Source organism: Lepidochelys kempii, chromosome 9 (assembly GCF_965140265.1).
Source record: "Lepidochelys kempii isolate rLepKem1 chromosome 9, rLepKem1.hap2, whole genome shotgun sequence".
Lineage (NCBI taxonomy): Eukaryota > Metazoa > Chordata > Testudines > Cheloniidae > Lepidochelys > Lepidochelys kempii.
In genome coordinates this window covers 75,635,977-75,780,155 of record NC_133264.1, presented here as the reverse complement: position 1 = coordinate 75,780,155, position 144,179 = coordinate 75,635,977, and the positions used below count along the sequence as shown (strand labels likewise).

At 40.9% G+C, this 144,179-nt stretch overlaps 1 protein-coding gene and 1 long non-coding RNA gene across 5 annotated transcripts; one reads left to right on the top strand and one right to left on the bottom strand.

The window, feature by feature from the left end:
* Positions 1–23,515: 23,515 nt before the first annotated feature.
* Positions 23,516–112,071, bottom strand: BRWD3 (bromodomain and WD repeat domain containing 3). Of its 4 annotated transcripts, XM_073360928.1 has the most exons (40): positions 111,947–112,071; positions 111,806–111,864; positions 111,630–111,659; positions 111,273–111,332; positions 102,555–102,705; positions 99,320–99,418; positions 88,051–88,211; positions 85,115–85,336; positions 83,355–83,455; positions 81,976–82,046; positions 79,384–79,484; positions 77,526–77,566; positions 71,234–71,338; positions 69,117–69,270; positions 68,472–68,606; positions 67,898–68,026; positions 61,913–62,138; positions 60,723–60,893; positions 57,556–57,733; positions 56,645–56,738; positions 54,671–54,820; positions 52,763–52,839; positions 51,401–51,578; positions 50,054–50,170; positions 49,672–49,779; positions 48,243–48,367; positions 47,924–48,006; positions 47,236–47,347; positions 45,085–45,146; positions 44,826–44,981; positions 44,087–44,207; positions 42,897–43,022; positions 42,727–42,808; positions 39,409–39,465; positions 38,514–38,654; positions 37,737–37,889; positions 35,582–35,745; positions 34,994–35,091; positions 34,417–34,575; positions 23,516–31,414 (listed from the first exon to the last, which is right to left on the bottom strand). In XM_073360928.1, exons 1-40 carry the CDS (start codon positions 111,981–111,983, stop codon positions 30,639–30,641), a joined length of 5,370 nt encoding a protein of 1,789 aa, XP_073217029.1. In that variant the 5' UTR covers positions 111,984–112,071; the 3' UTR covers positions 23,516–30,638. The 4 variants fall into 4 exon arrangements, with proteins under 4 accessions (XP_073217029.1, XP_073217031.1, XP_073217030.1 ...); XM_073360930.1 differs by lacking the exon at positions 50,054–50,170; XM_073360929.1 differs by lacking the exon at positions 111,273–111,332.
* On the top strand, positions 111,168–142,876 carry LOC140917655 (uncharacterized). The gene is made up of 3 exons (XR_012160942.1): positions 111,168–111,680; positions 112,145–112,284; positions 142,535–142,876. It is a non-coding gene; the product is annotated as an uncharacterized lncRNA (long non-coding RNA).
* Positions 142,877–144,179: the final 1,303 nt, after the last annotated feature.

The window sequence follows — 144,179 nt, the reverse complement described above, 5'->3', positions numbered from 1 at the left end:
ATGCCCGTTTATACCATCCGTGACTTTAACCGCTAGGACGCACTGTCCCTTCGCGGCGGGCAGCCCGGGCTAGGCTGACGGATGCCCCAAGGTCCTAACCACCCGTGACTTTAACTGCTAGAGCTCAGAGCTCCTTCGCAGTGGGCAGTCAATACTGACTGACAGGTGCCCCAATGGCAGCACTAAGAGCCTCTCCACACCCGTGACTTTAACTGCTAGAGCTCAGAGCTCCTTCGCAGCGGGCAGCCAGGATTGACTGACAGGTGCCCCAAGAGTTTGCCCCGTGGAGGCGGCACAACTCAACGCTAGGCTCTTAGTACTCTCACCTAATGGCCAGGCTTTAGAGCCAAAACGGCTGAGGTTCTTTAATTGTGTTGGCTGCTTTACAGTAAACCAGAGAAAACAAGTCAGGCTTATGCATAAATGGTTACCAAAATTTATTAAGCTAGATTCTAATCATGTGGTTACAAAATTGCTAGTGCCTACTTATTTAAATGTAGAGATGTTACACACAAACAAGTTACAAAACTGAAGCCACAATCCCAAAGAAAGAAAACAAAGTATAGAGCTCTATTTCAAAATATGTGTACACTAAAGATAGGAGATCAGGTGTGGGTGCTTCTTACCCTCCTTGCATCTCTCGATTCCAGCGGTGCCAAGCCAGGATCGGTCACTCAATTCCGCGGAAAGACGAATAAGGGACAAGGCGTAGGGACCCTCTTAGCTGCAGAAGCCTTGGGAGGCTGTCACTTATCTGACCAGCAGATAGATAGTGAAAAGCACTCAAAAATCATGGTGCTGTAGGTCCCCTACTTATACCTCTGTACTCCTTTATTCTCTTTCTCCTTTCTTATGCCAAATTGAGGCTGGTCTGTCGGGGTGACGCCAGCTTTCGCAAGAGTAGTTTACACTTGCAAAGGAGAGAAACAATAAGTTTCGACTACTGGACATTTCTTTTACCAGGGTAAATATTTTCCCACCTAGGATGTTGGTGTGTGTGCATCACACTATTTAGTAGGGGCTAACAGCCATGTCTGTCACAGGGCCTCTGCCTGCTGTGAGCTTAATCGTTGTATCTGTTCCCAGAGGCACATTGTAGCAGCACACCTGTGCTTTCACAGCTTCAAAGGCTGTGCTGGAATATATGTTAAGTGCCCTGTTCCTACTTCCTCCTGTGTTTCCAGCAATGCTGGTCTGAGGGGGGGGGCGGCTGTCTGGCTACACTAGGTAACCCATTCCAGTGCTTCACCACCCTTCTAGTGAATTTTTTTTTCCTAATATCCAACCAAAACCTCCCCCACTGCAACCTGAGACCATTACTCCTTGTTCTGTCATCTGGTACCACTGAGAACAGTCTAGATCCATCCTCTTTGGAACCCACTTTCAGGTAGTTGAAAGCAGCTATCAAATCCCCCCTCATTCTTCTCTACTGAAGACTAAATAATCCCAGTTCCCTCAGCCTCTCCTCATAAATCATGTACTCCTGCCCCCTAATCATTTTTGTTGCCCTCCGCTGGACTCTTTCCAATTTTTCCACATCCTTCTTGTAGTGTGGGGCCCAAAACTGGACACAGTATTCCAGATGAGGCCTCACCAATGCCGAATAGAGGGGAACGATCACGTCCCTCGATCTGCTGGCAATGCTCCTACTTATAGAGCCCAAAATGCCATTAGCCTTCTTGGCAACAAGGGCACACTGTTGACTCATATCCAGCTTCTTGTCCACCATAACCCCTAGGTCCTTTTCTGCAGAACTACTGCCTAGCCACTCAGTCCCTAGTCTGTAGCAGTGCATGGGATTCTTCCGTCCTAAGTGCAGGACTCTGCACTTGTCCTTGTTGAACCTCATCAGATTTCTTTTGGCCCAATCCTCTACTTTGTGTAGGTCCCTCTGTATCCTATCCCTACCCTCCGGTGTATCTACCTCTCCTCCCAGTTTAGTGTAATTTGAAAACTGGCTGAGGGTGCAACCCACGCCATCCTCCAGATCATTAATAAAGATACTGAACAAAACCAGCCCCAGGACCAACTCTTGGGGCACTCTGCTTGATATCAGCTGCCAATTATACATGGAGCCATTGATCACTACCCGTTGAGCCCAACAATCTAGGCAGCTTTCTATCCACCTTATAGTCCATTCATCCAGCCCATACTTCTTTAACTTGCTGGCAAGAATACTGTGGAGACCGTATCAAACGCTTTGCTAAAGTCAAGGAATAACATGTCCACTGCTTTCCCCTCATCCACAGAGCCAGTTATCTCATCCTGGAAGGCAATTAGATTAGACAGGCATGACTTGCCCTTGGTGAATCCATGCTGACTGTTCCTGATCACTTTTCTCTCCTCAAAGTGCTTCAAAATTGATTCCTTGAGGACATGCTCCATGATTTTTCCAGGGACTGAGGTGAGGTGGACTGGCCTGTGTGGGATTCTCATCCCCTGTGTGAGATTAGCGATCAGTTTCCTAGAGTAAAGCATTACCCAACAAGATGGGAAAGCTCTCAGCAATGGAGCTCCCAATACATATAGATACACGCATCAAGCTGCACCAATTGTACCAAGGCCTAGCTCTCCTTCTGATCTTTAAGCTTTCCCAGTGTTCTCCCTGCACCATTGAAACTCCTTTTGGGGAGCAGACCTGCAGTTGCCCCCAAGGTGACCATGCCACTATCCTTATTCCTTGCTCTCTCCAGGTTACACGATGGACTTTAGGTTTCTTTAGGGCAGAGGTCATGAATTCATTCATTCTGAGAAGTATCTAATTGGGCACAGTTAAAAATAAATAGTAATAATTAAGAGCCTTTCTTGAAAATCCATCCATTTATTTCAGAGCCTAAATGGGAGAGGAGTACTTGTGGCACCTTAGAGACTAACAAATTTATTTGAGCATAAGCTTTTGTGAGCTACAGCTCACTTCATCGGATGCATGCAGTGGAAAATACAGTGGGGAGATTTATATACACAGAGAACATGAAACAATGGGTGTTACCATACACACTGCAACAAGAGTGATCAGGTATTACCAACTATTACCAGCTATTGCCAACAGGAGAGCGGGGGGGGGGGGGGGGACCTTTTATAGTGATAATCAAGGTGGCCATTTCCAGCAGTTGACAAGAATGTGTGAGGAACGGGGGGGGGGGGGGAGAGGAATAAACATGGGGAAATAGTTTTACTTTGTGTAATGACACATCCACTCCCAGTCTTCTTTTAAGCCTAAATTAATTGTATCCAGTTTGCAAATTAATTCCAATTCAGCAGTCTCTCATTGGAGTCCATTTTTGAAGTTTTTTGTTGAAGAATTGCCACTTTTAGGTGTGTAATCGAGTGTCCAAAGAGACTGAAGTGTTCTCCGACTGGTTTTTGAATGTTAGAATTCTTGACGTCTGATTTATGTCCATTTATTCTTTTACGTAGAGACCGTCCGGTTTGGTCAATGTACATGGCAGAGGGGCATTGCTGGCACATGATGGCATATATCACATTGATAGATGTGCAGGTGAACGAGCCTCTGATAGTGTGGCTGATGTGATTAGGCCCTATGATGGTGTCCCCTGAATAGGTATGTGGACACAGTTGGCAATGGGCTTTGTTGCAAGGATAGGTTCCTTGGTTAGTGGTTTTGTTGTGTGATGTGTGGTTGCTGGTGAGCATTTGCTTCAGGTTGGGGGGCTGTCTGTAAGCAAGGACTGGCCTGTCTCCCAAGATCTGTGAGAGTGATGGGTCGTCCTTTAGGATAGGTTGTAAATCCTTGATGATGCATCGGAGAGGTTTTAGTTGGGGGCTGAAGGTGATGGCTAGTGGCGTTCTTTTATTTTCTTTGTTGGGCCTGTCCTGTAGTAGGTAACTTCTGGGTACTCTTCTGGCTCTGTCAATCTGTTTCTTCACTTCAGCAGGTGGGTATTGTAGTTGTAAGAACGCTTGATAGAGATCTTGTCTCTGTCTGAGGGGTTGGAGCAAATGCGGTTGTATCTTAGAACTTGGCTGTAGACAATGGATCATGTGGTGTGGTCTAGATGAAAGCTGGAGGCATGTAGGTAAGCATAGCGGTCAGTAGGTTTCTGGTATAGGGTGGTGTTTATGTGACCATCGCTTATTAGAACCGTAGTGTCCAGGAAGTGGATTTCTTGTGTGGACTGGTCCAGGCTGAGGTTGATGTTGGGATGGAAATTGTTGAAATCATGGTGGAATTCCTCAAGGGCTTCTTTTCTATGGGTCCAGATGATGAAGATGTCATCAATGTAGCACAAATAGAGTAGGGGCATTAGGGGACGAGAGCTGAGGAAGCATTGTTCTAAGTCAGCCATGAAAATGTTGGCATACTGTGGGGCTATGCAGGTACCCATAGCAGCGCCGCTGATTTGAAGGTATACATTGTCCCCAAATGTGAAATAGTTATGGATGAGGACAAAGTCACAAAGTTCAGCCACCAGGTTTGCCATGACATTATTGGGGATACTGTTCCTGACAGCTTGTAGTCCATCTTTGTGTGGAATAGGAGAGGAGCTCTTTTGAAAACCTGGTGCTTTATCTCTGGCAGGTGCCCAATAGCAACTGCCCCATAACATATCAATCACCAATTCCAATTGCTTTACAGTATGAATGTGTTTTGCAGCAAATGAAAGTTGAGGAGAGTGTAATCATAACAAGGCCCAGACTACACTGGAAGCATAGCTAGACTGGATCTCATAATTACAAGGTATTGGCTAAAGCAAGATGGCACCTTGGCAGGAAGGTTTGTATCTCTACAGCTACTGGCCATTTCCCTCAGACCTGGTCTACAGTAGGGTTTCTTGACAAAAATATTCCTGCCATTGCAAACACAGATTCAGCTTAACTAGTGATAACAGCGATGAAAGCCCTAATGTAGATGAGGCTAGTAGAGAGGAAGGATAGTGCAGTGGTTAGAGCACTAGCCTGAGACTCTGGAGACCTGGGCTCATTTCTCAGCTGAACCACGGACTTTCCTGTGTCACCTTGGGCAAGTCATTAGTCTCTCTCTCTCTCTGTCTGTCTCCATTCACCATCTGTAAAATGGGGACAATAGCACAGGGGTGTGGTGAGGATAAATACTAAAGACTGGGAGGAACTTAGGTGCTACAGAGATTAGATCAATATAAATATCTGAGATAGACAGACAGACAGACATCTCCCCTCATCCACCAGTGTACATTACTGTTATTGTTTATTTGCATTGCAGTAGTGCCTAAGAGCCCTAGTTATGGACCAGAACTCTACTGTACTAAGCACTGTACAAAGAGAACAAAAAGATGGTCCATGACCCAGACAGTCTAAGAAAAAACTTTAACATTAGACCTGCTGTTAGCAGGGCTAGACACTGTGGGGTTAAATGCTACCACGGCCTATTTTGACACTAATTCTTTGGCAAAATTCTAATGCTATGGACACAGCCACAGTCCCAGAATCTCTCCAGTCTCCATGTCAGCCCTTTTGATATTTTCAATGGATCCCCCTGTAGCTGTAAAACATTTCATTTATATTCCCTCTGGGGCATTTTGTTTGAGTGTGAGGTTACAGGTCATTGTTGCCCCTTTTAGTCTGAGCGGTTAGACAGTCTGGGTTGCTTGCATTAGGAGGAGAAATTGGTGATGGAGTCAGGTATTTCTCTGGTGCAATCCCGTTTATTTACAGAGAATCTACACAAAGTCCTGTTTCCCTGAACACAGTTGGAACAAACAACCAGCAGGCAGTTTCCTTGCTCAGAAATCAAAGTCTGCCTTTCCAGCAAATCCTGTGCCCAAAAGAAACTCAGCCTCTTGACTTCCTCCCAAGACCATGCTCACAGCTGCTTTCTCCTAGCTTTCTGCTTCTCCCAGGCACAGACACACATGAGTGTAATCAATCAGTCCCGCAGCACCTGCAATTAGTCCCCAAGAAAGCCCCTTAACCCACACAGCATGGCTTCTGCTCAGGCCTTGCCTTGCTGCTCATTGTCTTGGGTGGTGGCTTTCTATGGTTTCAGCTACCACTGCACAAAGAGTCATTCAGTTTTCTTCCATTTAGCCTGAATTAAAGGTGGTTGACTTCAACTAAGTTTGCAATTGCTCTATAAATCAAAGGCATGCTTGATGACAGCCATTAACACCTTCCAGCGTAACATGTAGTTCATTAAGTTCATGCACCACAAAAAGGTGTAGCCTACTCCTATTTTGCACCAAAATACATCAAAATAATTTTGGGCCTTTTCAATGGACTCTTGACAGAGTCAAAATTTTTCAGTTGAAAATTTCAACAAAAAATTATTTTTTCATTTTCATAATTTTTGGAGCAGGGGAGGGAGGAGGAATTCTGCCCAGCTCTAATAAAAAGATTTCCAACTATCTTGTTACTTAGGGATTTTCTTTTCCCTAAATAACACAAACTCTTTCTGCACAAAGAATATGGCCCGAAGTGTTTACATATAAAACAAAATATCTGCCATCTTTAGTAAGTCCCTGTGATGGATTAGTGTATCATTGCATCTCTGTCATCAAACTACCAACTCCATTTTGTTCTGTGAATGCCATTTTGACTGTAGACGGCTCTGTACCTTCACTGTTGTCTTTTAACCTCTGCCTTGAGCTGAAAACACCAGGAGGTGTCAGGAGAAATCCCTGCACCTAGCAAAGGGCTCACAATGGAAAACAATCCAGAGTTTTACAGGATTTTTTACAGGATTGTTTACAGGATGATCTTCCATCAAATAGAAGATCAATAAGACATGAGGTGATCACCATCCAGAGGATCCCATTCTACCAGGTATAACCAAGCAATGAGTCACATGAAAGGTACTTGAAGCAGCTCAGGGTGATGAACACCTGACAGAGGGAACTGTAATTTATAAAAAGGACTCACTCTAGGAAGGCATGGGGAGTAGACCAGGCCCTGAACAGACAAGGTAGGGCAGGAGGAGACAAGGAATCTTGGACCTCCTGAAAAGACAGTAACCAAATCCCAAAAGGCTCTTGGAAAGGTCAGGAAACTGAGGCAGGGGCTTGCATGCAGGTTTTGTTTTTCTGCAGATCTCTATATCTCTTTTACTATTCATAAATCATGTGTGTTTAGAAATTCCTTTACAGATTACCAGAGGTAACCATTGTTACTGAGGAGGTTTGGGAGAGCAGGCCACAGTGTTTTCAAGTAGGCAAGTCATTCATCCAGTTTTAACCCAAATAGTCCTCTTTTTGGGTGGTTTGTCCCCTGTCCGATACTGAGGCAAAACCAGAGGTGACTTTGTCCTATATCAGGCATGGGACGCCATTTTGAAGAGCACCCCATGCTGTGCTGCTCTGCTTCCACTGGCGTGACCTCACATTCACCATGCATAAGAAATCACGCTCTTCAAAATAGCATCCTTCATGTGGCGTGACCTCGTACGCACAAGATCATGCAGGCGGGGGCAAGGACATGCCAGCAGGGATGAGCCCTCGCCATTCCCAAAAGTACCGGCACATCCAATATTCTGGGAACGCGTGGGTGGCCACCCTACCCAACTGCCACTTAATGAAAGTCGCTGGATGAGCCTTAAAAAGTCATTAGAATAGCACAAAAAAAACCACCACAACTCCAGAGAGCCTGTACAAATAATCATGCACTGAGTCTCTGTCTGTTCAGTGGCAGAAGCAGCCACCAGGTGCTTCTCTGCCTTCCAGTTTAATGCATGCCACAGCGAGAGGGAACGGAGCAGCAATGGTCAGTTACCTGCAGCTCACCACCCCCACAACACAGCTTGGGGTCTATTCTCCTTGCACCATTCCCAAAGAGAAAGAGGAAATCCACAACTGGAGCGATCACATAACAGTTCCTGCCAAATGCCCCCCTCTTCCTCTCCCGACCCCACCCCCTCCTGCCAAAGTCTAAGCTGCTTTCATCATGCTATAAAGCTTGCTCAGGCTCTGACATGTGCAGAGCACTGTGTGCATTAAAAATAAAAAGCCTTGTTGGACATAATTATAAAACAAGAGGTGAGCGGGGCAGAGCTGGAGTCATTAAAATAAAGGATCTTCAATTGCAAACAGAGGTTTTTCCCTCCCCATCACCTCCTTTTACACAGCCTGTCAGCCACCCACCTCCACAAAGAATAAATTAAATGGAAATTAACTTCCTGTGGCCACTAAAGCAGGCTGACTTTTTTTGCCTTACATCTGCCATATGTTCAGCATCTCCAGCGCAGGAGATCACGCTGCAGCTCAGCACCAATCACTGAAGGCAACAAGTTGAAGTGGAAATCCTGTGCCCATTGGCATTATTTTTTTAATTTTTAGCCATGTATGCAAAGCACAGCCCAGGCAAGATTTCTGTCTCTGAGCAACTTGCAAAATGTATTGCAAGCTGCAATCTTCCCATCTTGAGAGGAGTTGGAAGGGGGAAGGAGGCGGCGAGAGGTCAAGAGATAGGGAGGAGAGGGAGGAGCTGCTAATCCGCTGTTCATTTGATCTTGCACAAGGGGGAGTTTTTAAGATTTCCCTCTCCCCTTCCCCGTGTACAGTCTGACAGGCATGAAGAGGTTCTGGCAAACCACTCTTAACTCTCAGCAAGAAAAAAATCTCTGCATACATGGGCTATTAAACAAACAAACACACACACACACACATACATGCGTGCACTTTCATGCTGCAAAGAATTCACCTGTACCTGGGTCTCGGGATCATCCTGGGACTAGCCACTGGGGGAGGAAGGGGAGTCCTGTGCTGGTTGAAGTGCTATGCTTTCTTGCTGCTTAAAAGTACTCAACTGCCACACAATGAAGTTTTCAGGAGCAGCAAACAGGTTGAGATTAAAGAGTAAATTCAGTAAACAGAGTAGCCATCAAAGGGCTTTTTGAACACTCCACCTTGCACCCAATCTGGTGCCCTGCAGTGTACAAGTGCCTTCAACAACAAGACTGTTCTAGAAAAGTCCAAACTCAACCCCTCCCCGAGCCCGGGCAGGCATGTCTCTGACTCTTTTCATTCCATATTTAAGATTATAGAAAGTTACCAGAATGTCACCAGACTAGATTACAAGTCACAGTTTAGTGACTTGGGTCAGAGTTCAAGGCCAGAAGTCACCACAAGATCATCTAGTCTGGCCTCCTGTATATCCCAGGCCACCACCCAGCACCCACATACTAAACCCCACAACCAAAATGAGACCAAAGCGTTACAGCCCACAGGAGACTACACTATTGTGTGCCACAGGGGGAGAATAGGAGGGACCGAGGTGCTTGAGGCCCCTGCAATGGCAGGGAAATGATTAAGGTACAGCCAGATAATCTTGGCAAGTGATCCACACCCACATGCTGGGGAGGAAGGCGAAAAATCCCCACAATCACTGCCAATCTGACCCGGAGAAAAATTCTTTCGCAACACCGCACATGACGGTCAGTTAGACCCTGAGCATGTGAGTGAGAACCAGCCAGCCAAGCACTTCAGAGACAGAATGCTCGGTGCCACCTCAAAGCCCTGGCCCACTCTACCCCAGTGTCCCATCTCCAGCTGTGGCCTTCTCTAATACTTCAGAGGAAGGAGATCTTAAAAAACCTCCCAGAATACACTACATGGGGAATCCTTTCCTGAATCCCAGTCAATGACCTCCTGAAACCCTGAAGCATGTGCTTTAGGAATATGAGTCATAAAATGGAAGTGAACCCTGAGGCTGTTGAGCCCTGCTCCCTACCACCACAAGCAAAGCTTGAAATATCTCCAGCAGACCTAAAAAGTTTCTAGATCTTCTTTGCCTTGTTCTGTCAGAGTTGGCAGCTTTTGTTCTTTGTCTCCAAGTGTTCTTGTCAAGTGTGTCTTCCAAGCTGACATACCAACCTCCTTCATGTGCTCCTTCAGCATTTCAAACCACTTTTTTCAGGTCTTCCTCATGTTCTTTGTCCCATGACTAATAGCTCTTGTACTATCTAGCCAATATATCCCACTTCTCATTGTCGCATCACCCTGCCAGCTCAGTCAATACTCCCTCAAGCTTTTTGATGATGGGGCTACCTATAACCTGGTTTGTACTGTTTCATTGCGTAGCCCATCAGTTCTCATCTCACCCAGCATCCACCTGAGTATTCTCATTTCAGCAGTGTGAAGTAGTAGCACTCCTCTCTTATGGTCTTATACACTTTGCTCTTGCTTGACATATTCTTATCGCAGAGAATATGCAACTCCCTCCATTTACACTAAGCACTCTTCAAGTGGCTCGTAACATCCATTCTACATTCCCTTCATGGCTCAGCACTGAACTAAGGTATTCAAACAGTTACATGGACTTTAACTTTCTTCCAGCTAATTTTACTGTCTTCTCATTGTCCCTCTCAGTGAAGCATTGCGTGTACTTTGTCTTTTGTCGACTGATTTATAAACCATTTTGGGGGGAAATCTGGGACTGGAAGTCTGTTGGGGTCACCTGGCAGAAGTAACCAAGGCTGATAAAAGACTGAGTGTAACTCAACTGTGGCTGGCAGGCTGCAGTTACACACAGACACTCAGGGTGTGGCTTGCATGCTGGAAGGCTGTCTGTGAGTGGCCCAGGTGGGAGCTACTGCAGCACGGCATTGTAAGGCACCCAAGGTTGCAGGATAGGGATGATCCAGACCCTCACTGGTCTGGATTGCACCCTGGTATGTCTCGGTCAGTAAACTACTACATTCGTGCACATCTCCTTTACACCTGAAGATGGGGCCAATGTTCTCTTCCTCCACTCATTGGCCATTTTTCCAGTAAGGAGAATTAAGTTGAAAAATTTGTCATCACCCTTCCCTTATGGCCTAATGCTTTACATGCCTCAATTGGTTACCCACTCCAGTCTCACCACCTTCCCCCATTCCATCAGATTTAGTGCTCCTTACATTTCCACCATGGTGATAAGTCTTGTGAAGTTGTTGCTTGCACATACTCCCCTCAATGGCTTCTTCACATTCTCTTCATTGAACAGTGTCTCATAGAACAGCTGCCACCCAATGATTTCATTGTCTTCCACCAGTACTCTTCTGTTTTCATCTTTGACACACTTCAGCACTCCCAAGTCCTTTGAGCTTCATTGCCTACTCCTGGCTAACCTATATAATTCTTTTTTTCCTATCCTTCATCAGTAGTCCTGTGTACAAGGCTTAAAATGCCTGACCTTCAGCTTCCGCAACCACTCTTTTCTGTACCCACTTCCCCATCTTGTAATCCTTATAACTTTCCACCATTCTTACTTCTGCCATTGCTTAAACCTTTCCTCGTCCACCGCTTCCTGCAAATCACTGGACCTGTTGGCACCCCCTCGTGTATGTAATCAAGTGCTCCTCCCTCTTTACAAAGTATGTATTGTCAACAATCAGGCCATTGTCACTGGCTAATTCCAAGGCATCTCTCCCCATTCATTTCTTGTTTCCAAGCCTCATCCTCTGTGACAGTCATCGTAGCCTTCATTGTGTTCTCCCACACATTCATTGAGATCAGCTCCAACAATCAAGTACTCATCTTGTAGTAATTCACTTTATCATTTGGTCCAGTGCTATCTGGAATTCCTCCTTCTCCTCACTCATACAACCACCCTACAGCATGCATCTGCATCCAACATTAAATATTTGTTCTCTGCTCTATGCTATTCTGACTTTCATCAGCTCATCACTCTTTCTTTGGATTTCCACTACCTTATCTTGTATTATTTCTTCTACCACTAATCCTATTCCATTGCTCCTTGCTAATGAACCATGATACATTATCTTCTAACCCTCCCTGTTCATGGATTTTGACCACTTCCATTTTGTCTCTTGTATACAATGTACCCTCTCTTTTTTAACGTCTTGGCTACATCTCTTGGTTTCCCAGTCACTGTTCACACAGATCAGGGAAGACAAACTTATTTCCTGGACTCAGCCATGTGTCCAAAATTCAATAGCCTTTTCCCATGTTCCACAGCCATCCAGCGAAGTGGTCGTGCGTCACTTCCAGGGAATGTCCTAGCATTGTACTAATATATTCCCTGAAGACGAAGACCCTTAGAGTACATGTAACTTTTACAAAAGAGTTGGCCAGGCTTGACATTCTTAATTTGAAGTTGGAGTCCCTTCTTCAAGGCAAACTGCCTACAATAGCTAACAAGCCCTGGAGCAATCTAGAGTACCAGACACCCACATTTCACCCCATCACACACACTTTCAATTAAGAACACGTCTACCACAAAAAGGGAAGTGGCAGATATTTAGCTGTCAGAGGCTACATATTGCATGAGGCATTTTCTAGGGAGTGAGAGCTCGTCCTCAAACCTACCTCAACCATGACAGCTCTTTAGGAGGCACCTAAAAGTTACTAGATCTAGCAGCAAAAATAGCTAAATTGGCAACACTGCAAAAGCTGCATATTATATGGATTGTATTTTTCAGGTAGTGGTTGTATTACCCAGAATCAATATTTCTTCCCTCATATATATATATCTATTTCTGGTACCATTGACCCAAAGGCTACTATTATACTATGTTAGGGTGTAGCTGCTATATGTAAGTTAGGACTTCCAGGGGTGGCAACTTTACTTAGATCTTAAAACAGGTTACAAGCACTTGCAAGCATTTTGGAGGACAGGATTAGAATTCAAAATGACCTTGACAAATTGGAGAACTGGTCTGAAATGAAGAAGAAGATATCCAGTAAAGACAAGTGCAAAGTACTACAGTGAGGAAGGAAAAGTCAAACACACAACTTCAAAATGGGGAATAACTGGCTAGGTGGTAGTACTGCTGAAAAGGATCTGAGGGATCCAGTAGATCACAAATTGAATATGAGCCAACAATGTGATGGAGTTGCTAAAAAGACTATCATCATTCCAGAGTGTATTAACAGGAATGTTGTATATAAGACACAGGAGGTAACTGTCCTGCTCTACCTGGCACTGGTGAGGCCTCAGCTGATGTACTGTGTCCAATTCTGGATGCCACCCTTGAGGAAAGATGAGGATATATTGGAGAGAGTCCAGAGGAGAGAACAAAAATGATCCAAGGTTTAGAAAACCTGACCTATGGGAAAAGGTTTTAAAAACTGAGCATGCTTAATCTTGAGAAAAGAAGACTGAGAGGAGACCTGATAACAGTCTTCAAATATGTTAAAGGCTGTTATAAAGAGGATGGTGATCCATGGTTCTCCGTGTCCACACAAAGTAATGGGCTTAATCTGCAGCAAGGGAGATTTAGGTCAGATATTTGGAACAAATTTCCAACTGTAAGAGTAGTTAAGCTCTGGAATGGGCTGCCAAGAGAGGTTGTGGAATCCCTGCATTTGGATGTTTTTAAGAACAGGTTCAACAAACATTCACCAGGAATGGTCTAGATCTATCAGGTGCAGGGGGGTTGGACCTGATGATGTGTCAAGGTCCCTTCCATCCCTACATTTCTATGAAAGGAGGGATCATTCTTCTCATTTTACAGATGGGGAAACTGAGGCACAGAGCAATGACTTGACCTGCCCAAGGTCAACCAGCATGCTAGTAGCAGAACTGGTAGTAGAACTCCATTCTCCTGAGCCTTTGTCCAGTGCTCTACCCACTAAACCACACTGCCTCCCTAGATTAAAAAAAAATCAAATATTGTGTGAAATAATTAATCAGAATGAAAAACAAACAACCTGATCACTTTCCTTTGTTACTCTAGCTGGGGAAAAAAAAAAACCTTCTGGAAAAAAACCAATATTCTAACGATTGAAGAGGTTTTTGATTGTGCCTAAGAGGAAATTGTATTTTATGGTCACAACTAAGACCGGTTGTTTGTAATTGCAAACTATAGGAAAAGCCAGGGCAAAAAAGGCCACCACCAGAAAGGGTACAGGAAAAAAAAAAAATCATGAGGGCACATTCTTTTTGAGAAAAATATACAGCACTTTGTGGGGGAGAAATGGATTTACAATTGAAACCTATAACTTTCCCCTGGACTCCTCTTTGCTGGTCAGGTATAGAGAAGAGTTTGCAGCTCATGTAAACATCTTGCTCAGCCACAGGCAGACATGGTCATGGCAAACATGAAGCTTCAAATACTAGAAGCCTAATTAATTTGACTTATTAAAAATAGAATGAAAATGAGTGACAAAACTGGTAGCAAACATGAGGGCTGAGCTCTGTTAAAAGTGTTTTTTATGAAATGCATCTAAAAAAAGACCCTGTTTGTTTTACCTCAGGTACACAATGAGTTTCCCTGAATCATTATGATCAACCAGTTACATAAATGAAAGCAAGGAGCCTGGCAAAGCTCTGTTGTTGCTGACAACATACTGAATGTAACGGAAGTAGGACAAGCTGGTTGTAATATTCTTGATTAATAGAAACAGCAACACTCCCTGATCTGTAAAGGCAGCACTGAAGCTCTGGAGTGGGATGACCATCAGGAAACCTGGAGTTCAGAAAACAAGAGCAAAAGCACTTCACAGGACTCAGTCAGCTCAGGAAGCCCTCCATAGTTCATTTGGGGATTGATCCTGCTGTCCTCATGCACATAAAGCTGACTTCAGGAGGTATTTATGGTGCATGAGAAACACAGGGTTGGGGCCACAGGAAGCTCCTCAAAGTGGCAACCTGGTAATGGCATATTATCAAGTAATACGCTTCCCCAGCGATGCTCTAGACTTGGGCAGAGAATTACTAGTTCAGATTTTGGGGAGGATGTTAGATAGTGACCACACAGGCAAATTGATTCCTGGTTCAACTCCATTGGCTTCCCCATGAGGCTGCTCAAATGGGTAAAAGTTATTCACTTGCTCAAGTATTTTCAGGATCAGGGCCTATATCAAGACTAGAACAGCAGGAGGAAAGTGCAATAGGAAGAGGGTAAGTGAGAAAAATATAATTGCCTGGTCACTTGAAAGGTTAAGGCAAAAATATCTTGAGACTAACAAAGAAGGGCTATTTACCTCCCTCCCCTCTCAGCCCTTATTGGATCCAACTGAATGAAGGTGCTGTTCTAAATGTACAATATCCTGGGAAGAGAGAAAGTTAACAAAGAAAACAGCATCTTGTTATGGGATTTCTTTTTAAACCTGTCCCAAGGTGACCCACGGTTGGTTACTGTAGCATACCCTGGAGGACCAGGGTTTGGGCTACGAGTTAACCGCTCCAAGGGTTCCAGAATATAACCCTGCCTAATATCTAAACTGTTTATAATAGCATGCTTTGTCCCACCAGTTACTTCCATAACCGAAGGGCAAGAGATCTGTGCAGTGGCTCTGCAGGTTCAAATTCTGCTGATGACCCTCATGGGAATGAAAAAATATACACACACCTATATATAAAGTTAGTATAAGGGTCATGGAGTAATTGTTGGGGTGATTTTGTGTTGCAGAACATTGTATTTAGTAATGAATTTGGATACCATTATTGTTTGGTGACAGGTTCGGTCACAGAGACCCCCTTGGGACTGTCACCTGATGTGCTGAAATTACCTCTGAGCCAGTTTTCCCTGATGGCTTGGGAATCCAGAACCCTGCCTTGTTGAGCCAGACATGTTAGTCTGCTGCAACACAGACCCAGGTCTGAACCACGCCCTCAAAGCTGCAGGCTTTAACTGAAAACCACTCAGCAGGTTACCTATCTTCAGCATCCAGTCACGGAGCTCCCAATGGGATCCAAACCCCCCAAAAATCCATTTTACTCTGTATAAAGCTTATACAGGGTAAACTCATAAATTGTCTGCCCTCTATAAACTGATAGAGAGATATCCACAGCTGTTTGCTCCCCCAGGTATTAATCACTTACTCTGGGTTTAATAATAAACAAAAGTGATTTTATTAAGTAGAAAAAATAGGATTTAAATGGTTTCAAGTAATAACAGACAGAACAAAGTTAGTTACCAAGCAAAATAAAACAAAACACGCAAGTCTAAGCCTAATACATTAAGAGACTGAATACAGGTAAATCTCACCCTCAGAGATGTTCCAATAAGCTTCTTTCACAGACTAGACTCCTTCTTAGTCTGAGCCCAATCCTTTCTCCTGGTACAGTTCTTGTTAGTTCCTGCTCAGGTGGTAACTAGGGGACTTCTCATGACTGGCAGCCTCCTTTGTTCTGTTTCACCCTCTTTTATAGCTTTGGCACAAGGCAGGAATCTTTTGTCTCTCTGGATCCCCACCCCTCCTTCTAAATGGAAAAGCACCAGGTTTTAGATGGATTCCAGTACCAGGTGACATGGTCACATGTCCTCGGAAACCCCAAGCCTCCATTCTTTCTGGCCTGACTCACATGAACACTGGAAGGCTTACAAGTAAACAGAGCTATTTACAACCGATTGTCCTGGTTAATGGGAGCCATCAAGATTCTAAACAACCATTAATGGCCCACGCTTTGCATAGTTACAATAGGACTTCAGAGTAATACTTCATATTTCTAGCTTCAGCTACAAGAATGAGACATTCAAACAAATAGGATGAACACACTCAGTAGATTGTAAGCTTTGTAACGATACCGTACAAGAGACCTTTTGCATGAAGCATATTCCAGTTACATTATATTTACACTCAAGTATATTTCCATAAACATATGGAGTGCCACGTCCCAGTTTGTTTTATTGTTTCATTTGTACTGTTCACACTTTGAGCTATGGAGCCTTTCATCCTTACAGTTGTCCGTTTGAATCCAGTCCAACTCAGCAGAGACTCAAAGTTGCTCCAACCTAGAGGATGCCCAGTGGTCCCTATCCAAGAGGAGGTTAATGGGTCCCAATTCCAGCTGGCATGTTGCAAACCCTCACTATACGTAGCCCTAGGTTGTAAGTTCCCACTGTGCAGGTTTGTATAGTGCCTGGCACAATACAGACCCCATCTCCATTGGGTGCTCTGTCTATAAGAGCTCCTGCAGTGAGGACCAAAATTGCCTTACTCACTATACGTTTGTGAGGGTTGGCAACTCTGCAATTGTCACACAAATATTGGGAGTAAGCGAGGGAGCTAAAAAAACCAGAAGACATCCAACCGCCCCGCCCCCTCCCCCAGATTTAAATTGTTCTTGATTTCTTTTTCTGGGGGTGGGGGGGGGGGTTGGACTTCTGATTTTTCAACTTTTGTGGTTCTTTATTCGGTGTTACTGGATGGGCTAAAGCTGATGGTTCTTTAAAGCGTCCTAGGATGGTGCTAGGCCACATTGCAATAATTATTTTATCCTGATAGTGCCCAGTAGCTTTGTCTGAAAATCCCATGTATACCACTCTTCCACTTGTAAAAATAAGTGTTACATGAGGATTGGCATATGCACAAGCATTGAAAATGTGGCCCTTAATATTAATCTGTCTTGTGTGCTCATGTACTACTAGAATCAGGGCTTAAATTCAGCTGGAGCTATCCAGAGCGGAGAGCTCCAGTAAATATTTTCAACCCCTCTAGAGTTTTCATAGCATGTTGGGGCAGGGAGGGGTGTGGGGGCCTCTGGGAAATACTCTGAGAATTTTAAGCCCTGACTAGAATAATCTCATTAGAATTTGCTACATCACTGAAATCATGCAGCAAATAAGTGTAGATTTCTCTAGTCCTTTTCTATTATCTAAATGATGCCGTTCCACAGCATATGTCCATTGCCAAATTTAATTTCTTTGCACATCAAACAGTGATCTCAACCGTTTTTAGCTTGGCTCATGGTCAATATACATGGAAAGGATATTTTACAGTAGGAATTTTAATTTTGCCTCTTTAGCAGACTTAAGAATCTTAATATTGCATTTCTGAAAATATTGGCCCAAGTTAATCCCTTGAGTTGAGCTGTACCAGTAATGAAACTTATCCATATATATCTTCCTGCCATTTCAATTTTAAATTATTCAAGCAGACTCTGAATCTAGCTAATACTGGTGGGTTGTTAAAGGGGACACTCAGGCTGTGCACAACTTTAAAGTATATTGCACTTAAAATACAAAATCATTCCTCTGTCATTAGTTTTCCTTGCCCTCTTACTAAATATTAGAAATATATTACTGTTTAAATAAGAGCTTTCTCCTATGCAGCTAGGATTCTCCTCCTTGCAAGTCTTGATTGTGGTATCACAAATTCAGTACTGTGACTTCTCTGCAGGATAATTTCCTTGGTGACACACTAAAAACATAGGATTTTACAGCTTCAGTGTGGAAGCTGGGTCATTAGGGAGAATGATCTTAAGTCAGAAAAGTGCCATTGTCAAAGTCTTATGGGAAATGCACGCTGGAGTGTGGGGCTACATACCCAGACAGAAATAATCAATCGCTCTGTATGTCAGGGACAGGGCCCATCTTTTTGCTCTGTGTGTGTGTGTGTGTGTGTGTACGTACAACATGGAGCACAGTAGAGCCTTGGTCCATGATTGCCGTTCTTAGACACTACAGTAATATAAATAAATGTAAGCAGTGTCAGGATGAGCTCCACCCTGACATCTGGTGGTGAGGTGTGGCAAGTTGTGGAAAAGAACTTCAGGAGCTGATCTCATTTACATAGGCACACCCACCCTGCCTAGAATGAGGCCATAGCTGCCCAAATGGTCACTTTGGCTGCTGTGGGATCCCCAGTGTCTCTGTTATTGGGGCAGGAAGAATAAATTGTTATTACCCTGATTATGGGAACTGTGCTTGGAACCGTACTTGGCCTTTTGTTATGATGGAGGGACTCACCATCAACTAAGTAGCACTCGCTAGGCAAGGGTAATGGGTTCCAAAACTCTGTGAATTGAGAGAAGTGGGGGACAAGTATTAATACTTGGTGGTATGGGCCCCTTGGTGAGGGCCTTACATGCTACTTGCACTTCCTTCTCTCTCCACTGTGGAATATCAGAGCTAATTTTGATTCCATTAGGAGTCTAGTTACAGGCTGCTGAGCTCACTTTGGGCTAATGGTGCACTAGCACTGAGGCTCCCCTACTACGAGCTGAACTGACTAAGAGCTGAAATCACTGGGCGTTGTGTTAAGTAGTGGGGGAGCCTGAAGATATATTGTGGATCAATTTGCGGGATGGCTGGAGTACCTTGTGGACAGGCTGGTGGAGCAGTTCATAGGACGGCAGGAGCTGCTGGTGGGATGCGGAGGAGTTCATGGGATGGCGGGAGCTGCTTGTGGGCCGGAGCTGAGCGAAGCAGTTCTTGGGGCGGCAAGTGGAGTGGAGCGGAGCGGCGGTCAGCTTCAGACCATGTAAGGTGCCTCTTACCTTCGCCCCCATCTCCACCCAGGTTGGGAGGTAAAGCTCTGTAGATAAACTTTTGAACTCTGGGGCTGCCCTGACCAGGGACAGAGACTTTTGGGTCATTGGACTTTTGGGACTTTGAGTGATTTGGGGTTGCTGGACTCAAGAACCAAAGGGAAAGGGCATGCCCCAATTTGCTTGGGGTGGATTTTTTGCTCATGGGTTGTGTTATGAATCCTGTTGGTGGTGTTTCCCCAACATAATGCCACATTGTTTCACTCTGTTATTAAAAGGCTTTTGCTACACTCAGACTGTGTGCTTGCGAGAGGGGAAGTATTGCCTCTTGGAGGCACCCAGCGGGGGTGGTATATATTTGTCCCAGGTCACTGGGTGGGGGCTCGAGCCGGTTTGCATTGTGTTATTGGAATGGAACCCCTAGATATTGAACCCAGCTCTTGTTGCTGCCAACTCTGACGGGCAGAAGGGTTACATTAAGAAGGTGTAAGTAAGGCAGGGCTGGGCAAGGGAACTCTTCTCTATGTTCTAGAACTCATGCCCCCTTCAGCTCCTTCCAATGCCAGTACCACAGGCTCATGGCTCTGCGGGCAGGGCCCCAGGAAGGAGAGAGATAGAGCTTGCTTTCCGCTCTACCTTGGAATCTACAGCTTTTCAAGTTTACCTAAGGATCACCCTCTCAGGGCATCGTTACCTCTCAATGGCAGACCAGAACATGGGGCCACATGCTGCAGACTACAAAATGGCCTGGTATTTGGTATCTAGTATTTGAAAGTTGCACTCTGCTAAGAGCAGCTATGAGCATTTCCCTTGAAGATTTGTTTAAATATCAAGGGTATTTATGTACATACAGGAACCACATTAGAGTCTAGAGAGTAGAGTAACTAGCCTTGCCTGGGAATAAACTTCAGCATTCACATATCTACTGCTAGGTCAAGATCCTTAAGGGGCAGGAGTTGCATCCAGCTTTGGTCCTTAGAACAGCCTCAGGCAGTTACTGATGTCTTTAGGATTCAGTCTCTTCACCACAGTCAAGCTACACATAAGTAGTGAAGAATGCTGCTGTGACAATTTCATGTCTGCTACTAATTGTCATCTTTGCCTTTGATGCAACCTTTTCACATGAAACCTTTACATTCCCCACTCATTCTCTCCAGGAAAAGTGTGTTGTCAGGCATCTTTAACTTTTATAGGCATATAATCAAAAGCTTATAATCATCTCGGAATGTGACTCAGAGTTGTGCATATCATTTGTTGCCAATTCTTTACAGTAGCAACAAAGGGAGGCTATTATATGATAACTTAATAACAGGCATCTTTATGCTCTCTCTGAAATACAAACAGCAATTACGTGCATTTGCACTGCACAATAGGATTTGTTGTACTAGCATCTTGGGAGAAAATACGGAAATACCCTATTGCCCTAACCTTCAGGGCTCATCATAATCCAGTATATTCACAGCAAGAAATACTGATATTTTCTGTGTAAGAGTGGAGTCCAAATAGGACCTCTCTCTGGGCCAAATCTGGCAACATGTGACTGTATGAAAAAAGTCTCTAGAAAACATGTGCCACCACCTTATTCCGAGTACATAAATGGGCACTTTCTTAGCAAACTATAATAATCAAAATAACACATTCAAGAGTCATCTCTTTTCTTAATGTTTTCCTCGGTAGATTTTCCTTCATCTTTTTATAAGAAGAAGGGAAGTGGGAAAAACAAACTTGCGATAGGTTATTGGGATTCTCTGACTTTTCCCCATTTTAGTTTCATTCCATCAGACCTTTTCAATTTTCATTCTTTTTCCTTTATGCTTACAATATTTTCATCCCTTCTGTCCTTCCCTCTTATTCTCTGAGTTGCCAAACTCCAAACAAAACAAATTAAGGGTTGAAGTTCTTTCTCTTTTACCACTTTCCTTTCTGCTCACTCCACGGTTTCTTCATCACATCACTTCTTCCCTATTATAAAGTTCCCCTCTGTCTCTCTCGCTCTCTCTCTTTTCTTCCCTTCATCCCTCTGTCATGGGGTGCAGCACTCACTGCTGGCCTGGAGTCTCCTCCTGGTCACTCTGGTGATTAATTCTTGAGGTTGACGGCTCTGTCTGCAGTTTGCACACTAACACACTCTCTCCCCCTCGAGTCTGCAGCCCTTCTCTCAGCCCCAGGAACTGCAGTGTCTTCTTTGTGAGTCAGCCCTCTAGCCAGATCACTCAGCGTTCGCCCTTCCGGGGTAGCAAAATCCCTTCTCCCTAGCAGTTCTAGGAAGTCTTCCCTTCCCTGCCTCGGTGCCACTCCCTCAGTGGCTGGTAGGAGAACCCAACCCCACCCTCTACTCTGGGTTCCAGTCCAGGGACCCACAGCTCAGCAATTCTGGGCTTTGCCCTCTCAACCCTCACTGCTCCTTCCCTGGACTGCTTCCTAGCACACCTCCTTCCCTTTCTCTCTCTGGGTGTACCAGCCCCAAACCCTCCTCCTTTTCCCTAGGGAGTGACTGCTGCCTGCTTTCCTGAAGCCTTCCCCAGCAGCCCCCGTCTGTTGCCAGCTACCTGTCTTTATACATGCCCCACCTGTTCCTGCACAGCTGAACCTGTTTTTAATTAGTTCCCTGCTCTCTAGCTCTTCCTACAGGTGCAGCCTGTGGAGTTGATAGGACTGAAAGGGGTTAAGGTGGCCGGGCAGGCCAGTGTGGTCACCCCATCCCACAACTCTTCCCATCACTCCAGTAATCTTGCCCTCAACTTTCCATTCCCCTTACAGCACAGAAAGCCAGCTGCTCATTCCTTATTTTGGGTCTTGGGAACTTCCGTGGTCCTCCAGCACCATAAAAATGTGCTAACGCAAGCTATACAGATGTTGGTGCTCTGAAGTTAGCTTGTCTAAGCTGGCCCTTTGATTCCAGACACCCACACAATCCCTGCAGAGCCAAAGAGAATAGCCTTTAAAATCGTTTTGCAATTCCATTACTCCCATGTAAGGAAGAGAATCCCACACAGGTATCCATGTTCATGAATAGTGTACAACAGTCAGGAGGTCAGAGCAGGTGGTTTGTGGGAGATGCTTAGAAGGTGGATAAGAACTTTATATAAAACCTGTAACAAAATTACAGGTGAGAGACTAAGAATGAGGACACCATCTGCTCCTCCCATTGGTATAGTTCTTGGAGAAGGGCTTCAACGTGCCAGATAATCTTGGATTTATTAGTCTATTGGCCATCCTGCAGAAATCCAAGACCAGCTGGAGGAGTCAAATGGAGTCTACCAGCATTTCCATTAGAATCGGTTTTTACCCTCATAATTCCATGCCCCTTGGAAAGACCATGTGCTCTGCCAACTAAGTAATTCACAGTATTTTGCTTTAAATTGTGACTGGTACAATGCTAAAAATCTTCTTCCAAAAGCACTTGGGCAAACTAAAACCACTGTCGGAAACTCTGCCCCTGTTCCTCAAAATAACATCACCCTAAAATGTGAAATTCACATTTCAGCCAACACAAAGCTATCTTCATCATATAACACCATGTTGTGGCTGCATGAGAGGGTAGGGGAAGTTGGAAGCCCTGCCTTCCTGCTCTCTGAGATTGAAATAACTGTCCCAGGGTGTGGTCTATAATGTAGTCTCCCGACCTATTCGTGCTTTGTAGTTGTGGGTGAATTTAATCTCCCCAAGTCCTTTCATGCTTCCCCTCCGGAAGCCAAGTAACTCAAGCTTTACACCACAAATGTCATTCTAAATAAGCAATTTGCAAATTAATGGTATTAGAAAGTGCTAGATTGTCCCCTCCATTCCCATAAACAAGAGGTGACCCAGACCTAACGTTTCTGAGCGGGGTCAGCTCCACAGCATTGTTTCCTTTCTCTGACCTGACAGATGCCACTAGCGAAATGCTCCACAGGGAACAAGCTGTTCAGCATTATTCTCCACTCCTAAAAGAGGGAGAAATGCTGGTTAAGGTTGTAAGCTGCTAAGGGAGGAGGGGGGTCCAGTACCATGAGACCTGCCACTGTGGAAAACTTCCACAGCGGTGACTTGGAGGAAGCAGTTGCCATTAATACCTGGGCAGAAAATGCTGCTAGGAAGCATGGATGTCCATGGTATTCTGTGCCAGGGTCTGCTCCTCTCCTGCTGACAAAAATTCAAAGGGCACTCCAGGCATGGGAACTGATTGTATTTCCTTCCCCCCCCCTCCTGGCTTATCTGGTATGGCCCAAAGATCTTAAATAAGGAATGTGGGAGCTTTCCATCAACCAGTCAACTGATGTTCCAATGATTACTATAGTATAAAAAGCATAATTTTCCTGTAACTTCAGTGTAGAATTATCCAGAACTAAATCAAAAGGTGAATTTTCGGTATGCTTAGTTAAAGCTCTAACTAGTTCACTTGTCTTTATAATGTCTAAACTGTTTAATAAGTAATGCAAAATCAAAGTAAGATTTATGGTTTTTTATTAAGACAATCCCACAGCTGGAAAAATGAAACATCCTAAATTACATAAGTGACTTCAAAAAAACGCTAGAAAAAAATCTTTACAAATTTACATTTTTACAATACAAAAACTAACAGCTCGTTGCATATAAATATTACATTTGGTCTGCCATCAAGTGGCATTAAAAATCCCTGAAGTATTCATTTAAAGGGACCTGAGATAGCGGATGTGAAGATATGGGCATAAATATCCCCTTGAAAAATCAATACAGGAACTAGACATATCAGTTCAAATCAGTTTTGTGCATTTTTGGTGGAGTATTTTAAACTGTCAAGAACACCGAAATGTGCGAGGCTAGACAGCACCATTTCATTGTTCCAAGCCCCTCAACTGTAAAAACTGATATTTCTAAATGAAGTCTGCTGTAATGATTCTTATGTAAAGAATGAATAACTTATATTAATATTCCTAGGGAAAATTTAAAAAATCAGCCTTAGATATAGGAGTATGTTGGGTGAATGCCACTTACTGAGAAAGCATTTTGAAAACCTAAGTGGGGTATCTGTCGGTCAAAAAAAAACCTGTAAAACCACTATGAATGGTAACACCATATAGCACAGAAACACCAAATTTATCTTCCATTCAAACAGACCCTTTCGCTCTCTAACACTTCAAGCGCTCTCCCTCTTGCACTACCCTTACCTTCACAAATGTTTAATGCACCCAGAAACTGGGAAGGTATGCACTATCTTCTTATTTATAAGAGACTCGGAAATTGTTCTAATATGCCTGGAAGTTTAAATATTTTATGATGAAATCACAAAGCATAACTGTCCTTATCTATCTAGGAGCATTAGTTTGTTTGCATTTTCAGCATCAAATGCTGAACTTAAAAGTTCCCATTTAAACACTCATCAGATTTGAGGTACCCACATCCATGCATATATATGTAATAGCACCATTTTCGTACTAGAGTTAAGGCTGTGACAGCAATTCCACTGGAAATCTAATTTTTCAGGGATTCATAGCAGTTGCAGAAATTTGCTGTGGCCTGAAACATAACATAGTAAAAACGTACAAGCTTCCAACAGGTCTTTGTGTTTCTATCACTAAAAACCAAAATTTTGCAGGCTATTACTTACTTACATAAAAGAGGTTTTTTAAAAAAAATGTGTAAACATTCAATATACTAAAATTTGAAAATTAACTACCGCACATGTGCAGTAATTTTCTAGAATACATACTTGTAAGAACACGACAGCTTCCTACATTACTAAATATAAATTTATCCATAGATTGTTAACTGCTCCTTCAGTCTATCAAGTAAATAATTAGCATTTTATAAAACTTGCCATGACAGTTTAAAAAAAACAAAACAAAACCAAACACACCAAGAAATGTAAACACAAAAATACATTTCAAAAACATTAAAGTAGTGATACAGACCAACAATAGGAGGATACACTAAGTTAAGGCTGATAACATCCTTAACCTAAAACTGGTTTGTTTACTCTGTCATCCTCTGCACAGGTTAAGGGTGAATTATTAGTCTTGAGTGAGTCATTAAATGCATTTTCTCATTTTAATACTGCATGATTTGGAATGTTCATCGAACACATTATATAGACATCTAGGAGCCATATTTTCAAATATTTACCAATATTCATCTCACTTTTAGTAGTCAGCTCCTCAAAACCATTGTCAGAAGCAATACATTTTAATTTTTCTTTCCTTAATTTTTAATTACTGTACATGGATATTTTACCCATCACACACCTGACTTCAATTATATTCAGTATTTATATACTATACAGTTTTCATATTTATGTGCAGAAGAAATAGCTAGGTCTACATTTATTTTTTAATCATAAGGGAAGTTGATTAAAACAAACAGTATAAAGAACTCAAACTCAAATCACTCACAAGTTGGTTTCCTAACTGTAAAAATTTTTGCCTCCTCTTACTTTTACATATCACAATTCTTGTATTATAAATATGACAGATAATTTTCCGACATGGCTTGTTTTTCAGGTGAATTACTCCTCTCATACTTTAAGAAAACATACCATCGTCTCTCTCCTTTTTAATCTTTGCTTTGCAGTTTGTGAAGTTGTTAGGTTTGAAAGTGAGGAATTATTGCAGACTTGAAGCAGATATAAATACAGATAGGTCTGAGTTAACTTCCCCACCCAGTTCAGTTAATAAACTTTACTTTTGTCCTAGCAAGACCTTGCTATTGTAGGGCTCAAGCCTGCACAGACTATAGCTATGAGCAATTTTACTTGCATAAGAAGGCCCATTGCTTTCTTCTTGAATAAGTCTTTGCAGATTTGAGCCTTTGGCCCTGAACATCTACTAGTGGAAATGGTCAGTCATTCAGCATATTGCTGCATTTTATAGGGTTTGTTTGTTTTTAAAAAGAGTACAAGTGGGCATAAGTATGACACCAGAAAGGATGTGATATTGAGACAGAAGAGGGATACTTCATTGGGAAGCTTGAGTACACCTCATGCTCTGTAAGTATGACAACAGCTAAAAAGGCATGAATCCTCTTGACACTGACACAAAACGAAAAACGGGAGTGAAACGTAAATCAGATACTACAATGATGCATGCTGTGTAAGAACCTGAATCAAGTAGTATAGGTTTCTTTCAGCTGAAAGCACTCATGACAACCCAAGATTTACTCCCTTTTCAAAAACACACACACACTAAAGGCAATAGAGAAAACACTTTTCAGATTAATTGCCTCATGCTATTCAGCTATTTTCAGCATTTCAGAATACTTCATGTACCATAAGAGATCTCCCCTACCCCGCGCCCCCAAATTAAACAGATAGATAAGCTAAACCTTCAAAATATACCATGCTGATTGGTGTTTGTGATGCTGAGTTGTAACTGAATATTCCAAAATGCAGGTGAAATTGTATGCTAATCCCACTATCTCAGACACTGGAAAAGAAATACATGAGCTTTACAGGTGTTACATTAACTCACGTTCAGATAAAGAAAACGTGATAATTCAGATAATAGCATGAAACAATTTATATGGGAGGTCAGGTGAGACCTACATTTTTAATTCAAATGGTCAGAACTGGCCTGTACCTTTACCTCAGAGTGTGCAAACAGTACTTGCTCTGATTTGAGTGTTTACACTGGTGTAAATGAAGACCTAAAGTGCAGGACAATGGAGAATCAGGCCCAAGAACTTTCTACATTTCTATTCATTTACTACTAACACTTCTGGAAGGTTTCTTAATAAGCAAAATTTGGCAAGAAAAAAAGCTTGACTTGAATTTACAGGCAAGTGACTTTAGGTGGACAGGTGAGAAAGAACCTACTGTATTCCTAATAGCCCAGCAAGAGTGTCAGAGTTTAAGGATCAGCTGTTCCTGCCGACAAAATTCAGGGGAATACTATGGAGTGCAGGAGCAGCAGCATAGGCTGGCTCTTAGGAGAGGACAGAGAAACAAAGAACGGAAGGAAAAAGGGAGGAAACAAAGCCACAAAACCAGAAGGGGATGGAGCAGAGACACGCAAAATAAGGGGAGGCAAAATGGAAGTCTGGGACTGGGTTGAAGGCCTCGTGACAACATATCAGTGTTCAGGGCGAAGCTTGGGCCTGTGTGCCCTGTGCCTGCAGGAGCTGGGCATGCTGCAGAGGTAGTAAGTTGGTATTCAAAACACACAATAATCAAGCACACTCTCAAACATTGAGGCCCCTCCTGTTGAAAGTGTGTGTGGGGGTGAGGGGAGAATCAAAGGAACCCTCCAACACGCACAAATCAAATGTAGCTGCTGGCTGGTGGCTCTATTTGCAGTCCTGTTTCCTAAGGCTGGTAATGGGATGCCCTCAAACTGCAGACACTAGGGAGTGAGACCATTCAAAACTTCTATAAACATTCATACCCATTTCTGGAGAAAGCCTGGTACTTGAATATTACCTAAATATCAGCAATCTACAGCCTGACTAGGGACTTGGTTAACCATTAGTATCTTAAATATATGATCAAAACACCTTCATACACAAGTATTAAAGAGTGGACCCAAAGAGAAGTTACTTTTGGTTAAAACTGTATGAATAAAGACATTGCTGACTATTCGGAGTGGACAGAGCTCTGTGCCTGCATGGAACCCCATTGACTTCAATGAGGCATTAAATGGGCACAGAAGATTTGGATTGAGGTCTGAAGGACTGGGTTGCAACCCTTTTGGTGCAAGGGCTATTCTTGTTTCATTGCTCCTGCTGCAGCTATCAGGGTAAAATCAAGTGTCATGCAGCTTTAATTAAGTGGCTTCTAATTGAATTTAACACCCAAGTAAAAGAAAAACTGTCCAACTTACTACAGTTATAATTAATCCACAGAATGAGGCTGAGAAAGAAATCAAATGTCTAAATTGGAAAAAAAAATCCAGATACAAAATCAAGTAAAAATAGCATTCAAAATATAAGTTATTTCTTTCATGCTTATACAAAGGTTTTCATGCACAAAATAAAATAAAATTAAAAAAATTCTCAGATTCTTTACAAAAAGCAATAGCTCTGTTGTTCTAGCACACCCTGCTGTCTGGCTCTTAATCAAACAACACATTTTAGATTAATACTTACACCACAGCAAAGTGCTGTTTTACTGTTATCTTCACAGTACTTCATTACATATAAAAGATACATTTAAGAACATATTTAATCTTATTCTAATTGTTGCTAAAAATACATTTAAACTTAGGAAATCATGATTTTTTTCAGGAATCCATGTTTTTCCTCCTCCTCCCCTCCCCCCCCAAATAAATTAATAATTACAGTTTTAGCCAGCCAGAAATATATGAATAGCATTTCTTCAGAATCTCAGGACTTTAGCATAGGAATCTTAGCATTCATATTGGTTAAAAAGAACTTTGATCTAAAATGTGTATGATTATGTCTAAGAACTTACATATCCATGCTTTTCCTGGTTACATGGACATGAGGACCAATAACTCTAGGGAAGAATACAGAATGTATTCAGAAGAAAATGTAAGATGATAGGACAGGCATTTGTATTTTAAAGCCCAACACAGAGCTAGGAGATCCTCTGTATCCATTTCTTTGTTAAATGGAGCATCTGAGTCATGCCCAGAAATTAGTTTTGGCATAATCAGGACGACGACTGTAACAAAAAGTTTGAGAGATTTTTACTGTACCATAAATTCAGATCATTACTATATACTACTTAGACTGCTTTCTTCTCCCCACTCCCAAGCCTGATGACCCGCAAAGCATTTGTTCCAGTTACCTTGCACGTGACTAGAACTGTTGCAAAGAGAGATCAGCCTGATAATATTTGTCATAAAAAAAGGCCAGAAACAAATCTATATATGCATGAGAATATACACTTCACTGTCCCCCCGTGTACCCCCCCCCGCAGGTTTTCCAGAATTATTGACCAACTTTTAAAAGATGCACACTGAGGAAGAAATTTCAGAATTTCATCCCTCACTTATTTCGATTTCCAAACCTCCTCTCTCATCCCTTTTTCTCGTGTAATCAATGATTCACTATCTCAACCCAGCTAGGTGTCTCTTCCTTGCTCTAACATGACAGAGTCCCACAAATCTTTTAACTGGACCCTACAAAGTAGAAGGCTGCAACTCTCATTCTCACTCCACAAGAACAAGCATGTTCCAATTAATTAAACACAGTCAGTCATTCAGCCTGAGGAGCAAGATACAGAGTAATCTCCTAACCCTACATTTCCCTCATAGCATTGCATACTGTATTATTACTGCCAGAATGAGTGCAAGTTATTATTTTTCAATGCAACATTTACAAGGCAAGAGTACAGTACAATGTGAATTCTCTTCTGGAAGCTTGAGCTACAAGGACTCTTGTCAATGATATGAATGGAAACTTATCAGTAACGATACAAAAATATGAGTAGCCAGTAGAGACACGATAGCTCAATTTAGGTTTCTTTGAAAGTTTCAATAATCAAATTAAAAACAGAAACAGACTTTCATTGAATAAGCGACACCAGAAATATGTGAGAGCCCACTGGCTGTTTGCCCAACAAATTACCATCTGCTAAAAGCATATTAGGCTTGTGAAAGCTTTGATAGCTACACTAAGGTTTGTTTCAGAGCGTCAATATGATCAAGAAATGGTTTCTTCACAATTTGAGCAATTCCATCCCTGCTGTACTCATTCTTGCCTCTTCTTCTATAAGCACTGCAGAATAACGTCTATTTTCTTTTACGTTTCCAGTAGTTGTAAACAGAGGTAGCTGAGCTACTATTAAGACATGTAATGCTGTGAAGAGGAGAAACCTTTCAAATGTTGAAATTAACCCTTTGCTGCACAATCTCTATTAATGCTATAAAAATATGAGAGGACAAAAAGAAAATAGATGCAAGTAACTTTTGCATTTGGCACCTTCTGTCTAGATATTCATACTTCTCAAGTATTCTCTTTTTAATAAAGTTAATGCACACATTAGGACACACCACATCAAAGGTTTGCTACATATTTACAAGGCACCAACCCTTTTCTCACTTTTTACATGAATTACGAACCAACAGAACGCATTTCAAGCCCCCCCTAAACTGTAGTATAAACATACTTCAGTTCAGCACAATTCATGAAAGTTTGGCCTGGGAAGATTAAAATAATCCAGATCCTTCTTACAATATAGAAATGGTAAACATTTTATAGCTGCCTTTAGGATTGGTGTATTGTGCAAAAGTTATAATTATTACTGTGTATAAGGATTTATGACAAACCATATAAAAACTCTGTAAGAAGGTGCTATTTCTATAATACAAAAAAACAAAACAAGGGAGAGATTTCATAATCATGATTCAAAATGTCATGCTATTATTGAGAAGCTGGAAGCTCCTTGAAACAAAATGAACTTGTAGTGCGTGGGGAAGAATTTCTGTAATTTAAGGACTAATAAGTAAGGCTTTTTTTGACCAATGAAGTGTGGCAATCTGAAGTCTTAAAACAAATGTATACTGGCATAATGGAAAAGCACCACTGTAGAAAGTGAGTGGAGTCCCCCCACAACTTGCTTGGTAGATTTTCTGGTAAAATCCCTGCAGTAGAAGGCCATTGAAGTTCATTTGAAATTTTTCCAAGATTTTTATCTGTCAATAATTCCATCCCATGAGATGGCTGACCCTGGCTTTTTCTGTCATTTTCCGCACCCTGCCCGATCTGGAAGTACCAAGATTCAGAGGATCCTCGGTGTGCACACAGTTGTCATTATCTGAATCATCATTATATAAAACAGTTCTCCTGCCCTCGTTCCTTGTTTTAATTCGTGGTGGCCTACTGAATCGTCCTCCAAACATATTCTCACCAAATCGGCCTCCAAACAGATTCTCAAATTCATCCTCTGCCATTCGTGCACGTTTGGCTCTGGTTGCTCCTCGTGAAGCTCCTCTACCTCCTCTGCCTCTTCTTCCTCCCCTGCCTCCTCTTCTTCCTCTGCTGCAGCCTCCTCTTCCCCCTCTGCTCCCTCTTCCCCCTCTGCTCCATCTACCCCATCTGCCCCATCTACCTCTCCTCCCTGTCCCTCTGCCCTGCCAATTTCTTTTCCCACTAGAAATTTTCCTTTTAATTTTTCTTTTGGGTTTAGTTTGCACAACTTTACTGTAGTCATGATCTCCATCAATGTAATCCTGATCTGTTCTAGAGGTTGATTCAGAATCTGAATCAGAGCCACATCTGCTTTCAGAGCTTGAACTGGATCCTGACTCCCCACTTTCTGATGAAGATAAACCAGGTTTTTCTTTTAATTCTCTCTTTTTCTCCTCTTCCTCTAGGTGTTCCTCCTCTTCTGAGGCACTTACTAACTTTCGCTTGACTGCTATCCGAGGCTCTCTGCTATCCCCATTTGTAAGTGGTCCATCAAGAGACTGATCTAAACAAACACAAAAAAACAATCACTTGTTAACAGTGTGATAACAAAGTTAAATCTGAACTGCAGCAGTTCAAGGGAAAAATTCTTTTCAAATATAAAAAGGATTTTCTATCAAAATTTACATTTCTCTCAAATAGTTTGTGCTATCAGCCCTCATCAAACATCTGTTCTCTAAGGCCCCAATCAGCATTTCAATACATACTTACTATTACGCATGTGCGGAGTCCAAATGAAATCAATGGGATTACTAAGTACTGAAAGCTCAGCACATGCTTTAGTGCCTTTGCTGTGTTCGGGCTTAAAATATTTCTCCTTTCACAGTTAACATATACTGCTTGTGAAAGTTGAAAAATCACATTCATCCTGGAAAAGTGAAGCCCTACCCCATAACAAACACCACATTTTTGTAAGTGCACCTTAACATGATAGCAATTTGATTTACAAAAATATTCATATGTTGAGAAAGGTGTGTGTACCCTTTGATAGTTTCACAAGAGTGAAACACTTATACCTGTTCTATCACAGCTTTGTGAACCACTGTGTAACTCCAGATAAAAAACAAAAGCCATGAGCTAGTCAGGACATTTCTGTTCAACTTTTAAAATATTTTCCCCCTTCTCTTCAGCTTTAATATGCCAAATAAAATGTTAGCGGTTTCCTAAAAGCCTTTGGGAAACTCCTAACTTTCTTTGAGAATTATCAACTTTTCCCATCTTGGTAACATTTTAGGGGCATTGGTTGAATCTTTGGAGAATATTTATCCCATAGTTTAGATAACAGATTTCAGAATTGTAAAAAATGTGTCCAGAAACACGACAAAGCAGGGAAATAAGCTCAATTTAATATAGCACTCAGGTGGAGAGATCACAAGTACATTTAGCTGTTTGAAACAGCAGGGCTTAAGCCCACTAAGTAACTGTTTCAGCAGCAGGGTTCACTCTAGGGTTGCCAGATGTCCAGTTTTTTACCGGAAAGTCCAGTCGAAAAGGGGACCTGGCAGTGTCTAGTCAGCATAGCTGACTGGACACTAAAAGTCCGGTTACCAGAGTAATCGTGATCAGCCTCCACACCAAGATGGTGGGAAGAGCAGCAGCTGCTCAGCTGCTAATGGGGAGAACTGGCTGACTCCTGGACCCAGGTACTGGCCCTATCGCTGCTCGAGGGGAGATCCAGTCTGCCCCCTCACCCGTACTGCTGTGCCCTCATTTTCTTGCCCTGGACCCTCGCTCTGGGGACAGACCCCACCCCACTGTGCCCCGAGTTCCCCACCCCCATCACACACACACACACCGCCCCGCCGCTGCCAGTTAATGGTTCCCCCAATTCCACCGCCCCCTCTCTGCCAGTTAGTGCCCCCACCCACAGCATGCTCCATCAATTCCAGTTAGTCATCCCCCCATGCCCCCTCAATGCCACTTACTGCTCCATCCACACCCCCAGAACCCCCTCAATAACACTTACTTCTCTCCCTAAAATTCAGCATTCCCCCTCAATGCCAGTTAGTGCTCCTACAGGACCAGCACCCCGCAATGCCAATTACTGCACCCCCACATACTTGGGAAGTAGGGCAAGGCTACTTTTCTGTGAGTTATCAAGAGTGTCGATTAATACATTTCTATTCAAACAATATTCGGAGATGGCTATTCTAGCGACAGTTTTTAAAATAAGTTTGATTTAAAATACAATACTTTCTTAAACAGCCGAAAATCACTTCCCAGCTTTTCAAAGAACTATTTAGACACCTAAAAAGACTTAATTTCTACAAAAACAAATCTTAGTGTGCATAATACACCAGAAGCCATAAAATTTGTAACAAATTTAGAGATTCTAAAACAGAAACAAGATGATTATGAGTATGGAAAATGGGCCGAGTAGTTAGCAGCATCTGGCAAATGGTTTGCTGCATTTTATAGCAGAATTACATATGCTGCCAGGTTTGTTTGGCATGATCTTGAGATATTATGTTTTAGCAAGGCATTCTTGTCTGGATAGCTGAAACTTGCCTTTTCTAAGTTTGTGGAACTTCTCATTCACCCTCGCCCTTAGAAAAAACTCAAATTCCTGTAACGTTTGGTATCTAATGACACATAGAAAAGAGGTGGGATAGGCTTTTAACCAAGTTATAGGAAAATTTTTAAACATTTTTTTGGATGTTAATGGCGGTGGTACATCTCTCTTAATGTAGATGCACTTAAATGTGTTTAACCCTCATTTACATGAGTTTAATTTAATTTAGTAATTTACTAGTACATGCTAAACAAGGATTAAATGGGTTGAAGTGCATCTACATTAGGGGGTATCATCTATTTAACTACACAGACTTCCACATTAATTTAGTTAAGATTATATTAGAAAAGTTGTATAGACAAGCCCTAAGTATTAGGCCACAATTCCAAATACATGCACACTGGGTAAATGTCAATATGTATTTGTATAATACCACACTGAATCAGTTCATTAAGTTTGCTTCATTTGAGTTTGCAATCAGGTTTCTCTTTTAAAAATAAAAAAAGTCCCTGAAAAAGTGTGTGGGGAAAGCCTACCTACAGAATAGGTGACATATTTAATGAATGCTCCTAAGGATAGAGGTTTTTTCTACATGATTTTTCTGTGGAGAACTTTGTTGTAGAAAGGCATCAAGTATAAGAAAAAAGTTTTCCAAAAGGCAAAGAACAAACACTTCTTCTAAACCTGTCAAGCTGTTCTAAGTCTCAAAAATCAGCACCATCTTGCTCAATCACACCAGCTTTCTGGAAGAGGAGAGCGAGCAGGGGAGGAGGGGTGCCCTGGGGGAAGAGGCAGGGCAGGGGTGTCTGGTTTTCAGCAATTAGAAAGTTGGTGAACATAGTCCTCATGGAGATTGAGGAGCACACTGGAGAACTGTAGATTTATACCACATATTGCAACGCAATAAGTGTTTGTCTACAGTAGTCCATAGATACCAGAAGCAGATTTCTTTTATAGTAAAACTAGTCATCCAAAGAAAGTATATAATTTCCAACCTTGTTTAACTGGTGTGGATTTACTCCTGACTAGTCTATTTTTCCCTGGATCAATGTTATTTCCACTTCGGTTCTGTGTATTTAACCCGGATGAGGATGGTTGGCCCTCTGTTTCTTCACCAATGGCTGAACCCAGAGCCTCCTCGGTAGTATCTGAAACTTAAAAACAGGACATAATAAACTCAGATGATTTCCTTAATCTCTCCTTATACTGACGTGCTAGGGCACTCTGCAAACAATCAGATTTCACAGGTCCAAAATGGCTCAGTCTTTTCTTTAATTAATGCAGAGGAAACAAATTTTTGATACATCCCTCAAGTTTTTGTAAGTTACTAGTGTATCTAGTTTGCATGTAACCTATGCCAAACATACTTATATAACCAAAATCTTTAATTATACAGCAATTAGATACTAGCCTTTGATAGATAAATACAATGAGCTTGTTTAAGATCAGCAATAAATACCCCTCAGCTTTTCTTCATACTGTGGTTATTAGGAAGCAGCAGTGGAAATACTTCAGGCACTCCTGTTTTCAGACTTTGGCTTGGCCATGTACGCCATTTTTTATTCTACTTACCATGAGATGAAACTGAAGAGCTAGTCCTAGTCAAAGGCAGTGAGGTATTCTGGTTGATTTTAGGTTGCATCTTCACTTGTTTCTGTTTCCCTTTAGGGCTGAAGATATGAAACACCCCAAAAATAGACAAATGTTAACACAAAAGGATTTGAAAAGCAAAAAAAACACACGACACTGTTACCAGATCATCAGTGTAATTCTGATGTTTAAATGTAACAGGGAGCATCTGATCTTTTGTCTCAAAGGTTACATAGCTGTAATAATCAAATACATAACAAAGCAAAAATATTGGTGAATTTATTAAAGGAATACAACTGTTCAAGAACAAGATTTTTATCTTGCTTTCCTACTGTGTTATAGAAATTAATATGGCTTTTATACAGCTCCTTTCACACTTTTATACAGCATCCCTCCCCTTGTTAGGATTACGTATGAGCCTCAGCATTTAAACTCACAATCTGGTCACCCACAGGAGAGACTGTACTATAAAATAAGCCATATTGTTACTTCCTTCTTATCTGAACATTAATTTCCCCCAAAACAGAGAATTTCAAAATAAGCAGATAGTGAGTTTCATTATTAAGTTACCTGGATGCTCTGCTACTAGATGGTGAACTACTACTGCTCCTTAGTCGTTTTCGGTATCGTGGTTTATTTCTCTTTTGACACTGCATGGCCAACTTGTATTCAGAGATGATGTTTTTAATATGATTTTCAAATAAGGCAGATAGTCTAAGCGTCATGCTATAGATCTGGAGAAAGAAGTTATGGCCAGATTTACTGATTGCTCTAACTGTGGAGATCAATTCCATGCAAAACTTCACAGAAATATATCAACCTCCAATATTCCAAAAGCAAAATCCATATCGACAGACAACTGCGAAAATCATAACACGTGTCCTAGTATAAAGAAGTCATCTGTATTCTAGCTATAGAAATCAATAATGAAGTACTTCAGAGTTTATGGTCTTAAAATATAATTAATTTTATTTATTGTACAAACCAAATAGATGACAAACAAGTAATGAGGTACCCCTAATAAGAAAGGATTAAAACAATTCATTAAACCCCCTGAAGTCTCACGTGAAGTTAAACATCACCCCCTCCCCCTTTTTTTTTTTTTTTTTGCATGAAGTCAAGTTTAGCCTATTTAACTAAAGGCTAGATTTTTGATTAGCCCCAATATAGCTGAGAGAAAAGCCTGGTAAGTTCAGTGTAAGTACAGCCAAGGCATCTCACCCTCTGCACATCCAAATTAGCGCTGCCTGGCTCATGCCTCTGGCACGAAAAGGGAAGGGCAGGGACTGCACATCTGATACTCCCCTACTGTGAGTGAGCGGAGAGGAAGGGGATGAGAGTGGGAGGAGCCACAGCTTTACCTCCATATACAGTAGCTAGCAGATTGTATCCAGGTGTATGAAAGTGGTGGGAAGCTTTACCCCAAAAAAGGGTGAGGTAATTTCCTCCACACCAGAACAAGAGGAGAACACTTTAACACTCTGAGTGTTTGTCTACATGGGGAAGTTAGTGCACGTTAAGGTAGAGTGTGAATTCAAAGTGCACTAGATATTCCATACTATTCCCCGTGTAGACACTTACACTGCAATCCAAGTGTGCCCTTGGGAGGTTTAGCTTAATGCTTTTTCAAAGTGCATTAAGCTAATGCACACAAGGGCACTATACTTATAGCACTAGCTACTGTAGGCTTTTTCTCTGTGTAGACCACCCTGAGTCACAGCCCATTCCACATGCTCAGTGCGGGACAGTGCACCTATCTGCCACCCAATACTCAGAGCTCAGCCTAACAGCCCAGTCTAGCTCCAAACAGGTTTCATTCTTAATACCTGATGCACATTCCATTTCCTGCATGGCAGTGGTACCTGAAATGGTAACCAGCATTCTTTCAAAATATGTTAAATGGTGGCATTAAATGAGTGTGCTAGGACAAGGGCATTACTTTTTAATATGCATTATTTTCCTGCATTACTAAAGATCATGCCTACATTGGTTTTGCTTGGCTTCTGGAATCACAGGAGCATTACTGAGTTTCAGCTCTCACATATATTACCAGAATAAAAACAGCTCCAACTTTAGAAAATGTCAACAGATGAATTAAAAGTAGTTTTAGTAACTACACCCGCCAGTCTGGGTGACTTTACAACAACGACATTCCAAATAGAAATAGCATAAACACTATTATTTTTAGCCCTGCAGTGCGAGCCCAAGTCAGTTGATACAGGTTCTCCAACTCACTGACATGGGTTTTTCCTGCAGTGTAGATATACCTATAGTACTAGACCAGTAGTTCTCAACCCGTGGCCCACTTGCGGCCCAATCAGCATGCCGCTGCAGCCCATGTGACATCCTAAGAGCCATACAGGTAGTATATATAGGGTGTGGATGCGGCCCACATACCACAGAGAGCTGCATATGCGGCCCACAATGGTAAATAGGTTGAGAACCACTGATCTAGACTATAACTACAGTATTTCTGAATGTTGTGCCTGAAAGTTCTCAAGAAACTGAGACATAGTCACCTGCATGTTCTGGGAGGGCTTTGCAAAGGGAATTTATTATCCTAGGTCCTTAAAACGATAAAGACTGTTCATTTATATTTAAAAATATCATGTTACGACCTCCATCTGCACATTCCAAGTGCCATTCATTCCTTATATGAAAGTGTGATTGAAGATCTTAGAAGAAATGGCCTGAGATGTCACGTATACATGTTTTTATTGCTTACCCGTGACTTTTTATTAGGTGTGTAAGCTTTAGAGTTGCAGAATATTAAGCGAACATCCTTGTAAAATTCCAGAGGATTGGTGTAATTTCCTGCTTCCAAAGTTTCTTTCACAGTGCTGAAATCCATTGGAGTGTCTACAATATCTCGATAGTCCTACAGAAATAATGTATGTAATATTAACAACTAGGTAAAGTTATCACTAGCTGCCATGAACTGGTTAAGCAAACATTACATGTGCTTTGCTTCATGTCCCTGTACAGTCCAATCTCTCTCAAATTTATCCTAACCCACAAAATAATCAAACTGTTCCACAAACTCTGTTTTAGGCTAAATCTTCTAGCTACAAGACTCATATTTACAGATTCCAAGGGGCTTTGCTGGCACTCAAGGGTTCACATTTCATCAGAGGTGAAAATGAGTTTAAATGGGCTAATTTATGTTCCTTTATTCAATCACACTAACAGAATGTGTCTGGCAGTCTCTGCTCAAGAGATCGTGAGATGTAGGAACAACAGGAGGGTTTGAAGTGCACTGACTGAGCTCTCTGAAGACGGTGGCTATTTCCTGCCAGCCCTATTCCTGCTCAATCCAGGGCTACAGGTCCCTCATTTTCTCAGAGGGAATTAATTTAGCACTCATGAAAGAAGACAGACTGTGACTGACAAAGAGGAGCTCAGTAATGTATACAGCAGCATGAAGAATATATGAATTCTTAAAAGACTGAAATATTATAAGAATGGTTTTTTTTTACATTACAGAAAGTAGAAATATATTTACAGGATAGGAGAAGAGATCAACTGGCTGTCTAAAAGGCTCGGAGTCCTCACGTTCATATATTAGGCTTAACAACTGCTTGCACTGTTCTTTCCAAGCACCAGGGCTTGCTTTGAAGGGCTGCCTTTTTATTGGTCGTCTTACCTGAAGATTTTAAGGGAACAAAATAAAAGCTGTATTTTAAGAACTTTTAAAGTATACAGGTTTTTGTATCTACTGGTCTTGGCTTTAAAATTACTATCAATGTGCTCAGACAATGGTTCAAAATTGAAGTCCATAACTAAAAACATGCAACAAAAGTTGAGTGGTATAACAATACGGACTATGCAATTTACTGAAGAATGCATTTTCTCTTTTAATAACATAAAAATATCCAACTCAATATCCATACAACATTTTAGATGCAAGAGTTGTGGTTCAGAGCTTTATATATTTCGGAAAGGCCGCAATGCCTTATTGGATTAAGGAAAAGTTGCTCATTAATTACCATGGAAAAATAATTGCTTGTTGAACGCTAAACTTAGCTATTACATGTAATATATGCAGCCTTCCTTGGCATTAATTTAGTAATAGTATGTATTTATAAAGTAAACAAATTCAATATTTTTCTGTCTGAAGGAGCACAAGCAGCTTGTATATTGTTGGTTAATGCTCTCGTACAGATATCCAAAGCATCGGGACAGTAACAGCCACTAAGCAATCAACAAATTATTTCTATAGTAATATAAGGTCCTGATCCTGCCAACACTTACACATGTGCTTAAACTTAATATGTACAAGCAGTCTTACTGCTGTGTAAAGTTAAGTCTTTGCAGGATCAGGCCGTGAGGGACTTTAATTCTGTGGACCAACCCAAAGCCTAGAGCATAAACTGGACGCAGATAAGTTATTTACTCACTCTTCTTTTCCCACATGAAGTTCCAGGCCCATCTGAATCTACATCTACTTCTGCTACCTAAAGGAAATGGTAATGATTACACTCAAACAAGTGTTAGCATGAAAACACAGAACAAAACCAAACTATTACTGTGAGAATAAATGTGTTGGGTAAAATTACTGCAATAAAAAAAAAAGATTTAAGCAAAACTAGAGGTTTTTTTTTTTACTAGAACTTCCACCTTTTATATTTTAGTATCTTTAAACAGAAAAGCTGCTTCAACTCCCTGAGTTTGTTTCTGATGTGTGTGCACATATATAAATATACCTACACAGAGATATATAAAAAAAATAAAATGGATGGATGAGGTAGAGTCCTGTAAGACCCCAAAGAGAATATACAATGTATGTTCAGTGCTCTTTGATAAACACCCATTTTTTAATGGTCTGTGTGTATAAAAACATCTTCTGTATTTTCCACAGTATGCATCCGATGAAGTGAGCTGTGGCTCACGAAAGCTTATGCTCAAATAAATTGGTTAGTCTCTAAGGTGCCACAAGTACTCCTTTTCTATTCATTTAGTTACATACAGGTTAATTTTAAAACAGAACAAGAAATAGCACAGGACCACAAACAGAAAAACACCTTACTTGACAGGTAAAATGCAAGAGCTATTGTACTACAAAAATATGCAACAAAACATATTTTATTAAAATTATTTATCCCACATTTGTGAGGAAGGAGAAAATGCAGAGATGTTTTGTGCTTTTTACATTACTAATATCAACAAATATGTCTAGCACAATACACTTACGCCGGGCTTTTTCAATGAAGCTAAACATTTAAACACTAAGGTCCTGATTGCCAGTCCCCTTCTTTCCACCAAAAAACCTATGGGAGGAAGCTCACAGGGTGGAAAACTCCATGATGATCCCTTGTGGAGATTCTCACATTGTTCTGCTGGGGAGAGGTAGGGTTTGCTGCCCTGAGCAATAAGCCACAATGTTTGCCAAGTAAATGTGGATCCCAGGGTATCTGCAGGAGGCCAGCAGCATCCGTGTAGACAAGTGGCTCTGGCACCGGTCCCAGTGATTCCACTGAGCAGCATTACTGTCAGGGACTCACCCTAATTGCAGCTGCACCCAGGGACCCCCCTCAAAGGAAAATCCTCATTGCAGAGAGGGCTTCATGGAAAGCTAATACAGGCCTATGCTGCGTTATCTTTTCTGGATGAGCTGTGTGGTGCCAGAGGGTGGGGTAAACTGCATTTCCCCGAACATGCTCACGCTTAGAGGGGTCTGGGAAAAGGGAAGAGGATATGGCAACAATGCCAGACACTGCTGATCACAAAACCACATGGGAAGTATGATTCACACAGACCTAGGAGGTACAGTCCTCCCACATGAGTCAAGTAGGTTTGTGAAGGAAAGCTTCAGGATTTTAAGTTACAGGAGCCCTTCATTTTATTTAAAAAACAAACAAACATGCATTTATTCAGAGAGACAAGGTGGGAGTGGTAATATCTTTTGTTGGAACAACTTCCGTTGGTGAGAGAGAGAAATTTTCAAGCTTACACAGAGCTCTTCTTTAAGTCTGGGCTATAACACCACTGCATGTATTTATTTATACAGCCTACAAAGGGTTAAACTACCTTCAACACGTTTATAAAATAGCAGCATTTTACCATATTAAAATCTTAGTGATGTCACACAATAGTTCTCCTTGAACACCAGAATCAAGGGGGAGGGAATCTTTCTGGTTAGGAGTTTCTCTCAAACCCATTGAGGACAGGGTAGGAAACTGCAGGGTTTGTCTTACACATTTTCATGTGTGCAAGAATGGCCGAGAGAGCCAGTTACCCCTCTTCCAGCCTCTGCCCATGCCAGTTTCTCTAGTTTCTCTTTATAAGGACTTGGCTTGTTTAATGGCAGTCTCAGCCATCCCCCTCCTTCATCATTTTCCTTCAGGAAGCTGCAGTATTTCTACTTCTTGGTGGAGTAGTGGGACCATTTGCTGGCCGCGTGGCCTGAGGTCACTGACAGGTGAAAGAGACACCAAAGCTTAAAGGGCATTAAGTGCTACTGCAAGGTCACACTACTATAGGTGTTCATGAGATCATGAAAATTAGAAGGGAAACGAAGACCCCTAAAAGCCAGTCTTGGCATCTAATTAAAGGAGGAACTGATTTTCATATTTTGGTATCAACTCCGAATGGCACAGACCCTGAACCTGCAAGGTACGCTGCCGACTTAAGTCAATGTCGCATTGTGTGGACACTGTGGTGCTCCCACCCAGAGCCCTTTGCAGGATCAGATCTTTATTACAGTAATTACTTGGATCAAGGGGCCCACAGATGTCAACTAGGGAGACTTTCCATTGGCTTCAATGAGGTTTGGGGCAGACGCTTAAACAGCGTGATTTTATTATTTTTCTGGGGTGGGGGTGGGGGGGCAGAGATTTGTTAAAGGAAAAAAAGATTTGCCACAACAGTGATTAGGACAAAAGTAACAACCACTCCTTTCTTACCCTCCAACACAATCGATCCACTGTATTCATTCTGGTCTGTTATAAAAAGCTATGAATGATGTGTAATGTTTATTCATTTGGTACAGATGTTCATCCAGCAATCAGTTTTCATTCAAAGATTTGAATAATAGATATATTGGGGAGAGGGGGTTGCAGAGGGTAGATGCAAATGATCATCATAAATGTGTCCCACTGTCAATGGCTCATACACCAGAGCCTGAAAGAACTAAAGGCAAAACTAGGAAGTTGTAGCTATGGGCAGTCACCACATCACAATGGAAAATGATACTCTGTAATATTCTTGAAAACTGCATTTTTTAAATAGATAAAAAAGGACAACAGTGTTACAACTTTGCAGCAGTTTCTGTTTATCAGTCATCTTTAAAAGGCAAAACCAAGAAATGAAAAAAAAGTAAAGTCTCAATACACAAAATCCACTATGGTGCCACTTGGAAGGTGGACAGATTGCAGAGAGATGACTGTCCACATGGTTTCTTTGGAGTGAATAATATAATATTGTTACCTCATGCATTTTCCCCCCCACTCTCAGCATTTCCTCTCCATATGAGAGTGAAACTCAGTCACTCAGGGAAGACTCAGATGGCTAGCCAGCCTCAAAGAATCAATCTTACTAAATGCGGAGAGTTTATCGTCCAAGACCATGCCACACTAGTTACATAACAACTATTCTTCTATCAAACCCCAAAGCGATTACACGTAAAAAAAAACCCATAAAAATCTTTAAACTCTGTCCATCTACTGAATAAAAAAAGAGCTAAGTATGCTTCTGATGATCATGCTTACTGCTCTTACCTCCTCCTCTTCATCAGTACTGCTTAGATCTTCTGCTTTCACTTTATTATATACATCCAATATATCAGTACAACTCTGATCCCTGCAGAGCAACAGGACAAGTCAAAATACATTTCAGAACTGGTTTAGAAACCCAGAAATGCTGGCATAAGGAAATACAAAGTACTCACCCAATATAGCGAAGTAAGACATCCGTTACAATTTTGGCTGCTTTAACTATAGGACTTTCTGGCTCATTGAAAGTCCTAGCATTATGCTCGATGTATCGAACCTCCCACATCAATGCTGAGATTCTCCTGAGTGAAGGGTGGGGAAGAGGAAAGAAAAATGTTACTTTCCTTTGGTGCCATAAAACTTAGTTAGAAAAGAGGTAGTCCTTGCAAGCCCAGCACCAAGACACAAAGCTTCTGTTCAGATGGCCTGGATGTCTGGCATTTGCCAGGTTGGCGGTGGCAGGCTCCATAGCCTATTACCTGGTAAGGGAACTCACATGCCAATCAACAATGAAAGGAATTGCCCCAGCTAGAAACAAATGCAGTGAAGGAACTTGGCTGAGTGGTCCCAATGGTAAACGTTGGGCCTCCAAGGGAAAGGAGATGGGGCTAATAAAGGTATTATTTGCTGCTGCCCCAAAATCAGCTCAAAAAGTTGAGATGCTACTAGATGAAGGCAAGATTATTGAACTCCCCCTAAGTTTGCTGCACTGGAAAGAAAATCTCAGGCGCAAGAGCGAGAAGAGGCGTGATCAAGCAAATCTGAACGGCTGCCGATATTTGCAGGATGGAAGACACAAGGCAGATGTCTCAGATCAGGAAAAAGAGCAAGGTCCAGAAATCTGGTTTTGTTTTTGCAACATGACAAAAAAAAAAAAAAATCAAGACCTATTCTTTGAAGATGGGGTATGGAGTCTAAATCTTATGCTGTAGACCTGCTGAGGACACGGATTAGAGGAAGTGGCAATATTCACTGAAGTTATTTGTTGAGTTGCAATACATTCAGCTCACCAGATGATTCTAGTGCAGCGGTTCTCAAACTATGGGTCAGGACCCCAAAGTGGGTCATGACCACATTTTAATGGGGTCACCAGGGCTGGCTCAGATTTACTGTGACCCAGGACCAAAGCCTGAGGGCTTCAGCTCTGGGCATCAGGACTCAGTTTACAGGGGGGCTGAAGTCCTTGGGCTTCAACTTTGGCCCCCCCTACTAGGGGCTTGGTCTGACTCAGGCTTCAGTCCCCCCTTCCTGGGGTCGTGTAGTAATTTTTATTGTCCGAAGGGGGTCACAATGCAATTAAGCTGTTCTAGTTGGATACATGATAAAATACACAGGAATTTAAACATTAGATACAAATCAAACTGACCTATAAAATCTGTTTTCAAGTCTCCTCCTGATTGTGGTGAGGTCAGTTGGGTAAGCAACTACAGTGCAATACATGGGATAGGCACTAAGGTCCACTGGAACAGCAAAGGGGTTAGAAATATCTAGAAACAAAAAGATCAGAATCAGTTAGACTCCACAGATGACAACCCTGGCTGTATGGTAATAACAGAATTAGATCCCTTATAAAAAGAAAAATCCAGCAATCGTTGGCCCAACAATAAATATGTCTACAGTCATTTTGCTCAGTGAGCCATTCTGAATGCCCACGGGATGCAAATGAATTTCCCCTTGCATGAACTACTATATTTAAAAATGCATTTTTTGTTAAAAGCTGCATTTGAGATTTCCATGCCGGTAGCTGTTGCTGAAAACTGCCATCTCATATAAACCTTGAAGTATGGATGTCCAACGTCAGAAATTGTAAATAGGATTCCTTCCTTGTTTAACAGCATTTAAATAAAATAGTTTCATACCAACACTAGTTAAAACTAATTATATTTTGTTCATTAGGGACTGAGTTTAGCTCCCTTGCTATCATTAGACATGAATGGGAGCAGGATCAAGCCCTACAATGATGAAAGTGTACCTGCAAAGGGTACCTAGAGGAATAAGAGGCTATATCCAAAGTTTTTTGTTAAGTAAATTTCCCCCCGCAAAGAGTCATTTGACATCATGCTGATTTTCTTGATGCTCCTGTAATTTATTTCATGCCAACATACCAAGGGTCAGAAGATAATCAATTCCCTTAATAACTCGTTCACATTCTTCATCTCTGGAATGGGCCCCCCATTCTCCTTCTTGGGGTTTATACAGCAGAGATGTCAGTTCCTCTGGGGACACGGGAACTCCAGCACCAACCTCGTCTGGATAAGCAGCTAAAAGAAATGGGAAGGATTCAGAAACAGTAAGCCATTAATGTCATGCTGGTGTATAATTGTACTGACATGGAAATAATAATTAATTCAAAAGCATATTTACTTCCTTCTGGAACTGGTTCCATGTCCCATGGACTCATCTTTTCTCTTTCGTTGTTGTCCCAGCTATTTAAAACAAATGAAAACCATATTACATACATGCAAATATTTAATTTTTACCTATTTTCATTGATGCATGTAGGGTGTAAAATTTCTTCCAAAAGAGACTTGAAATAAAATGGCAGTGTGATCTTCCCAGAAGTATATTATAGATTGGCCAGAGTCACAAGTGGATCTCAGCTTCCCTTATGATTGGGATATTTCGATCCAGGGTTTTTCTTCAAGCCCATCTCTAATACATAGAGTACTGGTCAAATCTCAGCAATGTATCTGCCTTAGCAATGACAACAATTAATAAAACCTAATGTTTGGGAAGATTGTTTTTACAGCAGTCAATAACTATTACCACTAGGGAAAAAAGTCAAAACATTTTTGTAACCACTAACCACAGATTATTTTTGTAACCAGTGACTGATAAATTAGTATTTTTAACAAATGCTTTTGTCAGATGATATCTACCAGAAAAGGCTGTAATATAATAGCTACAGATCACTTTTGAGAATCCCAGTAGTGCTCCAGAACAACACAATATTTTGGTTACTACTACTAAATGAACAATGATACACAAGGAAGAAATCTGCACAGCCTCTGTAACAGAAAATGGTGCTTCTCCAATTTGGTAGCACACTTTGAGCAAGTCGACAAGAGAGTGGATAATGGAAAAATGGTTGATTTTATTTACTTGGACTTTTAAACAAATCCTTTGACTAAACAGGAGGCTATTAAGAAACTATTTTGTCATGGGATAAGGCACAGTCCTGCCATACACTAGCAACTGGCTACCATCACAAAAACAACACTCCCCCTCCCCCTCCCCCCGACATTCCAAAAAAGCCACCGTAGGGACAAATCCTTGTTTTTCAACGTGACAAAATGTTAACAGTAGGATGGCCCAAAGAACCACACTAGGATGGCTATTTTACACATATATTTAGCAATGATCTGAAAAAGCGGGGAAACAATGAGGTTACACAAATTGCAGATGACTCAAAATGATGTTAGTTAAAACTAAAGAAGACTGAGAAACACTAGAAGGATCCAACAGAACCAGGCCAATGGATAGCACAAGGTTAAATGAAATTCAGTGTTGACAAATGCAAGGTAATGCACATTGAACAACAAATCTGAACTATTCACACACATTGCTGGGTTTCAAATTAACTGTAACTATTCAGGTTAAAAGCCTGAGTTGTCACAGAATTCAACAATGTGCATGTGCAGCAAACAAAACGTTTCGCATAAATGAATGGAATAGACAATAATACTGTCAGTATTATCATGCCATAATACAAATCAATAGAATGCCCTCACCTGGAATATTGGCTCAGTTCTGGTCACCCCATCTCAAAAGAGATGACAGAAAAAGAAGGGGTCCAGAGACAGGTGATGAAAATTATTAGATGCAAGGAAAGACTTCCATATAAGAAGCAATTACAAAGACTGGGACTTGTTAGAAAGGAGACTAATAAAAAGGAGACATAGATGTACGCAAAATAACGAATAGTATACAGAGGGAATCTAATAAAAACTAATAAAAAGAAACTTTTTAAAAGACAACACATAATTCAACTGTGGAACTCACTGTCACATTATTCAGAAAGGGAATTCTACACTTTTGTAGACAATGAGAATGTCACGGTTACATTAGATAGGATTAATTTTTTTAAAACATTTAAAGCCTCATGCTCCAGCACATAAAAGACAACCATTGGCCAGAATAAAAATGAAACCTCCCCTATGAGCAGGTTATTTCATTACTCCCACTGCATGGTTACTTGCACCTTCTTCTAAAGTATTTGGTGCCACTGTCAGAAATAGGATACTGGACGAGAAAGATCTGGTAAGGCAATTCCAATGTAACAAGAACCAGGAACGCAGTGGTAGTTGTCTGGGGCTCTAATTCACATCAAATTTCACTAAAATCCCAAAATTATAGTTTTGGGAGTCGGTAGGTCACAAAGAAAGGGGGTCTGTTTGTTCATCTGAATTTTTTTCCCTTGATGCACACATGTAAGTTACATATAAATATGCAGAGGAGAAGAGACACATAAGTGCTTAGATATATCAAATATACTGCAACTACAGTAATCCTTACTGAACGCTGTAGCACTGGAAGGAACTATCAGGATATTCTGCCTGGAAAGGCTGCTGACTCTCCACCGTTCCAAACCACCAAGCATCATCTATTATACTGCGAAACCTATCCCCTGTAATTAAATTTTTTTTAAAAAAAAAGTTAAATTTAGCAATGGAGTAATGCACATAATAATTTATCTATTTCTTATGTAACAGCTAAAACACCTTACTTATATAATAAAGTAAATAATTTATAGGATTCTGTATGTCTACCGCATTCACCACAGCAGCATACAGAGGCCAAAAAAGACCAAAGAAGGGCATCTTTACATTTCTGGAGATTGACAGCAGATTTCCCCTAGCTTATCTGAGCATTCTAGCTTTATAATATAACAGTCGTGATCAGAAATCATTAATATGCAAATTGTAGAAGTGACAGACTATGATTTTTTTAAGTTTAAATGCTAGAAAATAAAACATAAGGTGTTTACATCAAGAGTGTGTTAGAATGCTCTCAAAGAGAGGACTGCACTTGAAAAATAATCAGTACATTTAAAAGTGAACAACCAATGACTTACAAGTGCCTCTTTCATTAAAACTGGGCAAATATTTACATTTTAGATTTAGAATAAAGACAATGAATTGCATCCTGTCCAATACTGGTATTCAGTATGCCAAACACACGGATGTGGTAAAATGGTACTTACCAATCTGCCAGTTCCTTTCTTTGGCTTCATTATAAAACTGATGCAGCACAAGGAAATCAATAACATCTGGCATATCATGGTACCTATAAAATAGCAGAAAACAATATTACTTCTAAACAAGACACTGCTCTCACAGCCATTGTTCTCATGTAATCCCATAGGCAATCTTTTTAGTCTTCAACTACCATTTCTTGTTCATTGCAGGAATGACAACTGCTTACACGAAGCCTTCAGCTGCAAGGAGATCAGAAAAAGGGGATTCTAGACGATTTGTAAGAATATTTGTTTTTTTGGAGAAATGATTCAGTCAGCTACTCACTTAATGGAAAAAGATTCTCCTGTCATTTTGCCTGAGATTGGATCTAGAAATGCAAGCTTCAAGCAGCAGAGTGTAGGAGGTCCGACTTCATATTTAATTCCTACAGTCTTCACAAGTTCTTGTTCCTAATTATCAGAACACAGTGTGGGTCAATATTTATATTATTATTTTATCTCGTTAAAAGCAGCATATTCACTCACATATATGCACAAAGAAAGGTATGTATTTATAAGATTACTTCCTCCTTCCAGCCTAGATACGTCTATCAATCATATGCTTCATTCCTAAAAATCCAAGAGCATAGTGGTCTCTCTAGCAAAGAAGGATGAGAGGGTACATGATACTCCTCCCCCCTAACATATTCCAGTAGGCTGGCCATAATTTGGTTAACTGCACTGGAAAGTGTATTGGGGGTGGTGCATTTGTTCTTCCAGAAGCAGTAGTGGCCCCAGGGGGGCATCTCTGGCCAACGCCACAACCTCAAAACCTTTGCACATCAGGAGGCAGCACTAGGGGAAGCAAAGTATGGTCTTTTTAAAAAGAAGATTTAGCATGAGCTAAATGAATGCCTCTGGAAGTGCTAGGACTTGAGGGGCAATACCTGTAGGCATTATGCCTCTATAAGGCTACGTCTGCACCTGGGATTAGGGGTGTGAGTCCCACCTCACGCAGACATGCTTATGCTAGCTCTCATCCAATGGGCATGTCAAAACCAGAAGTAGTGTTGTGGTGGCACAGGCTAACTGCTCCCGCGCGTAAACCCACCTGGATCCCATGGGTATGTTCTTGGGGCTGCCAGCTCATACCACCATGGGTACAATATTATTGTTAGTGCACTAGCTCAATGATAACCAGAACAAGTATGCCTACTTGAGCTAGGAATCACACCCTAGTCCCAAGTGTGGATGTAACTTAAGGGGAGTAGTTCTTTCCCATCCCTTTCAAATTGAAGAGGCCTTGGAAGACGCATAGTTGGCCCTAAACAGCCACCACTAATACAAATTTATATATATAGTTGGGATCCCTATTTGTTACTCTCAGGTTCTGAAACAATGAGCAGTATCTGTATGTTCATTCATTCTAAGAATGCTGAAGTGATTGTATTAACGACTTGAGAGTTGCTAGTTCTGTATGAGTTAGAATGCAAGAAAAGGTAATATTTCAAATTAGAGTTGTCTAACTTTTGTTAGTGAAGAATACCATTCTACGTAAACATCTTCCTTCAACTTGAATCTCCTACTGAGTTCCTACCATCAGTGATTGATTGATGTAGGTCATAAAAAAAATCTGTAAAGTTTGGTTTGCAAAGCAAAACTTTTTAAACAGCATTTTTCTTTTATTTGTTCACATTTGACTTTAATGCAGAAGTTAATGACATGATTCACAGATCGTGGAAGTTTTTTGTTTTGTTTTTTTTAAGTTGACTTACCCTGAGTTCTATTTTGTTCCATGGTTGTTTTTGCATGTTAACATTGTAAATTTTTGCCTTCCTTACTGCCCGTACATAAGCTTCATGACCTTGCCTAAAATATATAATCTTAAAGAAAAGAAAAGAGAATGTGTAGATTTCATTTTAGTCATACAGCTGATCCATGGGGTTATTTATTTATTTTTTTTTACAAAAAAAGATATCTACAAACAAGGATCATCCTAAATTCTATAGGATATTTCCATAAGGATTATTTTGTTGGAAAACACTCTTATTCTTCCTTCTGAGCAGCATGTTATTTATGTGTAGGCATCTGAAGCATCTTTATTGGCCTAGTTGAGGCCATTTCATCTGCTGTCAATGGGAACACGCACAACATTACCTCATCTCCCATTTGTGGGACAAAGGGTGAACGACGTGGTATGGTATCCAAGATCCACTGGGGTGCAAACCATTCTTCACTGGGTTCACCTTCCATCGAAAGTAATCCACTTGGTTTCTTAAACAAATTACATTACTTTTAGGGAACAAGCTGTAATTACTATTGGCAAGGCATGTGAGCAACTCATTATATAGAACAAAGCTCATTAAATATTATGAGCAAAGCAAATCGTGATATGCCAAGTCTCCAAGAAGATCAAGTGATCACCCATTATCATCAGTATAATGGCAGACTAAGGAAAGAATTAATTTCTTAAGATATATATAACAGGCCTAACAGCATGTTAAACAGCTGCTTCGACAAAAACCAAACATTCTTCAAGAGAAGCATATAATACAAAAATTAAAAATATGGAACTAACATAACTCCTTTAATGTCACAGTCCTTCCACTAACCCTTTGTAGTTCTATTTGGAACATAATTCAAAGTCAATAGGCTCACTTCAGGTGTGAATCTGACCCTTTACATTTGCCCTTTGAGATGAAGTTATACAAAAGGAAAGACGTAAGGGGTGCTAATCACTTGTTTTTTTCTTTTCCATCCTCTTCACCCCAAGATATACATAAAAGTAAAATAGACAGCTGAAAAATTTGACACCTTAAGGACTAAATCCCTCAGCTGTTCCAGAACATCCCTTGGCACAGCTGAGGTGAAACAAAAAGTGGCTCCAAGTCACCTTTGTGGCAAAGATCCTCAGGCTGGCTGGGAGTTGAACTGGCCCCTGGTGCAAGTTAAAGCATATTAATGGCTGCTCTGACTTACTTCTCATTTGTGGTGACTCCAAGTGACATCACACCAGTGGGGACTGCTGGAGCACAGTGAGTTCTGGTCCTACCTCTCCAATCCTCAAAACACTACATCCCTCCTCCTACGCATAGAGCATACTATGTTGGCTTTGCACTAGCCAGGGAAATCCTCAGACGAAAAAGGACCTTCATGTGGCCCTGGTTCTGGCCACACTTATTCAGAAAACACAAAATAACTTGGTCTGTAGTGAGTAAATATAAAGGTCTCTCTCACTAACCTACCTCTTTTATAAAAGTCTGTTCTTTTCATCATCCTAATTATAAATCACTAAAATATCAAAATTACCACTACACAACAATAGCATAACAAAGTTACATATCCAGAATCCTATTCTGTTTTATTTTAAAGTGAATTGTGACTACTGTGTTATCAGTCGTCTTTCATGCATTCTTGTTTATGAAAAAAATTAACTTGAAGACAACCATTGATGAAAGATTTATAGCCGTAAAGCCAAAAAGCCATTAAAAAAGAAAAGCTAACCTTTTTTCTAGTCTGTTTGGGTTTCCTTCGTTTCTCTTCCAATCCTTTAGCTTCCTTTAGATTTTCATCTTCAGAGCTGCTACAGATCTTCCGAGTCGCCTGTCTGGTTTGTCTCTTTGGAGGCTGGAGATTAATTCCAGCATCTGCTGTCCAGTCAGAATATTCACTTGAAGAATCACTGTAAATATTACAAAGTAAAAAGCTAAGAAACAAGATGTCAAGAAAACCATAACTCTGACTTTCACACAATACAGTCCTCGCCCTCATCCTGCAAGCTGCTCCATGTAGATGGGTTCCTGTGACTGTGAGGACAGCTAGCAGGATTAGAACTATATTCACATGAAGTCTATAGAAAGCCTAAATGGTGTATAATTTAGACATTCAGCATACTATTTCAGTTGAAAATTCATATACAAGCCAGAATTATATTTAACATTTGCATCATAGTAATGATTCCACTCATTCACAGAAGGCTGTAGGAACATATTTTATTGCCCTCGTGTTTTCACATCAATTCTTAATGGATTTATTCCTGGAATTTGTCAAAGTTTTAGTCTATATTAGTGGAGTCTTTAAATGTATACTGCTGACTTCCATAACATCACAGTAACGGACATACACTTTCTGATTTAATATGACCTTTCGTCCCTCCAAACACAGAAGGACAGTATTTTTTAAAAAATTCTAAAAATTATGCACAAAGGTATTTTGACAAATTCATTACAAAGAGCAGAACAGATCTGGCCACTTTAGCACAAAGCAGTCATTCTGTGTCAATGCTATTACTTCACTACTCAAATAATCAACTAACATTTGTGTTTTAGGTAACTGACTCACAAATATGAAAACGCTTCATTTTGCTGATCTACTTCATACTAGCTCCTAATCTTGCGCAGAGAACACAAAAAAACTGTATAGCGGATAAGAAAAAAAGAAGAAAGTCTTCAGACTAAAAAACATTTGGAAGTATAGGTCTTTCACACTGCTTTAACAAAAGGTAAGTGGTTTTATAAACACTTTTATAATTACTTGGTCAATTTCACTATTATACTTCCTAATTAAAGAGACAAATATTCTGTCCAGAGTGATGGAGCCTGTAAACTTCAATGGTGAGCAGTGCAGAGCACAAACATCTACTAAACAAGGTGAGAGTCTCCTCTTTACCTTAATCTCTCACAGAAGTAACAGATTTACTTATTTTATAGTGAAATATTTACTTATTTTATGGTGAAATAAGTCCTAGATACTTATTTCCATATTGTAGTCATGGCTCCAGAAATACCAACCGTCACGGTACGGCTTTCTAAGACTACATAAATCACAAGACAAAGAAGAAATATTTAGGAGGATAGGAAAAGCTACCTGGAACTGCTTTCACTTTGCCATACAGCCACAGCGTCGTCTACAGAGGCATCACTTGTGCCAACTGTTTCATCTTCCTGCATTAAAAACAAAAGAATCATGTTGTTATTCCTGCTGCCACATTTTCACCAAATATTTTCTCTTTCATATTATATATGCAGTAGTATCTCAGAGTTACAAACACCAGAGTTATGAACTGACCAGTCAACCACACACCTCATTTGGAACCAGAAATATGCAATCAGGCAGCAGCAGAGACAAAGAAAATAAACACACCACAAATACAGTACTATGTTAAACAGAAACTACTAAAAAAAGAGAAAGTATAAAAAAAGATTTGACAGTAAGGAAACGGTTTCTGTGTTTGTTTAATTTAAATTAAGACGGTTAAAAGCAGCACTCTTCTTCTGCATAGTAAAGTTTCAAAGCTGTATTAAATCAATGTTCAGTTGTAAACTTTTGAAAGAACAACCCATAATGTGTTGTTCAGAGTTAAGAATGTTTCAGAGTTATGAATAACCTCCACTCCCGAAGTTCTCCTATATTTGCCTGAAAATATCACGATGCAAACACCCGGATGACACGAGTTACACAACATGCCTCTCCTCACAAACCACTGCACCTTTGATAGCATGAGCTACTAAGGCGTGGGACAACACCCGCCCTCGAGGCATTCTAGAACCAAAATTTTATATATATAAATAAATTTTATATTTATTTTATATTTATTTATATATATATATTATATATATATATAAAAAATTCCACACCCCCTATAAAAATGTCCTTTAGGTCCTTTCAACCTCAGAAAACCTGACCCAAAATCCACAGGAAAGGGAAAGGCTGGACGTGGTCAGTGCACATCTGCTGACCCCAAATATATTCAGAGAATTCCAGTTACTGGTACATGACCATCATTTCTCCCTCACAAAGTTGCCTCTGCAGAACAGGTGGAAGAAGAAAAGCCTGATTTGGGAGGGGGGGGGGGATGCACATAGTCTTTAATGGTTCTTGCTTCTACTAAAGGTTTTTGGTCTGCAAGGCAAAGAGCTCCTCCAGTGGAGAGCTGCAAAGGCAGATGCATGAGGAAGAACTTCGTATCATCAAATGTTAAAACAATAAAAAAGTACTTAAAATGTTTCTTAAAAGCTTAAAAGGTATTAATTTCTAATATCTGAAACATATATCCATTAATACACAAGTATGGCCTTAATCAATCTACTAGTAAGCTTTTTCTTCTTGTCAGAATTCTGATAACTATGGTGAGCTTTTAACTGAGCATTTAATTCACATGTATTTTAGTGTTAAGTTACAGAGCAGGAGAAAGCAGTGAATATATACAATATGTATAATGTGTCTTATTTTACATGCTCCCCTTTCCTTGCTGAGAGGAAAAATTACATTTAATCTGTGAAACTTCCAATCCTTACTCTTGCCAGTATCAACCACTAACACCAATACAGGATCTTTAAAAGTTGCTGTACAGATGTACACAAAACCAACCTACTTAGTGACATCTACAGTACATGTACAATTTGAAGTCTACTATTTGCATGAAACACCAGAATAGCAAATGTTAGAAAGCAACGTCCAGGCCAGTTAAATTAACCTAACAACATTTCAAGACTTCCTAGCAGATGATGTCCATAAAACAATCCATTTTAACTAGATTTGAATACTTTTATATTTATATTTCTGCCAATTTAGGCACTGAAATAAAATGGTACATCTCCTTCCCAGACTGATTTAATAAAATAATGGCATGAATCCTAAAAACAACTGAATCAAATCCTTCTTCATAAAGGAAGAGGAAATCCTGAGTCTTAATGATAACACCTTTTTGAGAACATCTGTCATCAAACCACACAACCAAGGAACATATTGAAACAATTACTTGAGGTGTCATACCTCGGAGGAGCTTTCAGATTCTTCCTTTGTACGTGCATTTTGACTTGCTCCCTGCTGATTGTGTTCAATGGTGGAGCGTGTTTGGTAGGCATGCTGGCGTTTACGTTGGTTTCTTCTCAAAGATCGTCCACTGCCAGGTTGATAATCACTCTTTTGTTACGGAAGAAAAAAGACAAAGATTAGATTTTTTAACAGTTAAATATATCTATATACACTACAAAAACATGCCATATTAAAAGGACTGGATGCTGTCCAACTCTCAACAGAAAACCAGAAAATCTGGAGTTCGGGCTGAAATGCCATCCCTAACTTACTCTGGCTTGGCTATATTGCTCATATTGCCCATTGTTTTAAGAAGTGATTTGACCCTGAAAAATTGGTTATGCAAAAATACCACTTTCTTGCTGAACAGCTGTTCCCTGTGGTCTTGACTACAAAAAAGAAATGTACTATTCTAAGGACTGTGTGATTCCTCTAGCACACTTGTAAAATACATGTATAAAAATGCCACAAATCAAACTGTGAGATTAGACTTGCTTTCAACAAGTCTCTAAATACTGTTTCAGTCAACACCATTTCAGTACTTGTGTGGATGTAGCTTGCTAGCATAAAAGCACAAAAGGTTCACATAACCTTCCCACTACTGTTCAAGAAGAGAAAGCCTGCCCTCTATTACACCTGTCTAGTTCCAAAGAAAAACATAGGATTGGACATATGATTTTATTGATTACTCAGCAGCAGCAACAAAGCCAGCTTGATTTTCAGATCTCCGGTTGAGTTTTCAGAACTGGCACTTGGAAAAAGAACCTCATCTCTTTTACTTGTAACAAACATGAACAATGTGTGTTTTTTAACAAAGTAAAAGGTCTCCATCACTGAAAGCCCTTTTGGGCAGGAACAGTCTTTTTATTCTGTATTTGTACAGCGACTAGCACAGTGAACTTCTAGGCACTATGCTAATCCAAATAATAAATAATAATAATAATAATAATGGAGAGGAGGAAGACGAAGACTGAAGTTCCCTGAAAAGGGATCTTATCAGTTGCAATACTTACATACAATGGGTGAAATCCAGGCCCACTGAAACCAATGGGAGTTTTTTCAATGACTTCAGTGGGGACAGGATTTCATGCAATACAGACGTATTAAAAATGGTGTTTTGTATTTTAATTAATGGCACTTTTTAAAAAGCCCTTACAGCAGCGTGTGTGAATCAGTCTTTGAACGATATCAGTATCATCTGGTGGGTGTACAAAACAGATCTTTGATGTGGTATCTTAAACTGACTGTGTAATATGAACTGATAGAATAGTGCTGTTGCAATTTAGGGGCCTCTGTGCCCGAACACAGGGACTTCACATAGACCCCGGGGTTCATGACAGCAGTTGCAGAATAGAGAGACGTTATATGAACCCTTTTTAAAAAATGAGTAAAGTAGTTACACATATACAGCACTTAATTTGTCAAGCAGTCAGACATTTAAACTATTTTTCAATTTAAAATCTAACATTTGGTCCTCAAATAAAGTCTGTGCATAACAAAAAATGTATTGCATTCCTGAGAGTCCGAAAATATGTTAGGCCCTCATCCTGCAAAAAGAACCATGCGGGAACAGAGCTCCACTAAAGAATAGAAGGCTCCATGTGGATGCAGCATTTGCCCATATATTGCAAGTTGTAGGATCAAGATCTTGGTACCAACATTTTTTTAAATTTAAGATGAACCTTTACTCACTTAAAGGTACTTCACTGTTTCTCTCCCCCACCCCCGACAATGGTTTACACCTAACAGCAAATTGTTCTGCAGCACAGAATAACTTCAAAATGGAGCTACATATAGGAAAATTAGAAAGATTAAGTAGCAAGGATATTAAAACATCTAGAAAAATTTCTGTTGGACTTTTTTTTTTTTTGCACAATGCTTAAAATGGTCTCCATTCTTATTTTCCCTTTTCTTCTAATGAAAACTACTCACCCTTTGCAAGGTGTGGGATGGTTTTCTCCTCTTTTCAACTGTGTAAAGATTAACTTCCATATCACCTTTGGCAGCTCGGCATTCTTCCTGAACCCTAAAAACATATGGCAGACATTCATCTTATTCACTAAATCATTAAACAGACTGACAATCTAGTTACTAAATGTGTTTAAAACAGTATTTGCTTCCTTGCTACCAGCTAAGTTGGCATAAGTCCTGCTAGCAACCAGAGATTGTTTTATGTTTGTTTTTAAACAAAGCAAAAAACTCTTTTGATATCATTAGTCATTTCCCTATAAGAGGGGAGCTTGCTGGACGTTTGATAATAGCTCAAGAAATATTTCACTGAGCATGATGATCTATTAAAATTTTAAAAAGCTGCACTAGGAAAAAAAACCTTTCAAGAAAGAGAACAGTCAAAATAAAACTGGCCCCAAAAAGGTAAGAACAGAATATCTGAACCAGCAAAGGAGGAGTTAAATAACCATAAAGGTAAGAAATTACCATTCTCCAAATTCCCAAGCAGAATATAACCCTAATTATTAACTCTAAGTCTGAAGAAAATACAGTACTGAAAAATCAATTTCTTTTAAAAAAAAATTGTAAATAATCTCTCTTATTTTTGAAAGAGGTATCACTGAAACACTACATGACTTATTCTTCCTCCCCCAAGCATGCTTTGGAACATTATACATGCACACCCAGGAAACAATAGACTCCCAAAAGTTATAATATGATCTTTAGTAGTATACGCAGTTCATAATGTTTGTACAATTGATTTCATATGGACAGCACATATTGGATTCATAAAGAAATACAAACATATTAACTCAATATATTTTAGTATTCTTGTACTGCAAAGGAATGGAGATGATTCCAACAGAAATTCAGTATCAATGGCTTCATCTTACCTGCTAACCCCTGGATGCAGCTCATTCACCACTACTCTTCTGCTCCAGGCCATGAGATCTCTTTCTGTGGCCATCTGACTGCGAGGAGCATTGAGATGCATTTGCCGGACCCCCTCAATCTGACCGCTACGTCTGAGACCAACATTTGGTGGGGAGTCCAAACCTGGACTTCTAAGAGCTAAAATACAAAAATGAAGATCTCTTTCCCTTTCATTTCCACAACTATTTTAATAAAAATTTATGCATAAAAATTTAGACCTAGACAGAGAGTTTCTTCTCAGCCCTCTGCAAGTGGCGGAGCATAATTGCGCTGCTTCAGGGGAGGGCAGTTTTATCACAGTTACTGATCAACTGAAAATCAGTTACTAACATGAGGTGAGGGGTTTTGACACTTTCGATGAATACCTAGGAATACCTACTTCTATATGTTGCTGGACTGTTACCAACCACTTTGCACACTCATAAAAAAAAGTGATCAGTCTATGCTGTGACTTCCTATGGTACCTGGAGTTTTCGAGGAGATTTCTCAACAAAGTAATGACTAGGCCAACATAAGATGCGTAAGTAAAGTTTTAATAAGTACGAGGGGCCAAAGTCCCATTGATTTTCAACAGGACTTTTACTTAGGAGCTTTTGAAAATGTCATGCTACAAAAGCAGATGAGATTACTGTAGGCTCCAACACATTCACTTGCACTGTTTCTGTAACCTACCCTGTTGTGCCTTTTTTGGGTTCAAAAAAGAACTAGATAAATTCATGGACAATAGTTCCATCAATGGCTATTAGCCAGGATGGGCAGGCATGGTGTCCCTAGCCTCTGTTTGCCAGAAGCTGGGAATGGGCGACCGGGAATGGAGCACTTGATGATTACCTGTTCTGTTAATCCCCTCTGAAGCACCTGGCATTGGCCACTGTCGAAAGACAGAATACCGGGCTATATGGACTTTTGGTCTGACCCAGTATGGCCATTCTTATATTCTTAGACACAACTCTGTCCCTGAGCTGCTCTCAAGGCAGCACAGCTACATACTGTCCTTTACCCAGAGCCAGACGAAGTCTGAATCTTTCCTTTAGTCAGTCAAGTGGGGATAAAAAGATCCTGGGCAATACTAGTACCACAGCTATTCCTGTCTTTGGTTTACGTGGCCATTTAGAATTGAAATTATCTAATTTCCATATGCACAAATATGGTGCACATGCAAAGTAGACTCATAATTATGCAAAGCTGTATGAAAATCTGGTTCTTAAAGTGTCAATTAGGCTTAAATGTAAACACCTCACTGATGTGAATACAGGCAGTTCATGTGTCCCACAGCTAGTGTTTAAAGTAGGCTGCAAACTCTGGAAGACAATGGGGCATCAGTTTACACTCCGTTCATGTTTGGAAGGTTATCTTAACCATATGGTCTAGACTTTTTTTTTTTTTTTTTTTAAATGAAAGCTTGCACTGTGCAAAATTTAAAAATCGGTCACAAGGGACAGATAAGAACCTCAAGCAGGCTGGACTGAGCTGGGTGTTTGGAACCACTGTATTAGATCAAAATGAAATTAGGTGTTCTGTTGGTAATCCTTTCCTAGCATACTGCTCCCATGGATCTGTATCAGTAGCAGGTAGTTTAAACATAAGCAAGTCACTCACTCATTTAAAACCTAAAACCAGATTACTAGCAAATATACAGTAAACTTTTTAAGAGCTTTGGATACTATGAATAAACTGATTTATGACTAGCTGACTCACAGCACAAGTCCACAGCATCTGTTACAACAGACAGTAAGCTGCTTTGTGATCAGCTGGTCAGATCTGATTGGGTTTGATTGTAGCTTTTAATCATGGTCTCTAACAGAACAATGGGACAGGAGAACAAATTCAAGCTTTAAAATGAAACAGTGGGACAAAGCAGATATGTTTAATTTATGAACACTGATGCATATAGGCAGCAGCAAGAGAGCATTAGCCTTTCGCAGCACTGTACTCTAATAACTTCGTCTACTTACTAATTATACGCTGTTATGGTGACATTAAGATAGGAAAAGTTAGAAAGGATCATCCCTGCAGCGAATAAATGATAATAAGGTAAGATAGTAAAAGTTTATTTTTAGAAAAAGTTTGTAAGAGAATTATGGTCTAATTGTCTTAAGCAATCAGGCACTGCCCAGCTAGAACATCAAGTGCTCTCAGTTGCACCTCACACTCAATTCTTCTACTAAGTCATCACCTGCCCTCCAAAGACCTCCAGATGAGTTACTAATGCTTAAATCAGCGATTCTCAAACTGGGTCTCATGTTAATGGGGTCACCTGGGCTGGCGTTATCCTTGCTGGGGCCCAACGCCAAAGCCAAGGGTTTCAGGCCAGGGCAGTGGGGCTTGGGCTTTGGCCCTCCCGCCTGGGGTCATGTAGTAATTTTTGTTGTCAGAAGGGGCATCACGGTGCAATTAAGTTTGAAAACCCCTGGCTTACACGAATGGGGAAAGACAGGGAAAGAAAGCACATACAAGACATAATCATGATAGAACTGGGAGAATAATTGATATTTTGGTTCAAGTCAGCAAACTGAAAAATCAGAGAAAATATTTTGTAAAGGTTAGGCATTTGTCAAAAAACCAGAAAAGTCCATTTTCAGGGGGAGAGGAGGAACAGATTGTGAGGAACTGTGTGTGGTGTCCCTTGATAACCTTTAGCCAGTAGTTAATGCACTTGTCTAGGATTGGGAGACTCACGTTTGAATCCCCAGTCTGAAGCAGGGATCTGAATTCATGTCTCTCCCCTTCCTTGTAACAATCCTAACCACCAAGCTATAGGCTATTCTGCTCTGAATCTCTCTGGTTGAAGCTGTTCCACTTTGCATAAATATTCACTCAGCCAGAGAGAGAATGTCTCCATAGCCTGGTGATTAAGGCACTCATCTGTGAGGTAGGAGATGTGGATTCAATCAATTCTCTGAATCAGACAGAGAGAAGATCTGAATCTGGATGGACACAGGCAAACATACATGCTTTTCAGAAGTTGGCCCTGAAAAGCATTTCCCCAGCTGAAACTACTGGGTCAAATCTGCAAAAACATTGGCATTCTCAGTGCAGCCAGTCCAGGCACCTGGTCACAGTAGTTCAGAGTGCTTTCCTAGCAATCTGACTAAATGACTAATCAAGACATGGGGGGAATACTTACCACCATTAATAGAGTGCGATCTACTGTATGGAGGGTTTGGGATAGCTTCTCCTTCATTCATTCGCCTCAGATCTTGTTCTCTCTGCAGCTCCCTAATCATTCCATCCAGAATACTCTCATCCTGGTCATTGGTTTGCTGCCCAATCACCTGTTCAATCACTTCACCGTCACCTTAGTGAGAGCAAAGCACCAGTTTTACTAACAACCCAAACACACTCAAACTCCGCACCAAGTGCTTTCCTGCCTTCAATTCACATACATTATATAATTTTCCATTTTATTTGTATCGAGCCAAGTTGACTCTTCTATTGTAAGATACATTGCTTGCCAACTATTTCAACAAGGTGGTAGACTACAACAAAGATTTCCATGAGATACCTAGCTCCTCCTCTGAATACTTTCCCATTAAGTTCAGTTCTAGTGGTTTCTCATTCCACTCATGCTACAGATTTTAAAAACTATTTTATCATTCATATGGATTGCAGCAAGAGCCAAAGACTACCAGTTTGTATGAAAGCATATACTCATAAAAGAACCAAGAGAAGTCTTCTTGCTATCTGGTTTTTATACCTCGTTATTCTGCTACCCAAATTTCTCTTGCCATATAGGGAACTACCTATCTATGCAGAGTCCAAAAAGATTCTCCCCACCAGTTGCAAGTATTAAGCTGAAAGCCACATCTAGCAGTAGAGAAAACAAATACTGTACTAATGTTTCATTTGGTGTTAACGGTCAGATTTTTTACAGAGATCCTCCTATAGCAAAGTTTATATTACAAAGAACAAAAAATTGATTCCAAAACCAAAACCCCTCTTCCTTTTCAAAGATTACTTTACTTTATAACTACTGTATTAACAAAATACAGGGCTCTATTCTGCCAGTCTTGTATACAGCTCCACTGAAATTAATGGATTTGCTGACTATACAGAATAAGGCTCACTACTGTTTGAGTGCTACAGATTCTCTGCAATAACCCAAATCCTGTCTCTGGTTTTAAGACAGGCCAATCAGTAAACTTCCATTGCTTCATTCATGTTGTAATTCATCCCTCACATATTAACACTGGACTGAAGATCACAGTCTAGCTGAAGAAGAGTGATAATAGATCATTCCCTCTGGTGTTGCCCTAGTTAATTAGCATTCATATACTTTTCAGTAAGCTTGTTAAACAAGAACTTTAGATAACATACCATTAGCCACATATCCCAGTTGAGGAATAAGTTGTTCATCCTTACAATTTTCCCGTCCTGGTACAAGACGCTGGTATCTTGTGGGATGTGGATTTCCATCCACATCCACCAGGAATGGGGGAGGCATGAGATGTGGAGCCTGTTGGGTCTGTTCATCCAGCACATAGTTATTAGCATCACGGATCAGTGGCCGATAATCCGTATGGAAGAACATCTGATCTGGAATCTATATGAAGGACAATTTAATAATAGGTGAGCGTTCACTAACAGCAGTCTGCTTTGGAATGGTTTCTGCACCCACAGAACACAACTCCTATGCAGGGGATCTGCAGAGCCAAATACATGATGAAGAACACAAGGCTTGAAAATTCTGATGCCATGCATCAAACTTCACCAGCAGGATATGCCAAGCAAGGCAGAAAGAGAATAGGAGAAAGTGCCTTGTACTCCTTTCTAATGATTCTCCTTGGACAGCTTAAAGAATGACATTGCTGGATTCTGGAAGTAAGTGTGCAGTCCTCCGCTCGCCATAATGAAAAACAGATGGAGAAATAAAAAAAAATTAACCATGTAAGTAGATAGGGAAGAGAGTGAGAATGGAGGTAGTCAGGTGCCAACAAGGCGCTCAGAAGACCAAGTTTTACATTTCCTGTAAACTAAACATAATTCTATTATAGGCTAAAAAAACCACCCCAAAGCCAAAACCACTACTGGTCCCACCACTACTCATATCCCAGAAGGTATCTGAAAAGGCCTCATTTCATTTTTATTATGGCAGAGCAGCAGTTCTGCTCTATTTAAGGTTCAGAGTCACTGTTTGAAAGGCGACTATTTTAAGTGCACTAAAATCCACATGCTGACTCAGAATGTCTTGAAATCCACTTGCTGTGGACCCTCATGAGTGTGGGGTCCAAATTCAGACTCATGTGTGCAAAGGGTTCCTGAGATACAGCCCCCCAAAAATGGTGTTTACAAAAATCACTTGGTGGTTCTAACTCTTTTTGCTCACATATGGGTCTCAAACTATAGCTCTGATCCTCCCCAAACTGGTATCACCCTTAGGAATTTATCTAGTGCTTCGACCCACTGCCTCTTTGAAGAAGCACATTTCAAAAGCTATTAAGGATAAAGTTTAAAACTCCAGGTCAGCATGAGTGAAACTGACATGTCAAAGAGAACAAAATGCAGCCAGACCAAGGCACTGGTGAAGCCAGGGGGCTTGCAGACAGTTATTACAGATGCTGGGAGGAGACATGCTGTGGTCACGGAACCTGAGCTACACTCATGTACTGCAAGGGCAAACCCTACCCTTGACAGCTTCCAAGTTCCTTGCTCTCAGCCTGCATTCTGCAAAGGCTCCTTTTGGAAGTTTGGCACTGAGACCAACATGTCTAGTTTACAGAGCTCTAAAATCCACAAGGAGACACTGATTCTACTGTAGAAGCATTGTCAAGGAAATTAGTGTTAATTAAACACAGGAAAGATGAAAGACTCTAATAAGCAGTTAGGATAATGCACTCATGTCTGAACCTTCTGAACAATGGCACAAAGTGGGATCAAAGAAAAGTTGCTCATAACATTTTCTGATTCTTATAACTATTTTGGTGCAGAGCTAAGGAATACAGGGGGGATCAGAGCCAAATGGGGGAATACAGGGCTGTGTTAGAGCAGTGCACAAGGTGTGGGGAATGGGAGGTGGTGTGGGGAATGCCCCTTTGCCAACCTTCATCCTTTCGTGCTGTGCTCTTCCACACCTACTGAGGAGCCAGCACACTTTGATAACAACCCTTATTAGCATAAGGGAACATCCTAACACTATGTTTTTGAAAATCAGGTTCAGTGGTTAGAGCTTTGACTAAGAACTAGGGTTCCAAAAAAGTAGTTTTTCTACGATCCCTCAAGGAATAAAAGGATCATCCTCAATAGGACCTTTCCTTTCTGAGAGCTCAGAGCAATAAGGACATACTTCGGAGGAAGGGAACTGGAGCCATCTGTGCCCTCCCTCCCCAGCTCCCTGTGACTGCTCAACTAGGTGAAAGGAGGGGGCTCCAAGGCTAACCAATAAGGGGGAAGGAATCCAGAACTCACCACCTTCCAGATGCTGCCTCCAGCAGTGGAAGGGGCTCCTCCTGTCCCTTCCTGCCTCCAACTTGCATGTCACTCCTCGCAGCCATGCCCACATCCCTCCCCACAGCCTTTCCTAGCTTACCAGGACCATGGACTGAGCGGCAAGGCAGAGGGAGGAGCAGGTGGATATGTGGAGAGGCCTTGGAGGAGCAGGTGCGGGGGGTGGTCAGAGATGGGTATGATGAAGAGAATGTTAGAGGAGTTGGAGCAGCGTAAGAGCAGCAGAGAGGAATCTGAGCAGTGATGGAAAATATGGGGGTGCTGGACTCGTGTAGGGAAGAGTGGGGTGCAAAGGAAGGCGTGTCAGCGGTCTGAGCAGTGGGGGATGTTGAGGGCTTCAGCTCTGTGCCACCAAAATCCCCCACATACATGCCCCCATATTTGTCCCCTTACTTCAAAAAAGTCCCCAATGACTTCATGCTAGTCCCTGAACTTGCCTGCATCCTCTCCCCAGCTCTTCGGTCTCTGGGTCCCATGCCAAAATCTGCCTCATCACAGGGATGGACTGAGGAGGGAGAACAGGGTTGTGCTGGACAAGCAGAGAGGCCAGAGACAAGGTTATGATGGGGGAGCGAAGGGACTAACATGAAGCCAATGCATTCTGCGGTCAGAGTAATCATTGCCAAGAAGCCAGAGGCAATGGAAGGGGAGTGCTGGGCTGTGGCACATGGGGAAGCAGAAAAATTATTTTTAGAAAACCAAGAACATTAAATGTCCAAGAATTTCGTTCCCTCAGAGTTAAGGTTATGCAGTGGTGCTTCATGCCCTTCCAGGATGGAGAGAATGGCTACACTGAAACTTCCGAAAATCAGGACATACAGAGTTAAGATACATGCTCAATTCACAATGCAAGCTTAACTCTGCCCACTTTGAATGGCTGTCCAATGTGCTGATAGCTAAGGATATGATTTAGTCATGGATATTCTTAGTATAAATCATGGACAGGTCACAGACAAACAAAAATTCACTGCCGGTTACCTGTCCATGACTTACATTATAAATACCCTTGACTAAATGGGGGGGGGGGGGGGAGAGAGAGAGACCGGTGACATCACCACTTCCACCAGCTTCATCCCAGACATCACCTGGGATGTGAGAACAGATGCGTGCACACTCACTCTCCGTGGAAGAGCACGTCCTTCTCCTTCCCTTTCCTGTCCCTTTCCTTTTGCCTTCGGAGTCTACCAAGACTGTATATTTTGCAACACACCTGTAAGCCTGTGACCAGAAAGACAGCTAACTGTAATTCCCTAAACACCTGATGCTGGTACAAGTTTGCCAGGTCTCAGATTGGCTGATATCACGTACTGTGCTTATGTTTCTTCAGCAGTGAGGTTACAAGTGAGTCTCAACACTAGAGACAGAAGCATTTTCTAATTTTTGCTGTTCTTCTCCCCCCTGCCTTGTGTGAGCTTTTCTTGTTTTGTCTTCTAGGAAATGGGATTAGATTTTAAGAATAAAAACAATAATGAGACCTCCAACCCATCTCAACTAAAAATTCTCTTTTCCCCAATAGGACAGTTATCACCATCTTTAATATCATCTAAAAAACTGTCATGCTTTGTGTGTATAAAAAGATCTTCTACACTTCCACAGTATGCATCCGATGAAGGGAGCTGTAGCTCACAAAAGCTTATGCTCAAATAAATTGGTTAGTCTCTAAGGTGCCACAAGTACTCCTTTTCTTTTTGCGAATACAGACTAACACGGCTGTTACTCTGAAACCTGTCAAGACAAGGGAATTTCCCTCTTAAAACTCTCTCTACAGCTAAAGAGAAAAAGATCATTAAAATGAAAGCCTTACCTAATACTTAGGGCCCTTCCAAATTCACGGCCATGAAAAACGCATCACAGACTGTGAAATCTGGTCTCCCCCTGGTCTTTTGTGTGCTTTTACACTATACTATACAATACAGATTTCACAGGGGAGACCAGCGTTTCTCAAATTGGGGTCCTAACCCAAAAGGGAGTTGCAGGGGTGTCAAGGTTATATAGGGGGGTCACAGTCAGTGTTCTCTCTAGTTTTTCCAGCCCATGTGCAGAATGATTTTTGTTCTGTGCACCAATAAGGAGGTGATGTGTGACACATCACCTTCATATTGGTGCACATAACAAAATTTATGGGGTGGGGCCGACAGGTTCAGAGTGTGGGATGGGCCTCAGGGCTGGGGCAGAGAGTTAGGGTGCAGGGGGTGAGGGCTCCGGCTGGGAGCATGGGCTCTGGGGTGGGGGCGGGGATGAGCGGTTTGGGGTGCAGGAGGATGCTCCAGGGCTACGGTGGGGAGAGATTACCCCCCCTCCCCCGCTCTCTCTCCCCACAGCAGCCCCTGGGCTGGGCGGGGGGAGAGGCACATCTCCCCACCACGGCAGCTCCAGGCCTGGGGCCGCAGGATAGGTGCCCCTCCCACAGCAGGTCAGGCAGGAGCTGGGTTTGAGCCAGGGGAGGGGAGTCCTGGCCACTGCAGTTCTGGGCCACTCCAACTGGATTTGGGGCAGGGTAGGGATGCCCCGGCCACCCTGGGCTGCAGCAGAATTGTGGGCTGGGGAGGGACACTCATGTTGGACAGCTTCATGGCCACATTAATACCTTTGTCTCTTGGGGTCCATTTATTCCATATAAATTAATACAAAACCACCGTAGGACGAAGTCTAACATCTTCTCTTTGCTTAGGCTAAACTCGAGTTTAGGCTGGGTTTAGCAAAGAGGAGTTACCTACACCTGACCTATACTCAAACACTGAGCCTAACGCCACACAGTCCACCCCAGACTACTTTAGCCTTGCCCTGAGGATTACATCTGAGACATTGCCTTCAGGTATCCCTCACTAAGCTGTGGAGACCAAAAATCACATATGCCACCAAATGGCAGACAATCCCCCTGGCAAGAAGAGTCCTGTGCACTGCTATGGACACAAACTACAGAACTCAGCAATGAAATCAGGCATACTTGATTTCTCAAGGTACACGTGAACCTTTCCTCCTACCACAGGGAGAGCTTTTCCAACCTGCTCCAATTGATCCCTGTTCCATTCAATACAGGTACATAAAATAGTGAATGCAGCTGAAGTGCATGCAGATAAATGCCGCAATACCTACTTGGAACACAGCACAAACAATGGTACATTCTTGTAGTCGTTTTTCATGTCTACTTATGGGGCCACCCTACTGAACCATTCCCAGTAGCAACTACCAGCTCCAGAGGGCAGAATTAAGATTAAATTTCAGGAGTGCCTGTACTTTACACCTCTGTATTTCCTAATTTTCAGAGGTCTAAGAAAAGAAATCTGGAGCATTTACTATATATGAGTTAATCTCATCACTTTCTTTGATACAGAAAGGGGCAGCACTGAACAATAATTATATAGTTAATTTTCTGTTCAGTTTGCCCTTGGAAGAAAGGATTTTATTGGATCTCACGGAACATAACACCAACTGACCTCCTATGTTGGCAAAAAGAACTTGTGTAAAATTTGAAAGAATAGCAGTGACACATTTTGATCAAATAAAACCCTTCTCTCTTCCTTAAGATGCCTACAGACCTTCCTTGGTGTTTTTATTGCTTTTTCACAAAGTGACACTTTTCCTTGCCACATTAAGTTAACATGTAGTGCAGGCTTGCATATATTTTCTTTTTCAAGTCACATTCTCTCCAGGTTTGCCAAACATCCTCTATTCCCACTACCAAAAGATTTACTGTGGGATATTTAAACATATGCAGCTTTTGCTTTAGATAACCAGTGACTGCCACGTAATTCAAGCACCATTTAGAGCTCATCTTGAGAGAAATACCATAAACAACACTTCCCAAACAAAACCAGCCCAAAAAGCAGAAAAAAGTCTAAGATTCAGTCAACCCACCTTTTCATAATATTTATTGCATCCAAAACCAAATAATAGCAGATGCCCATGTGAGTCTGTGCAGGCAAAATGCTGTCCATCTGGTGAGAATTTGCAATCAAAAACAGCACCATGGCCTTGGCCTTCAATCTGTAACGTACAAACACAGCATACCCATTTTAAATCATTTATTTTCTACACTAGCTTCAATATGATGATTTAACCTGCCCTACTTCAGATTCTTCAAATATCATTATATAACTGCATACACATTCTGTTTATAGGTCCCAGTTTAATGTAAGATCCATCTCACACCAATGAAATGGAATTTCACTAATTCCCCCTCCCCATTTAGCTATTTTTTTAACATTTACAATTCTCAGTTAAGTTTTAAATTAGTGTCCCATCTTTCCTAAACCTTAATGCCAACACCCTTAAGCTCCATTGTGAAAAAGTTGGTCAAAAACATTCCACTGATTTTCAGAGATGTAAACATGATCGTTTACCAAATGGCTTGGTATTATTCTTAAAATAATTCTTCCTTCCTAAAGCCTAGTTTCATACAAGTGTGAAAATATTCCCTGACAATTCTTACCATGTTAAAGTAATTGCGAATTTTTGTTCCTTTGTCAAGGTCCCAAACGAAAATGTTCCCATCATGACCTGCAGAAAGCATGATCCTTTGGTCAAATGGATGTGCTTCTAAAACAAAAACTTCATCATCATGGCCCTGTGATGAAAGCAAAGTAGGAAAGGAAAGTAATGTTTCTGTATAACAGCTCAATGCGCAACTAAATATTTATTTTGAGGTAGTGATATGTAATGTTATCAGATTAGAACTGTATCACTCTTCAGTCACTGTTCTAAGGACTTTTAGCTCCGTTTAATATCTTCCATGATCTCATAGCCCAGATTCCTAGCTGGGAAAAGGTGAGGTGGAGGCCAACAAAGAGGACTGCTGCAGCTCCCTGATTTTGGAACTACTTTAATACAAGCTGGCTATGGCCCTAAGAGGCCCTTATGAGAGCCAGCAATTGCTGGAGAGCAACAGCACCATGATAATTTACTCTTTCCCCATAACACACACCCCTTAAACCAGGACTCAGGAGAAGCATACAGCTGACCTACTTCAGGAGTAAGGCATTACTTAGTGCATGGAAGGATGGCAGACTTCAGCCCTTAATCTTGTTCTAGTCGCAGAAGTACAGAATTTTGTAATACACACTGGAATTTTACTCACAGATAAACTATGAAGAAGCTGTCCCGTGGTCGAGTTCCATACTTTCAAAAGGAAGTTGTTGACCGCAGTGATGACAGTGGAATCGTATCGATCCCAAGCCACCATAGTAACCTTCAGTTTAGTTACTTTGTCCTCCCCAGATACCAAGTTGTTACTGTGGAAATTCATAATTGAAAAGTACATCATACCTCAGTAACTATACAGCAAAACCTCTCAGTAGCAATTCAATTGGAAATTAGTAGGAGATTGGCTGTCACCACTATACTGTATACTATTGGGTATAACAGGATAGTGAAATTTGATTGAATCTGAAAATAAATAATGGTTCATGCAATTCAAGAATATATTTTGTTGTGGTGGAAGCAGGATACAGGAAATATTAAATACATTTGACATTAACCTTAATCCTTCACTTCTCTATGTGAGTAACCCAGCTCTATTATTAAACATTTACATTGCAGCAGCACTTACAGGCTGCGACCAGGTTCAGCTCCATTGTGTTAGGTACTGTACAAACATATAATGAATGACAGACCTTGCCCCAAGGAAGGAGGTAGGAAGAATTTCTCTCTCTTTAGTCCTAAAATAAATTTTTGTTTTGAAACTGTGGAAATTTGTGAGATGCATGCACATCCAAGCAATTTATAAACACTTGGAATTCATAATCATATTTACAAAACTATGGAAAATTTGGTTTATATTGAAAGATTTTCCACTCTCTTTGAAAAACAGTAGTTTCAGCTCCTGTTCTATGTAACAGATCATTCTTTTGCCTAGAAAATTAATAATTTTCCCTTTTTTCCAGTAGGCACTTTTTCTTTTCTTTTCTTTTTTTTTTTTAAACATCCACCACTGTTATGTGCTATAGTAAAATCCATCACAAGTACCTACTGGTTAAATAAATCTAAATTACAGTTAGATGGCCACCTTAGAGATGTTTAGTGCTACACATGTAACTTTTGAGAGAGACACATATTTTCTGCAACAGCACAGGGAAATGAACGGAATTGTCCAGCAGGTCTTTCCCATCTCTATTTTCTATGCCTGTGTTTGTTCTAATACTGGGCCACTTACTGAAGTCATTTGAACAACATGCCAAAACAAACAAACAAACAAAAAAAAACACACAGAAAACAAAACAAAACAAAAAAACACCCTAAAAAATTAAAAACCCAACCAGCATATCAAATCTTACATCATGTTGCATCTCCAACAGGAAAAAAAATAATGTTAAGAAACACTATGAAAACATTCAGATAAAAGTCTTATAACCATATTCGAAGAAGCAAAAAAGAAATCCCAAAATATATTTTAAAAGGGACATAATATGGAAAAAAATAAAAGAACAAAGTTCAGACCTTTTCAGCATTTTTCTGCTCACTGCCATTTGTTTTCAACTAGATAAGATTATTTCCAGAATGACCTCACACCCTTTTACCGAAAACATTAATTCACTAGCATTCTAACTGTAATTGCAGAAAATCTTCACTGTACATTAATGACGGGGTGATCCATGGAAAATTACTGAATTCATATGATTCAACACCGAAATGAATCACAACATGTACTTTGTTTATATTTATCAATTCTTAGTTTAGTTTTAATTTTTATTATAATACTTCATAGTATATAATAAATATAATATGGCATCTTTTGTAAAAAATAAAGAAATCCTTGGAATTTAAGGCCACACTACAGCAACTACAATTGAATCTTCACTGATAGGTGGGAGAGACCACACTTTTTTTGTGCATATTATAAAATGTGGAGCTCAAACTGCACACAAGTGAGGTTCCACTACAGCTTCTTTCCACGAGAGAGACTATTCAACATTCTAGTTTCTTATGTAAAATAGGAAGAATGTGCCATCCATGGGAGTGATGAAACTGCTGAGTAGATATGTTAACATAGATTAATTTCAAGGTTAATTAAAATGTTCAAAAGAACTGTGTCATTTAATGGACAAGGACACAGCACTTTTAATACACACCAAACTACATACATTGAGATTAATTCAGAATATAAGAGAATACATTTTTCAAATTAGTTGCTGGAAAGGTTTTGTTCTTACACATAGATGATGGCACAGTATAAATTAGTGTTTTGTTTTCTTTTACCCTGTCATTTTAGTAGCCATATCCAGGACTATACTCTTCCATTCCTGCTGCTGGTATTGCCATATTCTTGCTGTTCCATCTCTGCTCCCACTGACAAATCTTAAACTGTAGACAAATGTGGAAAAAATAAGTCATGTAATTTGTCAGCATCAAAGCCAGAGAATATTTAATCTTTCTTTCTATTTTGTTTGCACATCTCTGTTCCAGAGTGTAATGAGAAAACAATGAGTTTATATTTTTTCTATTAGATATTGTACACAAGATTAATTACAGTTACAGCGAGCAGATGGACTTGGAGTGAAATCAATGTTGTATTTCATATAAGCTGCACTCTCTCTTTTTAATGACATCAGCAAATCTCTTGAAACAGTTTGAAACGGCAGCAGAAAAGAAAATATACGGCCAGGTTCTACTATAAATTACACTGTATTAACGTTTGTACAGATTATCCCCAAATCTGCAAATTAATCATCCTGTTTGTGAAGATGAATGTATATAGCTTTATTTTTCAAACTATGTTAGGTTAAAAAGTTAAATATTTAATAAAAATCACACTCACCTACATAAGAGTGTCATGGCCAGGAATGGAACAATATTTAGGGCTTTTTTAATCATAGAGGAATTCCCCAAGTATTGTACATTTAATTCAAGGGTGCCCAGCAACATTTTTTACTCTTAAAAAAAAAAAAAATCACCTGAAGCTTTCAATGTAAAAACCCAAGCCTGCACAATTCTACTCTAATAAGTGATGGTTTCTTTTTTTTTTAAATTTCATTCTTACTGTAATGGAAAAAGAGGGGGGGGGGAACCCTATAAATACACTTATGCTAGGTTCTTGCTTTATTTTGACTTTATTTTCTTTCAAGGACTTATTTCATTATTCCTGTAATCTAAACAGGGGGTTGTGGATTTTATATTAAAAGCATCAATATAACAGGCTGAGTGGGGAATTTTCAAGTGTCTGAGTGACTTAGGACTTTCAATGTGACTTGTACGCCTACATCACTTAGGCCAGATCTGCATTAGGAGCACTTTGCTAATATAACTATAGCAGCTCACTACACAGGCAAAGCACTTCTACCGTCTACACAGCTTATACTGGCAAAAAGAGCACACTATAAACTACAGGAGGAGCTTTTTGCTGACACAGCTACCTTGGTCAGAAATCACACCTTTTCATACCCCTGGCCGACAGAGCTATGCCAGCAAAGATTTGTAGTGCAGAGCTGGCCTTAGGAACTTTTGAAAATTCTACCATGGGCCTTTTGGTTTTATTCTCTAACTCTAACCCTAACAGGTAGGGACAACATATATATTAGTTTTCTGCAGAGTGCCAGCCACATTGTCAGAGGACAGCAAACAAATGTGAATACGACACACCAAAGGAATGATAGCCAAGACATTAAGGCTTTAGATCCTGGTCCTGCAAAAGTGGAACCAGCAAAAGGCTGGGGGTTTAGAGAGCAGATGCTGCATATGTACATTAACTACTTTACTTATTGTAATATGGATCCACAATAGAGTACACAGGGTAATATTCTTACTAAAAATCAGTACGGTCATTCATAATAATTCATGCCAGACCTCCAAGAAGTATTTCAGTTTAGGAAATATTAAGACTGCTCCACAATATTAAACTCTATTAATATAGTTCCTCCACACAATGACACTTGGGGAAAAAAGCGTACATAAACCACCAAAAAACGTGGAGAGAATACTAAGCAATACATGGAGAATCTGTATTCTTGTGAAAAGAATTGGACTGTAGTACTCTCTGCTGCTGATTACAAGGAGAACAATTAACTGAAAGCTGATTTTAGGCAAGTTTCTGAAATGGGAGGAATGAAATATGCTTTTGTTTTAAATGAATTGTTATCTATTTTATAAACAGATGTAATCTGACATTTGTACATGAAGATAAACTGCGTCTCCCACTCCTCTTGAGGAGTGGTCCTCTGCTTTATCCTTTACATACAAACCAACACAAATCACAGAGCCAAAAACATGGGGGACGGGGAGTTTCCTGGCTACTCCTACACAGTATTCAGAGTGTTAGCCGTGTTAGTCTGTAGCAGCAAAAACAATGAGGAGTCGTTGTGGCACCTTAGAGACTAACAAATTTATTTGGGCAAAAGCTTTCATGGGCTAGAACCCACTTCATCAGATGCATGGAGTGGAAAATACAGTCGCAGGTATAAATACACAGCACCTAAACACGTAGGAGTTGCCTTACCAAGTAGGTCAGTCTAACGAGACAATTCAATTAACAGTAGGATACCAAGGGAGGAAAAATTACTTTAGAAGTGGTAATGAGAGTGGCCCATTTCGAACAGTTGACAACAAGGTGTGAGTAACCATCATGCCATCATGTGCCAGCAATGCCCCTTTGCCATGCACACAGGCCAAACCGGACAGTCTCTACACAAAACAATAAATGGACACAAATCTGACATCAGGAATTACAACATTCAAAAACCGGTAGGAGACCGCTTCAGTCTCCTTGGTCACTCAATAACAGACCTAAAAGTGGCAATTCTTCAATAAAAAAAAACTTCAAAAACAGATTCCAAAGTGAAACTGCAGAACTGGAATTAATTTGCAAACTGGACACCATTAAATTAGGCCTGAATAAAGACTGGGAGTGGTTGGGTCATTACAAAACCTAATTTCCTGTGTACTAATTTCCCCCTACTGTTACTCACACTTTCTTGTCAACTGTTTGAAATTGGCCACTCTCATTACCACTTCAAAAGTAATTTTTTCTCCCTTGGTATCCTACTGTTAATTGAATTGTCTCATTAGAATGACCTCCTACTTGATAAGGCAACTCCCATCTGTTTATGTGCTGTGTATTTATACCTGTGACTGTATTTTCCACTCCATGCATCTGATGAAGTGGGTTCTAGCCCACGAAAGCTTATGCCCAACTAAATGTGTTAGTCTCTAAAGTGCCACAAGGACTCCTCACTGTTTTTCCCTACGCAGTATGTCTGTCCCTACAGAACCTCCCAAAAGTTGAGATCAGCTAAGGTGAACAGCACATACATCTGAATACATGGAGACAGGAGGCAGCATGTTTGTAACTAAAAACGTGCTTCTCTTGCATGATTTTCAGAACTCTGTTTTGCTGAACCTCAGGGCACGGGAAAGGACTATTTGCTTACTCAAGCCATTGCCCAAGATAGGCCTGACAGAAGAAATCAAATGTCAAAGAATTAGGTCAGATAGTTAGTAGGAGTTGCTGTTTTTGTCTTGCAGTAGTTTTATGCTGTTTGGAAAGCGTTTTAAAATATGCCAACTATTTGCTTTAAAAAAAAAAAAAAAACACTAATGGAAATACCCCCAGAAGCCTATGTAATCGGGGGATATTTTTCTATTAAATCAGATATAAAAATAAAATAGCTCTCTTAATCCCAATCTCTCTCTTACAGAAGTGAAATCAGTACATGATGGGGACAGGACAAAAAGGGAGCCTGAGTTCTTAATGTCCTTGCTTTTGTTAAATACGAAATGCTGAATTAAGAAAAAATTAGAGTCTAAATTAAATTAATCGCCTTCCACACCACCTTTAAAAAACAAAGGGAAGAAAGGGGAAATAAAACTGCCTTTTCATTCAGTATCACATTGGGTTTGTGCGTCTTTTTGGCCAGCTGCACTGTTGATTGCATCACTACGATGTTGATCCAAGCACATTTCTTTTGAAATCAAAGAATTTTGCATTGTGCCTAAATGCAAAGAGAGGATTGTGCAACGGGGGGGGGGGGGGGTGTAGGGGGAGGGAGGGAGAGGACACAAGTAGTCTCCTCTTTTGTGTCTCAGTGTAGGAAATGGGAAAAATACAGCTCGTCTGAATTCAGGGACTACATTAATGAAGTAGTACTTCCAGTGGTAGCTTCTCCAAATAGGGGCTGTGGTCATGGCCTCACCTCTTCTGAAACTAGCCATCAAAGCTGGCTGACTGTTGCAAGGGTGGTACAGTAACCACTCTCCCTGTGCTCTCTGGAGTTCCAGGAAGCATTGAGCCTGCTTTCTGTAAGAAACATGGTTGCTCTAAGGGTATTAGTTTGCACTAAAGCAAACAAAACCCCCACAACTTGCATATTTTTTAAAACTCGCTCTAATGTGACTAAAGCCACAGAGCTGACTTGATGCTGTGTTTTAACCTGATGCAATTTCCAGCTGAAAAGTTATTAATGTTAGGAGAGATACAGAAACCTAGGCTTACTGGCACAGTTGATCCTACTAGAATTAAAAAATACAGATATGTCACTCAATGTGAACTTAATCCCACAAGGCACGGAGCATCTCCCATGAGATGCTTAGAACCCTCAATTCCTGTTAAACTCAATGAAGACTGAGGGTGCTAAGCACTTTGCAGCATCACAGCCCTCTAAAGCATGACATTAAGTTTACTTGCTGGGTAACCTGTGTATCCATAATAATTCTACCATTTTTGTTAATCTTTCATTTAGGGCCAGATTCCAATACCCTTAGTCGTGTGGAACAGTACCACATTCCATGAGTATGATGTTCATCTTAGAAAAGAGATGACTAAGGGGGGTGGGGGGCAATGTGATAGAGATTTATAAAATCATGCATGATGTGGAGAAAGTGAACAGGGAAGTGTTATTTACCCCTTCACAAAATACAAGAACCAGGCGTCACCCAATGAAATTAACAGGCAGCAGGTTTAAAACAAACAAATCTTCACACAACGCACAATCAACCTGTGGAATTATTTGCCAGGGGATGTGGTGAAGGCCAAAAGTTCAACTGGGTTTAAAAAAAAAAAAAGAGAGAGAGAGAGAGAGAAATGGATAAGTTTATGAAGGATAGGTGCATTAATGGCTATTAGCCAAGCTGGTCAGGGGCACAATCCCTTCTTCTGGGTAACCCTAAACTTCAGACTGCCAAAAGCTGGAACTGGACAACAGGGGATGGATCATTTGATAATTGCCCTGTTCTATTCATTCCTTCTGAAGCATCTAGCACTGGCCACTGTCAGAAGACAGGATACTGCACTAGATGGTCTGCTGTTCTGACCCAGCACGTCCATCCTTATTGTCTTATGTAATCCCACTGTACTCAATAACGCTACTTGCGGAGTACAAGTCTACTAAACAGAAATAAGGATACAGAATTTAGCACCTGATTCGTTTTTTCAAAAAGAACATACTATTTTTAGTGGTTTACTCCTGGGGGAATTCTGTGCCACCGCACAAAGCAGAATTTTCACAGAAATAATGTTCTGTGCAGAATTTCATTTTCCCCCGCAGAATCGGTGATGCATAACTGCTGGCCACTACTAGGGGCCACTGGACCCAGAAGAGCCAGGCTCTCCAGGTTGCAGTGAGCGGAGCACCCGGCCTAGCAGGAATGAAGGCCCTGCGGCTCTGGCTGCCGGGCTTGATCCTCATATGCCTGGGGACAGGAGAGGGCCTCGGAGACCCAGCTCTGGCAAAGGGTGAGGAAGGGCAGGGCTGCACCATGTCCCCTGGCAGGACAATAATGAAGCTGTGCAGAGCGGAGCCTGCAGCTGGGCTCAGGAGGGGGAGGGGTGCGTGTGCAGGCCTCTGGGCTGGGGAGCCCCACGCAGCCCCCTCCAGCATCCCCCAAATACCCTCTCCCAGTACACAGACCCCTCCCACACTCCCAACTACACCCTCCAGCATCCCCCAGCCATACCCCCCGCTCCCAACTCCCCATCCCCCAGGAAGCTTCCTTTATTTGGGAACTTGAAATACAGTAACCCTATAAGAGCAGGGTAAAAAAATGAGAATTGACTAAAAGACTGAAGTTTTCCCCCAAGATGTGCCCCGCTGGCATGTGACACAGCCAGACAGAGGCTCCAAACAAAAGAATAAAGAGAAACAGGACTTGGGCAGCCGTAGAGATTTCTTTAATTCTCTACTCCTGGGGGAATCTTTTTTGTTGTCTATATTGTTGCAGACATACTTGCTGACAGGTATTTTGAAACAAATTACCAAAATAACTGAAACTGACATTATTATATTGTGTTATGACAAAATATGCAGAATTTTAAAATACTGTGTGCAGAATTTTTAATTTTTTGATGCAGAATTCCCCAGGAGTAGTGGTTACACTTAGAGACATGGAATCCAGACTCAGCTCTGCCACTGGTTCACTATATATCATTGGACGAGTCAATTAAAATGAGAGGACCCTGTGTAAAGTATTACTACTGTTTTAAAACAAAAGACTCTCACAAAAAGTTGTTTGGAAAATTAAATACAACATGTCTTACAGGAAAAAGCCCAGAATACATGCTTACCTGTCACCATTGTTACAGAACTGAACTGCAACTACTTTGTCCTAAAAACAAACAAACAAACAAACAAACAAACAGAGCAGAAAGCATTTTATAAATCTGGAATTCTTTTTAGTTTTTTTAAACTAGTCAAATTTGATCTTTCCACACACTTCTTATAGAATTTCAGAATACAGAAGTAAAAATATTTGGAGTTAAATTTCCAGAAACAAATATTACTAGACATTATGATCTATACCACAAGTAAGTAGTAGTTAGTTATTGTACTGCCCTTGGAGCAGCCTGGGAAGAAAACTGGCTTAGGAAATCACAATCTCACTACTAGACTCCCCCACCTCTTCTTGTGAGGGGGTGTGCTGCAACAGATGTATATTTGTCACAGCAAACACTCCCAGATGTGTTGATATAGCTATACTGCCATGAGCATGAGCTGGAATCAAGGCTGGGAGCTGGTATGTTTTATGAACTCAGCATAACTGGGGAATTCCTAGGACCAAAGAGCCTTTCTCAGCTACAGAGGCCCAGTGAGTACCAATTCCCATGGAAGTTGGGGAAGGCTGTATTTGAGTTCAAAACCATCATGGTTGCTGGTGTTTTTGGACCAATTTTTTCAGGATCTGAGATCAATTTATTCATCAAATTTCAACCATATTCCCATTTTTGAATTGTTCAGATATAGACATATTACTACAAATTTCTTCACTATTCATATTTTTGATTAATATTTCATGCAAACAAGTGTCAGCTCATGGATTGCTCACATAGCATGCTGGCCATGTGCCTTTCTTATTCACTATTCCTGACTGCTTATTTTAGTCAGGAATGGTTTTGATTCTGGTCCCTGACTGGATTACTTTAATTAAAAGAAAAATAATAATGAAGATTTATCCTGAACAAGTTCCTGATGTTTCATCCTTTCAGTAACATGCTGACAGCAGTTTGTAGAGTTAGCAGGAGCAAGGTTGAGGCTATAAAGCAGCCAGCAGTAACCATATAGAGAACATGTGACATTAACATGTGCTGTCCAACCACTAAGCACACTACCAGTGCTCAATATCAAACAGGTATTGAGAAATGTTCTAATGCTGGGTTTAGCAATTTCCATTTTTCCTATCAGTCTTCATCAAAATTAATTTGAGAAATTCATTAGTTATAAACAAAAGCCACTAAGACTCGTAACTTCGTTAAAGACAGACTGATATATAAAAAACATTTTTCAAAAAATGCTGTTTGTTAAAACATGAAATAAAAAAGGATTCTCATTAACCTTCTTTTTCTTTCAAAATGAAACCACACTTGTCTGCTCTGTTGGATTTCACACCCTAAAACCAGAACACTTGTTCTCTCTCATTACAGGTGTTTCTGATCTATATCAATATTAAAGTCAGATACTTAAAAGTAAAATGTAGGGGTGGGGGTGTAGTCAGGTAGTTGAGGCACAAGCGTAGGGGGTCCAGCTTTGGTTTTCTGCTTTGCCACTGACCTCCCGTGTGAACTTGGACAGGTCACTTTGCCTTTCTGTGCCTCAGTTCCCCATCTGTAAGATGGGAATTATAGAATCATAGAACAGAATCGCAGGACCAGAACAGACCTCGACAGATCTTCTAATCCAGTCCCCGGCAGGACTAAGTATTATCATCCCTGGCTGCGGTTTGTCCAATAGCACTTCCCTACCTCATAAATTTGTTGTAAAGATAAATACATTAAAGACTGTCAGATGCTCAGATACTAAGGTACTTATATGGCCCCACATCACCAAAGATGGACAGAAAATTAGTCCAACAGAATATACAAGACAAAACCTAAATACCCAGGGTGAGTTAAAAATGGAAAGAGATTTAATTTCTCTTTCAGCTCTTACCGTATGGGACTCTAACTCAGCAATTTTCTCTGGCGATTCCGAGCCCAAATAATATATTCTTATCACATGGTCAGTGCTACCTGTTGCAATGAACATGCCACCTGAGAAAGACAGTATTTTCTGTGAGAAGAAAAGCCACTAAAGGAACTAAAAACTTTGTGAGCACGGTGTTACTGCTAGAGGAGCATAATTCACAGTTTTAAATTGAAGATTTTCAGTGGAATTAAACTTGTTCATAAACATTTAATCTTGGTTTAAATGTTTCCCTGATCTGCACCTTCTGAGACGATTACGCTTCAACCTATCTCCTTACTGCTAAAGAAGGGTTGAAATTACTGGAACTGTTACTGAACAAACAAGGGTAACATTTCAAAATACGGCATTCAGTTACTGCGAGTTTACCGCAGTTCTATCAGCCAGATCAATACACAGAAATAAAAGGCAAAGAATGGCTTGCAAATCTCTAGGCCCAAATTCAGCAAAGCACTTAGGACTTAGGCAAATTCTTACTGAAGTGACTTCACATTCTTTGTTGACAGCATAAACTATTTTCCTGTAATAATTGTTCTCGGATGACAATATCACAGAGTCATTATTCAGTACGGGATGCCTGACTTGTGACAGTGAAAGTGCTTTAGTGATTTTGAAATCCTAACTTTCATGGGGGGAAATGGCATGGTTAGTGTGGACCTGAAACAGGCTAGCAATTTCAGATGAAGATAATTACAGGTAAATGATTTCGTTTCACTCTGTAGGTAAGTACCACAGTAAGATATCCTCTCTCTTGCAGATTACAAGGCTGGAACAAAACAGGGAAATAGACTATATCTCTTCAAAGACAGTGTAACACAAAAACATACATTACCACAAAAAATGGCCCTGTGACTAAAGTATTATTGAACCAAGTCCCTGACACTTTGCGATTAGTTTGGTTACTTATAATCTACAATATCATCTATGTTACATGACAAACTATTACATACAAAAAACGTCAAAAGAACATTATTCAGGATGCAAAGTCAAGGACTCAAAAGTTAGGAAATGCCCAAATTAAGGAAGCTTGTACAACTTAAATTCAGCCCTTTGTGCATCTGCATGATGATACAGTCTAATTACCTAAATCATATACTTCCCCTCCCAGATTTGGCCTAATTTGGGCAGATTTTCACAGGATAGCAAAAGGAACAGCTCTGACACAGAGACCACACCTCCTGCTAAATTTCAAGTCTGTGCTCCAAAGCATGGAGGGGCAGGAGAAAGCTTTCCAACAAAAAAAGGGCTAGTCTACACTAGCAGCACTTTAACGTGCCTTGTGTGGTCACGGCGCAGCGTTGGGAGAGAGCTCTCCCAGCGCTCTAGAAAAACCACCTCCATGAGGGGCGCAGCTCCCAGCGCTGGGGCACACTTAACACTGGCGCTTTACAGTGCTGAAACTTGCTGCGCTCAAGAGGGTGTTTTTTCACACCCCTGAGCGAGAAAGTTGCAGCACTGTTAATTGCCAGTGCAGGCAAGCCCAAAGTCACCAGAATTTTTTTACATGGGCAAAATACTGTATTTTTCCCCAGTTTCATTCTCAGAAACAGATTAACTATTTTGGCTGAAATTTAAAAACACCCAAGAACAGAAAATTTAAAGTTTAGCAAAGTTATAAGAAACAGAAAAATAAAACGGATGTTATAATGGGAAGTGTCAGACTACCATAATAGTAGGCAGTGCTCCCAGCTCTGCCTAGGATATCAATCATAGGGAACACACATGATCTTTTCAATATCAAATTGTTATCTATCCAATTTTAAGTTTATAGAATGCAACTTTAACTCTTTAAAAGTATAAAGATTTTAAAAAGGGAACAGAAGATAAAAAAATATATCCAGATTTTCTTTTGAACCACAAAAAGTTGGACAAAGCCATGAACACAACAGCAGCAAGAAATATAGGCTGAGAACAACATGACTTCCCAGTTTGGAAACATATTTTATTTAAAAAAAAAAAAAAAAAAAATTAGAAAATCCTGGACCCTAATCCAGGAATGAGTTAGAGATTGACTCAGTTTTAAAACACTACCAATGTCACAGACAGGATCTAAATAGTAATTCCTTTACATTATACTGCAATAAAAAGTTTAATATTAAGATAAATTTAAAAGGAAATGGAGCTTCCTTTCTACCAGCCACCATGCTGAAGCAAAGTTTCCTCTGAAGTCAATAGGAGTTATGTCTAAATATGGACTTCGTGATTTGAGCATACAAAAAATTAATGCTTCCCAGTTATATATGTCCCCACTTTCCACATGAGGGCAAAACTAACCTAATCATCTTTCCTACTGAAGAATTAGTCAATTTAAATGTACAAATTGCCATTGAACATTTAATTCAAATCACTTTGTTTCCAAAAAAAAATCTTAAATCATTAGCAAACTTTCTTCTATAGAATATCAATGTATTCCCAGATATATTGTCTTTATTATTTTTCAGTAGCTATAGAGGACCAGAGATTGTTTTAAAGCTAAACTTCTTTTTTTATATGTACATACATACATATATACACATACAAAGTAAAACTGAAGTGCTATTTCTTGACTTCTATACATACCAGAGCTGAAAGATGAACAAGATATCTGAACTCCAGGCCTGGATCTCTCAGCAAATTTCACGGGGCGATCCCTAAATGCAAGAAAATAACATGACAATTTTAATTTTATGACCTTATCTTCATGTCCCCTAAGAAGAGCAGTATCAGAGTAACTCAGTGGTTAAAGTTAAGGTCAGTGTTTTCATTTTAAGTTCTTTTATTACAGAATTTGGAACTTGAAGTTTGCCATCAGATGCATACACTTAAAATCAGTTTAATAAAAAAGTAACCCGTGCTTTCTACTTTTGAGAGTTAAAAAGATCTTTTAACCTATTTAAATTTGTTTATATTCAAAAAGCCAAACACTTAAAATAGAAACTGACAAGCCATCATCCTGAAGCACAGAGGTGGGCAAACTACAGCCCGCGGGACTGTCCTGCCAGGCCCTTAAGCTCCCAGCCGGGGAGGCTAGCCCTCCCCTTCCCCCGCAGCCTCAGCTCGCTGTGCCGCCAATGCTTTGGGTGGCGGGGCTGCGAGCTTCTGCCGGCAGCGCAGCAGCATGGCTGGCTCCGGCTGGGGCGGCACAGCTGCCAGACATGCTGCTCTGAGAGGCATGGTAAGGGGGTGGGGACCGGGGCTGTTGGATAAGAGGCAGGGGGTTCCGGGGGGCAGTCAGGGGACAGGGAGTTGGGGGCAGTTGGATGGGGCAGAGGTTAGGGGAGGGAGGAGGCGGTCAGGGGACGGGGGGGTTGGAAAGGCGTGAGAGTCCCGGGGGCCCTGTCAGGTTGTAGATAGGGATCGGGGCAGTCAGGAGACAGGGATCATGAGGGGTTGGACAGAGGGTGGAGTCCAGGGAGGTGGCGGTCAGGGGACAAGGAGCAGGGGGGTTGGCACAGCCTTCTCTTCCTGGCCCTCCACACATTTTTGGAACCCTGATGTGGCCCTCTGGCCAAAAAGTTTCCCCACCCGTGCTGTAGCATGTCATCAAACCCACACTTTTTAGGGATGAAATTCTATCTAAAGATGTTTACATCTCCAATTAAAGTTAATGGAATTTGCATTCCTGCACATTTTAGAGAAGAATTTGGGACTAAACGTACAGGTCTTGGGCCTAAAAGTGAGGCAGACATCCCACAACTATTGCTTGAAAAGCATAAAGCAAAGAACTCAGGGATCTATCCTTTGCAGCCCTGTGGAAGTCATAACACACGACGAGAAAGGACACCCCCTAAGATAGCTGCAAAGGCTTATATGGCTACCCACCACTCCACTTCTCAGACTCCACACGGTCCATTAGACCAGTATGGCAATCAGGCACTGGGGAATGACATCAAGGACCCACTTGCAGATCAAGTTCAAATTTATAACTGGAATAATTATAAACACCAAAATGAGCTTACTTGAATTTAATTGTATTGGCATGCCACTGCCAGAAACAGATTGCTCCATCAGCACCAGTAGAAGTGAGGTATCGGGTTATTCCTTTTCTTGCTGGAGAAAACTAAAAATACAGTTATGGCAGTTAAATCAGCTGACTTCCCTACCCTCTTAAATACAGGTATCTTATGAAAAGAAGCAACTTGCCACTGAAAGTATGAACTTTCTCTGAGTGAACAAAAAGACTAACATGCATTTCTTCAGAATGTAAGCTTCCATAAAAATCAAACAAAGGGAGTGGAGCATGTGTATGTTTTGAGTAGCAAAGGCACTCATTCTGCCATGCAGAAGCTAGAAGGCTGGGAGAAGGTGAGAGTAGCCTAGACCTTCCTTTCCTACAGAACAAGGTGAGAGAATGCTCCTCCTATCCAGCAGCTGAGTATTATCTGACACATATTAGCAGAGACTGATAGAAAACTGGACATTGGATCCAGTATGATCCAGGATAGCAGCCTGGCAGGAATTTGAGCACCCTCACACTTCCCAGCAGGTCATTTTTTGGATTTTTTTTTGGTTGTTGGGTTTTTTGTTTTTTGTTTTTTTTTTTTTTTTTTGGGGGGGGGGGGAGGGGGAGAAGGATGGTACTTTTCACCAGGGTGTCACCCTGTGGCTATGGGTTTGTCTTTGGTGACACAGTCTGGATAGGAAGTTTAATGCTCTTGCAACTAAGTATCTCAAATTGCTTAAGCTCTGCTTATAAACAATAAAACCAATTTAAAACAGCGTACTTTACAGAAATTGTAAACTTGTATAAGAATGTCACAGAAAGCTATTACAACCAGTTTTTCTAGTCTGTTTGTGTATGTAAACCTCCAAAGGAGCTACATATTTTATGATTCATTATAACATGGCGAAAAAAGTCAAGCATTTTAAATGAGAACCATTAACTCAGAAGTAAAACTAACTTTCTTTGGACAGAGTTCTGAAACATCCAAGAGTTACTGAATAAAATCCTGAATGAATTCCAGTTTTCAAATTATGTGCTCATATTTATGTGCTCCTTTCAACATCCACCTACATGAAATTGTATCAAATTAGTTGTTTCCATTTATAACCCAGTAGCATAAGGCTCAGTCTGCACTGTGCCTCTCCCATATTAGGGAACTGTGTCTGAACTTGGTTTAAACGTGGTGCCAACTACAACAATGTAACATGATTTCACCAGCTATTACAGACTACACTGCCACTACAGAATGGAACTGCTTGTAACGTAACTGAGGATGTAACAGTGTAAGTACTACTAGAGCAGTTTGCACACAGTGGCCATGCTATTTCAGTTTTGTCCCTTATCCACACTTGCATGTGCCACACCACTGCAGTTATACTGTCCTCTGTCTACTTATGCCAGAGTTTCCAGATATTTGCAAATCAAATGCAAGTGATCTGCAATAAAAAACTTTTAGCAAACAGATATTTTTTGAAAAAGTAAATAAATCTCTAGGAGCGTCCATTCAGTCACAGCCCTCTGTGCAGACTGCCAAAAGGGTAACAGTTGTGATGACAGCCTTTGAGATACCTGATCACTAGGAACTACACCAATCTATGGATTTTACACAAACCACAGAAAAGTGGTTACATAGCAACAACTTTAGGTCACTCAAGCGGAGGCAGATCTGAACTGCCGACTTAGATGTGAAAGAGGTCTGCTTCCCATTGCTACTCCATACTCTTCCCCACCATTTTAAAAGTCACTTGGGAATCTGGAGCAAGTGTTACCCCTTACCTGTATGGACGTAATGGAAGCTGAATGGCCCTGCAGCACTGCAACTGGTGCACAGGTTCGTAGACACCATACTCTGACTACCTTATCACAGCTGCCTGCAGCCAGCAATGTGTTTTCATAGTTAACAGCCATGTCAGAAATTTCAGCTGAGTGTCCTCGCAACGTTGAGAGCAGACGACCGTCATCTGTAGCCCAAATTTTCACCAAACAATCATCTGAGCCCTAATGTTACACAAACACAAAGATCAGGCAAAGATATTTCCATACATTTTAGACAGACGAGCATCCAAAACAAAAACACAACAGTCGCTGGGCCATGACTGTAAGAAATGACTACAGGAGGGCTCCAATGAGCGAAAGAGATTAGCTTGTGGATGCCTTTGCACGATCAGGACTTTAAATATTTCTTTAAAATGACAAAATTATCTGAACATAGAACACAAAGTGAAGACTACCAATGTTAATATTACCTTCTGCAATATTATCAGGTCAGCAATAACTGAGGAACATACAAGAACCTAACACGTAGATTTTGAACTCATTTATTCTATGTAATAAAATCATATACACATCACATTTGTGGAAATGATCCATATCTGATAGACTAAAGACCCATGTGAAGTTTCAGAGCTATGTCATAGATACGTTTAACATGAACCTTTGTCTAAATACGTTTAACATGCATCTCTGCTCAATAATCCATCCCTACCAGGATTCTAACATTCCAGCCTTTGAGCCGTTTCATACACCTTCAGTTTTTTAAATGAAACTTCAAAAGTGGAATTTCTCCAACCAAATTACACCAACCAAGATCTTGGGATAAGACTCAGCCCTGAACCTCTGATAGTTTTTCAATACACAGCAATGTCATGGGACACCAACAGCTTACACTGACTAGCTGGAGCGAAGGTCATTCAACTCTTCTGTAAACAGGACCAACAATATTGCACACACCTCCGAACAGTAGAAAAAGAGCTTCAAACCCTTAGAAGAGGACTCACTTCTAGTTCTGATAGAAACTGTGGACTTTAAAATCATGACACTTTTATATACAGAAAAGCATTTAAGGTTGGGAGGTGGTTTTCATTTGGTTGGTTTTAAAATGGTTCTCTTGGCTCCCCCTGAACTGAGTAAGATTTAGAGATTTACCAAGATTTAGAGATGCAATGATACACACACAAAAACAGCCACAAGATGTTTTAAAAACTCTTTAAAAGAGTTTAATATAGGTTAGTGTTGTGTGCTACAAAAGGTTTTATGACAACACAACATGCTCATGGCCTCACCATCCAGGAATGACATGGCCATCCCAATCTCATGCCAATGAAGCCTTTATCCAAACCACATCACCCCATATGACACAATTTACATAGACACACTTTGAAATAATGGTCCAAATGCAGTTCTATCATAAGCAGGTGTAGTTCTATGAAAGCTAATGGAGAAAAAGCTGCTCACCAGGACTGAATTTGGTCTTTAAGGTAGTGTGAATAGGATTTCTCTTCTTTTTCATCCTTCTGACATGTAAGTACAGTGAATCCCAGGTATACTGAATTTGTTAAACACCTTTTTACCCAGATTAAACAAATACCATTACATATTATACTGACTGCAAGACTTGACTTTACACTCAAAAAAACCCCTGTGATAGAAACTGTAACATAACCAAACACTTAGGGCTCAGCAGAATTTATGGCCCTGTACACCACTGAGATAGCATAATCTAGACACTAATACCCATCAGAAAAGTCCCTTGGTGCAGGAGAATTCTCTGCTGGGCGTTACTGTGTTGTATCCAGGTCTGTGCCTCTGCCTCCCCAAAGCTCTGCTCAGCACAGGAGAGAATCTTGCCAGTACATTTTTAAAAGTATAACCCAATATGCTAACACAATTGAACATAATGTGAAGTGTAATGGGGATTTACATTTAATTCCACTTAAGTGAATACAATTTCAGAGATAAATGTATTACATGACTGCATGTAATTGTAGCTGGGAATACAGGCAGAGAAGAGAAAGAAGATTAATATAAGAACAGAAGGGTTTGTATTGATAATGTATATGTTTTTTCTATGGTGGGGGGAAAAAGCTGCCTTTGAACATGGAAGTACAATAAAAACCTTACAAATTCACATTAACAACTGCAAGATACACTGTTATCAAATCTTGTGGATTAGCAAGTGAACACACAAAAGGCAAGGAATAACATCACAAAATATATTTTGTTCATTTATTTTAACTGTTTCAGTTTAGTTTTTTTTATACTTCACAGTATGCCAATAAATGTATGAGAGTAGGTTATTTTTTTTAAGCTAGATAACCTTAATAATGAAACTTTAGTAGTAAGAGACCTCACTACAGCCTCTACTATCTAGTTTTTAGATAAGACATAAGGGAAAGACTGCCAGTTTTTCAAAGCGTGTAGCTTAGCAAAATGCAGGCTAGTGAGGGACTTCCGTGGACGATTTAAAAACAAATCAAACTCACTCAAGTAAGACGCATCTGAAGTATTTCCAAACCCCAGAATATCAAAGGAATCTGGCACCAGTGAGCAAAAAGCTGGTAAATATAACACATATTTACTGATACAAGTCACAGAGCTTTGAGCTGTAAGCAACTCTCCTATAGTTCTATGTAGGGAAGTGGATAGTTGACCAATAGTTTCAGTTGCCTGTCCACTGATGCTGTGAGCTGTTCTAAAAAATACAAAGACAAAACAAGTATGCTACACAGACTCTAAACTTGGGAAGGTGGAAATTCTGGGAGAGGTAGTGTAGAAAGAGTTTAATTTCTAAGCCTTTCATAACCTTTGTTTTTATTTCTTCCTGGATGACAAGTTCATTCTTTGTAAGCCAGAAAAAGCTGTTTAGGGCATCAAGAGAAAAAGAATAAAAACAAACATCCAGTGATCCAAGATATTATAATTTTTAAACTCACTGTGAAAATTCGCCTCCCACTGCGGTCAAATGCTACACAATATACAGATGATAAGTGCCCCAGAATCCTCTTGTGCATCTTCATATGTTGATAGTTGGATGATGGGAACAAATGGTTGAAGCGTCCATATCCAGTTAATTGCTTGGCAGAAATTATATTTACTGGGGGGGAAAAAAACAAAAAAACCCAATCATCTCCTAAGACCTTGTTTGGCCTGGGTTTCAAGTCAATTTAAATATATCACGTTAGGAAAGTATGATTCTACAGCTTTTTAAGACTGACTATCCCATTTTTTACATATATCTGTACATCATTTGTACTATGGAACCCCAATCCTGATTGAGGCCTCTGAGGGTTATTCTAATGCAAATAATAAGAACAACAGCTCACACTGGCAAAAATTAAGGCACAAAAATAAAAATAAAGTCAGCATATTTTTAATCAGACGGGGGGGGGGGGGGGGGAAGCTGCAGACCATAATTACAATCCTTTCTGTGCTTCTCATATTCAACCATTCTTCTAAGAAACAGCTTAGTTGTGTTATTAAGCAAAAATTAATCATATGGAAATATCAAAGAGAAACAAGAATGAACAAAAATCAGACCCAGATAAATGAAAAGTGGAGAACCAGAAAGAGAAACTTAAGATAAATTTTTAGTTGTGTCACCACCACTGGCTTTCTGAGAAGAATAAGAAAGGGTCAATGGTAAAAATGAAGCAACTGTGTTTAATGCTGTAGGCAAGTCAACATGTAATTCATCAATAAAGATGAACAACACTAAAGCAACAAACACAGGGAGAATTTTCCCACCCTTAAGTTACATTTTGTAGATAAGAGAAAAATTCCTGAAGATCAAGAAAAAGTACAAAAGGGATCTTTATACCTGTGCAGACAGGAGCACTCACAATGGCTCTCTTGCACATTTTAAGAAGCTACCACCTTAAAGCTGAATGGATGCTCCTATTTTTAATTTTTAAAATTACCACATTCCATAAATCGCTTTTAAGACAAACACCAAAACAGTAGCAAGAAGCAATTTTCAAAGTGAGTGCTGTTATTTAAAAATAAAGTATGATTGATGTAATTGAAGTACGTGATGGAGAATATGGTGATAGAGAATACTTATGATTACCCTCTGAACGGGCTTGGGCTACTTTTCATAAGTGAAAAGAGCTACCTCCAGGACCCAATAAAATGGCTTCTCCACATACATTTCCCACAGCCTACTGAGAAGGAGCACAGGGCCATTTTCCAGATGGAATCTCTGTTACTCAGTTTCCCTAAGTGACTTGAAAAAAAAAGAAAGAAAGAAAAAAAGACACATGGGAAATCTGTGGTGCAACTGGGAACATAGCCCTGATCTAAGAGGCGTTAGCCCCACAGCTTATCCCCTACATCAATGGTTCTCAACCAGAGGTACATGTACCCCTGAGGATACACAGAGGTCTTTCAGGGGATACATCCACTTATGTAGCCTGTTGTGAAACTAGTCATCAGGATATTTGACTAGTTTCACAACAGGCTACATAAAAAGCATTAGTAAAGTCAGTACAAACTAAAATTTCATATAGACAATGACTTGCTTATACTGTTTCATATACTATACACTGAAATGAAGGTACAATATTTATAGTCCAATTGATTTATTTTATAATTATATGGTAAAAATGAGAAAGTAAGCAATTTTTCAGTAATAGTGTGCTGTGACACTTTTGTATTTTTATGCCTGATTTTGTGAGCAAATAGTTATTTAAATAAGTTGAAACTTGAAGTACACAATACAAATCAGACATGTGAAAGGGGTACAGTAGTCTGGAAAGGTTGAGAGCCACTACCCTAGATCAGTGCCTCTCACACAAAATTACTTCAAATGTCTTTTTTTAGACAAACTAATAACACTTTGGTAGAGTACTGCAAGTTCTATTTACATAAAATACTAAATAAATAAAAAGCACTACTATTAGGCCTTTTTTTTTTTTTTTTTTTTTTTTTTAAGATGAGGTAACTAAGGAACAAGAGGGTGAGTGACTTGGCTGGGAAACACTGTGGCCTAATGGAACAGGCACTGGCTGTAGAACCAAACGGTGATCAGAGTTCCAATCCTGGGTTTGGCGCTTTATTTCCTATTGTTTTCAGTATATTTTTTAAACCAACATTCAGGACCACAAACTCAATTGGTGTCTATCAGTATCGGCAAACTTACACCAGCTAAAGGTCTGGTCATCACAGCTTCGATAGGGTTTTGTTGTGCATACATGGCTAATGGCTTCAAAAAGAGCTCCCAACAGGATGCTGTGGCCAGAAAGGATGCATAAACAGGTGAATCTCGAGTAGAAGTAGAGAGTTTATTTTACCTCTGTATTTGGTAATGATGTGACTACTGCTAGAATACTATGTCCAGTTCTGGTGTTCATAATTTAAGAAGGATGTAGATAAATTGGAGAGGGTTCAGAGAACAGCCATGAAAATAATTGAAGGATTAGAAAACACGCCTTAGAGTGACAGACTCAAGGAGCTTAGGAGGTGACTTGATTATAGTCTATAAGTATCTACACAAGGAATAAATATTTGACAATGGGTTTTCCAACTAGCAGAGAAAGGCATAACACAATCCAATGGCTGGAAGTTAAAGCTAAAAAAATTCAGACTGGAAATAAGACACACACATTTTTAACAATGACTTTAATTGGAACAAATTTACCAAGGGCTGTGGTGAATTCGCCATCACTGACAATTTTGAAAATCAAGATTGTATGTTTTTCTAAAAGATATGCTCTACCAATTATTTTGGGGGAGTTTAAGGCCTATGTTATATAGGAGGTCAGACTAGATGATCACAGCGGTCCCTTCCAGCCTTGGAATCTATGGTCTACAATGCAATTAAAAACCCATGGCTGGCCTGTACCAGCTGACTCAGGCTAAGGGGCTGTTTAATTGCAATGTAGCTGTTCGGGCACAGACTAGACCCTGAGCTCTAGGACACTGCAAGGTGGGAGGATGCCAGAGCCCAAGCTCCAGCCCAAGCCCAAACGCCTACAATGCAATGAAACCTCCCCTTAACATGAGCCCTACGAGCCTGCATCAGCTGGCACGAGCCAGCCATGAGTTTTTAATTACAGCATAGACATAATCTTAAATTCATAGGGTATCTTATCAAGTGACCGTTGAAGGGCGAAGGTCTCTTCTGTAGCCACTATTAGCGCCTCTCACTCCTTTAGTTTAATTATCTGGTGAACTGTTTGTCCCATTTATAATTTGTTTTTAATTTTATCATCCTTTAGCTATGTACACAAAAGATTATGAAAGACTTTTATAAAACCTGGGGGGAAAAATACATCATTTCAGAAGCCAATTAAGGTTGCTAACTGACTAGCTAGTCCAATACAAGATACTCCTCACCCACCTTGTCTCTTTATGCCCTTTGGGACCAACACAGCTACAACAACACTGCATACAACCGTATATATACATGCCTATCTCATCATTTACAAATCCCAAACACATAGAAGCAAGGTAATAAACAAAGGAAAACTGTCTAGACAACAAAAACGTTGTTTTCAAGTATAAAGAAATATTTATTTCATATCAGACAACTTTTTTCTAGATGAGTAGTGTTTTGACATTAGTGATAAAAAATGGAATTCATTTTACTTCAGAGTTATCTATAGTAAGTGCACATTACACACAGTGATCACCCTCAAATACAAGTCCACAATATAAGTAACATAATTTTACCATCTATCAACTTACACTTTACCTATTAAAATACATATTCAACTTTCTTCTCAGGAAACAGTTAGTACTATGCCAAAATATTAACTGATATTTTCCATTTAACTGTACCTGGGAACATTGTGTTTATTAAGTAGGCAATGTAAGAATTATGTCCTTAACTATTAGTGTATCTTTTTCCCCCCATTACGTAGTGCATAGAGGTTCTATTGTGCTAGGTGCTGTACATACATAGGAAGGGCTTGCCTACACACAGTTTTTGTACTATTTTCACTATATCAGTTTCTAAACCTATATAGTTAAAGCAGTACAACCCCCTATTGTGGGCACAGTCATACCAGTATAAAGGTGCAGTCCTTTAACCATGACCACTCTTCCTTGCTTTTCAGTGCTTGGGTTTTGTAAATGAAATGATTGATAACAACGTATTTGCCTTTCAGCGATTTAAAACGGCTTTGCACCAGAGTTTTGTTTAACATAGAAGTTTTAAAAGATTTAAGAGTAGCATGAACCAGGAAGTTTCACATACGTGTCAAAATATGCTCACACACACAATATCTTTCCTGTACTATAAATTCCACAACCCTTTTCTCACCATGCTATTAATTTTAAAATTAAATACACCAGAAGCCCTATTTTATGAAAAGTAGTACATGCTTTATTTTGTTAGGTTAAAATTTTCAAAAGCATCTGTGTGACTTATTTTGAAAATGTTAGCACCATCCCCTCCCCTCCTCCACATTTGCTATACACAACCATCAGGGAGATTTTCAAAGGCACAAACAGCAGTGAGGTGCTGAACTCCAATTGAAAGTCAATGACAGTCTGGCATTTATCTCCCCCCTTATAATCCTAGGTTTATTCTCAGGTTTGCAATTGGCTCACACCTTGACCACGTGAAAGAGCCTTTAATTTCTCTCTGCCTCCACATGTAACATGGAGATACTACTACTTCCCTACTTTAAGTGGATGATCATGAAACTTTAATATATTCATGTTTGTAGAGTTCTTGGATATCTTTGAATAGAAAGTGCTATAGAAATATCAAGTATTATTGGACCATTAAACAAAAAGACAATGGTACTGAAGTTAGCAAAGCTGAAGTGTTCAGCACACTGGATTTCCATTTTTTTTAAAAAAAGCAGCCAACATTAACACACGCATACCACAAAACACACAAAAATTAGGCTGTGAGTGGTCTTCTATATTCTTATATTTCAGTGAATTACTTCTTTCAGGTAAATTGCAAACCAAAATATGCAATTCCAGCTCTCACATCTTTCAGTGGAAGATTAAAACAAGTTTAGATATAACAAGGAATTGCACACATGCGCAAACACATACTCTCCAAAAAGCCTTTCTGAAGGCTGGTTCCTTTAGTACAATGATGTTATTGTGCTTAGAATGCCTAAAGCTTTAAAACTGGGATTCCCACACAGAGAATTAGCAACATACCAGCCCTTTTTAGCAACATATTTCACTAGTTGCTTTACTTCATGCTACATTGGGCATAACAGCAGCCAAATAGTCTACCTGACCACAATTATTTTCTCCTGGGAGGACCTTTTAAAACTGTATTTCCATGTAGCAACCCCTTCATAGGATGGACTCTCTCTAACTGTAGATGGCATGATGGACAGAACATAAGTACATCCAGTTCACCCTTTTAAAAAAAAAAAAAAAAATCTTCCTTACAGTGTTCTCTTGGGCAAGAGCTTAATTTCTAGCTGCTTAAATGATTCATCACTTAGACATATAGGTGCCAGCAAATCTTCTTGTTATTAACTGCCATTGCAGCCACAATATTCATTTACACATTGGGATCCATGCTCCCAAAAATATCAACTGTTTGATGCCACAGATAACCCGAGTTATTCTCCCTTCAGGAAGGAGAGGATTCTTCTCTCAGAGAAGGAATCCAGAATACAGCTTCCCTTGTGCGCGGAGCTTGTAGATCCATGGAGAAGTTATACTCTAACTCACAGATGTTGGGACATCCCAAGGAGAAGCCAACCCATCAGCTGAATGTCCTGGCTCTCCTCTCCCACCCAAAGGCAGCATAGCTAGCTCTGTGGCTGTGTAGACAGAATTCTCTGATCCACAGAGTATATTAACCCTCCTCCCCTTACCAAGGAACAGCATTAACTTTTGATGAACTTTCCACCTGAAAAAACTGCCTGTAAACTAGAGGAGCATACTTTAGGTGTGGCTGTTCTCTTGCTTTTCCTGACAGCTAGCTCCACCCCCTCAATGCATAGATACACACACACACTTACATTATTCCAATTCCCAGACAAAAATACTTAAACTAGGGTCCAAGCCAAGAACACACATTAGCAACTTAAGTGTAAAATTCCCTACAAGAATGTTATTTAAATAAACACAATTAAAAAAAAAAACACACACACACACACACACCCCCAAGAAATTGAGAGTTAATGGTTGAAACATAAAAATCTGAAAATACAGAAACAGTTGCTCAATTGTACAAATACTTGAACTACTTTGGATCCTTTCCTTACGGGTGGAGAACTGAAAACGTGGGCCACAGAACATTAACGCCAATGTCAGCACCATATATACGTGTCTCCAATGCTAGGCGTGGTGCTTTGTCATCACATTAATATTTGTTCTTTTCATGTAAGCACTGTAATTTCATAATCTGGGCATACGACGTTTTGTATGGAGACATGAAACCTGCATGGCTAACTTGCACAATCAGAAGGCCTGATCTAGCAAGGAGACTAGGACCACCACACATGAGGGGACTGGGCTCTTAATGAGTTGGGGAATAATTGCCTTCAGTACATTATTTGTCTAGTGAAATATTTGCAAAATACTTTTGTGGACTGTGCATATGGCCAAAAAAGGAGCTGAACTTGGCACAGCTACTGTAAGAATAGAGCATTGTAGCCTTTGTAGTCACCGATATGACAAAGTTCTTTTTTTATGGATAGGTAAAATCTTCAGAGTGTCTGATTTTCTCAGAGCATTGTTATGTGGGCAGACTTAAGGTAGTTTGGATACCTTAACAGTGAATTTCCATACATTCAATTGAGTTTCTTGTATATTGATGTTAATCTATGAATTCTCTGGTTTAATTTTTTTTGTACTACTTACAGTGATTATGTAATAATGTTCACCCTTAAATTACTGATCCATACGCTCAACAGTAACTTTTTTTAAGAACAGTTCTAACATGGGACAGAGAAAGGAAGCCTGCCTGCCTCCTTATGTTTGCACGAAGGATGCCTGTCTCCTGCAGGATGTAAGAGGTGCCTAGGAGTAGGTTTGTGCCACCTGAGAGGGCTGTCAGAACTCCCAACCCTCCCTCCACCATAATTCCCACAGGAGCCCTAGAAAGTTCACGGCTCCCTCTCCCAATTTTGATGGCACAAGGGGGGGCCTCAATTTCCCCCTCCTGAAGGGGCAGACTAAAGAGCATTTATATCTATGGGGATGTCCTTATGGAAATTGTTAGTGGGGGAGAGGACATCAGCACAGGTCTCAGAGAGTCAACAAGGAAACTCCACATCTCTGTGGTATAAGCCCCTAGCTGGAGTCTGGCAGCATGATTCCTGTAGCTGGTATATTCCCCAGATACATCCTCCTCCTGTACCAAAGAGTTTCCTAACACACTGTGTGTAGGAGCACACAACTCCACTACATACAGTACTTTTAGTGCATTTCCTCCCCAAGTTCTCCTAGTTGTTGGTTGGTTGGTGGGGGAAAGAAATGATGATCTGTATCATTCCCAGCCTTACCTCACTCCCCACAAATCCCCTGACCTGGAGGGAAAGGATCTAGGCACTGTGCAGCACACACCCTAAGGATGAGGAGATAACCATGACCAGTCCCACAGAAGTAGCATTATATCTGTTAGTAAATTTCTGCATAACTATTGACTTTAGTTAAGTTACTACTGAAGTCAATATTACTCACTGAGGGGAAAATGATACTGGACACTTTTACACCAGCTATTTCTGCCCTTTGCTTATTTATCTATCTTCAAGTGTAAATAATTTGTATGCACAACCACAACAATTTCATAAACAAACCAAACAATTATATGCCAATGTTATTGGAAATTTGACACGTAAAGCAATATTAGGCTTCAGAATTTAACTTATTATTTAAAAGATCTGTGAAGTACCCCAGTTCACTTTGAGCTCTTTAAGCCAGGAATACATGAGTTCACATTTGGAAGGCTCTCTTCTCAAGCATACCCACTAGAATTTTTTTTTTAAATAAAGAGGACATGGAGGGAAAGGGGAATTTGTTAATTTTAAGATGAAATGTTTATTCTGAAGCATCTCTACCTGTCACAGCGGCAGTCAGGAGTTTAACATTTCTGGTTTAAATATTAACCTGCTTGCTTACCAGAATTCAGCCCATTCTACAAAGTATCAGAGTAGCAGCCATATTAGTCTGTATTCGCAAAAAGAAAAGGAGTACTTGTGGCACCTTAGAGACTAACCAATTTATTAGAGCATAAGCTTTCGTGAGCTACAGCTCACTTCATCGGATGCACTGACGAAGTGAGCTGTAGCTCACAAAAGCTGTAGCTCACAAAATAAATTTGTTCGTCTCTAAGGTGCCACAAGTACTCCTTTTCTTTCTACAAAGTATGTAACACTGACACTTATCTTGCCTTCTGAGCAACAAGATTTTTAACTATTAAGAATGGCAGATTACTCAATGAATGCTCTGAATACAGCGCTGTAAGTTTGCTTGGTACTTAATAAACATACAATAAGACATCTTTAAAAACCTTACAACCTATCATACCCAAGACAACCCATTATATATAAGAAGAGACTTCGAACAGTTCAGAAATGGGAGGAGTGGGAATTGTTGTGAAATCATATCCCAAAGTGACCATATAGTTCAACTATAACCAAGTTTCAGGGAGTTTGTTTTTTACATATACCTTGTACACTACATTTCCTGTCTCACCTAACAGCAGTTATGTATACAAATGGAAAGCAGAAAAGACCCTTTAAGCTGTAACCATATCAATATTTATATAATAAATGAAAATGTACATAACAGCTGCTTCTACCATCACAGTTTTATCTTGGTGGGTTCAGAAGTGACAAGAGATGAAGCAGTAAAGATTCAAAGAATTATTAACCATGAAAAACAGAAAACTATTCTGCTCTTTGCCACCATAAAGTCATTTTACAACTGTTATGTCACAGAGGTAACATATAGCTCTTTGACATAATAGCCATGAAGAAAGGCTCGAGTTTGACCTGTTAACTATGATTAACGAATTATAATACAAATTATCCAAAACAAGCCGTATTTTGATTACCTGAATCACCTAATTAAGGTTGTGGTCCAGCAGCCTTTACATATGTATAACTTCTATTTACGTCAATAAGAGTTGTATGGCAATGATTAAGATCAGACCCATTAACCATCCATTAACACAACTGTTGCTTTATCATTACTAGGCTAGTTTAAAAGAACAAATGCAGAGAAGTAACACAAAGCCATAATCCCTTTGTGACCTCTAACTATCAGGGTCACACATGAGTTATTAGCCAACAGAAGGAAAATTTACAAATGTTATACTGTTGCATATTATTTGTCAGGATATTAGAGACACAAGGCAGGTGAGGTGAAATCTTTTATTGGACCAACTTCTGTTGGTGAGAGAGAGCAGCTTTCAAGTTTACACAGAGGTCTTCTTCAAGTGTAAACTCAAAAGCATCTCTCTCTCTCTCTCCCACCAAGAGAAGTTGGTCCAATAAAAGGTATCACCTCACCCACCTTGTCTCATTATTACTACTGTTCTGTCATTCTGTTACTTATATGACACACATCTTGTGCAGAGTAACACTGACTGGGTTTCAGTCACAACTATGATTTCAGGACTCCAATAGCACAGATATAGGTGTGAGGTTTTTTGCAGAAGTGGTGGGTGAAATTCTGTGGCTTGCGTTGTGCAGGAGGTCAGACTAGATGATCATAACGGTCCCTTCTGACCTAAATATCTATGAATCTATGTTGAATCAAGTAATTTGTGTTAGTTTCATTCTCAGCAAATGTTGATTTTAGGAAATGAAGGAGGAAAAAGTTTGGGAGGGAGACCAGAAACACAAAAAATGGATGCGGACAGTAGGAACAAAGAATAAGCATCCTACTATACATGAAGAAGAAAATCAAAATAATCCGAGATGGGAGGGTCCTAGCTTTGGGTAGAGGATAGAGAAACCCACTAAGAAGGTGAAGGGGAAAATTTCCAAAAAGGCTAAGGCAAGGATAGCAGGAAGACAGACAAAAAAGAAAAAACACTCATTTTTTTGGGATATTTTAAATTAACAATAATAATTGGACTGGATGCTAAAGAAACTTAGAAAGTCTTCCCTGTTTCATTTGTCAACTTGCTCTATTTGAAAGAAGTGAGGGTGACAGCAAACAGATTCCTCAGTAGACAACAAAAGTGTGCCTGTGCTCATCTGAAAAATAAAACAATAAAATAACAAAGAAGGTGTGCGCAGAGGGCAGCTGCTTGTCCTCCAGCAAGCCATCAAGATGGTTTATTTGCTGTAACAATGGCTAGTGTAAGTAAGTTTTTTTCAGCACAGACTAAGGTGTGAATGTAAATCCATGTAGTTATATCACAATAAGAGTGTCCAAATTAGGGTTTGTATTGGTATAAGCATTCCTTTTAAATCACTTGGGAAGGTGTTTGTACTAAACCAACAAAAGGAATGTTTATATCAGAATAAAAGCATCTTCACGGAGGGCTGGGGGGGAGATATACCAACATAACTATAGCCATATACCTTATAAAGCACTCCCATGTAGAAAAGGGCTTAAACAGTTCAATACCTACATGTCTTATAGTTATGGTGGGAACCACCAGTTGATGCTATTATACATAGTCTTACAAGTTATTTTTCCTTAACGTGTGCACTGTTCAGTCTGACACAATGCTTGGATTCTTAGTTTTGTGATTCAGCTTCTTTTTGAGGGAGCTGTGACAAGCAGTTTGCTCTGTCTTAATCTGTCTAATCAATCCTTGAGGCAGAAGTGTTCCCCGAGAACCAGGCACTGGTGTTTTGGCTGAGATTCCTGGAAGAAGGAATTGCCTGTATGTGGTTTCTGACCAACTCTGTTCAAAGGACTGGCATATATAGGTTAAACAAACAAGAACATATCCAGATTTCATATCACTGATTTCTCCTCCAAAGGGATGCTGACAAGTCAGGCTCTGATATCCACCACCAGTTGGCAGAGGGACAACAATATAATTTATGTATATACAGGCATGCGCGCACACAGATTTAAAAATTAGGAAGCAAGAGAGCAAAGAGACTGATGGAAAGAGACTGATGGAAGAAGCAAAACACTTGTAGAATAAATTAAAAGCTTTTGGGATGAGTTCATCTTGAAACTCATCAAAAAATGTAAATGAAAACCTAAAGTAGCGTCTGGATTAATAACAAAAGTTTCAACTGAAAATGCTAATAAAGATACGAATAAAATCCAAAACACTTTATATTTTAATGGGATATTACTTACCCACATTTGGTGGCTTCCCATAATTTACAGGTAGTTCGGGAGGTCGGCCTCTGTGAAGAGCTGCAAATGCAGATCCCTTCCATAGCGTATGCCTGCAGTCTAGATCAATGAAATTAACAGTTGATCAAAAATAAAAAAATAAAAAAGAGCTGCAGAGGTGGGTTCTGTATCCAATTGACCTATTTGTCCAAATACTGGTAACACCACAAACTCATCCCCTGACTTCCTAGTATGGCCTGGCTACAGGGAATCACAGATTTCTTAAAATGCAGCTGAATCATTTTAAAGAGTCAGGTTTCAGACAAATTAATGATGATGAAACTCTGCTTTGTATTTACTACGTGATAAAGTCTGAGAAACATTTTCAAATTCTCTCTTTATTTACTTGGCTTCTCAGGTTTAGAAAGTCTAAATTTGATGGCAGGGGGAAACTGTGAGAGAGTCAGAGTAAATGTAATTACTAGTGTAAAAACAACATTTCATAAACTTCACATGAGGAAGGAACACTAAAAAAGTAAATCTCAACTTTTCATCTTAATTTGCATTAAGAAAGTCCCAGTGTATTACACATTTGGAAGACAGTACACACAAATACTTTCGACTTGGAATGGGGGTGGGTAAGATTTTTGTTTTAATAAATCTGGTTTCCTTCAATTGGTGGCAATATGCTTTCCACATTCTCTCTTTTAAAACATTGTTTTTAAAATTAAGGCCATTTTCTTTTAAGGTTCTCCAGCTACTTTGCTGCCAGTTGGCCTCAAGACAGCCTTCCCTCTAATGGAAACAATAGTGCATTTTCTGAGCCTGCTCAACAAAGTGCCTCGGAAACCAGAGCTGGGCATTTTCCATTAGTGGCCATCTGGAAGGACAGAACTGAGCTTCTATGATGAGGAAGGGCTGTGGAGCAGAAGACTAATGCCCCTGACGGATGGACTCATGCATCACCATTGAATCCATGAACACGGAGTATCCAAATCCAGGCAGAACCCTGATGGAATATTTAAGTACAACCCAAATTCTATCATAGCTTTCTCTTATTGTAATAATTATATATAGAAGTGCACCTTAAGCTTTCTAGAACAAAGGTGTGAGCTCTCTATTTGCGGTCACTATCTAGACTACTCAAGTGCAACTTTAAAAGATCCATAAACTGTCATTCTGGAAAGAACTACTACTTCTTAGAACAAAGATATTGTTTACCCATCAAGTGGCACAAGGCCAATATACTTTCTCTATACAGAAAGTCAAATACATGGAAGAAATTTCCCTGTAATAAACGAATTCATCACATTGCTCTTCAAGTTATCCTGTATCTCTGACTGACTCATCTGAGCTCTGCCCAGTAATCATCTGCCCTGGGATTTATTCTAACACTGAAACTGGAACAGGGGTTTGTTTGTTTAATCATTCTTCTCCCTAGAAGTATGGAATTTCTCCACCACATTACACCTGCCAAGGGCGCATGTCAGGCAAGATTAAGCCCTGGTCTTGTGGCAGCTTTTTTTTACTGAAAAATGGCATCATTTTAAAGTGATATCCCATGGTTTAGCAGAGCTACCCTCAGGCACAACATCCGAATGAGAGAAGAGACTCCCAGCGGGACCCAGAACTCACTTGTAGCCATGAAAGGAACAGATACAGCTCTTCCAGTTTTATGACATTTTTAGATATGAAAAAAGGTATTACATGTTATTTTTACAGCGGTCTTACATTTATTCATTTTTCTCCTTCTAAGTGTTGCACAGTTACATTCAAAGTAATGACAGGTTTCAGAGTAACAGCCGTGTTAGTCTGTATTCGCAAAAAGAAAAGGAGTACTTGTGGCACCTGAGAGACTAACAAATTTATTTGAGCATAAGCTTTCGTGAGCTGTAGCCACAAGTATTCAAAGTAATGTATCTAGTAATGTACATTCAACTGTCTCAATAACATCTTTTAAAATAACTGAATATTTCTAAAATAATTTTTCTGTACCACATATGCATAGACAGAATAAAAGCTGGTGTGGTATAAAGGTTTTATGGACACTTGCTTGGGATAACCTGCGTAGTGCTGAGTGGCAACGTGTATCCTCTCCTAAGGAAAGCTCTCTCACAGGTTATTGTATGTTGAACTATAGTACCTTAAATTTACAAGAGATAAGACTGCTAGTAGGGTATCCTCTGTGAAAGTCCCGCAACTTTGGAGTTTTCTCCCCCTTGATCTGAAGTAGTTCAAATCTGCTGACCTTTACGGTATAATGCAAAGCTCATCTTTTTAAAAAAAGACTTTGAAGGAGTAGGAAGGAGGAGGGATGGTTGGTATGATGGAAAAATAAGGGGGTGGGTGGGGAGTGGGTTGTTGTTAACAGTTTGACTGATTATTTCTAATATATGGTGGGGTTTAGAAGCTGAATTTATGGTTTTGGTTTTTTCATTTCATATTAAAGTAACCTAGAGTCTGGGATATAATTAACACATTGCTTGCAACATCTCAAGACTCCCATTCTTCAGGATGACAATAGCTGATGGCTTACAGGCAAAGCAGTGGCCCTTATGTCCAGTTTGGATGTTGCACACATCACTCTTCTACACCTCCTATCAACTTCAGGCTATGTCTACACTACAGACCCTACAATGGCACAGCTGTACTGCTGCAGCTGCACTGCTATAAGATCTCCCATATAAAAGTCGCTCTACACCAACATAGTGCTGTCTACACTGGCGCTTTTGTTGGTGAAACTTTTGTCGATCAGGAGGGTCATTTTTTCACATCCCTAACCGACAAAAGTGCTACTGTAGACATAGCCTCAGGCCAGTGCCACTTTTGCCGGTGCTGTTTAGGGGCAATGGTTTTTTTGCAATATTGTACTGGCAGAACTCCAAGTGTAAACACAGCTAAATTGGTATAAAAAGGACAGCTTTTCCCAGGACAGCTTATTTCATTTCTAGAACCAATATAAGCCTCATCAGCAACTGCACTTTTTCGCCAGTATAAGCTGCACCTATGCTTGGAGGGTTTGCCATTACAGCTATACCAGCAAACCTTTTCTAGTGTAATCCTGGCCTTAGAGAAGGCCAAACTTTCTCCTAGTGGTTGTGTTTTAGCAATTCTGTAACTAGAACGTAGAAACTGACCATAGAAAGTAGCATGAGGAGTGCTCATACAAGTATGCAAATGCCTCAGACCACCAAACTTAGAAGATACTTTGCATTAAATATTAATCTTTCTTGATTATGTGGACTTCAAATCTTACCTTTTGCTGCCCTTAGCAAAGATTGCCGTCCCACGCCTAGTAAAGTCTGCACTCCAAGAACACTCTGTGGGATCTCTTTGTCTAAGAGGGGTCCAATTCTCTCACAGATTTTCAGAAGATAGTCTGGAGGGATGTGTGCATTGGCTGCCACCTAAACACATGAAACACCACACGCCATTTTTATTTTTCCTAAAATTGGAGGTAGGGGTAGAAAAAAATCTTCTCTTCATCTGAGCTTTTTTCATTTAGTATTTTATTTATTCAGTTCATATTTAAATATCTAAGTACACAGACAAGCAAGAACAATTTTTGTTAAAACTCAATATGAATTACACCCAGTATATCTAAAAGAATCCTGTAAATACCTTGGACGTTAAGAAAATTGACCAGTAAGGTTATGCCACTAGCCAACTCAATAGCTTATATTATAGTTTCAAGTATTACATGTTGATTTTGAAATTCTGAAAGCCAGAGAGGAAGAAACAAAAATCCCTCAAACCTCAGTGTTTTCAATGGAGTACTTTGAGTAAGCAGAGTGCAGTTTGGGGAACCATTTTCTATTTCACCACACCAGTTTATTCTTTTCACACAAAGTATCTATTACTCAGATAAAAAACGATGGCCTTCCTCACTTGACAGACATTTTAACCCCATACTGTTGTTACAAACACGTTCCATTTAAAACCTAAACAATAGGGGGTGTGGAAAAACCTGGAAACATTACAATAGCTGCAAGGTCTGTCTGCTCAGTTTTTAGCTGTTGTGAATGGGTCCCATTAAGACCTGACATTAACTGAACTTACTCCATAGCCATGGGGTGTAAGATTCAAGTCTCCCATCATAAGAAAATGGTCTGCATTCTTCTTCAGTATTGCCCTTTCCTAGATAAAGATAGCCTATTTCCCAATACAAAAACAAACAAACAGCTTCTTCATTAGCCACTATGAATAGCAAGCAAGTAGCATCTGGCCATCTGAAATTTCCAAACCAGTCTTACTTTTGCTATTTCTAATAAATGGCATTTAAAATTCAGTGTTAAGATTTTCAGTTGAAATTGTTCTTCCAACACAGAATACTCAAAAAGAAAAGGAGTACTTGTGGCACCTTAGAGACTAACCAATTTCTTTGAGCATAAGCTTTCGTGAGCTACAGCTCACTTCATCGGATGCATACCGTGGAAAGTGTAGAAGATCTTTTTATATACACACAAAGCATGAAAAAATACCGCCTCCCACCCCACTCTCCTGCTGGTAATAGCTTATCTAAAGTGATCGCTCTCCTTACAATGTGCATGATAATCAAGTTGGGCCATTTCCAGCACAAATCCAGGTTCTCTCACCCCCCCCCCCCCCACACACACAAACAGAATACTCAGTTGCTTCTACCTCCTTTTTATGGTCAACATCAAGAGGACAGCCATAATTACATACTGCAGATCTGAAAACTAGAAAATAGCTATTAATGATACAATGTATCTTACACTCTGAGTACCCTTCCCAGGCCTGAAGAGGAGCTCTGTGTAAGCTTCTCTCTTTCACCAACAGAAGTCAGTCTAATAAAAGATATCACTTCACCCACCTCATCTCACTAATATCCTGGGACCAAATAACACTGCAAGCATATATTGGTTATATCCCACATGCTCTGATGCCATGAAGAAATTTTCATCAGCTAAAATGAATCTACGGAAGAAGAGCTCTGTGTAACCTCGAAAGCTTGTCTCTCACACCAAAAGAAGTCAAGCCAATAAAAGGTATTACCTTACCCACCTTGTCCCACTATATTGTAATCTGTCTCTTCATTTCACCAAACAGCAGGCCTAACTACTTATTATTAAAGTAGAGCCAGACATTCTGGCATTGCATCCATTGCAAAGAAACGATATGCACACACACAGCACTCGCATTCCAACCTGGGTAGTTTGTCAGGTGGATTATTATGACATTAGGATTCCAAATGGTCAATAGCAGTGGTATTATCCTGGCACAACATGATGAGTCACATCGTCTACAATACACTTCCATGAGTAACATCAATTAGCATATGAAAAAGGAGGATTTTCTAAATACAACCCTATACTTGACAAAAAGCAACTAAAATGCTTCTCATTCAACTATGAGAGGGATCAGAGAATCAGGCCCTTCAGTGCCACTTGAGCAACCACTGCTTCTCAAAAGGGAAAGTAGCAATAATTCCAGTAATGTTGAGCTCTGCCAAAGATTCTAGAATTAATAGCAAGATGAGGCTTATGGAAGAGGTCATCAGTATAGCCACACCCAATACACTGAAGGACTTAAAGAGCAAACAGAACTGATTAAAGTGAATTGGTCACTTCATAAGCAGCCAACATAAAGAACACTGCGTGAATGTAATATGACCATGATTGCCCAAAAACTAGTCACAAACAAGTTGCTGCAAGCAATGCAGAAGAGCCGCTGGAACCAATGCTAGAAGGGAGCTTCAACTATCAAGAGTATATTGTTCTGTTAAGGATCACCATAATACAGTTAAGTCAAAAGTGACTAAATTCTTAACATTGCTCACTGTCTGTGAAAGAGGCCCCTCAATAAATGGGAAACAAAGAAAATGAGTCTTCATGACAGCTTCTATATCCACAAGCAAGACTTCTTGCTTCCCAGAGATGGAGAGTAGATAGCTCCAACATATCCGTCTGGCAAACTCATTCAGATTAGCGAGTGACTTTGCGGAGTTATGGTGCAGGAACTAATAACTTGCATATCATTAGCATATTAATCAGATCCCACTTTCTTCTTTGAAGTGATCTCACCAGTCTCATATGTATTTAATACAGGAGAGAGCATAGCATCTTGAGAGACCTTGCATACCAAATTCCTTGTGGATAGACAGTTGTCATCAACGATAGATCTCTCCCGTCTAGATATGACTTTCGCCCAAACCCAATTTCCCTCAGCTGCTAAAGCAACAACCAACGGTCAACCGTATCAAAAAGCAACCAAGTCCAGAAGGACCAAAATAGCTAACTGACTGTTATATAAGGTAAGCAGGAAGTTACTGAAGACCCTGATGAGTGGAGTTTCAACTCAAAAGGAAGTTCAGAATCTGGAACACACCCAGGATGTCACTGATGTCCAAATATACCTGTGGCTGTAAAGCCACCATCCACTCAACCACCTTCTCTAAAAATAAAAGGTTTGAGAATGGGTTGCAAGCTCCCTATTATCAAGCAATGTTGTTTGTTTGAGATGAGCTGACTTATGTACAAGGATTTCCAATACCCTTCTCCCTTGCTAGGATTGGCATTGACGATGTCTATCAATAATGGCCCCACAATCTCACAGCTAGTTTTAAGTAACTTAAATAGACAAGGTAAGAACTTGGGACCCAGTCCTACAATCTGTTCCATACTGGCAGAGCCTTTCATTGGTATGAAGTCCCACTGAATTAAATGCCTACGTAGATCAGATTGCAGGATCAGTACCCAAAACCAGTTGCTCTCAGGGAACCCAGGAAACCATGTACACATCTTCAGCAAACAGATCAAGATAGGCCTAACCAAATAAGACAGCACATCAGAAACCAGGACACAGCCAATCCATTTTAAATGCAATGAACAAAACCTGTAAAAGTAGCCAGCTAGAGGCATTACTGATGAGGTAAGCCAGATGGGATAATTAGCCTGCACAACAACCAAGCAGGTGTATTCACTAGATCTCCCCCCCACACACAACCAAATTTCAAATTATTGATTGTCAATGAACTCTAAGCACTTTGAGTGTTTCTGAAGGCTAGTGTGGACACAGGCTGTAACAAACACATGGAGAGCATCCACATTAGCTTTTACAAACACACCAGAGGTAGCTCAAACATTCATTGGCTATCAATAGACCAAGGTTAAAAAAAAAAAAGTCTAGTGAAGGCAAGCCTTTAGAGTGGGGTAGTCAATTATTTTTTGTCAAGGTCCAAATTTCTTGGTCAAGGCATAGTCAAGGTCCACACTCCAGAGGAAAGAAAAAAGCCCACAACACTAATTATAAGTAAATAAAAAGATTTTGGGGTTGGTTTAAAAGCATCTGGTGGTCCAGATTTGGCCCACAGGCCGCCTATTGACTACCCCTGATAGAGTTCACGAAGTTGATCGTATTGCATATGCAAGCAGATGCACAGCATTAGTCACAGCACTTGTGTAAAAGTGTCCAAAATTGTTGTTCCCCCATCCCCCTCATCTTTTCAATGAAGAGTAATACACATACAAACGTGGCCAGAAATCTCTACAGTTTTTGTTCAGCAAGTATGTTTAAAATTCTTACTTGCCCTTAAACACATTTTAAATGACTCTTCTTATGCCCCATATTATCTGACTTTTAAGTACAAGACCAGGTCCAAACAGAATAGAAATACAGAGAAAACTTCACAGAAATTCAGAAGATTCTGGATATAAACACACAAGTCTGAGCAGACTGGAGGCAAGAATTAATAGAGTTCTCTTACCCCTGTTAATTATATTCTCATTGTTAATTGTACAGAATCAGAGGGCAACTTTTTTTCTAAAATTTAATAAAGAAAACCCTGTTTTTAAAATGTACTTTTAAAAATTGCTTACGGCTACAATTAAAAACAAAATTATAAATAGAGGAAAAGTCTACAAAGCAGGTTTTTAGTTATATTCCTGGTCACTTCCCAAAAGCCAAATATTTAGTCAAACTGTATAAAACAGTGAGTTTGTTAAAACCTGTTGAATTCAAGCTCCTGACTATCATTTAGGACAAAAGCTTCTTTTGTGAAAGATTTAAAACAACCCTTCTCTATTCAAATGAGGGACAAGATCTCTAGAGAATCCTGCAGCAAGAACAGGGAAATCAAGACTTGATACTCTTTAAGATTTAGAAAAGATGTGGAAAAAGAAAGAAAAAAAATAAAGGAGGCCACTCTTTATACACCATAGGAACAAGCAAAAATAAAAGTTCTTCCTTGGCAATTCACCTGCCTTCTCTATGTTGTCAATATTGGCATCAGCATGAAGGAGCAGTGATGCTGCATCCTTTTAAAAAGAGATTTTTAATTCAATGTGTAAATGATTGGTAAGGAGTGATAACTGCGTCTTCAAGATCCCCAGTTATATTTCCAAGAAAGACTATTAAAATGAATTTCATCATGACCTGGGCACCTCATGATGGTGGCACTGTTCTGCACAATATCTTCAAATGTCTTACTCCCCTGCAGAATACTTGAGGCCAGACAAGTAGTCCAAATATACATAGTCACATACATTCAAGAATCCAGACATCAAGTATATCAAACCCTGAATGATGAGGGCTGGAGAAAAGCCATTCCTCCAACATCCTCAGGTCAGATAAAGCTTTATTCTGGGAATTAATAGAAAAGGCTAGCAGGAAAGAAAATGAACAACATGAAGGCAGCCATAACAGAGAGCTACAAACACACAATATTTAATTTATACTCCTTTACTCTACTGTAACCCACCTTAACTAGTTACGTAATATTAACATAAAATGCAAATGAGGGAAATTTCCTGCCTGTTTTTAAGTCCGAAAGCAAAACCTTTTATCTATTAAAATATAGAAATCACAACCACTTCCAAACAATTCAGAAACCTTGTTTTTTCTCAGCTTTTTTTCCCCCACCTGATTTTTATTGTCTTCATTTTACTGGTACAAGATTAAAGTTTTAAAGAATTTTATGTGGCCTCAAATGCCATTAGATGAACAAACAAGGTAATCTAGAGGTGCCCCAAAGTACTCCAGAAAGCGTGGATGAATTTAATAATATAAAGAACAAAAGTGCAAAGATTAATGCTACTGTTGAAGCAAACGCCATATTTGCCTGAAATCAGATTCGGCCTCCCCTACTGTTAGAGTTCATCTCAGGTGACAGATATAATCACAGAGCAAACATGAAATAACCTAGCAGCCAGATATTGGGTTCCCCAGAAAAAAATATTGCACTGAGGTTTTATTCACCACAGTACTTACTCCCTTTCTTTCAGTTTAAATATCAGGCCAGGCTACCATCTGACAGAGGTTAGATGGAGTATTATAGTCTCTTTCAACTCTCCATAAGCTTAGGGAAAAGAAAAGCCACGAGGTATGGATGCTGTAAGTCCCCTCTAAGGCAGACTTCCCATTTTTTAGTTTAACTTAAAAGTTACTGTTCTAGGGGACACTACCGCATGAAAAACTTATTATTCAGTCAATAAAAATGTAGTAAAGTTTGAGCAATACCATGTCACCCTTCCACATGATCATTATAATTTGTGGGGTTGGAAGGGAAACAGGTACTTATCTTCAGTTTCTGATAGACAGGCAGGGCAAGTCAAGATCATACACATGCCAAATATGGGTGTTGTGAAAATTAATAATAATGATTTAACATAATTCTGAACTGCAAAGTCATATATTGGTGCCAAGCTTTATTGTATGTAACTCCTGGTAACTTTAAAAGTGCATGGGGGAGGGGCACTTGTACCCTCCAAAAACAATGAAAACCAACTCATTTCTTCCAGTCTTTGCTGCTTCCATACAGAACCACCACAACTGCATGTACCGTCCGCAGGAATTGCAGATGCCCGCAACCTCTGAAAATTAGACTTTGAGAGTCTCCAGGGGCTGAAAGCCCAAGTACTTCATCTGCAGGCAACAGGAGCTTCAGGTGCCACCCCCTCTGAAGATCAGGCCCAGAGAGTCTCCAGGGGCCTAAAGGCCACATGTAGCTTCATTGCAGAGGGGAGCCAACATCTCTAGAGGGAACGAGTCACTTGCTCTGATTTCCTTGTGTCTCTGCACATGGAATCTCTGGATTTGATAACTATAATATGAAACATTTCATATTTTTACTACATATTCCTGAAACATTTAAGTGACCTTGTACAGGATTTATTGTTTAAATAAGGCAGTCAATTACATCAGTGTGGTGTGATGGATTGAAAATAGGCCAGAGCCAGGAACCCTTGAATCATAATACTGTCTCTGTCCAGGTTTCAGAGTAACAGCCGTGTTAGTCTGTATTTGCAAAAAGAAAAGGAGTACTTGTGGCACCTTAGAGACTAACCAATTTCTTTGAGCATAAGCTTTCGTGAGCTACAGCTCACTTCATCGGATGCATACCGTGGAAACTGCAGCAGACTTTATATACACACAGAGAATATGAAACAATACCTCCTCCCACCCCACCGTCCTGCTGGTAATAGCTTATCTAAAGTGATCATCAGGTTGGGCCATTTCCAGCACAAATCCAGGTTTTCTCACCCTCCACCCCCCCCACACAAATTCACTCTCCTTTTGGGAGGGGGGTGAGGGGGTGAGAGAACCTGGATTTGTGCAGGAAATGGCCCAACTTGATTATCATGCACATTGTGTAAAGAGTTGTCACTTTGGATGGGCTATCACCAGCAGGAGAGTGAATTTGTGTGGGGGAGTGGAGGGTGAGAAAACCTGGATTTGTGCTGGAAATGGCCCAACCTGATGATCACTTTAGATAAGCTATTACCAGCAGGACAGTGGGGTGGGAGGAGGTATTGTTTCATATTCTCTGTGTGTATATAAAGTCTGCTGCAGTTTCCACGGTATGCATCCGATGAAGTGAGCTGTAGCTCACGAAAGCTTATGCTCAAATAAATTGGTTAGTCTCTAAGGTGCCACAAGTACTCCTTTTCTTTTTGTCTCTGTCCAGTGACTTCCTGTGTGTCACTTAAACAACTAACCTGCCTTTAGTTCCCCTCTTGAAAACTGCAGATGCTTTGTGTTACTTCACAGGGGACATTCTGAGGTTGTTAAAAAGCTATTGCAGTATCTTATGTTGTAAACTTTCTTTACCTTACCAGTAACATTGGATTTCAGGGAAGTTCTTTCAGTTCTAATAATCTATTTTCTTGTTACTATATTTTGGTTACATTTAGCATTTCCTCTCATCTGGGACAAGAGCAATCAATGCAGAGTGTCATTTGTTTGTGGATGGTTTCACATACAAGACATTTAGTGTTGGCTGTGAAGGCTGGGTTTCCAGCACTGCAGGACAATGTTTACTTGTTTTTAATGGTGGGGGGAGAAGAAAAGGGGGAAACTATTTACATTGAATTGTTTTTTAAAAGTGGAAATATCACTGGAGTTGGTAGGTTTGCTAAAAGGTTTGTTTAGACCCCATTTAAAGGTGACAGCACCTCAGCGCTTTGAAATCCTAGAAGGCCAAAGAAGCGTTGCTGGTATTGTCACCATCAATGACAAGGGGCCCACAGCTCACAGGATTATTACTCAGCCGCAGTAAGTAACCCTTGGACTCCAGCTGTCCCCCTGGCTGCCCCCCAGCCTCTCACTGTGCCAGGGCCATGGTGTCCTCCCCGCCCCCCAATGCAGAAACACTGGCCCTCTCCTCAGTTCCCGTATTTTGGAGCTGCAGCCAATCAGAAGGCAGCTTCCATTCCCACACACGGAACTACAGCTTGTTAAGCGTTGTGCCATTCGCCAGCCCCCCTCCCCCCGCCAGCTCCTTCTCGTGCCCTCAGATAACCCTCCACAACAGGCACCTCGCTCGCAGCCCCCCGCACACACGCGCCGGGGGCAGTAACTCCCCCCACGCTCCCCACCCCCAGCGAGGCGGCCGCCCCCCGCCCCTCCCCACCCCACCCCACCCCACCCCACCCCGGGGCTCAGCGCTCACCCCACGGTGGGGAGCGGCGGCCGGGTGGGGGAACTTACGGGGAAGTTGGAGCGAAACTTCACTCACCAGATCCTCGAAGCTGCGCCGGTGCTCCTTGCCCTGCCAGTCCAGGCGGCGGGGGATCAGCTGCGGCGGGGGAGGGGGCAGTCAGCGCAGGCACGGCCTCTCCCGCACCTCCCCCAGCCCCGGTCCCAGCCCGCCCGGCCCCGGTGCCCCAGCCGCTCCACGGCCCGGCCCCAGGCGGGGATGATCCTTACCCCGCTCCGAGGCCCTGCCCACCCCCGCACAGGCAGCACCCGGAGTGGCGCCCGCCGCAGGGCAACCCCCGAGCCGTCCCCGCTGCTGCCCGAAGCGTCCCCGAGAGCCGCAGGGGGCCCCGCTGCGGGGCCGGGCGACTCCCACCTGCCCGCCCGTAGCCCCTACCTGGTGCGCCTCCAGCTCCTCCACCAGCACCTGGGGAGAGACACAAAGGACGTGAGTCCGGTGTGGCGACAGGAAAACCTCCCTCTCGGCACCGCCGCCCCAGCCGCCCAACCCCGTCCCCCCGCTGGCCCTGGCGGCGGGGCCGGCCCGGCCGGAGCCCCGCGCTGGCCGCTCACCTGGGCGGATTTCCTGCAGGGTCCGGACTGCAGGAAGCGGGCGATCAGGTAGTAGAGCTCTGCGGAGAAGAAGGGGACGCGGTTACAAGGAGGACACCCGGCAGGGAGCGCCGCCCGCCTCCCCCCGCCAGCGATACCCACCGGCTTCCAGCTGGGTCGGGGCGGCCGCTGTCGCCATCCTCCTCCAGAGGCCCGAGGGGGGGACAGGGGCGGATCGTACCCGGGGGGAGCCGCTCCTACTGCGGCCGATCCCCCATGGAGCGGCTCCGGTGTGTGTCCGTCGCGCTCGTCGCTGTCTCGCTCGCTCTCGGGTTCATTGCATCTCGTTTCGCCCCATAGATATCCCGGCCCCAGGCAGCCGCCGAGCAGGGTGCAGCGCCGCCGCCCACCACTCGGGGGCGGCCGCCCAGGCAGGGGAAAGCCCAAGCGGAAGGAAGGACGGACGGACTCGGAGGACGTGCCTGGACAGAGACGCTCTGGTAAGAGTCTTCCGGAAACTCGGTGATGCCGCGGCCCTATGCGGCTTCCGGGTCTGCGTCCTGCGCGCTGTGACTCGATCCCTCCCCCGCGGGGGGCGGTGCTGAGGCCCGGCATTGTCACCCCTGGCACACAGCGCCTCCTGCGCGCTGGCTGATGCATTGCCCGGACGGCCGTCCTCGCGCCGCGCCGCGCCTCCTCGACCGCGCCCAGCGGGAGCTCGGGCTGAGCCGGCCCCAGCGCAGCCTGACCGAGCCGCCGGGTTCGGAATCCTGGGGCCGGCTGCACCCGGCGGAGGCCTTCGGCTAGGGCAGGGCTTTAAGGCTAGAGGCGGTGCCTGCCCACTGGGGGCTCTAAGCAGGACCATCCTCCTCTAAACACAGGCTTTAAGGCCAGAAGGGGCCATCGTGTTCATCTGTCTGCCGCACGCCCATAACCTCTGGCTGATTTCAAGTTACAGAGACTCCACCATTTGTTCTCGTGGAGTCCGGCCAGTGACCTAATTGTATCATTTCCCGGGCCGCACAATCCGCCCACACAGCACTTATGTACACGTGTTAAAATGCCCACATTAACTAAGATGAATGGTATTTTGGGGAGTTGTACTAAAAAGGGGGGGCCCTGAGCTGCCTGGGCCCTAAGCAACTGTTTAATCCGCTTATGCCTAATGTTATGACTGCTTCAGTTAAAGGAGCCTTCCATTTGGATCTGCATGTCTTTCCCCATGGTTAAAATACAGTGTTTTGCCAGGAAATGACCTTTACGCATTCTTAAAACGTAAAAGTGTGTAAGTTCAGTTGTCCCTTTTTGAGCTATGTTTACACATCTATATGAATACCTGTTTATCTCTAAGCATTTTACAAAGTATGTATAATATTTTAAGCACCTCTAGGATAAGAGGCAGGTATTTCAAGCACTGGGGTACAGATGAAGTGTGATTACAGAAGTACATTACAATCCTGCTGCCCACACAAGGAAGTAGTTAGAAAGAGTACGGCCAAGAACAGACGTGACTCAGCCCTTAACATATAAGACTGAAATTCATGAGATTCAATTATTGTTCTACTTTACTACTGTGTGAATTAGAGGTGGAAAAAAGTATTAGGTCATCTAGTCTAGCCAACCTGAAAAGAGGTAAAGCTTAGCTGCAGTGGTAACAGGAGTCCAAAGTAATAGGGATTCCTTTTATGGGTGTGATGCCTGTTTTTGTATGTAGCTGTATTGGTCCCAAGATATGAGAGAGACAAGATGGGTGAGGTAATAGCATTTATTGGACCAACTTCTGTTTTCAACGAGAGACAAGTTTTTGAGCTTACACACTTGTCTCTCTTGCCAACAGAAGTTGGTCCAATAAAAGATATTATCTCACCCACCTTGTCATGATTATTTTTGTTGTTTGACTGGTTACCAACTAGTTGCTACTGATAAACAGGGCTTTGAAGACAATGTCTGATCATTTGATAGCATGAATACAGCAGCCATTTGGAAATAAGCATTAATTTAAAAAAATAGTGTGCACTGTTCATGATTCAGAGTTTTCTTAAACTAAGATGCACAACAATGTGCATGTTAGTGTTTTCTAATGACAATATAAAGAACTTAAACAGACCTATAAATAATACCACAATATGTTTGTAGTGATATACTATCTTCTATAACTGTTAAATAAAGGTATTCAAGCCAAAATGTTCAAATTTGGAAGCCTAAGGATAGGTACCTAAATAAATGGTCTGATCGTCAAAGGTGCTGAGCACTCATTCCTCCCATTGGAGTAAATAGGACCTGGACCTGCAAGTCTTCAGCAGTTCTGAAGTTCAGACCAGCCTCAGTCCTGCAGTCGGATCAGTGTGGGCCAACCCCTGAAGTCAGTGAGATTCCATGTAGGTGCCAGGGTCCACCGACCCTCATCCAGTTCCAGAATCAGGGCCACAGTTAGGCTATCTTTAGTCACTCAAGTAAAAATAATTTGCCATCAGAGTTCAAGAAAACAGACATTACTGTTAAATTGCATTTTTTTTAAAAAAGGCTCGCAACCTTCTGAGGAAGAAGGGTACAGTAGCAACCAACTTAGAGATCCTCAAGGACAGCAGATAATTTCTCATAGGAAACATGGCTTGGCAAAGCTTCAGAAAATGACTTTGCCATACCAAAAGATGTCAAAACCTGATAGCTTTATATTTTTATGGGGTTGCCAAAATGTATCGTTCTGTCAGATAAAATGACAGCTGTTCACTACAGATCCTCTATATTTTTGTGGGAACATCTCCATAGTCCTACCTTCTCTTTACTTGTTTCTTGATGAGTAAGTCAATAACCTTTTAATTCTTTATTTTGAAGTTGTATTTTGACATATTTGGCATTCTGTAGCAGTACTTGTTAAACAATGCTTTGAATGGCTGCTTTGACATTAGAGAAGTTGCCATCCAAGAAAAAATATGAAAAAATATAACAGAGCATGGATCTAGTACACAAGTAGCTGAATCCCAGTGTTCTGTTTCAGCGTGGCTGAAATATGAGAAACAATTTAATTGTTTCTGCTTTCATTAGATTTATGCATAGTTTAAAAACTTTTGTGAAGTACAGTTTCAAAGCCCTCAGTGCTGTTACTACAGAGATGCAGTCTGGCCTACATTAATTTTTTCCTGTTAAGTTTCAGATGACTTCAGTATTATCTGCCCTAGTTTCAGCAATAGTCCACTGGGAAGGAATCAGACTTATGGCATTTGGTTGCTCTGCACAGTTCACACTCCAAGCTGGTTTGTTTTCTATGAGACATTTTAACATAGTAGTTCCGTGTTGTTACAGCATCTTGAATTAACTGGTTGATGGGTAGGCATAGACTTTTTTGTATAAGTGGTAGTATAGAAATTGCTAATGCTAGGGGTTTAAAATAGCCAAGAAGCTTCCAGCCCAGTAGCTCTTGATAGCAGATATAAATAGTGGCTGGATAAAGCATCATTACTGACAGAGATGCAAGCTGTGCACAAACAGACCAAACTGTAAATATTAGCTTTTGGTGTTAGTTTCCAACATTATCTCCTCTCTGTAACTTTTTTTTTCTTCAATATTTCCCAAAAAACTCTTGAAAGTCACTGTACCTGCGCTTGTGAGAGAGAGAGTGCAAAACTGCAGTTCTGTTAAATTAGTTATCAACATAGGAGACAGGAAAACTAATGAAGAACCATGTTGTGTTATTTTGGAGCTGTGCTTCAGTGGTGAAGAACATAGGTAATATTTCTCTCGCCTCCAGCATTAATAGTTATAGGCATATTCTTTCACAGATGTCAGGAATTTGATTGAACATAAACTCAGATGAGATATTATAATGTGGTTTGAGAATACTCTGCAATATAACAAATCCCTTGTCTTCCAAAGTTGAATATAGATCCATATCACATGCAAACATCTCACCAAGAGCATTGTATAGCACCATGTCCTTTCATGGCCCAGGCCTTCTTCTGAGTGTCAACAATCACCCAGCTTATTTCATTTTGAACATGACAGGTTTCCTTGGCAACCATTTGATTGATGTGTCAGGCTTAATATATCTCTGCATGCCTGATCTGCACTTACTTCACCATGGCAATTGTAAAATACCCTGAAACTGCACCACCACAACAGAGAGTGGCTTTGCCATTTCTGTATTTAGCTTTGGCAGAATTATTTTCATAGGGGCTATTCTAAAGCCCACTGAATCTTTCCATTAACTTCAGTGGGCTTTAAACTGAAAGCCTAATACAGGTTGAAAAAATGCCCACGCCAGGCACACCTTTCTATTGCTCATATGCTTCCCACACATTCAAAATGGAGGTCTCTTGCCAAATGCTGCATGATTTCACAGGATTCCTAGTCATTGTACTCACAAACCTGCCACTCACAGACTCTATATAGTATTCCCTAATGTTCAGATTTAATAGTACATCAGCAAGAAAGCATCACCTAAATAATCACATGACCGTTTGTTAATTCATGTTCACAGAGTACAGATATTTGGAACATGGCACAATGTGTACAGATCAAATACAAATCGATCATTACTCACATCCCTACTAGCAACTGCATAGCTCCGCCCCTGGCCAGCCTCCAATCCAAGAGATTATTGTTGCGGTGACTATTTCTGGGTAGCCTCCAGCCCTTGGAATCTTTTCTTTCATGTGGCAGGTTCTAAGCCACTACATCTTCACATTGCACCACAGTGCTGCTTTGCACATGCCCATGAATCTCATCCTAAGTGGTCTTTGCTTTCTGGTGAGTGATGCCTGCTTGCAAGTTTGTCCCTAGTTCCACTGGAGCACTGTTCCCCGCCTCCCCCATCTCCCCAGGCATACTAAAACCAATGGATCCTAACTGCAGCTCCATGACCCACTTCTTTCTGGCTCCTCCTCATCCAAGAAACAGCACATTTTGGAGGACCAGGGAGTCTCTTAGCCACAGCAAGGTGCCATGCCAGTGTCTACTTATGCAAATTGCTCCACATTAGAATTTTGTTATACAAATGGACTAATGGGAGCAGCATTATGGAAGGATAAAGAAGAACATGAACATTAATTAGCATGATAATTTTTGCTATTAAGCAAGAGAGAGCAAAATTGTCAAAGGGGAGGGGGAAATTGAAAGAAGTTACCTGAAGTTTACCTCTCCCAGTTTTCATTACATTCTCCTTTATTTTATTTTTCTTTAAAGCTTTTCAGTTGTAAAGTAGGTGTTTGGGGTACCACATTTGAAAAGAGGAGAGATGGAATGTTGGAATCAACTGATTCTTTAGGAATTGGAAAGAGATGGGGAAAATTGAAGCAGTGCAGTGATATCTGCAGGATCATTTTGATAAGGGGAGAAAAAGGTCATAGAAAGCCATGTAGCACCATGTGACCAAGTCTAATAATTACACCCTCCCCCCAACTCCCATTGGCTGGGAACGGCGAACCGCAGCTACTGGGAGCTGCGGGCAGTCGTGCCTGCGGATGGTCAATGTAAACAAACTGTCTCACGGCCTGCCAGCAAATTACCCTGATGGGCTGCAGGTTGCCCACCACTGATCTAAACTCTTGTGGAATTTATGTCCCACGTAAAGCTGTTAATTCTGCACCCTCCCCATTGTAGTTTGCAGCTGATGGGTGGGTTTAGCTGGTGGTACTTCCCCTTTCTCCTGAAACCATGCCTGCTTCCCCATACCAGTTCACGGAAAGGCATATCCTATGTGGAGCACAAGTACTTGCCTCTGGCCTCCTCCCCACCCAGCTGCGTGTCAGCAGAAGCATTTGTGCGTGGAGAAAGTACTTTCCACATGATCATGTGGTACAGATGAAACAGTTACATTAAATTTTTCATAAAGCATAACAGTGATTTAGGAGCCTAATTACCACTGACTTTCAATAGGATTTGGGTTCCTAAGTCACTTAGGTCCTTTTGAAAGTTTTACTTTTAATGAAGAATGAAGATCAAATTCCATAAAGAAGGAACAAAACGATGGGAATGCTCAATCGGTAGAAACAGTCTTAAGATAGAAATCATTAGGGACAGCACCCAATACATTACACTCTGTGCGTGGCTTGGCTATACACATCCAGAGTAGCTTCACAGACTGCAGCAGAATTATACTGGATTTACAAAGGACTAAATGAGGGCAGCAGAATTTGTCCATTTGTTTTCAATTAAATAACCTCATGTGGGGTGGGAAGGCGTGGAAGGGCCTGGAATACTTAAGCATATTTCCTCAGGGGGGTTCATGTCTCTCATACGGTCCAGCCCTCTTTGTTGGAAGCATGACATCTGAAAGTATTTTCCAACATTATCAATTAAATGTATTTGTTGAGCACTTTACTCAGAACGGACCACATTCTGTCCTCAGTTATACCCATGCAACGCTATTTGTAACATAGAGGCCAAAAGTTCTGATCTCAGCAGGATGGTCTGTCTAAATATAGTAGAATTCCACTGTAATATAGTAGAATTCCACCAACTTTTCAAGTCTAATTGACACCACCGTATATTTCAAATGAGTGTCTTTGCTCAAAACATGCCAACCAGATCAGGACTGAATTTCACTAATAGTGCTATGAGGAGAAGATGGCACAGCATTAAAGCTGAGCCATTTTTCAGTGGCCAAAACAAATTTGTTTGGGTTGAACAAAAAGTATCAAAATTTCAAAATGACATTTTTGAAACAAAATGTGGATTAAAAAATGTTGACATTTCTGAAAAAAAAAATCTTTTTTTTTCCCAACCGAAACTATTCACCGAATTCAACTTGAATTCACAAATAGTTTCGGTTCCTTGAAGAAATACATTTTTTGGCAAATTTACTATTAGCCAAAATAAATTTGCCCAGCTATGCATGGCATCAACATGCACTATACTTGTCTCTAGTCAGTAACATCACTTTCTTGCCTTAATATGCTCTAAAAATAACATTCTTCCAAAAAATAGTGTTTTTGAAAGATATAAGACTTTGTTTTGTCATGTGAGTGAAGGTCTAGGGCAGGAGTGGGCAAACTTTTTGACCTGAGGGCCACACTGGGGTTGCAAAACTGTATGGAAGGCCGGGTAAGGAAGGCTGTGCCTCCTCAAACAGCCTGGCCCCCTGATCCCTATCCGCCCCCCTGACTGCCCCCCTCAGAACCCCTGACCCATCCAACCTCCCCCCCCCACTCCCTTTCCCCTGACTGCCCTCCCCTGGAACCCCCTGCCCCTAACCGCCCCTCCGGGACTTCACCCCCTATCCAACCTCCCCCCCCCCCGTTCCCTGTCCCCTGACTGTCCCCTCCAGGGACCCTCTGCCCCTAACTACCCCCCCGGGACCCCACCCCCTATTTAACCTCCCTGCTCCCCATCCCCTGACCCTCCCCCCGCCCCAGAACCTCCGCCCCATCCAACCGCTCCCTGTCCCCTGACTGCCCCCCAGGACCCTCTGCCCCTTATCCAGCCTCCCCGCCGCCTTACCATGCCACTCAGAGCGGCAGGCCTGGAAGCCACACCGCCCCGATGGAGCCAGCTGCGCCACTGGCGGCTGTGGGGGAGGGGTGACAGTGGGGGAGGGGCCGGGGGCTAGCCTCCCCAGCAAGGAGCTCAGGGGCCGGGCAGGACGGTCCCATAGGCTGGATGCGGCCCATGGGCCATAGTTTGGCCATCTTTGGTCTAGGGCTATATCCTGTCCAGGTCAGCTCTGAGAGGAGAAATGAATCAAAACTTGAACAAATCCTGTTGTCTAGAGTAGAATTGAATAGGCATGCTAGGGAGAAGATTTGCCTCCATCCTTAAATATATAAAAATGGGTGTATGTCTGGATCTGGATCTGGATTTGCCTTGACTCTTAGATATATAGTGAGGTTTTTACCCACGAAAGCTTATGCTCAAATAAATCTGTTGGTCTTTAGGGTGCCACCAAACTCCTTGTTGTTTTTACAAATAGGTATATGTGTCCATGTGAAGTTTAAAGGCTACAGAATGTATACAAAATAATAATTTTTTAATGCTTTTATACATTTACCATCCTCCTTTGTACATGTCTACCTTGCATATCACATACCTAGCAAATATAATCAAATGAGCAGGAGAAATTCCTACACAAGCATACTTACTTTTTAAAAGTGAAAAACTGATTTTATTTAATTGATGTGAATGTCAAATTTGCATATGGTTTAAGTCATAGCAAAATAAAAGCTGTTATGTTTACAGGTTATTTTTCTGAACATATGCTGAACTTAAGTGGAACTTAAGAATTTGTACTTTGTATTATACAATGGTGGTGACCAATGCCTGGATATCAAACAGTACAGGGCTTCCTTAAAGTGTACATCAAACATCACAACCTCATATGAATTTTTAGCAGCATATTTAATGTATTGCAACTGATAAATACTCAGAAGGTTGTGCCTGAATTTCAGGGAAAAACAAATATAGATACTTTATGTAGACCACTATGATGCCATATACAAAAAACATTTCTCAAAACTTACATTGTTTTATAACTTGCTGTCTTGGTGGCTATTAAGTAAATAGTTATGATATTCTGGAGCATCTTAGTTTGCATTTTTGCTATTTGTTTCAATTTGATACCATTTCATTTTACTCCTATGCCATACCAATGTTCCTCTAGATGGTGCTCCATAATCAAGAATTGCATTTAATACTATCCCATTCTAAAGACTCCCGAGAAATAGTCTTAGTCAAGAAAACAGTCTCCTTTGTCTCTAAATTCTGTATTATAATAATTCCATCTGTACTACAATTTACAGACTTCTGATTCAGTAAAATAGAAATACATTATTTATTGCTCTTGCAAATCTTAAAACCTATGCACTATAACACCGAATGCCATCTGTGTGAAATAATATCATCTGATATGCTGTAGACTGATTCATATCTGTTATGGCAGCCATTAGGGGGTGTGAGCTGTTCAGTGTCCTGTTGATTGATTTAATTGTGATAACTTTTATTTACAAAGGTCACACATACTGTAATTCTCTCTCTAAATATGTAATACACACACACGTAGGTGCAAGTGTTTAAATTGGATGTAGTGTAGAAGAAAAAAAGTAATTATAACAATAGTAATGTGTGTACATATATGTACACATAGATGTAGAAATATATATTAGAGACCAAGATAAATAATTTTACCATTTAATTAATATATGTATCACAACATTGCTGAGACAAAATTTATATAGGAAAATTCACAAGTTATCAAGTTCTTTTCAAACTAGGAAAAAGCAGAATAGGTCCTAACTGACAGTCTAATTTTCATTATTCTTGATATTAGAATTCTCCTTTTACACATCCGTGTTTAAGGGCCTGATCAATCCTCAGGAGTCTTTCCATTGACTGCAGTGAGCTTTGGATTGGGCCCTGAATGTTCACACATCCTCTAGTTCAGGGGTTCTCAACCTTTTTCTTGCTGAGGCCCCCCTCAACATGCTATAAAAATGCTGGGGCCCAGTTGGGGAGGGGGAACTTGGGGCTCCAGGCCGGGGGGGGGACCCTTGGGCATAAGGCATAGTTTTACTTCTATTTGTGAGGGGACAAGGGCTGGCAGGGCTCAACCTAGCTCGGCAGGGGTCCAGGGAAGGAGCGCCAGCTCCACCCCCTGACTCACTCAGGAGGCCACCGAGCCTGTCTGGGCTGCGGGGGAACACAATCAAAAAATATAACTCATAGAGGAGACTCAGTTCAAAAAGTTTGAAAACCGCTCAGGGTGCAGGGAGAGGGGTAGCTAGGGGCTGTGTGCAGGCAGGGAAGTAGCTCAGGGTGCAGGGACGGAGTAGCTAGGGGCCGTGTATGGGCGTGGCGGGAGGCTCCCAGTGCGGCTTTCAGCTTCAGCGGGGGCGCACTGGGGCTCCACCCTTCAGCCCCCTCACTGCTCCAGGCTTGGGGAGGGAGGTTTGCCAGCTTCAGCTGTACGCTGCTCCCGGCTTTGGGGGGTAGGGGGGATACCGGCTTCAGCCCGTGCCACTCCCAGCTCCAGCACTGGGTTTCAGCCACAGGGCTCTGCAGCCCCCCTGAAAGGGCTGGTGAACCCCAGGGGGCCGTGGATGCTCGGCTGAGAACCAAGAACATTTCTTCTCATGCAAATGGCTACCATTATAGCTTTAGCTCCAATTCTAGGAAGTTGACAGTGCCCAGAAGGGCTCTCACTCCTAGAAACAGTACATGACACTTCCTTGATAAGGTACTTCAGCAACTGCAAACCTTAAAAAATGGATCCTTTTTAAAGCCTAATCCGGTGTTCAACTTCCACTGCAGTAAATAGGAGCTGAAGGCACTCAGTACCTTTCAGGATTAGACCCTTAGCGCCTGAATATGTGACTCAGAGTATCTCTGTAGCGATGTCCCTGTATTTACAAATCTTACTGTAATTTTAATAGAATTATGGATCTAGCTAATAGGTATGTTGTGCTAAATATTGCCTGTGATTTTTTTCCTTTCTTAGATTAAGTGTTGAGGATTTTTTAAAATCGTTTAGTTTTCGTGTATCATCTGTACCAGAATGATACAATCAGCTATTTTTGTTAAGGTGCCCAGGGGCCTTCATGATGGCTGTCTAAAATGGTGTTATAGTGGGTACCTAAAAATGTTACCTTTATTTACTGAAATAAAATGATGCATCTGCCATACCCTCTCCTTTTTCCCATTCACTTGTTATCTTATTGAAAAAGCCTTTAATAAGCATTGCTTTTAAATGTTCTCCTCCTCCACCTCCATGCTGGATCTCCTACAGTCTGGCTCCTGCCTGCGTCACACCGTAAACTGCTCTCACAGAGGTTTCTGACACCCTTCTCAGCTAGATCTCAGTGCCTCTTCTTCAACCTCATTCTCCTGGATGTCTCTGCTGGTTTTAACACTGTCAATCACTTCCTCTCCCTCATGGCATTGTCCTCTCCAGGTTCTCCTTCTACCCCTCTATCCATTCCTTCAACATCTCCTTCCACCCATTTTTGTGAGGGTTCCATAGGGCTCTGTCCTTGGGGCCTTTTTGTTTTCTCCTTCTGCAGTCTCTCTTTGGATGATTTCATCTGCTCACTCTAGCCCATAGGGCCAGTCAGCTAGCTTGCTGTATTGCATAAAGTGTTTTCTTCATCGGTTTGGTTGATTATATTGTTATTTTCTTGGGTTTTATTTATGCTGAATTTCAGTCTATATTATTCATAATGGTTGTAACACAAGGAACCTACAGGCCTGTATCCTGTATGATTAGCTAGAGCAAGTTAGCATAAGTGTTTGTAAACTTTGGCATAGATAAATGGCCTACCGGTTACCCCTTTTGACTTTGGGGAACTGAGTGGGGAACTGAACAAAGAACTGAATGTGTTTACCATAAGTCTGGAACAGACTGGTAACTGCAGGGTACACCACAGAACATGGAAGTCATGATTTAGGCCAAAGATAATGGTTTCAGGGATGAGATAATCGACATTAATATGTATGAGTACATGTCATAATATGTTAACCTATGGAGTAAGTGTAGCCGAAGATTTATCTGGGTGAAGAAACAGGATTTGGGTCCTGATTAAGGCAGGGCCAGGACCCTATAAGAGGGTAAACAACCATGCAGGTGATCGTTCTTTCCTATCTTCTATCAAGCTATCAGCTCAGCTTTGCAATATAGCTTAACTACTCAACACTTGAGCTTGATCCCTACCAACTTGGGAAGCCTGGACCATCGAATTCATCAGGCATGCCAGAGATGAGGCTGGTCCTGTGTCTCCCACTACCAGGTCTTCAGGGAAGGGTATAAGTATGTCAGTTTAGGTAGTCTTTTAGAATAGAAATGTAAGCACCATGGGCCCTAGAATTGTGTTACTGCTTTGTGACTTTATGTTTTAGATCTTTGATTATTCTTTCATTCATTTTAATAAAGATAAATCTTAACATTTTGATATTGTCCTCAGTATAAGTGTCCTTGCCACATAACCCGAGGGTCCTCTCATGACCTTGAACTCTCTGAGGTTTCTAACCCTGTAGCCTGAAATAAGACAAGAACCTAAATATCTTCTGGTCAGATCATTGGCAACCCGTAATAAACTAGCCCATAAATTCAGGTCAGCATTACACATTTTCAGCTATCATCTCTTTGTTCTTTATTTAACTCTCACCATCCAATCCTGCATCCCAAAGTGTCTCGCATCTCAGATTGTCTCTCGGACGTTTGGCTGCCCCCGGCAAGTTAAAATTAACATGGCCAAAACTGCATTCCTGATCTGTTCTCCAAACCCCTCTCCTCTCCACCCTTTGTCACTGTTCTTCATTAATCTGACCAAGTCAGAACCACCACCCCCATCCTTACCCCCTACGTTAAGTCCGAACTTCTTGTCCTTGCCACTACTCCTATCCTGGGGTGATCCTGGAGTGGCACAGCAATGCAGCAGCATCCTGTGCTTGTGGGATACAGGCTAGCTTTAAGAGAGGCATTATCAGCTCCTTTCAATGAACCCAACCTCTTACCACAGACTTTTATTAGTAACAAGTATTTTCTAATTCATAGGTGGTTGAGTAAAATTTTGTCTGCACATCTAGAACTTCCATCCAGTAATTTGGATGAACTTCAGAGATATGGTGGGAAATGAGCAGTGCAGACAGAGAACATCAGAAGTGTGAGGATTCTGTCTGTGGAGGAGGGCTGTGATAATATAGCATAGATTGCAGCACTGCTGATTCTTTGCTTCCTCCTGCTCTGGCACAGTGTCCATCGTATCAGACAGACTACCAAGGGTCTAGTTCAGTAGTGCCCAACCTTATTACACAGGAGTGCCACCTAAATATAAGCACAACCTTGTATGGGCCAAACAGATTCTACATATTTTAATAGGATTTACAGTCACCTGTGTTGATTTATATTTTAAGTTCAGCTTGTTTTGTATGTATTTAGATAAACAATACTGCACATAGAAACAACCTATTTTCACACTTGTGTAAATTAAAATGATATTAACATGACAACAAAATGATGATAAATCAGCCATTAGTGTATTATGTTGAAGCAGGCCGCGGGCCTCATGAAATGCTCTGGTGGACCGTGTATCATCCACCTGCTGTAGGTTGGGCACCCCGGTCTAGTTGATATTATCTGTCAAGTAGTTAACTAACTGAGGGATCTATTCATTTGTTTCCCCATTTAAACAAAAATGTTTCAGCATAGCCACAACCATATAAGAAGACAACACATTTTATTAAGCTGCATTTTGCTGGAAATGTTCACACCTTGCTCCTGAAAAACATACTGAGTAGGATTTTCAGAAGCATCCAAGTGATATAGGAGCATACGTTTCTAAGACACTTAGGTGCTTTCAGAAATCCCACCCTCGAATCCCATTGACTTTCTACAGGAGTTGTGCGCTTGAGTCACTTAAGGAGCTTTGAAAAACATACCCTGTGTTGCTAACTACACTGTGTGTATATTGATAGCAATAATATACTGTAATATACACAGAGAGGGCTGTAGATGAAGTTCTTGTAGGAAGTTTCTTCTCCCTTGATTTTTTTCTTAAATATTTGTTATTTCGGCCATCGTCTATCTAAACACAAAAAGTTTGCTTTTCAGCCACACTGTATGAGCTCCAGGGAAAAGTCTTGTCTGGCCAGGGTGGTTTCGCAGTATCCAAAAAGGCAAATGTCATTGGAGTAATGGAAATCCCCTTCACCCTCTCTTGGTTCTATGCTATTATTTTAACAACTGACTCCTGGGAGCCCCATCCATTGTATCACAGAGGAACCTCAATTGAATTCCTCATTCTGAGAAATGTTCCTGTTCGTAATTTATTATTATAATGACTTGCAAATAGAATATGAGCTTCCTTAATCATAAATAGTTACAACAGCAAAGAGACCTGACCAGAAATGGGGTGGGTATTTTTTCTGTTTTGGTTTGGTTTTTGGCAATGTGAATTGTATGAAGAGGGTGCTTAGCTGAGTAAACAATGTGCCTTGAATGGAGATGATGGGACATTTTCCTATGAAGTGCTGCAACTCCCCGAGCACCACTATGAAATTCAGACACAAGATAGAGCGACTGTATTAAGTAAGGCTTAGGAGGATTATGGAATTAAATTGGTTGCCCCCCTTTCACCCTTCCCCAATCAAAGAAATTAGAAATTTAAATACAAAAAAGAGTGTTAAAATAATACAAAGGCTTTGACTAAAACGATAAAAGCAAAGAAACTCCGTGTTAAGACTGCTGCTTTATTCTGGACTCCTAGTGTGTTTAAGCACAGTGTTTTATATTATATAGTCCTCTATCAGGGACTACATAAGAACTGTGGGTAATCTTATATACCATATAAACTGCAATGCCTGTAATGTTATTTTAATAGCTTGTGTATTTAATTCCTTCTGCTTTTTTAAAATTTTGCAACATAACTGTTTACAGACCAATACTGTTGCTTTGAAGCTTTAACCACCAAATTATACTTATTCCATATTAGTTTCCTAGTCAGTGTTACTTTATCCATCGTACTTACCTATATAATTTCACAGTGAGAGCAATGTTGCAAGCATCCTGTTCATTTCAATGAGAGTTTGGGTAATGAAAGCTATACAGTCAGACTTGATTAATCTATGCTGGATTTATCCAGATGTCTGACTATCCGAAAGGTTTAAATGGATATCCGTCTTCTGCTATATGCACATACCCTTGATTTGTTAATCTGAAAATGTTTTACTTGGTAAAATTTTAAAAAATAGACTTTCTAAACTGATTTACATTGATCATCTCTTATTGTGCAGTGAAACAACTGGCACAAGTGTACAGTGGTCTTATCATATCTTTCAAGATAATCTGCAACATACCTTTCATATTACACTCAGTGGCAAAAGTGCCTTAATAACTGAAATGAAGTATAGAAAAAATTTAAAAATAACACTTCTCACTTAAATCACTACAGAAGTAGTTCTAACCAGGGGCTCCCCCCCCGCCCCCGTATCTTTCTCTGTGCTATTACTGTGTTTTCCCCTTGAAATCTGTGGTGAGGTGTTTTAAAATCTTTATTTTTAGAACAATTTTCTCAATAACAAAATACATTTATAACACTGGTAGACCCAGCCAGGGCATGGGGAACAGTAGGAAGGCATCCTATTAATATTAACAGGATTTATTCAGGTTGTAAGCTCTTTGAGGGCAGTAATTGCCTTTTTTATTATGTGTGTGTGTGTAGCACTTCCTTGCCTGGGAACTTTGATGCTGGGGGAAAGTTTGTATGTTCCACTGACCCTGTGAGCTATGCTGGCATGTGTCTTAACTCCTGGTAAGGCCACCCAAGCTGGACAAGTCAAACAGTAGGACCAGATGAAAAGTAGCCCACTGGTTCTCCAAGTGGAGGGTTGAGCCATAGGCCAACAATCTATCCTCATGAAAGAGGTAGTTGTAGAAACAACAAGGTAACCATTCCAGCAAACAACATAATAGACCTGTGGAGGAGCCTAGTTTATGCCCTAAAGGACATCTGACAGTGTGACAAGGATTCAGATTAAGTGTAAAGTGCCTAGTCCAATTAGCCCTTGACTGGGAACTCTGAGCACTACAGCAATACAAATAAATAATAATAAGTAGGGCTGTCGATTAATTGCACTTAACTGACGCGATTAACTCAAAAACAATCATGATTAATTGCAGTTTTAATTGCACTGTTAATAGAATACCAATTGAAAATTATTAAATATTTTGGATGTTTTTCTACATTATCAAATATATTGACTTCAATAACAGCACAGAATGCAAAGTGTACAGTGCTCACTTTATATTATTATTTTTATTACAAATATTTGCACTGTAAAAATGATAAAATAAATTAATTTTCAATTCACCTCATACAAGTACTGTAGAGCAATCTCTTTACCATAAAAGTGCAACTTACAAATGTAGATTTATTTTGTTTTTGTTCCATAACCACTCAAAAACAAAAACTTTAGAGCCTACAAGTCCGCTCAGGCCTACTTGTTGTTGAGCCAACCTCTAAGATAAACAAGTTTGTTTACATTTGCAGGAGATAATGCTGTTCGCTTCTTATTTACAATGTCACCTGAAAGTGAGAACAGGTGTTCTCATGGCACTTTTGTAGTCGGCATTGCAAGGTATTTACGTGCCAGATATTCTAAACATTCATATGCCTCTTCATGCTTTGGTCGCCATTCCAGAGGACATGATTCCATGCTGATGACACCCATTAAAAAATAATGTGTTAATTAAATTAGTGACTGAACTCCTTGGGGGAGAATTGTACGTCCCCTGCTCTGTTTTACCTGCATTCTGCCATATATTTCATGTTATAGCAGTCTCAGATGATGACCCAGGACTTTTCGTTCATTTAAAGAACACTTTCACTGCAGATCTGACAAAATGCAAAGAAGGTACCAATATGAGATTTCTAAGGATAGATACAGCACTCGACCAAAGGATTAAGAATCTAAAGTGCCTTCCAAAATCTGAGAAGGACAAGGTGTGGAGCATGTTTTCAGATGTCTTAAAAGAGCAACACTCTGATGTGGAAACTACAGAACCCAACCACCAAAAAAGAAAATCAACCTTCTGCTGGTGGCATCTGACTCAGATAATGAAAATGAACATGTATTGGTTTGAACGGTTTTGAATCATTATCAAGCAGAACCCATCAACAGCATGGACGCATGTCCCCTGGAATAGTGGCTGAAGCATGAAGAGACATATTAATCTTTAGCGCATCTGGCATGTAAATATCTTGCAATGCCGGCTACAACAGTGCCATGTGAATGCCTGTTCTCACTTTCAGTGATATTGTAAACAAAAAAAGCAGGCAGCATTATCTCCTGCAAATGTAAACAAACTTGTTTGTCTGAGCAATTGGCTGAACAAGAAGTAGGACTGAGTGGACGTGTAGGCTCTAAAGTTTGACATTGTTTTATTTTTGAATGCAGGTTTTTTGTACATAATTCTACATTTGTAAGTTCAACTTTCATGATAAAGAGATTTCACTACAGTACTTGTAATGGGGGAATTGAAAAATATTACTTTTGTTTTTTTACAGTGCAAATATTTGTAATAAAAAATAAATATAAAGTGAGCACTGCACATTTTGCATTCTGTGTTATAATTGAAATCAATAAATTTGAAAATGTAGAAAACATCAAATATTTAAATGGTATTTTATTCTCATTTAACAGCGCGATTAATTGCACAATTGCGATTATTTTTTTTAATTGTTTGACAGCCCTAATAATAAGTAATAGATGTTACTGAACATATTGGGCTATATTCAATGTTGGTGTGACTCCACTGAAGTCAGCCAAATCATCTGTTGTGAAGGAAAAATTGGGGAAAGGGACAAGAAATGAAACTTGCAGAGCTATTGACAAATCATCCTTTGGGAGGATAAGGGTAACAAGGGACAGGGCTTATGGCCTCAGCACACCGCTAGGAATATAGGGGGAGCTTCAGAGAGGGACAGAACTCAAAAAACAAATCAGAGAAAGAATTTTCTGAAGTTTTTCCCCAACTTCACTCAGCCCTAGCAGCCCCATAGTTGACTGTGAATAGCTCAGTTGCTTCTGCATTCTGTATTTAGCAAAGACATTTGAAGATTCATCCCCACAGATTGAAACTGAAGTTTTAAGGTGTTTGCAACACTATTTAAAACACATCTACAGGAAGTGACTTGGGATACTGACTGTTTGTGATAGGTGTAGCCTAAAAGAAAACAAATATAATAACATTTCAGGATGGGAGCATTTTACTATGGCAACAAAGTAACGTACCTTAAAGTAAAACATACATCACAAAGCAAGGAAAAGTGCTCAGTATTCCAACTGTTCAGGGAAACAGATACTACCATTTTTTAACTGATTTCTGAATTCTTGACCTATTTACTAGAAGCTAACTCAGAAAAGAAAATACCTTCTCTATCACAAATGAAGTGTGAAATGAACACAACTGAAAGCTCCTCTGCTAGTAGAAGTCTTAAAATAATGCAACCCCTGTTCCAAAAATGATGCTCTCACAAATGAAACCAGGGAATGTGACCTTAAAGAATGAAGGATTTTTTTTCAGGATTTCTAATGTGACAGGTAGTTTGGGACTGTAATTTGGAACTGCAGTAGGGATTGAGATGAGCATCCAAACTGTCAAATAACTTTTCTAAATGACTTGAATGTAGTGAGGGCCCTAACAGGCAAGCCCCATCAGCCTCACTCTTTATGCAACTTTCGAAGTGCTGGTTTTCAGTGCTATGTCGGAGCTTCCACAACTCCCACTGACTTGTCTTGTAATGGCAGACATTTCTGAAAATCAGGCCCTAGCTGTGTCAAGCTGGGCACCTAAAAACAGACAGTTAGAATCAGTGGCCTCTTTTGAAAATAAGGGATTTAATCACACAATACCTCTCTTTTCATGGGCATAATACTACTAGCCTAATTCATAGGGGCATTGTGAGCTAACTTTATTAATGTGTTGTAATTTTTCTTTGGAGGTGTTTGGGTGTTCTTTTTTTAAAAAAAGTCTGGGGGTCAGGTCAAAATGTTTTGGGTTTTGGCAGCCAAAAAAAAAAAAAGGCTGGGGGGGGGAGGGGGGCATTGGTTGTCAGCTAATTTTTTTCAGTTTTCAGCCACCAAAAAAATCTTCCATTTTCAGTTTTTTCAATGAAAAACATTTTGTTGAAAATGGCTATTTCTATTTTGATGAAAAAGCCATGTTTGGGGAAAAAAATCATCCATCTGCATTATTAATAATATCAAGAGTTGTGTGTATAAATTCCAGGGCAGAGCAACAAAACTTTAGCACTAAGGGCCAGATTTTCAAAAGTATTTAGGTGCCTAAAGATGCAGATAGGCACCTACAGGGATTTCTTGAAGCACCTAAGCAGGTTAGGTGTCCATGTCCTTGAAATCATTGGGTGTTAATCACCTAACCAGCTTAGTCACTTTGAAACTAGGCACCCTTGGGGTGGCACAATTCCAGGGGCGGCATTCCAGCCATCCTTTTTTTTTTTTTTTTTAAGCTTGGGCAGTTGCGCTCTCAGAACTTGGGCAGCAAATTTTTTGCTTGGGGTGACAAAAAACTTAGAGCCGGCCCTGTAGGCACCTATCTGCATGTTTAGTACCTTTGCAAATCTGGCCCTAAGAGACGCGTACCTGTGCCAAGACCAGGGAGAGTCTAGACTGTTAGAAGGACACATCACAGGAGAGTCAGGTTTAGACACAAAAACCTCTCTGTGTTTTTTGAGTAGTTGTAGAAGATCTTCACACACTTGACAAAAGTCTGTGGGTGCTGCATTACTGCCATGGTACATTACAGCCACTAAATTCCAAACCACAGAACGCAAGTGAAGAGCTCACTCTTCAGTTTTCCCACTAGCACTTCTTGCTTCTGGTTAGCAAGAGCCTTGTTTCCCTCTCCCATGGAAGTGACCCAGTCCCTCTTTATAGCGCTGAATTTAAATACCTCTCAGCTGGAATTGCATCAGTGAGCTGACGCTGAACCTTGCTGGGATGTAGCCATCCTCCCCCCACCCCTAAAAATAAGGTCACACTGGGTAGGTCTACACTGCAATAAAAGACCCACGGCACAGCTGCAGCTGGTCCAAGTCAGCTGACTTGAGCTCGTGGCCTTGGGCTGCAGAGCTATAAAATTGCAGTATAGACATTTGGGTCAAGCAAGAGCTAGGGCCCTGAGACCCTGCAAGAGGAGAGAGTCTCAGAGCCTGGGCTCCAGCTCAAGTCCAAATGTCTACACTGCTATTTTTAGTCCCACAGCCCAAGCCAGCTGACCCAGGCTCTGAGGCTTGGTGCCCCTGTTTTTTTTATCACAATGTAGACATGCCCTCTCTGCGGCTCCTAGAGAAACTATTGGGTGGGGATGTGGCAGGGTTGCATGGTCCTCTCCAGGGGCCACTGAGGAAACTGGACACCCTGTCATGGGAGCCAATTGAGGAGCTCTGAGGAGCTAATCCTGTTGTCATTAAAAATGTAACCATACCAACTGCAAATTGCAGCATCTTTCAAATTATACAATGCAAGAGGAAGAAGACCAGCCATGCTCCTGTGTTTTTACAGGGCTGTTGTATTTTCTAATAGAACTGGGAGGGAAACGATATTCCTGTCCTGTGAAAGTCTGAGAGATTTTGAAAAAAATTGTCATCTTAAATCAGGGCTGAAAGTCAAAATCTTGAACATTTTTCAGAAACTGAAAATCCCCCCAAAAGTTTAGTTTTGTCTTCAGCCATTTTTCTTAGTATAATTAAGTTACATTTCACATCAAAAAGTTATTTCACAGTGGAGAAAATGAAATTTGTCATTTAGAAAATGACAAAATAAAATGTTTTGACCATTTACAAAAATTCAGTCAAAAAATTCATCAAAACCAACCTCTGCAGCAGAAACCAAATTATGACTTCAGTTTGGCCCTGTGTGTATGTAAGAAGTACTGCTATATGGATCAGAAACCTAGACCTCTTCCAGGCAGACTTGGAGTGGCTAGAGGAATTCTGTATGTGCTGTCAGCGCCAAATCCTAAGCATAAAGTGGTTTGCCTTAGGGTGAAATGTCACAATCTCACAAAGATCTGGCCTATCTTCAGTTGCTCACTGTAATCAAAAGCGTTGTTGCATGCTCTTCGACCATGTAGCCAGGATGGACAGAAGCACCCCAGCATGCCATACTCTCAAACTGTCCATCAACGCACAAATAGGTGCACGTCCTGACCCTACCTAGCATTGGCTGTGAGGCTTCCCTAGAGATTTGTGGATTCACACGGATTCACACAATGCCTGGTGTGAGGCCATCAGCCATGGTCACTGGTCCCCAGTTCACTATGAGTGTTTGCTCCTGTCTTAAAGACTGTTGCATTATGAAGAGACTTTTTTCTTAAAATCTTGTTGCAAGGTTGGTTCCTGAATCCAAAGCATATAGCTCATGGCCTCCAGTCTTTGGGAAGAACCTTGAGACCTGTTAGGTATGACATGTCTTCTAGAAAACAAAATCTGAATGTGCTTCCTGGAATGGTGGGACCCAGGTGCAAACCTGACAAGACATTTTTTACAGATCTGGCTCCATGCCAGGTTCACACTGGTCAGCGTAGGCCCTTTTTTATATTCTCCAGTATGTTTCATAAATCTTCAATTCCTGCTGGACAACTTATGGTCTCAGTGACTTTTTAAACAGGGTGATGCTAAGGAAATAGTGTTCTTTCAAAGGATCTTAGCATTGTTTTTTAAGAGTATGTCTTTTGTTATAAAGTTATAATCAAAACTGGTTATCGTGCATAAAATTACAGTAAAAGTTCAACCCTCATCTGCCTCCTTTAATTGTGATTTTAACATTTTGACTAAAATTTTAAGCTTTGTGAAACTCTTTTTCACATAGCTATTGCTAGCTATACTCTGTGGGTCTGAGTCACACCCTCTGGCTCTGCTCAAGCCAGAGTTATTGTTATTGTCTCAGCTAGAGCAGATGTACACTGTGGTTGGAGCTTATTGGTGTTCTCATCCCTAACCACACTCCAAAAGTCATTTGTTTAAATCTAAATTATAGAGCTTGGATCTGACCTCATGAGTTTTACTGTCACCAGCCGTGGCCACCACTGCTGTTGTCTGCCTTGTCTACACTGGAGTTCCTCCTGATTTACACTGAGTCCAAGAGAGCCCCTCTTATTGTAGGGAGGGTGAATCAGGCTGAGTGAGGCTTTCCCAATTTTCTCCTCCATTGTGGGGGCATTTATTTCTGAAAGGAACCTAGTTTTCAGGAGGTAGACCAGGAAAGACTTCCTTTCTGGAATTAAAGAGTATGGAGAATAGTTTTGTGGTTTTTTTAAACTGCCCTTATTAAGAGCTGAACTGATTTAAAATCTATACCTACAGAAATCTACACACCTGGTGCAGAGATGCAGAACTGAAAGAGTGAACAACTACAATTTCTCTCTCAGACTTTATATTCTTTCTTTCTTTCTTTCTTTCTTTCTTTCTTTCTTTTCTATTTTCTTTAATTTGAAATAAAAGCCACTGAGACGAAAGAGTGCTTCTTTTGCGTATGGGGAAGCATAATGCCTGCCATTTCTCTTCAGCAAGGGTAAAGCAACACGGCCATGGAAGACAACCCTACTTTCCGCACTTATAGATCTGGGATGATTAAATGAGTCTTCCTCTGTATCTCAAGGGCGGGAGGCATGGTTAAGGTAGAGGAAATCTCATGTTGAGGGGTATGCACCTCCTCAGGATGTCTCCCTCTGCATCACCATAATTCTGCTCTCCATATATTGCACTGGAAAGACAACCACCAAAGCATCCCCTCAAACATCTCCTAGAACAGAGCCTGGTGGTGCAGGCCACCTGATATGTATGAACCTGTATTCCCCCACTGATGATATGCAGAAACTGTCAGGCTTAGAAGAGCATCAGAGAAAACAAACTTGCATATTGCAATAAACTATTTCAATTAGGAAGATGGCCAAAATCAAGTAAAGTTTCCATCAATTAATGTTTAATTACAATGGAGTAAATGTAGCATATGGAAGTTCATGAAGCATTCACATGACTGCCAAGTAATATTTTAATGATGGGATGTGCAGGGCACTTAGGGCCCATTCTCTCTCAAGTAGGCTAAAACGCCATGAAAACCTGTCCATGTAACTTACGCAACAGTGAGATTCAGCTATATGTGTTTTCACCAAACAATGAGACACCTGGCTCATACACAGCTGGAGAAAAAAGGGGAAGAACTGGCACCGTTCCTCTCCTCCTTTAGCCCCAGCCGAGCAAACTAAAAATTAATTAACAAAAGCACTCAGAAATGGTGGATGCCTAGTTTGCCGAGCAAGGCGAGTCCTTACACTCAGCTGATTGTATTTCTCTGTCTGTCTGTTTGTAACATGGTAACTTTTGAAGGCCACGTCCAATCAATTCCAAAATTTCAAGGAGTTTTCTAGGCAATAATGGGTATAATCTTACTGATTTTGATGAAAAATTGGAAAATCAGAAAAGCCTGATTTCTATTAGTGTAAGTAAGAAAAAATCTGGCCCCCAGAATGCCCATTTGGTGCTGTAGGGAAAGGGATCACTCTGGACCCTCCCATGCTGCTGTCTACACATATCACAGCTTAATATGCTGCTCTCTCTCACTAGGAGTACAGCTCAGCTAACATAAGCAATGAAGTGTGTAACCCTCTAGTTTAGACCATTGCCTTTCTATGTTCCCATCCCTGGGCAGCACTGCCCTATTTGGTCAATACTTACAGTACATAACTCCTAATACTAATATCAATTAGCATCAATAGTAGTAATAATGCAGCCTTCTCAACCTTTCTATAGTATTTCTCCTCTTTTAAAAAATACTCTGGTTTTCTTCTGCATTTGCCATGGAGATCTTAATTTTGCTCTAGGTTTTCCTAGTTAGTTTGGCTGCCATTGCCACACAAAGAGCCCTACATAAACTCCTTGTCAGCAAGTGCCTCTCTTTTACCAGATACTACCTGGCATGTGCTGGTCAGAGGGTATATACACATCAGAAAATAGAGAACCAGAAGGGGAGCTCCAAAAGAGGAATAGGGAAGTTCATCACACAGAAGGGTAGAGGTACTAGAAGAAATTGTAGGTACTGTAGCAACAATTCTTGTAAAGAGCAACCTGGAAAAATAGAAGAACTTCAGTGTAGTGGTTATTTTATTTGATGAATAGAAAGGGAAATGAGTAAATAATTAAAGGCATGGGTGAGAGTGGGAATCTAGCACTGAGAGGAATAGCACTTTTTACATGGTACTGGAGAAATATGCACAATGATAGCTTTGCTTAATCCCACTGCCTCACTAAATTGCCTCAAAACTGATCTGGAGGAGGCTATTTCTCTGATGAAATGGTTTAGTCTCCTTGTCCACCCAATTCTTGGTCTCTGTGCTGACACAGATAGTGCCCACAAAGCTGAGAGTTACTGCAGGTTTTGTGATGTGGACTGAACACTTGTCTGCTAGTAATGAATCAAGGCCACTAGCTCATTCCACAGAGGCCACTGAACAGCCAACATATTTAGATTTTATTACCATCAAATGACAGGATAGGTTTGGATTTATTTATTTGTAATAAATAAAAAATGTCCACATTGAGATTCTCAGCTGGTGTAAAACAGCATTGCTCCATTGAAGTTAATGGAACCATGTTGTTTTACATGTGTTGAGATCTCAATAAACAGAGGCCCATTTGATTCCCTGCCTTATATCCAGAGCACTGGTAAATTGTCTCCTGGTTTTTGTCTCTTAATACTTCAGATTAGCTTTCCTTACAAGAACTCATTTAAGTAAAGTGTGCCAACATACATTGTCCTACAGCACATCAGTTCCTTCAGACTTGTATATTTCATCTTTAATTACATGCACATTGAAGGACTTACCATTTTGCATGCCCTTGCTCCAAACTGCATCTTGCTTTGCTTGTGCCTAAACCCAATCCTTCCTTTATTACTGGTTTATGTATAGTTGTCTCCACACAAGGAGATACGTTGTTTTCTGACATCAGACTGCAGATGCTCAACAAAATTTGAGGAAAAAGCACGGTTTGCATTCTCAAGGCAGAATTTTCATCATATGTTAATAATTCAGTAATTTTATAATGTAGGTAGCTTAGCTTAGCATGGGGTGATTTTGCTTCTATAAGGCACTGTGTATTAAACCAAGGTAGCAAAGGTACCTCGTAAGCAAGGGAATATGAAAAGAAGATGTGTGTTTTTATTCACTGAGAATATGGCAAAAACTGAGCTCCTTAGAACAGAGGTTCTTAAACTATGGTCCATGGACCACCGGTAGTCTGTGAGCTCCATTCAGGTGGTCCACGGATAGTTCCCTCTAAGGTGCATGCCTGGGCAGCCTCACAGAAGAGAATGAAGGGTCACCACCCAATTAGTGGACCTGCACAGGCGTGGCTCCACTAATTAGGTGCCTGGACCCTGGAGAAGACGCCGCATGTAAGGGTAAATGGGAGGGTGCAGTGGGTTGAGAAGAGGGGGTGGGGGGAATTTGGGATGTGCAGGGCTGCGGTGGCCAGAGAAAGAGGCGACTTTCCCCAGCTCCAGGGCTGCGGCTGCCAGGGAGAGACCCCCCTCCTTCCCAGTCCCAGCTCGGGGGCTGCCATGGTGGGGGAGAGAGGCTCATCCATCACATTAGATAGGTAAGACTACTGATATTAAAATATGAGTTGTGTGCTTTTATTTGTAGAACAAAAATTTTTTCATTATTATTAAGGGTTTTTTTATATAGCGCTTTTATCCACAGCGCTTTATAATAGTTAGCTAGTAGTACAAACTACATTTGGAAAGATCATTAAGTGGTCCACCAAGACCCTCCACAATTTTCAAGTTGTCCACGAAAAAAAAAGTTTGAGAACCAGTGCCCTAGAATCAAATAAAACTAGGGCCATATTTTCCATTTGCACTTTGTTCAGACAAACTCCAGAGTGAGTGTACATTTGTACACTGATGCATGCAACCTAGGGTTTGTGCATATCTATCTGAGTTTCACATACTTTTGAACATCTGGCTCTGAATCCATGGTGTGCCCATAAGAGATGTTTTGTGCCTTAAACACAGTGAGAGAGTGTTGCTTAATGAATATAACAAGACACTGGAAATGAAGACTCCTGGATTTTGATCATCAATCTGCGGCTGATTCATTGTTTGATCTTGAGCAACTCAATTCCCCTCTTTTAGATGTTGAAAACATGAGCATGTCAAACTGTACCAGGGAATTTTTCTAATTTGGACCTGTGAGAAATTATAATCAAAACAACAGCCATTATGTTTTGTGGGATGAGTGATACAGCCAAGTGCTGTGTTTATAGGGCTAGATTGTGACTAGGCCTAACTCATCCATGCAGGGAGTAAGGGCCATAGTAGGGCTTCCCAGATCTGAGGGAAGTACAGGGGCTGCTGGCTCTGTGTCAAGGAAGTAAGCTTCACCCTCAAATAGGCTCTAGCAAATTACTTCTCCACACAGTGTGCAGTGCACCCCATGGTGTCTCCTGTGCCAGTGAAACAAGGTTGTGCATAAAATGCAGTTTAGCACGTAATATATATTGGGGAATTGATGCTGTGGGTCTTTCTTTCTTTTAATCCTTAAACATTCTAGGAGCAAGGAATGGAGAAATGAGGGTAATGACACTATGTCACAAAACACTGGGACCAAAATTGTGCTTCCCTGGTGTAAGATCAAGAAAGAAGAGAATAATAACAGGAAAGGCATCAGAGGCACAAGACTGTTTCAGAGCACATCAGCTTACCTGTCTTCCGAGTCTATCAACCTCTTTTCTTTCTTTATTCATGGATGTTTCAGATAATAGATTCTGCCCATGTTCACCATAAAGTACAGCTAATCTTACCTCATTGCATCCCCTGGGATAACATTGAACATGAGAGTCACATTGACAGCTCTAGCTGTACCTTAGGTTTCTTGTTCATTTGTTATAAAATAATTTTTGAAAGGTTTTTTTAAAAAAACTATCTTTGATTTCTGATGTATTTCTCACCCATTTCTTCATGCTGTAATGATGGCACCATTTTTACAGTTTTATGTTTAGCATTAGCCTTCAATTATACTCAAAATCTTGTGTTTAATTCATTTTGTATACTAAATGGGCTTATCGCAGGGTTGGGGGTGGTGGGGGTTTGGTCCTATTCAGCTGGAAGAGAAAGAGCCTACTCATCTGACTTAACTTACTAAGATTCTCTATTTTAGCAACTGAAATAAATCAGACTATTAACATCATTAGTAGCAGATGTATGCTGCTTTACAAATACCAAAGACTTGCCCACACGCTACCCTTCCATCTGCTGTATTAAATTCCGTTCATACAGTTATTACTAGTATAAATCTTTTTCTTTTTTTCTTTTCTATTTTGTCTTTATTCTCTTTTAATAAGAACTTATAAATACTGGTCTGGACAGAATTTAAAACATATTAATTATGGAATGATGAGAGTACTGTACAATAGAGATATGTTACTTGTAACTAAAAATAAAATCATCATATTTCTGACATAGAAGTGAAGGGCAAACTTTAAAAAATTAAGGGAATTAGGGATGTGGACAGGATTGAAGAATTTAAGGATCTGAATGAGGAGGCTTGGAATTACTTTAAGTCAAAGTTGCAGAACCTTTTTGCAGCCTGCATCCCAAGGGGAAAAAATTCATAGGAAAGTGTTGTGGACCAAGCGGGATGAGCAAGCATCTCAAACAGATTATGATGGTGTGTTCACCTCCACACTTGCCCTGAAAGAGTTAATGTAGGTGATGAAGTGGGCCAATTAATCAGACAGACCACAGCTGAAGGGAATCAGGTTGTTCCCTCATTGAATGAGGGGGCCCAACTGAGGAGGACTCAGCTGGGCTGGCTTTATAAAGGCAGGAAGCTGCTAGTAGAAGAGAGGGACTCAGTCTGCAGTCATTTGCTGAGAGATGGGTTTGGTGACCACAGGTAGCCTATGCCTACTCTCTGGGAGTTGGGATACTGGCAAACCCAGAGGTGGGGAGAAGCCAGCCAGGTAGAAAAGACATAGGAAAAGTGGCAGCAAGGTCTAGGAGGGAATAGACTTTGTCTGCTGATTAGATGGTCTGTGAGCTGGAACCCAGAGTAGAGGGCAGGCCATTGCTCCACCATTTGGCTCATACTAGCTCTGATTACACTAATTGTCATGTCATAACATTAAGCACACACTTACTTGCTTTGCTGGGTCAGTGCTGAAGAGAGTATACAACACCTTGTGGATCAAATGCTCAGAGGAGAAGTTTATTTTATTCTACATAGCTGTTCTCATGTTTTTAAGGGGTATAATGTAGTTGTGGTTAACATGCATCCTGTGAACATGGTGCATGGTATGCTATAGTGGAAACCATGATTATTCTGTGGTAAGTTTCTGATCTAAATAAATCCATTCATTCATCAAGTAAATTCATGCTTTAAACAAAATTTGATGGGTATTCCAGATGGAAGGCAGAGAACTGTGTGGGTTTGATTTTCTGATCATTTTGATATGCTGAAGGATACTCCAGGTTATGCTGAGGGTTATTGGATTTATGCATTGGTAAATGAGTAAGATAAAGACATGTACACAATGCACTGCAGGCATTGAGAGAGCCAGATCCATCTCTAGTTTAAGCCAAGCAACGGGACATTCGCTATTATGTAAAGCCAATCACTTGGGGTTTAGTGGCTGTAAAATGGCACATAGTAGAGGGATAAATAACTGTTGAAGGCTTGTGTTCAGAGAAGAATGTTTTTTTTCTCATTCTTATGAGAAAGTCGAGGATGTTTATTTTATCATAAAGTGCACAATCATTCTAGCCTAATAGCTGTAATACCCAGTAGGCATTTCCAGCAGTAACAGATGCAGTTATGTAAATAATTCTAGACCTTTTTTACTTTTTTAACATATTAAGGGGCTCCCTCAATATTTTACTACCTCAGTAAGATACTCTTGCCCCCAAGGCATCCTCTAATTTAATACTTTCCTTTCTCCCCCCCCCCATGCTAATTCCACTAGTTCTCCTCCCCTTAAAAATAAATCCTCCCTTGTACCCAAATCCATCAGTCCTTCTACTCTATTCAACTAACTGTATATCCCCTTTCCCATCACTCATGGAAATTCTGTGATTCCCCTGCCTGACAGCTGTTCCTCACATCTACAGTGATGGTGGTAGCAGTGTGTGGGACATGTGCTGATAATGGTGGTGTCAGGTCAGGAGCGCCGGAAGAGAGGCAGCCAAAGGGCCATGGCCCCATCACTTTTAAAAGTGGGAGGGGAGCCGTAAGGGTGAGCAACTGGAAGTGGAGAGGAGCAGGGGGTGGGACCTCAGAAGAAGGGGTGGTGTGGAGGCCCTTGTTAACTTGTTAATACTAATAAATCCTTCTAGGCAAGATCAAGTAATATCCTAAGCAGAACATATTAAAGTATGGTCCTCAGATGTTTAATTTTTTCTTGGAGCACTTCAAAATGAATTAATTAAAGGTGAGAGGAATGAAAACCTTCCAGCCCTTTAAACTATTTTAATCTTTAAGCCTCCATTTTGGTTTCCTAAAACTCCAGCAGATTATCTTTTGTATTGGGCCATGATAAGCTGTTTAATATCCTTTGACAAGGAATATTCTTGTGAAATGCTGAATCCCAGTGCTTCACCCCCCCAAGCCCCCCTCCCACACACACACACTTACTTTCAGGGAGCTTCCACCACTCCTGTGTCAAGGGGGTGTGCAACGTGGCCCATTCTCAATTTTGTGTGCTTCTCGTGATATTTGGCATTAAAGCCCCAGCTCCTGGAGTCCATTGCTTTAGTTGAGAACTTGAACTTTCATTTTAAAAGTGTTTCTAGTCTTCATGAGATGGGAGAAAAACTGGAAAACATGACCCGTTTGCATTCCAAGGGCTTAGAAACAGGGGGCAAACAAAAATAACCTGGCATATAATAAATCACTAAACTTTAAAAACTATATATTTTTTTAAAGCCAAAGTTATGACTTGGTGGCTGACTCATGTCTTTTGAACACCTAGGGTTGGCAATACTGGGTGTGATTCTTAGGGGTGGGGGTGTCTCTCTTAGGTGGTGTGGGGGTTCAGGTGAGGGAGTAAATCTTCCATAGAAGGTAGTGGGGAATTGGGAACAGGGGGAGAAGGGGCTCCAGATGTTCTTCTAGTACTGGCTCTTCATTCCTTCACCCCTAAAGGTGCTGGTGAAGGACACAGGAAGAGATTTCCTTCTGCAGCACTGTTGTCAGTGGCAGGCACCCCCATGGTGTGTTAGCAGTTGTTGAGTTCCAGCCTCAGAGGACTGACATCTTCAACACACAGACATAGCTTTAGCATATTTGGGGATGGGCCTATGAGCTAATTTGTTGCCATCTTTCCCCTCCCCCGGCATAAGTCCTGTCCACCATTATCATAGCAGTAGGTGCAGGCCCAGCCTTGGGACTGTAGTGAAATCAATGATTTGGGCTGACCTTTTATATTAAAAATGTGGGACAGAGGCTCTTCAGGGTGTTCACCAGCCTTCTACTGTGGAAATATAGCCCAGCTGCTGTATCCTTTCAACCCTAGTGATTAGTTTACATTTTTCAAGCTACTTTCACAAGGCAAAGGGCTAGAAACTTCCCGCCCCCTGCCTGTTGTTGTTTTTAAATGAAAACTGAGACTCTGCTGCAATGGGCCCAAAACCCAGGTTGGTTATCCCAGGTAATGGTCCCAGCCACTTGCAAAGCTTGCATTTACTCCCTCACTGAACCTGAAGGCAGGGTACCCTTGTGAGGCAACTTGCAAAAAACAGTAGTGGGAAGAGAGTGAGAAGAACTTGTGGGTGGTGTCTGCTTGGAACAGGGTTGGAGAGAATTTACTAAGTGCCAGGGATGTTACTTAGACTGGGGTAGTAGCTAGAATCCACTTTCAAGCTGCAAATATCTGAACAGGAGGGAAATCTGTAGCATGTTACCTAGTGGCAAAAACGCTAGCTGCTGGGTCTAATGCTCCCACGCTGTTGCTGGCACTGGTAGAGCAGCAGTGGTGCTCGAATAACAGTGGGAGATTTTTTTCACACACACACACACACAAAAGCCAAGTACACACAGCCAATGTGTAACAAGATTCAGATAGCTTGCTTCATCTCCTCCCGCATTCATCTGATCTCTCACACATCAATCACACAGTTCTCTCTTCTCTGCAGACACCAAACAACTGCCGTGAAGCCTGAAATTGGATCCCAGATACATATACCGTATGGGCGTTCCTATAATATAAATATTAACACTATTAATTCAGTCTTATTACATGTCTCTTCCAGTTCCAAAGGGAAAGCAAGAGCAAGATGGTTCCTCAAAGGAGCTCACAAATTTATTTGGCACAACTCTCTCCTTCATGAATCCTATCTGTTCTCCATGAGTGAAGTTTAGAATCCAGTTTAAGGCCAGAATGGACCACCAGACCATCCACACTGACCTCCTCACAAGCCACTAACACCACCCAACTACTTGTGCACTAAACCCAAAAACTGGAACGACTCCAAAGTAGGAAAACCCTCAGAAGACTAAGCTACTGTTTTGCATAATGTAATCCAGCTGTGGTGCTGCCATATGTTGTATGACAATCTTACATTTTTTGATTAGCACTGGAATAAACTGGAAATTTCCCCAACTGGTCCCTTTTTCTTTTTAAGGTAATCATGGCAGTTCTCATGTGTCAAAACAGGACAGCCAAGGTCAAGGGTTCTTTTGCTGGGTTGATAGCCAGCCTCAAAAGGTTTCATCAGAAGGTAGCTATAAAGCTATCTAACAACTTCTGCCTAGCCCAATGATACTGACTACATACATGCAGAGTGCACAGAAGTGCCTGTGCTCATAACCAGCAGGATATGCACAATGAAGACATTTCCACAGTATAAGTGGGTAGCGAGTACATTTTAAAGCCAGCTATCTAGCTTACCTGTCAAGTGACAAAGCGCCATGCAATCAAATTTATATAGAATAGAATCAAAACAAAGCAGCAGCTATATTGTTTCAGATCAGGAGAGCTTCTGCTCTGTTATGCCCGATGGTTATCAAACTAATGTAGTTCCACTGAATACTTTAATAATGCTGCGATATTTAACCCTGTAAATAACATACTGGGAGAAGTTAGGATCAAGACAATCTACTCAGGCAAAGTTCCATGTGGGCAAAATTCTTCATGGATACCAGTGCAACCCTACTCTCTTTGCTGTGGCTTTACCTTGTCATGTAGTTGCACAGGTAGAATGGAGAGGAAAATTTACCTGAGTATGTTTTGAGTAAAGACAAGATTTGGCCCATTAATTATTTGAATAAAGTAGACCCTTATACCTCCAAAGGGCACACAGCACTTTACAGAAAACCCAGTGGAATAAAACATCCCCAAATATAAAATTAATTCAAACAAGAAATTAAACCATGGATCAGAAAAGCACATTGCATTAAGTACAAAGGAACACCAGTATGATGCCACGTGATGGAATTTCTGTGATTTCAATTTGGTTTTAAAATAATCCCTAGGAAATTACACACAAAAGTACACTGAAAGAACACTATTACAGCTGCAAAGTCACACACTCAGAAGTTAGGAAATGCCAGAACTAAGTTTGCCTGTGCAACCTTAAGTCAGCCCCCTTGTATGTATGCATTATGATAGTCTTTAACTGTATGAGCGCATGCTATTTTTTCCAAAGGCCCTCTCCCTCTGAGGGTGCACAGCATGGACCTGATCTGGGGATGAATCAGGGTGGTGTGGTGCAGGAGGCTGTTGTCCGTAGAAGCCCTGCGTCATTTCTTGCAGAAATTGGAAGGTGTGTAGTGAAAGAGGCAGGGGATTGAAGGAAGAGAAAAGATGGTCTTGTGGTTAAAGCAGTTGACTGCTGCCCTGGAAAACTGGATTCTATTCCTGCCTCTGCCATAGAGTTCCCATGTGATCCTTGACGG

What these genes read in the sequence shown, in the direction of transcription:
- BRWD3 (XM_073360928.1), bottom strand. Translation starts at nt 111,983, where the DNA reads ATGGCGACAGCGGCCGCCCCGACCCAGCTGGAAGCCG. An exon ending in ATCGCACTCTATTAATGGTG is followed by an intron (nt 57,734 to 60,722) that starts GTAAGTATTCCC and finishes TTTGTATTTTAG; the next exon opens with CTCTTAGAAGTCCAGGTTTG. An exon ending in CTGCATCCAGGGGTTAGCAG is followed by an intron (nt 56,739 to 57,555) that starts GTAAGATGAAGC and finishes ATATGTTTTTAG; the next exon opens with GGTTCAGGAAGAATGCCGAG.